The sequence below is a fragment of the Acomys minous genome (genome assembly GCF_964271855.1).
Source record: "Acomys minous genome assembly, chromosome: 12".
NCBI lineage: Eukaryota > Metazoa > Chordata > Mammalia > Rodentia > Muridae > Acomys > Acomys minous.
Genome location: NC_140493.1, coordinates 24,757,129 through 24,889,710, shown reverse-complemented (window position 1 = coordinate 24,889,710; position 132,582 = coordinate 24,757,129). Strand labels below are relative to the sequence as shown.

The 132,582-nt window shown below is 48.9% G+C and overlaps 4 protein-coding genes across 10 annotated transcripts; all 4 read right to left on the bottom strand.

Annotated features, from left to right (window-relative positions):
- Window positions 1-50,897: 50,897 nt before the first annotated feature.
- On the bottom strand, window positions 50,898-125,102 carry LOC311579913 (apolipoprotein L3-like). 2 transcript variants are annotated; one of them, XR_014773285.1, is made up of 4 exons: window positions 124,954-125,102; window positions 122,541-122,667; window positions 120,131-121,983; window positions 50,898-51,446 (listed from the first exon to the last, which is right to left on the bottom strand). XR_014773285.1 is itself a non-coding variant. In XM_084750958.1 (3 exons), the coding sequence occupies exons 1-3, from the start codon at window positions 125,018-125,020 to the stop codon at window positions 121,119-121,121; spliced, it is 1,059 nt and encodes a 352-aa protein (XP_084607084.1). In that variant the 5' UTR covers window positions 125,021-125,102; the 3' UTR covers window positions 118,940-121,118. The 2 variants fall into 2 exon arrangements, 1 of the variants encoding a protein (XP_084607084.1); XM_084750958.1 differs by lacking the exon at window positions 50,898-51,446 and having other exon boundaries at window positions 118,940-121,983.
- Window positions 69,905-81,413, bottom strand: LOC311579912 (apolipoprotein L2-like). Of its 2 annotated transcripts, none has more exons than XM_084750956.1 (5): window positions 80,651-81,413; window positions 76,019-76,118; window positions 73,825-73,951; window positions 73,163-73,267; window positions 69,905-71,520 (listed from the first exon to the last, which is right to left on the bottom strand). In XM_084750956.1, exons 2-5 carry the CDS (start codon window positions 76,029-76,031, stop codon window positions 70,665-70,667), a joined length of 1,101 nt encoding a protein of 366 aa, XP_084607082.1. In that variant the 5' UTR covers window positions 76,032-76,118; window positions 80,651-81,413; the 3' UTR covers window positions 69,905-70,664. The 2 variants fall into 2 exon arrangements, with proteins under 2 accessions (XP_084607082.1, XP_084607083.1); XM_084750957.1 differs by having other exon boundaries at window positions 76,019-76,096.
- Window positions 81,989-98,548, bottom strand: LOC311579917 (apolipoprotein L3-like). 5 transcript variants are annotated; one of them, XM_084750966.1, is made up of 3 exons: window positions 98,477-98,548; window positions 83,872-83,969; window positions 81,989-83,339 (listed from the first exon to the last, which is right to left on the bottom strand). In XM_084750966.1, exons 2-3 carry the CDS (start codon window positions 83,883-83,885, stop codon window positions 82,484-82,486), a joined length of 870 nt encoding a protein of 289 aa, XP_084607092.1. In that variant the 5' UTR covers window positions 83,886-83,969; window positions 98,477-98,548; the 3' UTR covers window positions 81,989-82,483. The 5 variants fall into 5 exon arrangements, with proteins under 5 accessions (XP_084607092.1, XP_084607090.1, XP_084607091.1 ...); XM_084750964.1 differs by lacking the exon at window positions 98,477-98,548 and adding an exon at window positions 87,936-88,035; XM_084750965.1 differs by lacking the exon at window positions 98,477-98,548 and adding an exon at window positions 85,035-85,907.
- Window positions 99,359-114,501, bottom strand: LOC311579916 (apolipoprotein L3-like). Its single transcript, XM_084750961.1, has 4 exons — window positions 114,450-114,501; window positions 107,982-108,068; window positions 104,645-104,774; window positions 99,359-101,404 (listed from the first exon to the last, which is right to left on the bottom strand). The coding sequence occupies exons 2-4, from the start codon at window positions 108,022-108,024 to the stop codon at window positions 100,576-100,578; spliced, it is 1,002 nt and encodes a 333-aa protein (XP_084607087.1). The 5' UTR covers window positions 108,025-108,068; window positions 114,450-114,501; the 3' UTR covers window positions 99,359-100,575.
- Window positions 125,103-132,582: the final 7,480 nt, after the last annotated feature.

Below are 132,582 nucleotides of genomic sequence, written 5' to 3'. Positions count from 1 at the left end.
CCAGCCTGGTGCTGTTGATTTATTTATAATCTCTGAGAGAACAAGAGAGCTTAATTTAGTCCTTGCCTCGGATCCTGTGTCCCTTGCACCTAGCAGGAACACAGGATGGACATTTTGTGAGGTCGCCTCGAAATCTAGCTCTTCCAAGCATCATAAAAATATTAAAAGGGACAGCCCGGTGGGCCAGGTAAGTTCAGTGGTATAGTCGGGTCTAAGATGCCCCCACGAGTAGCTAGAGACCCCCAGCAGAGCAGGTCTCCAACTGCAGTCCTAATGGTGTACCCCCTCTGCACAGAGTTCCCGGAGCCCAGTCCACCCCGTTCCCAGAGGCAGAAAAGTGCATATAAATAGAAGAAACTGCTTTCTAAGCCAAAGCTTTCGTTTTTTTTCCCCCCAAAAAAAGAAAGGAGGAGAATACCCTTGGTAATTCAGCGGCCAGAGGAAGTGGAAGCAACTCCTGCCGTGTGGCTGGCAGATCTTGGAGCAGATACAGAGTCTAACGAGAAACTGAGTTTAAAAAAAAAAAAAAAAAAAGACCATGGGATGCTTAAGCCTCATTAGAGCCGTTCGAATGCAAGCCCTGCTATTGACTCTGGCCTGGCTTCCCTACGTCTTCTCTGCCTGTGGCGTTATTGAACCTGGGTTTTTCCTATAGGCCGGGACCTTGCCAACCCTTTTCGCCCTTCACATTATGTGTTTGTCTGGTTTCTATTTCTGTAGTTTGATGAAGGATGATAGCAGGGTATTGAGCTGTTGTTTTTCATTTAGTGCAGTCACCGCCCTCACCCTGCCCCCTGCCCCCTACCCTGCTCTTAAGTCATGTTTTCATTGTCTGATTTGTGCCTGCCCCTAGGTTTTTTATTGCTTCCTCACAGAATGGAGGAAAGCCTTATTTTATTCCATTTTCCAGGCACAGCTATACATAGCCTCGTGTATCCATCCTTCCTGAAGAGAATTACGGGGTTTCAGTACTGGCAATGACCTCAGAAAGGAAGGGCACGGAAGCTCAGATGCTTGTGGAGCCCTCGTGCATAGCAGCCCTGAACTAGTTTCGCGCTTTGTTTTGTTTTGTTTGCCTTTTTCTTTTTACTTTTAATTCTTCTAAAAGTTCCACGAAGTAGGCAGCATTACACCTCCTGTTATAAATGGGGAAAAAAAATGGAGATCCTGAGAGATGAAATGACATGTTCAAGGTCACGTGGGATAATCAATGACAAAAACACTCCTGTCCCTTTATCCCATTCTGCCCCTTCGAGTGCAGCCCTGTGTGTAGACTGTGAAGAAATGTGTGCACGTGTGTGCATGAGGGTGTAGAGGCCAGAGGTCAAGCTTGACTGTAATTCCTCACCCATAGGCGACTGGGTGTTTTTGTGTTTTGTTTTTAATGTGACAGAGGCATATTACTATGTAGCTTTAGCTGGCCTAGGAACTTGCTACAAGGACCAAGCCTGCCTCAAACTCACAGAAATCTGCCAGCTTCTGCAGCTCAAGTGTATGCCACGAGGCCCCACCCAGACTTGCCAAGTAGGCTTGCCAGTGAGCCTCAGGCATCTGCCCGTCTCTACCCCCTTAGTGCTGGCGTTGCTAAGTGTGCACTTGTGCACTCCCATGTCTGGTTTTTATTTGTTTGTTTTATGATGTGGGTTCTAGAGATTTGAACTCCAATCCCCTTTACTGGCAGAGTCAGTCATCTCCCCAGGCTGCAGCCTCCTTTCTTTCTTTCTATTTTTTTTATTTTTGAGACAAGTTTTCTCTGTGTTGTCTTGGCAGTCCTAGACTTGCTTTATAGACCAGGCTGGCCTCAAACTCATAGCACTCCCCCTGCCTCTGCCTCCCAAGTGCTGAGATTAAAGTCATGCACCACCACGCCTGGCTTTCTTTTCTTTCTTCTTTTGAGAGGGTTTCTCTGTGTAGCCCTGGATGTCCTAGGTCTTGCTCTGTGTGTAAACCAGGCTGGCCTTGAACTCACAGAGATCTGCCAGCCTCTGCCTCCCAAGTCTGGGATTGAAGGCAAGAGCCATCACTGCCAGTCCTCTGCAGACCCCCTTTTAAGGACCTTTTAGTGTTTTCTCATTTGAGCAGGTCCAAATTTTGCAGGGGAGAAAAAAGATCCAAAAGGCTTAAGGTTTTATTCACAGACACAGAACCTAAGTGTCTGCCTGGAGAGCTGCATTGGTTGTGTGGGCTCCTGGGCTTCTCCAGTCAATGCATGAGGTGTTTGCTCTCTTTGCTCTCCCTGCTGGCTCCTGCTCAAATGTCCCCTCTGGGTTCCCGGCTGGCTGTCAGTATCAGTTCCATCAGCCTTCATTGAGCTGGCTATCTGATCGTCAGTCCTTGATCCATGCAGGCTGCCTCAGTCAAGGGCACAGAAAACTCATGGCCTCCCCCACAGGCCCCTTAGGACTCCAAGCTGCTGACTCCATTGTGAAGACACTTAGGCATCTCAGCTCCCAACACCTTACTGGAGAGGAACTGCCCCCAGAACCCCAAAGAGTGAGCCAGGGCCCCTCCCCTCTCAGATGTCACACAGATCTGGAGTGGCAAATCTCCTTCTGTCCTCCCTGAGGCTCAGTGTAGGAGGACACAGGCACTGGAGTCCCCTCACATCCTGGCCAGCCCTGGCCCTGGTTCCCTGCAGCCTCTACTGAGGGATGCGAGACTAGTCCAGATGATTTGGATTCCTCTGAACCTCTGTTTTTCCCAGAGCACAAACTTCATGTCCAGAGTCATACAGGGTTAGGTTAGTCAGGAAATAAGACCATACTTTTCTGTTCTTTTCTTTTTTCTTTTTGGTTTTTCAAGACAGGGTTTCTCTGTGTAGCCTTGGCTGTCCTGGAGCTCACTCTGTGACCAGGTTAGCCTTAAACTCATTGGTTCATTTGCCTCTGCTTCCCAAGTGCTGGGATCAAAAGCATGTACCACTACCGCCCGGTTAGGACCAGGCTTTTCTGAAACAGAGATTTTTCTTTCGAAAAATCATTTCAAAAGTATATTTTGAGAGTCAAGAGCTGGGTCCTGAACACTTCTCTTTGCATTTTCTTCTTTCTTTCTTTCTTTCTTTCTTTTTTTCTTTTTCTTTTTTTGAGACAGGGTTTCTCTATGTATCCTTGGCTGTCCTGGACTCCCTTTGTAGACCAGGCTGGCCTTGAACTCACAGGGCTCCAACTGCCTCTGCCTCCTGAGTGCTGGGATTAAAGGCATTTGCTACCACCGCCCGGCCCTCCTTGCATTTTCACTGTAGCAATTGTGTGTGGCATGTATGTATGTATGTGCATGTGTGTAAAGGCCAGAGGTTGATGTCAGGGTCTCCCTCAACTACTCTCTACCTCACTTGCTTGCCTAGTTGCTTGCTTGGTTGGTTGCTTGGGACAGGGCTCCTTACCGAATCTGGAAACCACTGAGTCAGCTACCCTGTCTGGTCATTAACTGCTGCACTAGAGTCTTTCTGTCACTGCCATCCTACCTCTGGGGTTATGGGTGCATTCTACCACGCCCAACTTTTTCCTCGGGTGCTGGGGATCCAAACTCAGGCCCTTCCGTTTGCTTCCAGTGGACATCTTCCCAACCAGGCAGTTCCACAGCTCGGCGTGGTGGTGCACGCCTTAATCCCAGCACTCTGGAGGCAGAGGCAGACAAATCGATGTGAGTTCAAGGCCAGCCTGGTCTACAAAGCAAGTCCAGGACAGCCAAGGCTACACAGAGAGACCCTGTCTCAAAAAATAATAAAATAATAACAACACCCATATTGTTGGCTCCAGGAGTGTTTTGTTTTTAGCTTTTGTTTTGGTTTGGTTTTTTGGTTTCTCAAGACAGGGTTTCCCTGTATATACCTTTGGCTATCCTGAAACTCTTTTTGTAGACCAGAGAACTCACAGAGATCCACCTGCTTCTACCTCAAGTGCTTGGATTAAAGATGTGCGCCACTAGACCAGGCATCCAGGAATATTTTGAAGAAACCCAATTCAACAAGGAAAAATATCTCCTAGCTCCCAACAAAAGGAAAAAGAACACAAGGTATTGAAGGTTTCTCTGAAAACTACAAACAGAATTACTATATACCCAGCTATACCTCTCCTGAGCATACTCCAAAAGGGCTCCATGTCCTATCAGAGCCACCAGCACACCCATATTTATTTATTTATTTATTTTATTCAGACTACAACTCAATTGTTATCCCATCACTTGTATCCTCTCGTTCCTCCCTCCCGCTTTCACCCTATTCCCCTCCCTTAGGTCTAAGCCCAAGGGGACCTCCTCCCCCACTATATGGTCATAGGCTATAAAGTCTCATCTTGGTAGCCTGCTTATTCTTTCTTTGGAATAGATGTGAGGACATCCTACTGGGACTCTAGGTAAGAGAAGTATAGGAGATAGGGAAATAGAAGGACCCAGAAGGTCCTAGAAACCTACAAGAAGAACATCGTGACGGGTGGATCAGGGCCCAGGGACGTCTAGTCAAACTATTGCACTGACCAAGGACAAGACATCCATATTTATTGCTGCTCTACTCACAACAGCAAAGACGTGTAACCAGCCTAGATGTCACCAGCAGATGGACAGAGATGTGATGCAGTACGCTTGCACAACGGAACTTTGTTCATCTGTCAGGAAATGAAATTGTGAAATTTAAAACAAAATAAATGAGAACTGGAAATATTGTATCATGTGAAGTAACTGAGGCTCAGAAAGAAAAAAAAAACCGGAATTTTCTCTTATATTCAAACCTTGCATCTCATTCTAAGTATGTGTATTTGGGTAGATGTCAAGAAACTAGAAAGGGGCCCATGAGATAGGAAAAAGAGGTTTTAAGAGAGGGGTGTTGGAGCCGGGCATGGTGGTGCACACCTTTAATCCCAGTGCTCGGGAGGCAGATGCAAGTGGATTTCTGTGAGTTCGAGGCCAGCCTGGTCTACAAAGCAAGAGTACAGGACAGCCAAGGATAACACAGAGAGACCCTGTCTCAAAAAACCAAAAAACCAAACACACACACACACACACACACACACACACACACACACACACAGAGTGGGGGGGAGGGCTGTTGGGGACTGGAGAGATGGCTCAGAGGTTAAGAGCACTGACTGGTCCCGAGTTCAATTCCCACCAACCACATGGTGGCTCACAGCCATCTATAATGTGATCTGATGCCCTCTTCTGGTGTGCAGGTGTACATGCAGCCAGAGCACTGTATACATAATAATAAATAGTCTTTTAAAAGAGAGAGAGGGAGTATCAAGAGGGTAATAAATAAATGACATGAAAGTAGAAAGGAGAATATTGAGAGAGGGATTTCAAGTGGGGAAGAGGGCATAGAAAGATGGGGAGAGGGTCAAGGATAGGAGAATAAAAAAAAAAAAAAAAAGGATAGGAGAATCAACCAAAGCTCTGTGTGTGTGTGTGTGTGTGTGTGTGTGTGTGTGTGTGTGTGTACAAAAACACAACAAACAAAAAAACCCCAAAATAATCAAGAAAAAGAATATTTCATTTATACATGCCCCCCTTTTTAATACATGTCCACCTGGTTTAATGAATTAATTTTTAAATTTATTTTAATCTTATGTATCTGAGTGTTTTGCCAGCATTCATGTAAGTGCACCATATGTATACAGTGACTTGCAGAGGCAAGAGGAGGGTGTCAGATCCCCGGGACTGGAGTTACAGCCAGTTGTGAGCCTGTGTGTGTGTGTGTGTGTGTGTGTGTGTGTGTGTGTGTGTGTGTATGTGTGTGAATGCTGGAAACAGAACCCAGGACCTCTGGAGCAGCCAGTGCTCTTAGCTGCTGAACCATCTCCCCAGTCTTCTACCTATCTTCACCTCCCCCAACCCCAGACAGGGTTTCTCTTCATAGCCCTGGCTGTCCTTGAACTCAGTCTGTAGACCAGGATGACATCAAACTCAGAGATCCTGCCTTTGCCTCCGGAGTGCTGGCATTAAAGGCGTGTGCCACCACTAACAGGCTCACGTCTGTCTGAAGAAGGAAGGAAATCCAATACTTGAACCACGTGGATGAACCTGGAAGACACTGTGTTGAGTGGAAGCAAGTCAGGCTCAGAGAGACGAACAACACTCGGAATCTAAAAAAGTGCGACTAGCAGAAGCAGAGTCAGAATGCTGGTTTCCAGGGGCCAAGCGGGTGTACCCCAAGTTGTTGGTCTCAGGGCTGAGAGTTTGAGGGAGACCAGAGGAACGAGTCTGGAGATCTACTGCACAGCATCATGTGACTGTATTTGTCTCAGAGACTTAAAAGCTGCTCGGGAAACAGATTTAAGTGCTCATCACGCACACACAAAGTAGTGGAGGAATATATGTTAGTTAATTAGCTTCATCTAATCATTTCACAATACACACACATATACACCAAAACACCATACTGTATTCCATAAGTATGTATAATTTTATCTGTTCATTTAAAAATAAACATAAACATTTAAAAGGCCTTTTAGTCTCTTGTCACCAGGAATTCTTCTGTCTATTTGGCCTTGTACTTCTGATGTTAATCTTTGTAGCCAAGAAGCATCTGGTTCCAGTCCACTCTGGACACTCTTGCGGAAGCTTCTGGATTCCTGTCAAAGTACCACACAACCTCGATGCCATACATGCTAGTGCCAACCAGCAGCCAACGTTGCCTTAGACAGCTTGATGTTCTTCTTTCTTTCCAGCCTGTAATTTAGGATTTTTTTTTTTGAGGCAGGGTTTCTCTGTGTAGCCATGGCTGTCCTGGACTCATTTTGTAGACCAGGCTGGCCTCCAACTCACAGCGATCCCACTGCCTCTGCCTTGGAGTGCTGGGATTAAAGGTGTGCACCACCACGCCGGGCCTGGGTTTTTCAGCTGTCCCTTCTTATCTAGTCTGCCAACGTTGAGCAGTTCCTCAATGGGAACATGACCCTAAACAAAACTAAGGTCTTGCTCTCGTGAGCTGACTTTGCCTTCTGGTGAGGAAAGGGAGAAAATAACAACAAAGACGTGAGACCCTGGTACATGCTACTTGGAGGATGAAAGGGATAGAAGGGAGCTGGAGAGTTAAGTGCACTGGCTGCTCTTCCAGAGGTCCTGAGTTAAAATCCCAGCACCCACATGGTGGCTCTTAATCATCTACAGTGAGTTCTGGTGCTCTCTCCTGGAGTGCAGGAGTACACGCAAGCAAAAACACTGTATACATAATCAATCTTTTTTTTTAAAAAAATTACTTCCTTTAAAAAAAGAAAGTCGGGTCTACTTGGGAGGCAGAGGCAGGCAGATTTCTGTAAGTTTGAGGCCAGTCTAGTCTACAAAGCGAGTCCAGGACAGCCAGGACTACAAGAGAAACCTTGTCTCAAAAAAAAAAAAAATTTTTTTAAAGAAGAAAAAAAGAAAACAAAGGGGGTGGAAGGCTGGTGGAAACAGGCCGCTTTTTGGTGGGAAGGCTTCTTTGTGAAGGACACCTTTAATATAACAGCAGGGTGCAAGATACTCTTGCCTAGCATAAAATAGAGAGCCACTTCACAAAGAGAGCATGCTGGGAGGCTCAGGGCGGCACTGGGGGCTCTATAGGGCTGGACTCTCTCTCCCTCCCCCCCCCCTCTCTCTTCCCTCTCTTAGGAAAATGCTGGACACACAGTAGGTATGCAGGGAAATGCAGACTGAAGGGCTCTTGAGAGCCCGCATGAGAGCATGCGCAGTCTTTGTTACTAACGTGCTTCCTCTCTCTGACAGTGGGGCAAGGGCCGGATGGGGGTCAGTCCGTCAGATGGCGCAAAGTCCATGCCTGCAGGGCATGAAGGAAGCCAGGCACCAACAGCCAAGTCTCATGTAATTCCATGAGGTTGGATTTTTGTGTGTATAAGATCTCCCACTATTGAAGTATTAGGGTTACACTAGGAATATGAGGAGGAAAGGGTTGGAATTTGTTAATTTGAAGGGTTAACAGAACTCTTGCATTGGTCTCTTTTCTATTGCTATATCAAAATAAGGACTGGATAATTTCATAAAGAAAAGACTATTGTTTCCCTCACAATTTGGAATTTTTACATTTAATTGTTTGTTTGGTGTGTCTCTGTGTGTGTGTGTATGAGACAGAGAGAGAGACAGAGAGAGAGAGAGAGAGAGAGAGAGAGAGAGAGGGAGGGAGGGAGGGAGGGAGAGGGAGGGGGGAAGGGGGAGCAGGGAGCATGTGTAGTAGTCGGGGGACAACTTGTAGGACCCTAATGGGCTCTGGGGATTGAACTCGGGTTGTCAGGGTTGGCTTGGTGGTGAGCACATTCTCCTCCTGAGCCATCTGGCGAGCCTATATCTCACAGTTTGGAGGCTGAAATCTAAGAGCACATGATGGCAGATGGCATCACAATGGCGAGAGATCACGTGGCCAGATGGGCAGCCAGAGTGCATCAGCAACTCAGCTTGCTCCTTTCACTTCAGCCACTCTCACAAGGAGGCTGGCATACATGCCATCCGGGGGCCGCACCCACAGTGAACCTTCCATAGAGGTTTGCCTGATCCCCAGTGTGGCAGTGTGGATCAGGCTTCCAGCACATAAAACCTTGGGGGACAGATGGCATCTAACCCACAGATCGCAGGACGACGTCATTTTACAGTAACATTCTCAGCATCTGCGTTAGTTACTTTTGGGTGGCTGTGAGAAAATACCCCAACCAAAGCAACCGAAGAAAGAGAAGAGCTTATTCTGGCTTATGGCTCCAGCAGGAGAGTCTGTCGTGTCAGGGAAGGCATGCAATGGTCAGGAGAGCACAGGGGCCCGAGCAGAAGCAGGCTGGCCACGTCTTCATCCACACACAGGAAGCAGAAGAAGTGGGGCCAGGCTACAAACCCTCAAAGCCCATCTCCAATGACAGTCTTCCTTTAGCAAGGCACTACTTCCTCAGAGTTCCAAAACTTTCCCAAAGAACGTCCCCATCTGTGGACATGAGCCTATGTGGGACATTTCTCATTCAAAACACCACGGTATCTCATGTAATTAATGGGAAACTGAACAGGTTTTGTTTCTTTTTGTTTTTGTTCTTTTGGGGTTTGTTTTGCTTTGTTTTGTTTTTCGAGACAGGGTTTCTCTGTGTAGCCTTGGCTGTCCTGGACTCGCTTTGTAGACCAGGCTGGCCTCGAACTCACAGCGATCCGCCTGCTCTGCCTCCCGAGTGCTGGGATTACAGGTGTGTGCCGCCACACCTGGCTTCTGAACCGTATTTGTTAAACATGTGAATATATTTTTTACTTATTAAATATTTATTTATTTGTGTATATAAGCACTTCATTTGCATGTATGACCGAATGACAGAAGAGAGCATCAGACAGAAGAGGTCATCAGATTTCGTTACAGGTTGTGAGCCACCATGTGGTTGCTGGGAATTCATCTCAGGACCTCTGGATGAGCAGCCAGTGCTATTAACCACTGAGCCATCTCTCCAGCCAGAATATGTATGTATATATGTATGTATATATGTATGTATGTATGTATGTATGTATGTATGTATGTATGTATGCATGTATGTATATGTTTGTTTTTGGTTTTTCAAGACAGGGTTTCTCTGTAGATTTGGCTGTCCTGGACTCACTTTGTAGACTGCTGGCCTTGAACTCACAGAGATCCACTTGCCTTTGCCTCCCAGAATGCCAGGATTACAGGCATGCACCACTGTGCCCCATCCAAATATATATTTTAAAAATAAGAACATATCCCCTATGCAAGAATGAATCCCGCTAGCTCATCTCAGAGGGACCTAAGGCTTAAATCACATCATTTGGTCATTTGGGTTTCCGTAGGAAGAGCACCAGCTTTGTTTTCTGTAGGGTGTGGGATGGGCTTCCGTGTTTTCTTCATGATGCCACTGTCCCAGATGACTTGAGTGGCCCGGGGGCTTTCTGGTCAGGAGATCAAATGTCTCCAAAACAGGCTAATTTCCCCAGTTGGCTCAGCTGGATTAAGCAGTAATAAGAGAGACTTGCCTTGGCTAAGTGTAACACTGCTGGTGCTGACAGGACTGTAGACCATGCCCCGTGGAAGCCCCTAGTGTCCGTCACCAAGGGACGACACTCCATTGTGGAGCTTTAATTAACAAAGGAAACTGACTGGCAGAGAGACCTTCCCAAGGCCTGAGACTCTTGGGCCTGCTTGGCTTTGTTTCTCTCTCAGTGGGAGTCCCATGAACACATTTCCTGCCATTTATAAAGCGGGGACTAATCTTTGTGAGAGGCACCTATGTATGTCACAAAGCCTCCCAGATTGGAACAGTGAAGGCTGGCTGTGAGGTCGGCTCTCTTCTTCCAGCTTCGTATGGGTTTGCAGGTTCTAACTCAGGTCGACTGGCTTCTGCAGCAAGTACATTTACCGGCTGAGCTATCTCACTCGCCCGCAGGCTGTAGACTCTGTATTAACTCCAGGCCTGCAGCCCGGAAAGGGTTTCTCCAAAAACAGAATGTCAACACAAATGTGGCTAGCCTTGGTGTCCACGGTTCTCTGGTTCTACAGGGACACTCAAACACAGGGGTATTCAAGCCCCTCACCCAAAAGGCTACGAGACTTGTGTCTTGCATAGCCCTAGGCTGGTAATCCCTCTGGTCTGATATCACATGCACTGGAATTTAAAGCATGCGCCACCACATGCAGCCCCTCCCATACACCTCAAGTCTTCCCTGTTACCCTGCACTGTCGAGTGAGTGATGTGTACATAGCTGCGATGCCGTGTTGTTTAGGGAGGTGGGAGAGAAACTATACATTCAGGACAACGTGTAATCTGTGTTCAGATATTTTTGTTTCATGGTCGGCTGAATCCACAGATGAAGAAACTAGCCAGGCCTGGTGGCACACGCCTTTAATCCCAGCACCTGGAAGGCAGAGGCAGGCGGATTGCTGTGAGTTCGAGACCAGCCTGGTCTACAGAACAAGTCCAGAACAGCCAAGGATACACAGGGAAACCCTGTCTAAAAAAAAAAAAGAAAGAAAGAAAAAAAGAAGAAAAGAAAAAGAAAACTAGGAAGGAAGGATGGACTGTCATACTATCTTCTACCAGAGACCTCAGAGGGTGTCCATGAGCTGTGAGTTGTGTGGGTAGGAGTCTTACAGGACCTGGCCCATGGCTCCCTGTGACCACCATGGGCCAGGCATTGTTCTAAGCAGTGGTTCTCAGAGTACTGTCCAGGCCCCGCCCCCACCCCCGTAAGGGTTTTTAACACCCTTCCAGGCGATTGTTGAGATGAAAAGTGTTTTAGAGCAATGACAAACTTTGCCAATCTTTTTCATCTTTGTTGTCCCATCAGTCACAGTGGAACTTTCCAAAGCTATAAGATCATTGACAGCTACAAGATCGTTAACAAGATAGATTACAGCCTATACGTCTGCCTGTGCGTCTCCTGTCCCCAGGGCTCCGAGCTTCATTTTATTCTGGTTTTCTTTTCTTTTCTTATCTTTTAAGGATTTTTGAATTATTATTTCATTATTTTATGTGTATGGGTGTTTTGTCTGCCTGTATATCTGCACCATGTCCGTGCCTGGTGCCGGAGAAGCCAAAAGAGGCCATCAGATCCCCTGGAACTGGAGTTACAAATTATCTTGAACCACCTTGTGGGTGCTGGGAATTAAACACAAGTCCCCTGCAAGAGTAGCCAGGGCTTTTAACTGAGGAGCCAACTTTGCAGCCCTCCTTTTAAGGATTTTCATTACAATTATTGTGTCTGTGTGTGTGTGTGTGTGTGTGTGTGTGTGCGCGCGCGCACGTGTGTGTATGTACACACATATATATACACACATATATGGTAAGATACACGTGTGCCCCAAACCATATATCATACCATGTATGGAGGTCAGAGGACAATTTAGGGAGTTCAGTTCTCTACTTCTACTACGTGGGTCTCAGGAATCAAACTCTTGTTGTCAGGCTTGGCCAAAGCATTTTTTAACCTACTAAGCATCTCACTGGCCAAAAAAAAAAAAAAAAAAAAAAAAAAAAGAAGAAAGCAAACAAAAACAAAAAACCCACACTCATTATTTGTTTACTTATTTTTAGCATAAGACTCCGTGTACTACCTCAGCCTCCTGAGTGCTGGGATTATCTGTGAGACCTAAGGCTCTGCTGGCTTTATTTCTTAAACCTGGTAAATAGGAACGGATAATCGGCCCTGTAATGAACTCTTTACAGCGTTCGATTAGGTTGTTGGGGGGTGCGGGAGGAGGCGCAAAGCTTTGAGATCCTTGTTATTGAAGGTATCCTAAGAAGTTAATAAGTATGAGAATAACTAAAAATTAATGAAAAAGAAAAAAAAGAGGTATGAGAAAATGAAAAGCAGAGTGAATGGAAAGGGCTGCAGCGGGAAGGTGTCGGGCAGAGGGGGGAGGTGTCGGGCAGAGGGGGGAGGTGTCGGGCAGAGAGGGGAAGCTGCCTGTAGTATTAAATAAGGAACTCCAGGGCTGGAGGGATGGCTCTGTGGTGAAGAGCACTGTTTGCTCTTCCTGAGGATCTTGCATTCGGGTGCACATACCCACACGCATAATTAAAATAATAAGAATAAATCTTTAAGGAAAGGAATTATAAACCGGGCGGTGGCGACGCGTGCCTTTAATCCCAGCACTTGGGAGACAGAGCCAGGCAGATCTCTGAGTTTGAGGCCAGCCTGGCTGAGGTTAAATCTCAAATCCTGGGACATGTGGCTGAGGTGCCTATTTCACACATCAAAGCAGAGCTGGCCAACAGGTTCTTTCAGCAGCCCTCAGTCCCTACCCGTCACAGGGTGTGGCTGGTATATTCTGCCCTCTACCTCTACCAGGGGCTGGGCTGCTTTTCCCCTAGGGGGCTCGGCTGTGTATAGTCCAGACATCTTGGTTACCCGCTTCTCTCTTTACCTTTTGCCCCCTTGGCTGCCCGACCTGGCTCTCCTCTCCTTTCGCCTCCTCCCTCTTTAGGCTCAGGGGCACGTCCACTCTGGACTCCCCCAGACATCGCTGCCTCTGCCTATGCTCTCCCTTTTATCTACAATAAACTTTCTCCTTCACCATACTTAGAAACGGTCATGTCCTTTCTTTTTTATTTTTTCTGTTTTAGGTTATAGAGCCAGTTCCAGAACAGCCAGGGTTACAGAGAAAATCCCATGAAAAACAAAACAAAACAACAAACAAACAACAACAACAACAACAAAAAAGAATTATAACTAGGAGTGAAAAGTTAAGCATAAATCAAAGAGTTGCCATTTAAAATTCTTTCTTTTTTTAAAATTTATTTAATTTTTCTGGGCATGGTGGCGCACGCCTTTAATCCCAGCACTCTGGAGGCAGAGGCAGGTGGATCACTGAGTTCGAGGCCAACCTAGTCTACAAAGCAAGTCCAGGACAGCCAAGGCTAACACAGAGAGACCCTGTCTCGAAAAACAAAACAACAACAACAAAAATTATTTAATTTTATTTTATTCGTGTGGGGGTGTCAGATCACCTAGAACTGTAGTTACAGGTAGTTGTGAGTTGCCATGTGGGTGCTGGTAATTGAACCTGGGTCCTTTGGAAGAACAGACAGTGCTCTTAACCACTGAGCCATCTGTCCAGCCCCCTTTCTTTCTTTCTTTCTTTCTTTCTTTTTTTTCTGGACAGGGTTTCCCTGTGTAGCCTTGGCTATTCTGGACTCACTTTGTAGACCAGGCTGTTCTCAAACTCACAGAGATCCGCCTGCCTCTGCCTCCTGAGTGCTGGGATTACAGTTGTGCACCACCATGCCTGGCTCTTCAAACTCTTTCTATATTTCCTAAATATTCATAAGTGTATCAGTAAAACTTGAAAAGAAAGTAAAAAATAAAAACATGTATTGTAAATTATCATTTTTACTGTTAATTGCACTCACTTTGTAGACCAGGCCAGCCTCAAACTCACAGAGATCTGCTGGGATTACGGGCACGTGCCACCATGCCCTGTTTATGTTTTTTTCCCCCCCTTAATAATCCTGTGTTCACTTCCTGTTAGCTGGTTGTTTGCTCCACCTCTTGGCCTATGGTTGACTTTATTTAATCCTGTTTACAATATTCAAGCAGAGATCTCTTGGATTAAAGGTGTGTGCTAAGGCTGAGCCACACCACAACTAAAAACAGGTTTTTCCAGTACATAATTTCGGAGTTCAAAGTGGGACCAAATATCCTCCAGTGTCTCTTTGGTACTGTGAGGTGTTCCCTGGCTCTCTCCTCAGGCCTTTGCTGAGAGGCTTTTTGGCAGCGTGGAGCACTTATGGGCTGTCCACTTCACCACAGGGTGGTCTGGGTGGCTATTTGCTAGGAACCCCGGTGTTTTTATGTGTTTTCATTAACTTGGTCATCCACCACTGGCCTCCCTAGAGGGTGAGGTCACACTGAGTAATGACTGAGGGCTGGGGCGTTTGGAATGTTCTTATGTTCTCATGTTCAGCTCTTACAACACTCGTTTCTTCCCCTATATTTTTCTAATTTAATTTTATGTGTACCTGTGAGTACCTGCATGTATGCGTGTACAGCTCATGCATATCCGGGGCCCTCAGAGGACAGGGGAGAACCCTGAAACCTCTGAAACCGGAGTTACAGGCAGTTGTGCACTCCCAGGTGGATGCTTCTACCTCTGGGAGAACAGCAAGTGATCTTAACTGCTTGCTAACAGGTCTCTCCAGGCTCTTTAGTCTGTTTTTGAGACAAGGTATTTGATTTTGTTTGTTTGTTGTTGCTTGTTTGTTTTTCAAGACAGGGTCTTTCTGTGTAGCCTTGGCTATCCTAGACTTGCTCTGTAGACCAGGCTGGCCTACCACCATGCCCATCTGAGACAAGGTTTTACAATGTACCTCAAGCTAGCCTGGAACTTACAGCAATCCTCCTGCCTCAGTTTCTTGAGTGCTCAGGTTACAGATCTATGACACCACATCCAGTTCATTATTTTTCTTTGTCTTTGTTTTTTATTATTTTTAAACTTTTTTAGGGGGGTTTCATTGAGTTTGTTGTTGAGTCAGGGTCTTGCTATGTAGCTCAGGCTAGTCTCCTGCTTCCACCTACTCAGTCACTGGGGTTACAGCAACATCCTCAACTGTACCTCACGCCTCCCAGGCCAGAGAATAATCTTACAGTTCTCTTGTAGAATAGAGTTGGGTGGGTAATGGGAGACAGAGCTAGGAATCTGACTGATTTCTGCCTAGCTCCCTGACAGGCCTTATTCTAGCTCCACCCCCACTGTAGAGCGACCCTGGCGGCCAGCCACTCGGGTCTCTGGCAGACTGCACTGTGTAAATCACTGCACTCAGCCATCACACCACCGCCTTGGACTTGGCTTTCCTAGGCCTGCCAGCTTAGTCACCACCAGCCCTCTCGTGGCTGTGGCCTCCCATCCTGTTTCTCTCAACAGTGTTGGTTTGTCTTTTTTTTTTTTTTTTTCTAGAAATTCTGATGAGGTTTCAGGAGAAAGCAAAACCCGATGCGTGTTCAACCTGTCATTGTAACCTGAACGTTTCCAGAAAGTTCTGAGCTGCTGTCTAGGGAAAACTCAGAAATTCAACTAATTCCAAAAACCACTGCTGTGTTTGTCCCCCCAGGCACTCTATTGGAATTGAGGACACACACACACACACACACACACACACACACACACACAAACACACACTTTTTTTTGAGACACGGTTTCTCTGTGTAGCCTTGGCTGTCCTGGACTCCCTTTGTAGACCAGTCTGTCTTTGAACTCACAGCATCCGCCCGCCTCTGCCTCCTGAGTGCTGGGATTACCGGCGTGTCGCCACCACCGTGCTGTCCCCCACCCCCACACTGATCTTGACCCTGCAATGTATGAGTGGAAGGATGGTACAATGGTTTGAATGACAATCTTTTCCCCCATAGGCTCACAGACTTGAGGACTTGGCTCCCCGTTCAGAGGAACTGTTTCTCAAGGTCTAGGTTGTGGTTGAACCTTGCTGGGTGAGTACAAGGTGGTTCCGCAGGCAAGACTCCCATGGCCATGAAACAATGTCACTTTGTGCCTCTCTCCCTGAGAGAGCCATTAGGTTGCCTGAAAGCTAGAGGCAGGCATCGTGCCCCAGAAAGAGCCCGATGTTTCTGTGGGATGGAATGGGAGATGCGCACGGAGCCGTTTGGTTTCCTCGCAAAGTGCCCTGGTTGTCACTAGGGAGATGCTCAGCCTGTGTGAGGGGAAGCAAGCAAATCCTCTCCTGGCTTTGTTTATTCAGACATGAGTATTTGGCAGGGGCTTTCTTGAAAATAAATGCCATGAGCATAACGCTCGAAGCAAAACGACTGTCGGTATCGATTGACAAAGATAAAAGATGTGCTACGGAGCAAAAGTTAAAATGTTAAGAAAATTGATGCTGTGAAGATTTGACAGAATCCTAATACCAGCAGTGCTGGGTGATTTCAGCTCAACTTGACACAAGCAATAGTCCTCTGAGAGGAGGGAGCCTCGTTGAGAAAATGCCAGGGTGGTGGCTGCTCTTGGTTGTCAACTTTACTTATGGAATGAATTAAACCTAATCTGGGTACACCTCGTGAGGGGTTCTTCCTAACGAAATCATCTGAAGCAGGAGGCGCCATCGGCACTTTGGATCTTGAGGTGGGAAGACACACCTGTACTATCGACCTCATCTTCTGGTGGCAGCGTCTGTAGAGCAGGAGAGGAGGCAGCGTCCCTCTTTGCCCTCGCTCTCACAGGCAAGCCCACTCCTTCACTGGCACTAGAGCCCACTTCTTTGAGATTCTGGCATATCCTGAAGACCAGCTGAGACATCTAACCTCATGGTCTGGGCAACTATTGGATTCTTGGACTAGCTGTTGATAGACAGGCATTGTTAGACTATCCGGGCCACAACCTGTAAGATACTCTAATAAATCATATATATCATTATGTATAATAAATGATATATGATATATTATATATAAAATAATATGATACATATACACATATGATATATATACAACCACATACATATGATATAATACATATATATCATATAATATATGTGATGTATTATATAAAATAAATCTTATATATACATTTACATATTATATATATTTCCCACCACAGTCTCTCAGTAGCAAAATTATAGTTATGAAGTATCAACAAGGGCTGAGCATGGTGGCGCACGCCTGTAATCCCAGCACTTGGAAGGCAGAGGCAGGCGTGAGTTTGAGGCCAGCCTGGTCTACAAAGTGAGTCCCGGACAGCTAAGGCTACAAAGAGAAACCCTGTCTGGAAAAATCAAACCAAACCAAAACAAAACCAAACCAAACCAAAACAAAACAAAAAACAGATCAGGCTGTAAGCAGACAAGCCTGCAGAACATTTTCTTAATTAGTGATTGATGTGGGAGGGCCCACCTCCACCCCTGGGTTGTTGGTCCTGGGTTCTATAAGAAAGCAGGCTGAGGAAACCATAGGGAACAAGCCAGTAAGCAGCACCCCTCCGTGGCCTTCTGCCTCCAGGTTCCTGCCCTGTTTGAGATCCTGCCTTGGCTTCCTCAGTGGACTGTGACTCAGATTATATAAGCCTCTCCTCCCCAAGTTGCTTTTGACCACAGCAATTGTAACCAAACTAAGACACTACGTAGGAGTTTATGTCTTATTTTCCTGATGGAAGGAGTGTTAAGGGCTGAGGATATGGTTTGCTTGCTCAGCATTCACAAGGCCCTGGGTTCGATCCCCAGCACTGCATAAACCTGTTGTGGTAGGGCATGCCTGTAATCCCAGCACTTGGGAGGTAGAGGCAGGAGATCCAGAAATTCAGTCATTGTCTATTACATAAGGAGTTTGGAGTTGGAGGCTAGCCTGGGCTACACAAGATCCTGTCTACAAAGAAGAAATAGAAACCAGTGTTATTAGGAGCTGAAGATACCATTCAACATTTAACCATGTGGTGAAACGTCAGTGCTAGTGAGATGTGGTAATTCAGTATTTTCCATATAGTGCTGTAAGCATAAACATGTGTGAAACATCCATTCAAAAATGCAAATTAAATGGGCAATGTAATACACTAAGAATACGCCAATGACCTTGAAACCATATTACACTGTAGAGGAATTTTCATCCAGCAGCATGGCTACTCTGTCAAGGGATCACATCTGAAGATCTAGGTCTGCGTGATCCAGCTGGGATATACACCTTTAATCCCTCTGGCTGGAATACAGACACAGCTTTAGCAGATACCTTTAATCCCAAACAATGATCTCTAAGTGAGGAGCAGAAAAAGTAACCAATCAGAGAAGGATTTGGTAGAATGAGTCGGAGATAGGATATGCCCAACTCTCATGAGAGAGGAGAGAGGGATGGGTTGTGGGGAGGGGGTGGGAAGGGGGAGGGGAGGGGGTGGGGAGGGGGTGGGGAGGGGGTGGGGAGGGGGTGGGGAGGGGGTCGGCTACTTTAAGAGCAGGCATGGAGTGAGACAGACAGTACAGAGAGGAATGTGGTAGAGTTCATGCAGTCACACAGTACCGTTCGGTGCCGTGCGGGTTGAATTTGGTGCAGGCAGTTAGATGCAGTTCAGTTTGTAGAGTTCAGAGGCAGTTTTCCCAAGCAGAGCAATTCAGTGAGAATCCAAGAGAAGTCAGTTTGAATCCATCAGCTTGGAGAGGCGTTTTGACCCAGAACAACTGAGTTGAACTAGGCAGCCAGAGCTCAGAACAAGCTAGAAAGGGTGAGTTTATTCAGCAGTCAGTCTCAGAAGCTGAAAACATTCTAGGCCTAGGTTAGCAGACAGAGGCTGCAAGCTGAAGCCTTCAAGGTCCAGGTGGTCCAGGCTTGCAGAAGATTAGATTGTATGGATGCTAGAAGCTTCCAGGCCAGGCCTAGGGATAGTTAGATAGAAACGCTCTGGGCTCAGCCCAAGCCATGTATTCATAAAGCTTGGATACAGCTCTCATCTCATGCCCCAATCTGAGGAAACAACATTTACATCCCTCATTGTAACTAATCTTTAAGAAACTACCACTTTGAGGTCTGGAGAGATCGCTCAGAAGTTAAGAATATTGGCTGCTCTTTTGTTGTTGTTGTTTGTTTGTTTTTTGTCTTTTTCAAGACAGGTTTTCTCTCTGTGTATCCCTGGACTCACTTTGTAGACCAGGCAGGCCTTGAACTCACAGAGATCCACCTGCCTCTTCCTCCTGAGTGCTGAGATTAAAGGTGTGCACTGCCACTGCCCAACTTGGCTGCTTTCTTCTTCTTCTTCTTCTTCTTCTTCTTCTTCTTCTTCTTCTTCTTCTTCTTCTTCTTTTTTCCGGTTTCTCAAGACATGGTTTCCCTGTGTAGTCTTGACTGTCCTAGACTCACTTTGTAGACTAGGATGGCTTTGAACTCACAGCGATCCTCCTGCCTCTGCCTCCCGAGTCTGGGATTAAAAGCATGTGGCACCACTGCCTAGCTTGGCTGCTGTTCTTTATGACTGAGATTCAATTGCTAGTACACATATGGTGGCTCACAACTGTGTCTCAGGGGATCCAACAACCTCTTCTGGCCTCCTTGGGCACCAGGCATGCATGTGGTACACAGACATACGTGCAAGGAAAACACTCATAAACATACAAATAAATGCATTTAAAACAACAACAACAACAACAACAACAAAAACCAAACCAAACCAAAACAAACTAAAGGGCTAGAGAGATGGCTCAGAGGTTAAGAGCACTGGCTGCTTTTTCAAAGGTCCTGAGTTCAATTCCCAACAACCACATGGTGGCTCACAACCATCTATAATGAGATCTGATGCCCTCTTCTGGAAGGCAGGTGTACATGCAGGCAGAGCACTGTATATGTATGTACGTACATACATGCATACATCATACATACATACATGCATACATCATACATACATACATACATTTTAAAACAAAAGCCTACCACAGGGGGCTAGAGCAATGGCTCGGTGGTTAGGACCTGGGCTCCACTCCCAACACCTACAAAGCAGCTCACAACTGTTTTTACCTCCATTCTCAGGGGATCTGACACCCTCTTCTGGCTTCTGACAGCACCAAGTACACATGTGGGGCACATACACACAGGTAGGCAAAACACACACACACACACACACACACACACACACACACACACACACACAATTAAGGCAAAACATTTTTTAAAAAGGAAGAAAAAACAATAACTACTTACTGAGTTCTGATGGAGTGTAGGACTATTTACAATGACCTGGGAGATTACTAAAACACTTCTCCTTGCCAGGCATGGTGGCTCACACCTTTAATCCCAGCACTCTGGAGGCAGAGGCAGGCGAATTGCTGTGAGTTCGAGGCCAGCCTTGTCTACAAAGCAAGTCCAGGACAGCCAAGGCTACACAGAGAAACCCTGTCTCGGAAAACCAAAATAAAATAAAATATAACAAAACACTTCTTCTTATCCCAGAGGCAAGGTCCTGTGAAGTGCATATGGGTCAGATTTTCTCCATGAATCTTTTTTTTTCCTTCTTCACAAAAATATTACAGTGAAGGATTTACTAATGTTTTAAAGATTAAAATAATAAGTGTGTGTGTGTGTGTGTGTGTGTGTATGCATGTGCGCATGAGCGCATGTGCTTATGCCTGTAGAGGGTATTGGGTCCCCTGGAGCTGGACAGACAGACAACTATGAACTGCCCAAGGGCATCTGAGGAACTCAGTGCAGGGCTGCTGTGAGAGCAGCAAGTGTCCATGACTGCTGAGCCATCTCTCCAGCCCCTACTATTTGCTTTTCACTTATTTATTTTATGTATATGAACACTCTATCTGCATGTACATCTGCATGCCAGTATAGACGGTTGTGAGCCATGATGTAGTTGCTGGGAATTGAACCTCTGGAAGAGCAGACAGTGCTCTTAACCACAGAGCCATATCTCCAATATGATTTGCCTTTTAAACTAATAAACAAGTATTTTAAAACACTCTTACTTTTTACTTATAGTTATTTAAAACAACAACAACAACAACAAACAACAATAGGGCCTAGCTATGTAGACCAGGCTGGCCTCGAACTCACAGAGATCTGCCTCCTGAGTGCTGGGATTAAAAGTATGGGTCAACCATGCCAAGCCTGATATGGTAACCTTTTATAAATGTAAGTCACATAAATCAAAGGTCTTTGACATATTTTTAAAAAATAATTTTTAAGATTGCAAAGAGGCTGGGAGAAGAAAGGAGAGAGAGAGAGAGAGAGAGAGAGAGAGAGAGAGAGAGAGAGAGAGAAGAGAGAGAGAGAGAGAGAGAGAGAGAGAGAGAGAGAGAGAGAGGGAGGGAGGGAGAGACCCTATTGCTGTAAACAAAGAAGCAGGGCCTCCCTAAGGAGTGTGATATCCTGAACAGAGAGTGAAAGGGACAGTGGGGATAGGAAAGGAGAGAATCTTTTTTTTTTTTTTTAAACAAGGCCTCATGTTGCACAGTTGGTGTTAAACCGGATATGTCGCTGAGGATGACCTTGAAACTCCTGCCTCCGTCTCCCACATGCTGGATTTCGGGGGAGCGCTTCTGCCTTCACCTCTCAGACGCCCAGTTTTCATGGTGCCGGGCATGCAACCCAGGGCATGTGTGTGCAACACAGCAGCCTTACCAACTGAGGTGCATCCCCGGCCAAGCGGAGTTTTTGTAAGAAACACCACTCCCCATGAGGGGATATGATGGGATGTCCTGACCTGATCGCCTCGCCCTTCCTCGCCACTGCAGCCCCACAGTGTTGCTTCCTCTCCCATCCTGGAGTCTTGCCTGCTCTGTAACGGACACATAGCTTATGGTACAGCACACCCAGCTGGATTTGCTTCTTACTAGTTTTCCGTATAAAAAAAAAAAAACAAAACAAAAAAAAACAAAACAAAGCTTCTACTTCCTTCTAGTTGTTTCAGCTAAACACATCCCACCATCCTCTGCCACCTCCCTGACCTCCGCTACCACCCTCTTCCTGCTGGCTGTCCTCGGTCTTACCAGCCTTGTCCCTGACCATGCTAAGAGTTCCTACCTCAGGGCCTTTGCACTGGTTGTCCCCTCTGTCTAGGCGCCCCGCCCCCACTCCTACCCTCACCTATACTGCTTACTTGCCCATTTGCTTCAGATCTTTGTTCAAATGCGTCCTCACTTGAGAGACCGCCCCTGAGCTCACAGACTTCCTGCATCTCTCTGTCACCCACTTCCTGTGCTGTAGACCCTGGCCACCCATTACTAGATCATCCTCACTTGTCTGTTGGTATCCTTTAGGGTTCCCTCCAACAGGGCAGAGACAGTTGAGACTGGATTCCCAACAGTTTCAATGAGACTTGGCCCACAGTAGACACATCCTGTTTGTTTGTTGAGCGGATGGGCAAATGCTTGAAGATGTGAATGGTTCGGGAATCCCCCGACCTCTCTCAGGATGGTGTATGTGCGTGGCGCAGTGTTACAGGATATTTGACCACACTGTGAACCCTGAGATTGTGTAATGGAAAAGCCTGTTTCTAGTTGTGGTGTGGCCCAGCCCTAGCATATACCTTTAATTCAAGAGCTTTCTGTAAACAAGATTAAATAAAGTCAACCATAGGTCAAGAGCCTTAGCAAGCAACCAATTGAGAGGGAGAGAACAGAGAGAGTCAGAGGAAGACGGGAGGATGGCTAGAGAGATGCACAGGAAGTAGAAAGGAGGGACATTCAGATTATAGTGTTTTGAAAGACAGTATGAAAAAGGAGAGGGGCCGTTTTCCTTCTGGGAGGTTACTGAGTAGGCAGGTCAGCTGGGTGCCTTCTTGCTAGTAGGCTTCACCTCAGCATCTGGCTCCTGAGTCTTTATTGGTAAAATCAAACTTTTGGGATTTTGTTTTTAAAAACAACACCACAATCAAGGATGGTGCCTATGCAACAGCTAGCATGTGCTGAGCTCTTCCTGTCCACTGCCCTTAGTGTTTTTCACCTGCTCTTTCCTGACTTTTCTAGCAATTTACGGAGCAAGCCCCATTATCTTTACTTTTACAGACAAAAATACTAAGGCCAGGAGAGGCTAAATGATTTGCCCAGAATTCAGCATCTAGTAGTGCCAAAGTGAGAGAGTGTGGACTTGGCCCCACAGGCCACATTTTAACTCCCCTGCCACAATAAACAAATATGAGAGGTTTCTGAAGGCCTTGGGCAACCAGTCTGGCAGGGCCTGGAGCTCGAAATTTTATCTACGCACAGTATTCACAGATCGACTGACTCCTCTCCTCAGTCGTTCAGCCAACAAATATTTCTTGGCTGCGTGTTGAACACCAGTTCCGCGCCAGGAATTCCCCATTCATCTCTTTTTCCCCAAGTAGGAAATGTGATGCCCATCTTGTAGATGAGGAGACTGAGGCTCAGGGATCTGACATTAGTCAAGGTCATGGAGGCATTTGTAAGGAACAGGATTAGAGGCCCGGGTTCAGGTCGGCTTGCTTCCAGAACTCCAATCCCGCTCCAGCCAACCCCCCCACACACACACACCTGCTTGTTTTCTAGCTAGGAGGAGATCTTTGGTGGGTCTGTGTGGATGGGGTTCTGGTAGCTTGTAAGGGTCCAGAAGGACAGCCACAACGATGGAGGTGGGCAGATCACTAAGCTCAAGGCCAGCCTGGTCTACAGAGTGAGTTCCGGGACAGCCAGGGCTACACAGAGAAACCCTGTCTCGAAAAACAAACAAAAACAAAAAGAGCCCAGGATGAGAGTTGCTCCTTCTGCGCCAAGGGCACCAGCTTTGGTTCAGACACCTGGCTGGAGAGTGTTATCAAATGGTAAGGATCATTTCAGCCCCTCCGTTCCTTCCAGCCCGCAGTGCCAAAAGTCAGACATAACATCGGCCCGCACTCTCCCACCTCCTGCGTGCTCTAAAGGGTCCCCTCCTGTCCTGCAGAGTCGAAGGAACACTCCTGGGCTACAGCAGAGAAAAGGACTGAAAGCCTGGGTCCTCAAGGGACCCAAGAGAAACCAGCCTGGTTCTAAAAAATTCAGACTGGCCTGTAAAGCAGACAGGACCACGTGATGGGTGTCCCCCAATCTGGCAGTGCGAATGCAGTTACAGGCGCAGTGTTACCCGGGATTGCAAACGCTTGCGGTCCCCACCCTTTTCGTGGCAGGAAGTCCAGTTTTTTCCAAGGGTTTTCCAAGAACGCCCAAAGCCTGCTGGGCGGATCCGAGCCTCCCTCCGGCGACTTCAGCAGAAGCTCTCTTGCGCCCCTCGGAGGCGGCTCTCAGCTGCCTCCTGCCTCCTGGTGCCTGTGCCGCAAAGCCCCACAGCAAAGCGGCCCAGGTTCCCTAAGAGGAAGACCCCACTTCGTGTCTTCTTATTCTTTCTTCCTTTTCCTCTAGGGGGAGCGCGCACGTCCTTGGACCAGTTTTGGGCAGCCTGACTCCACCCACTTTCTCTGTGAGGCGCTCAGCATAGCGAAGGCACACAATGAGCTTTGTGCTGTCTGGTTTCAAGCCCCTTTCACGTTCTTGTTATTTCGATCCTCTTTACGGCCTTACCACAGACAGCTCTATAACTATGTCTATTTCACAGTCGGGAAACTGAGGCATAGGGAGCTCACTAAGATCGTACAGAATCACAAGCAGAGCAGATCCAGACCCAGGACATCTTTGGGATCCCCGCCCCCCCAGGCTCTTCTCAACACGGGGTTGGCCTGCATGATATGTGAGCTCTGCCAGGCTGCAGTGTGCACACACCCAGGCTTTAGGCATCGTCTCTGTTTACTCTGGCGCCGTCCTCGGCTTACCTAGTGCCTGGGTGGGTCTCAGCTCATCCTTGGAAGAGTCGTCTAAGAAGAGCGGAGGGTCTTGGAAGAGGAGGAAATACGTTGTGAACAGCAGCGCTGGGGCATGCTCACTCTTTTCAGCCCTTCCATCATCCGCCCTCCAGATTTTGGATTTACCTAGTCAGGTCCCATAAGCACATAAACCAACTTCTTGCAATAATCTCACACATGTGTAAATTACCCCCACCCCACCCCACCCGCCTCAGCGTTCCCCGTCCTACCAATGGAACCTGGACCAATCCCCATATAATAGTCTCTTTTCTCTGGCCATCTCCTCAAAACATAAAATTAAAACTAAAGCCACGTTTTTAGTAGGAGTTACAGCCATCAAGGTTAATGGGGCTTCCCCTGGCTGAGGCAGTGGTGTGACGATGCCGGGGTGCAAGAAGAGAAACCTCAGCGTGACGTCCACTGCACCTGCGGTTCTGACGGCATACTATTTCCTTCCAGACTCTGCCTGAATTTTAAGACTGCTCACATAGAGCAGGGGTGGCCCTGTCCTTTTGTAACCAGTAGCTTCTTCGAGGTCTCTCTAGCACCCCTGCTCCCCAGGCGTCTGCCCACAGCTCTCCCCAGCCTGCCCGCTTTAACCTTTCACTGTGTGGATGAACGGGAGGAAGAGTACCTTAGTTACGGACCAGAGCCACTGCCTGGCCGGGTGCTGTTGAGCCAGGGGCGCTTTCTTGAAACATGAAAGAATAAGTGGAATGGCTTAAGTGAAGTGACAGCACCGCAGTGTGTGAAGTATAAAGTCCCTTGTTCTCATTTGGGTCCTCTTCCTGCCCCTCCTTCTCATCATCACCATCATCATCATCATCATCATCATCATCATCATCATCATCACCACCATCACCATCATCACCACCACTACCACCATCATCTCTTTCTTTTCTTTTCTTTTTTTTTTTTTTAATTTTTAATTTTTGGGTTTTGGTTTTTCAAGACAGGGCTTCTCTCTGTAGCCTTGGGTGACCTGGAACTCACTCTGCAGACCAGGCTGGCCTCAAACTCAGAGACTTGTTTTTATTTTTTGTTTCTTTGTTTCTTTCTTTGAGACAAAGTCTCACTCTTTTTTGTTTGTTTGTTTTTCTTTCCTTTTAATTTAAAAATAATCTTTATTTATTTAGTTTTATTTTATATGCATAGGCCTTGGACCTGGAGTTACAGACAGTTGTGAGCTGCTATGTGGGTGCTGGGAATTGAACCCAGGTTCTATGGGAGAGCAGACAGTGATCTTAACCGCTCAGCGATCTCTTCAGCCCCGTTTGTTTTTCAAGACAGGGTTTCTCTGTTATACAGAACCCAGGTTGTCCTGGATTCTCTTTGTAGACCAGGCTGGCCTTGAACTCACAGAGATCTGTCTGCCTCTGCCTCTCGAGTACTGGGCATGTGTCACCATGTCCTGCTAGGTCTCACTATTTTTATTGGATTCCTCACCACTGTGTATGGACTCTGTGACCAAAAAGACTGAGGCTAGAATCCTAGACTCTTGTTTTCTCAAAGCTGTGTGACTTGGAGGAAGTAACTTGACTTCTTCTCTGTTATTTGGTTTTGATTTCCTCATCCATTAACTGGGGACAATTATTTATCTTGAAATATTTATTTCAAGAAGTCAATAATAAACGATGTGGTGACACACCTTTAATCCCAGGTGTACTTAGGAGGCAGAGGCAGGTGGATCTCTGTGAGTTTGAGGCCAGCCTGATCTACAAAGAGAGTTCCAGGACAGCCAGGACCATTGTACAGAGAAACCCTGTCTCGAAAAACCAATAATAAAAATGATGATGATGGTGATAATAATAATAATTGTAATTAGCAGTAAATAATAATAACAACAACAGTAAGTAGATGATATAATCCATGCAATATATTTTACACCTTAGAGCAATGGTTCTCAATTTGTGGGTCAAGACTCCTTTGGAGGATCGAACGACCCTTTCACAGGGGTCCCCTAAGACCATCAATAATTTCTTTTTGAGACAGGGTTTCTCTGTGTAGCCTTGGCTGTCCTGGAACTCACTCTGTAGACCAGGCTGGCCTCAAACTCACGGAGATCCACCTGCCCCTGCCTCCCGAGTGCTGGAATCAAAGGCGTGCGCCACCACCTCCCAGCTAGCAAGGAAATACTTTTATGGTTGGGATCACCGCAACATGAGGAAACTGTATTAAAGCGCTGAGGCATTAGGAAGTTTGAGAACCACTGCCCTAGAGGATCTCACTAGATGGTGTTTCACCATCACACCATCACCACCACCAGCAGCTCTGTGCTAGCAACAAAGTAAGCATCCTCAAGGAGCCCTGAGAGCATCACCAGAAGGTGGCAGCTTTGATCATACTGGGCATCTGTCTCTTTGGAACAAAAGGATGAGAGCTATCTTGGGAAAGGAGAGCTTACAAAGATAATGTCACATTTACAGATTGACTTAATGAGCCTGAGTGTTAGGCTCCCCTTCCCCCACAGAAAGAAAACCCTGTGTTAGGATGCAGGTGTTGAGATGCCAGAAGAACTAAAATTGGATTTCAGGGGCAAAGGTTAAGAAACAGGCCCACAGGAGATAATCTGGCCAGCTGCAAAGAGCAGCCCCATCAGAGATAGCGTTGCCTAATGACTGACCTGAAGGGTCCCACGGGAGATAGAGTTGATAAGAGACCCAGTTTTATGGCCACATTCCTTTCTGCCTGCTGGAGATAGGGCTAATAAGAAACCAGACACTTCCATGGACAAGTGAACAAAGAGAACAAAGAAAGCTAAGCCATGGGTGGTCTTGGAGCCTATTTCTGTAGCCTGTCACCTTTAGACATTAGACCTCCTTATGTTACTCAACCAATAGATGCTTGCCAGGTTGGAACTCCCCTGCTTTGGGGTGCTGGGAGGGATAGGAACCCATAAGTTTACCCTCAGCTCAGAGTTCGAGGTTCTTTCTGGATACCACTGTGTTGGTGACTGGCCAGAGCCCGACTTGAGTAGAAAAATTAAAGGTCCTCGTGTGTATTGCATTGGTATTGAGTCCTGGTGGTCTTTTTCTTGGTGGGGGGGAGTGTCTCACAATCTGGGTACAGCAGTGTCACATCCTCCTTTCACTGTTCCTGAGCTCAAGCCCTTCTGTTGTCCCCGTCCCCCACAGAGGATAACACTCTCTGCCCACATCCTCGAGGCCTGACTGGTCCCAGCCGACCCCTCAGATTCCAAGCTCACCCCTCTCCTGACACTTGCTTTAGTTGCCTGCAGCTCAGGTCTCACCACATTCTAGAAGCTTTGGCTGTCCCTTCTACTCCCAGGTCAGGTCTGACTTCACCCTAGAAGCCTTTCATGCCTGCCCTCACCATGAAACCCAGGTGTGTGTCTCATGCCTCTTTTTTCCGCCCTCTGTGGACTCCGACCTCTGCAGAGCAGGAAGCCTAGCATCTAAGCTCATTACGTCAGTCTGTAAATATTTACTGTGCTCCTTCCACATGCCAGACATTAACTGCCATGGCCCTGCTGTGGACCTTTTTTTTTTTTCAAAATAAACAAGGAGGAACCCTAAAAACAAAGGCTTCCACAAAGGGGCTTGGTTAGTCCTGGACACACAGGAGTCCCCAGGCCTCGGTTCTCAGCATGGTAGGCAGATAAAGTACAGGACTCTCAGCTAATTTCAAATTTCAGTCAAATAAATAATTTTGACTGTTAGTGTATTCCATATAATACATAGGTTATTAGGTAAATGGTATGTAACACCGTGGCCTGGGGATTTGGCTCAGATCTTAGTGTGCTTTCCCAGCATGCACCAAGCCCTGGGTTTGGTCCTTAGCACCACATAAAGCCACGTGTGTAGACGTCCACCTGAAATCCCAGCATTTGGGAGATAAAAGTGAGACAAGGAGTTCAAAGGTATCCATCAGCCTGGGTCACATGAGGTTCCAACTGGGAAAAAAAAAATTAAACAATATGTCCCAAGTGCTATAACTCTCTGATCCTAACTCCTGGAACATCTGGTGTGATTTGTGCAACTTCAAGGAAAACACAGATGCCACATTCGGCAGGAGTGGCAGGAATGGCCATGGCCACACCTGGCAAACGTAGCTGCCCGTTCGTTCATCTCACCAACATAACCAGGTTCAATGAGAGCACAGGTCCGACATCCGAATCTTGTTTTGCAAGGCTGTCCTGGAGCTTCAGACTCCCGTGTGCTGGGATTACAGGCGTGGTCACTACGTGGGGCTGGCACCCACATTTGTAGCATTCAGGAATACTTTTAAAAACTTAAAAAAAAAAAAAAAAGAAAAAAAGAAAATCTGTCTTGGGAAGTAGCACCTAGAACAGTAAGCCTTGTTGACCCCTCTCTCTCCCCGTTCTGCCAGGAAGCAGTAAGCAGTGGCTCTTGACTTTCAAGCCTGAGGACCAAGTCTCAGATGTGGCTGGGAGAAATAGGAACCGGAGTGGTGCTGGGCAGCTGCGGGAACCCCGGAGTAAGAGGAGACATCCCTGTCCCCAAGGCAGCCTTGAGAGCAGAGTGCCACACATGGTCTCGGCCTCACACTGGCTCCAGGCAAGTGACAAAGGCCTCTCAAAGCAATAAAAGACAAAACCATTAAAGAGCAACACCAAGCTCCATAAAACATGGGCCAGCACTTAAGGACATAGAAAGGCGTATAATAGAAGTCATTAGCCAGTCTTCAGAGGCGCAGGAGACAACCACAGTAGCCATTAATTCAACTGTATGGATCCCTCGCTCAAGTGTGCTCCTCACACCACTTCCGTTCACAGAGACTCGGCTCTAACTGGGAGCGGCTGTATTTCTTTACTTGGCTTCCTTCCTCGCTCCACCCTAGCGTTCTCTTTACTGACTGTCCACCTACCTGATGCAGCAAAGGATTAACACTTTTTGTCCTGGAAGTCGCCCTCAGCCAATGGTCGATAGGACCTGTCATGAAACACCCTGATCTCCCACTCCTTGCTTGGAATGAGTCCCAGTGTGGTCTGCCCTGGCATTTCCCAGCATGGTTGACTGGGATGGCTGACTTGACAACACATACTTCCTTGGCTGCCTCTCTTCCTCATCTTGCTGCCCTGGTGGCCCTGCAGGTACTTTCCAGTATCAGGTTCCAAATACTTTTTTTGCACAGAACCTTTTTGTTTTGTTTGAGGCAGAGTTTCCCTGTGTAATAGCTCTGGCTGTCCTGGACTCGCTCTGCAGACCAGGCTGGCCTCGAACTCAGAGACCCGCCTGCCTCTGCCTCCCAAGGGCTGGGAGTAAAGGTGTGTGCCATCATCGTCCTGCTCAGAAACAGTTTTTAAAGACTTGTTTGTTAAAGAACCCAACTTAGCTTAAGTAACAGGCAGCTTTGAGAAAAGTAGGTAAAACAGACTGAATAATATGGTGAGCATAGATGTAAACAAACAGCCCCCCAAATGAAGCAAATACAGAAAATGGGAAAGAAAGAAAAGTTACACAACATGTTTTATGTTTAATATAAAGAGAATGACAATAGGTAATGATATAGGATAATAGGAATTAAGATAATAAGGTGCCAGATGCCAGAGATTATGTTATAGAGGAGTTTATTAAATGAGCATGTGGGGGTGGGGAGAAGGAAAGGGGGAAAGGGGGACCCCAGAGAGAGACAGAGACAGGAAGAGTGAGAAGAAGAGAGAGACACAGAGAGTAGATAGAGAGACCATGAGAGTTTGTCCTTTTATATAGCCCTGGGCAGGGCCACGCCCCCTGGCAGGTAAGCATTGACATCACAGGTGGGCAGACTGAAGCAGAATTCTAGCAACATGAGTTACCAGACGGGTCGGACAACCATATATTCTAATGCCTGCCTAAAAGAACAAATATATATATATATATATTTTTCGAGATAGGGTTTCTCTGTGTAGCCTTGGCTGTCCTGGACTTGCTTTGTAGACCAGGCTGGCCTCGAACTCACAGCAGTCTGCCTGCCTCCCGAGTGCTGGGATTAAAGGCGTGTGCCACCATGCCCGGCAAGATAATTTAAAGGAAGAAACAATCTAAGAAATAATAGAAGAAGATTACTTGCTCGTGATGGAACTCATGGGCATCCAGGGTAAGATGGAGTCTTAGCGATGAGATTGCTGGCAAAGACATGAGTTGTGGGGGAGTCAGAGTTTGCATCAGTTGTACTGAATTCCGGGAGACAATGGGCTAATTGGATTAGCTCTTCAAAGGTCTCCTGGACATGTTTGGAACTTAAAAGTCTTTGCCTGGCCAAAACCAGTCTGTGAGGCGGTAAATAAAGACCTTTATAAATACGTGAGGGCTTATACCAGATTCTTCTTTCAATTAAAATGTAAATACGGGTTCAACAGCAAGGCTTAGTAGGAGGGCAGCTGTCTAAGGTGTAGGCTTCCCTTGGGCTGCACAGGTGAGAGACCTTTGAGAACAAGGGCCGTGTCTTATGCACCGTCAAATATCCACCGGGCTTTAAAACACAGCTGAGCTCCCCTCTTCTCAGAACATGGCAGTGGGGTGGGTCAGCTGCCTCATCTGCCCCAGCTTAGTTACTCTACACTAGTGCTTCTCAACCTTCCAGATGCTTGCAACTCTTTAATACAATTCCTAGTGTTGTGGTGACCCCCTGCCCCCCAACCATAAAATTATTTAGTTGCTATTTCATAACTGTAAATTTGCTACTGTTATAAATCGTAGTGTAAATATATTATATGCAGGATATCTGATATTTGATCTCTGTGAAAGGGTCGTTCTTGAACCCCAAGAGGGTAGCTTACAGGTTGAGAACGATTACTCAACGCCCTTCTGAGTGTTGCCTGTGGGCAGAGCGCCCCCTGCTGGACTCTCACTGTTTCTCATTCCATTGCTTCCCTCTCCCACCCTCGACAAACCGACAAACCCCACATGGTCGGCTTTATTGTTTTCCTGACCGGTGCTGTTAAACCCAGGAGCTGATGGTGTCATTGGGAACTAAGAGGTGGTGTCTGGTTTTTGGAAGAAGTCACTAGGTATGTGTCCTAGAAGGGGGTATCTTTTTCTGGGGGTGGGGTGGGGGGGCGATTCAAGACAGGGTTTCTCTATGTATCAGAGCCCTGGCTGTCCTAGACTCACTTTGTAGACCAAGCTGGCCTCGAACTCACAGATATCTGCCTGCCTCTGCCTCCTGAGTGTTGGGATTACAGGTGTGCACCACCACATCTGGCCTAGAAGGGGGTGTCGTACACCCATTCACTCTCTTCTGCTTTCTCGCACACCACCGTACCCCCCCACCCCCCACCATGAAGCTCTGCCTTTACAGAGGCCCAGAAGCAATGGAGCCAGCAGACCAAGCTGAGACCTCAAAAGCCATGAGGCAGTGCTAATCCTCTGTCCCTCAAAATGGTTTTCTCAGGTGTTTATGATAGTGATGGAGCACTTCTGACACATCCGCTGTGTCCATCCACTCCCCCCAGCCCTGTCAACTGGTGCTATGTCTTTGGTGACAGAGGAGAAATCCCTAGAGCTGGAAAAGTAGGAAGGGGATTAGCTGGGGACAAGAGAGACACTTTGGAAGATGTAATACATTCATGTGAGGTATGTGACCCTAGAGTTTAAAGGGCATGTGTGATTGTGTGATGTCTGTATTCACAGAGTTCATAGTGTGTGTCTCAGTCTGTTTTACATATCACTTTGTCCTGGCAGTGATATTTTGAGGATTTGAGAAAAGCTGGGAAGGAATCGTTTTGGTTTTTTTATTTTTATTTTTATTTTTCTTCTCCCCATTTTATAGATGTGAAGTCTGAGACTCAGAGAGGTTAGGCTATGTGCTTAAGGTCACACAGCCAAGGGCAGGGGAAGGCAGAGCAGGGGAGGGGAGGGGAGAGGAGGAGAAGGGAGAGCAGGGCAGGCACTCGATCATTTTCAACAGGCAAACTGAGCACATGGTACTGAGTGGGCTACCAAACGCCAGTCAGTGCTTAAGCGACGCCTGTCAACTGTGGCGACAGAACACGCTGCTATTAATATCTCCATTGTCTGCTTTCGCTACAGAGACCCATTGTGTGTGCGTGTGTGTCTGGGGACTTCCTGTCCCGCCGGGACAAGTCCAGTCACTCCTGTCCATGCAGTTGTCTGCTTTCCCTTTGCGGGGCGGGGCACGTTTGGATTGGATGATTGACAGGAGAAGAGATGAAGGAAGATGCCTGAGAGGAGCAGGGAGATGCTTTTCCAAGCTGCAGGAGTGACCTCTCTTCTTCGTCCCACGGCCATATGAGACTCTGCCTCTCCTTCTTGTCACCTGGGCATCAGGCTGGAAGGGCTGCGGTAGGACGCCTGGCAGAGAGCATGGCAAAGCCAGGACACTGGAACTACAGAGAAGCGGTGGGGGAAACAGTGGCCTGCAGCATGCTGGAGTTAGAAGGGAACACCTCGTACACCTCCCTATTGTTCCGTTTCTGGATGTGGGGCAAGGACCCCACAAAAGGAAAGCGGTGGCTACAGCTGGAACCACGGAAGGAGAGAATCCAGCAGGGGGCGCTCTGCCAGTGGACCTGCCTAGCTTCCCTGCCCAGAGCCTCTCTCTGACTGTGTAGATTATGCCTTCTGTCAGGGTTTCCTGAGCGACTGCCACGTGCCCCTCCCTGCATGGGTAGCCCCACAGCTTTCCATGCTTCTGATGCGGCCAGATGTGCTCCCTGGGTCATGCGGAAACACAGCAGGAAGGTCTGGGGCGGGCTGGAGAGATGGCTCGGAGGTTAAGAGCACTGGCTGCTCATTCAAAGGTCCTGAGTTCAATTGCCAGCAACCACATGGTGGCTCACAACTATCTATAATGAGATCTGGTGCCCTCTTCTGGCCTACAGACGAAACATTGTATACATAACAAATAGATCTTTAAAAAATGGGGGGGAGGGAGCAGGGAGGGGGGCTCAGGGAACCAGATCAGGCCTCCTGAGCGTCCTGGCTTTGTGCTTGAGCAAGCCACTTGAATTTCTTACTTCTTGGATCCCCTTCAAGATACCTCAGGGTGTGGCCGGGAGAAAAAACAAACAAACAAACAAACAACAACAACAACAACAAAAAACGAGCACAGGGGGCTGGAGAGATGGCTCAGCGGTTAAGAGCACTGACTGCTCATCCAAAGGTTCTGAGTTTGATTCTCAGCAACCACACGGTGGCTCACAATCATCTATAATGTGATCTGATGCATACTGTATATATAATAAATATTTTTTTAAAATCCAAGAACAGTGGGAAAGGGATATATAAACAGAAAAGAGGCTCACTGCCCAGTTGCCATCGTAACTGTCACCGCTCACAGAATAAAGGACAGGCTTCTGAAGCTGGGCGTGGCGGCACAAGCCTTTAAGCCCAGCACATGGGAGGCAGAGGCACGCCATCCCTGTGAGTTTGGGGCCAGCCTGGTCTACACTGCGAGTCCAGGACAGCCAAGGCTACACAGAGAAAACTTGTCTCGGAAAAAACAAAAACAAAAAAACAAAAACCAACCCCCTACCCACCCCAAAAAAGACAGGCTTCTGGAGACAAGGAGGCTGGAGCCCTAGGAAAGCAGAAGGGCAGAGTTCAGAGGAAGCAGGGGGCCCAGAAGGAGAGGGAGGAAAAGTGTTAAGGGATCAAAGGATTTCCTCTCCCTATTTCCCTCTCTGTAGCTGAGAGCCAGAGGAAAGATCTGGAAGGGTCTGGAAGGGCAGAGGAAGTGGGACAGGCTCAGAGAAGGGAGGTTGGGTCAGGGAGAGCCTGTCCTCCTTCGCAGGGCCCACATCTCCCATCTTTGTGCAGGCAGGAAGCTTTCCACTTGGCTGGGACATTGTGGCAGCAGGCCTGTTTCTGTTTGAATGTGTGTTTTGGAGCCAGGATCAAGGTGAGGAGTCTCGGGTTACCAGCATTCCTGAAGCAGACCGAAGGGAGGCAGGCCTGACAGAAGGCAGAGGCACCAGTGGGGAGGGGGAGGGGCCAGAGGTGCTGGAGGACAGAGCTGGGCCAGCCTCCTCTGTCCACTTTTATAGTTGTTCCCATGTCCCTTCTAGTGTCCACCAAGATGGAGTGGAGCCACTGTCTTCCCTTAGCTCGTGCTTGAGGGTGAAGATCAGTGTGTGACCTTAGTCTTGAAGTGTGCCCGCATCCCGAACACTAAATTGGGCTGCCCACTCACCTACAGAGGATAGGGGGGCTAGGGCTCCCCAAGATCAGCCCCCTCCACATGCATGAGAGTGTGCACTAGGCTGGGTCTCACCCTGTGTCATGCACTGCCACTCCTGCAGGTTGGCTGGAGGTCCCCAGGGGTTCTGGTGATTCTGTTAGACTAAGGACAGTGTGGATCCAGGGCACATGGAATTCATTATCACCTCTGTTTTTCCAACGAAGACACTGAGGGTCAGAGAGGCCAAGTGACCTTACCAAGGTCGCAGCCACAGTTGACTGGAGCTCTGAGACCCTGATCCTCCCACTGGCTCAGGGAGTCTCTCTCAGCTTTGCAGGGCTCTGACCTTATAGATTTTGCTGCCTTTGAAACCAGCTCAAATCCCAGCAGCCTCAGGGAATGTCACTTCCCAGATGCAGGTACAGTATCCGTGGCTTTTCTTGGATTCTAGCTGCCTCTTTTATGTCTTGGCTGTGCCCAAGTTAGGTTAAATTGGTGGATTTGGGTAATAGATTCTGTGTGTGTGTGTGTGTGTGTGCATGTGTGATTGTGTATATGTGTGTGTGAGTATGTATATGTGAGTGTGTGTGTCAATGTGTGTGAATGTGAGTGTGTTTTCTAGATTTCTCTTGGCCAAAATGACCCACAAGGATGGTGCTCAACCTGCTCCAGAATCCTGTGGTCTTCAATTCTGACTCCCCAGACTCTCCTGGGCTATGGTCTAGCTACCCTAGTTGTGACAAATATCAGCTTCTCTCCACGGCCCTTGAGTTTACAAATCTCTGTCCCAGGGAGCTTGGCATATGACACCCATAATCCCACAGCCCAAGCAGCTTAAACGACACGTATACAGTCCTCAGAACCCTGAAGGCAGACAGCCCAGGTCAAGGAGATGGCTGGCTCCTGAAGGAAGGAAGTGAAGGCCTCTTCTTGCTTCTTGTAGTAACCTCACATGGCTGAAGGAAAGGCCACCTCTCCGGTGCCTCTCTAAAGAACAAAAATTTTTAATGAAATAAATTTGTATACATAATATATAAAAATAGTTTAAATAATAATGCAGGATACTCCTATGTCGACACTACTCGCATGAGAAAAATTATTTATATGTTTATTTTATATGCATGAATGTGTTCCTGCATAATTTTATGTGTACCACCTATTGGTCTGCCCACAGAGGCCAGAGGGTTTCAGGTCCCTGGAACTGGTATGACAGGTGGTGGAAAGCCACCCTTGCGGGCGCTGAGAACCAAAGCTAGGTCCTCTGCAAGAGCAGTAGGTGCTCTTAACTGCAGCCCTTTCTTCAGCCTCCAGTGTTTCAGTGTCTTAGGCACGTCACGTGCCTCTCCATCACGGCTCCCTTCACTCACTCTCCATGACTGTGCCAAGCATCTCTACATTTTTTTTTTCCTGAGACAGGATTTCTCTATGTAGCCCTGGCTGTCCTGCACTCGGCTCTGTAGACCAGGCTAGCCTGAAACTCACAGAGATCTACCTGCGATTATAGGTGTGTGCTACCACGCCCAGCTATCTCTACATTAAAAAAATATTTTATTTTATGTATATGAGTGCTCTATTTGCATGTACACCTGCATGCCAGAAGAGGGATCAGATCCCAGTGTAGATAGTGGTGAGCCACCATGTGGGTGATGGGAATTGAACTCAGGACCTCTGGAAGAGCAGACAGTGCTCTTAACCGCTGAGCCATCTCTCCAGCCCTCTGCATTTTATGTTAATTGTTTCTTGTCCTCCTTTGTTGTACTGCCATGCAAGTAAGTAATCGTATGTGTTCAGTTTGGCCTGCTTTGATCTTTCTGCTGAACACATCCTTCCATAGCTTTTCAGCTCGTATATGTAGCCTATTCACTTTAATCCTCTGCTTTGCTATGTATTATTCTAATCCATGACCATACACATCTTTCAGTCTATTTGTGCATTCAATTGTTAATGGATATTTGGATTACATTGGTGTGTGTGTGTGTGTGTGTGTGTGTGTGTGTGTGTGTGTGTGTCGCATACAGGCATATAAGTAGTGATGGAGGCCAGAGGTCTACGTTGGTGTCTTCTATGGCTCTCAACCTTGGTTCTTGAGACATGGTCTCTCATCGAACCTGGAGGTAGACTGACTGAGCAGCAGCCTCTGAGATCGTCCCCCTTGTTGTATTTTGTTGTTCTATCCTTGTGGCTTCGTTTCTCCACCACGATAACCACTGTACCTGTTGAGCAGCTTCTAACACAGCTGGTCCCAATCCCTTCCAGTCTTGGGGAATAAGTCTGTCCAGTTGCTTAACATTTGTTGAGGACCTGGGGTCGGTTCCCAGCACCCACAGGACAGCTCACAACCGTCTGTAACTCTGTCCAGGAGATTCAGTTCCTTCTTCTGCCCTCGATGAGCACTAAGCAAGCATACCTGCAGACAAAAATACCTGTGTGTGTTTAAAAAATAAATTTAAAAAGGAGAGAAAAGTTCCTGCTCAGAGCAAGCTGTGCTCCAGTCCCCCTGTGTCTGGGAAGGGTCTGGGATGGGAGCAAACATGCTCAGAGCCAGCCGGTGCCGACTGCCTTTCTGCAGTGATTCCATCGCTAGGTGCCAACAGCTGCAGAGGTGGTGAAAGGAAAGAAGGCGGCTGAGAATGGAGGCCACTCGGTTCCAAAGAGCATGGACCCTTTCTAGTGATTCTTCTCTCCTCTCCTCGGCTCTTCGCGCGCGCTCTCTCTCTCTCTCTCTTTTTTGTGGGTCCTGGGGAATTGAACTCAGGTTGCCATGTTTGTGCAGCAAGTGCCTTTCCCCGCTGAGTTGTCTTTCTTGCCCCTCTTAATCCTTTTTATCAAATGGCTTAGGCGCCTTCTTTTTCTCCTCAAGAGTTATTCCTTAATGGGTGGGGGTGTAGCACAGTGGTAGAGAACTTACCCACCTGCCTGTCATGTGCAAACCCCACTGCCCTAAAAGTAGATAACTAGCTAACTAACTAACTAACTAACTAACTAACTAACTAACTAACTAACTAACCATGTGAAATTCTTGCCTGAATCTCAGTACTTGGCTGGTAGAGGCAAGAGGATAGCAAGTTTAAGTCTGGGACACTTAGGGGAGATCTTTTCTCAATAAGCAACAACACAACCTATGAAGAAAAGGAACAAGAAATCCTTCCCTAGCCAGGTGTGGTGGCACACACCTTTAATCTCAGCACTCAGGAGGCAGAGGCAGGCATAGCTCTGTGAGTTCAAGGCCAGCCTGGTCTACAAAGAGAGTCCAGGACACAGCCAGATCTGTTACACAGAGAAACCCTGACTTGAAAAACAAAACAAAAAGAAAACAAAACATAAAAACCCAACCAACCAGCCAAACAACCCCCCTCCCCAAAAAAAAACCCAAAAAATAAAAAAGAAAGAAAGAAAGAAATCCTTCCCTGCCCCAGGGTCAGGCCATAGAGCCATTATTTTACATTATTTTTCTTCTAGGAGCCTGAAGGGCTTGTCTTTCACATTGCTGCTTGGGCCAGTTTTGTGTGATGTGAGGTAGGGATCTGCTTTTATTTTCCTTTTGGATACACCTCACAAGTTGACAAATACACTTAAGTTAGAGAAACAGATCAGGCCAGGCTATGATGCAGTCTGTAGTGACAACTTGTGCAGGGGAGGGGTTACTCATAAAAAATGACCTTGGTCCAAGGCTGACATCCCGTCATACACGCAAAAAGAGTACGTTTGATCAAGTAGGAGAGAGCCCTTAGGGGAAGCTGCAGGGTGGGAAGAGGGGCCTTATTAAGGAAAGGGATGCTTGGTTACCATGGTGATCTCACAGTGGTCCCATAGAAACACAGCAGATGAGTTGAGCTTCTTTCTAAGAGAGGCCAGAAATCAGACTGGACAAGGACTCGGGGCTGAGCAGGGACCCAAGCTCTCTTCTGCCAGCTCTCATTGAAGTTTAGCCTTGCCCTTGGTCCAGCAAGCTTGTCCCATCATGGCCTTGGGCTCACTGAGACTGCTCAGCAATCTTCTTTCCTTTATCCCTGACCACAGACCCTGGGGCCATGAACCGCTGCATTAGCTGCAGCTAGGGGCAGAGAAAGACCTGACAAGAGGATCCATCAGAGCAGGCAGCTGGGGAGTGCCACTTCCTATAGGATCAGGCACAGACTGCCCACTGCAGGTGGCACTAGAGCATGGCATACCGTATGCGCAAAGCACGTGTGTGTGTGTGTGTGTGTGTGTGTGACTGTTCCACTCTGGCCCTGCTAAGGTAAGACCCATGGAAACTGACTTCAGCTCTAGCCTTCACCACAAGCGGGATTCTAATGATGGGTAGTTATAGTGAAGCCAAGAGGTCTCGAGGTGGACCGTGTCCTTAAATGAGCAGAAGCCTTCATTTGCATCAAGCTGTGTAGCTGAGCATCGAAGCCACAGCCTTCCCCCCACATGCTGCTTTTGTGTGGCACACTCCTCCATTTCAGCTGTGCAGAGCCACTCCTCTGTGCTCTACCATCGTCTCCTGGGGTCTGGCTTAGTGCACAGATCCAGTGATAAACTGAGTGCTGTGGAGCCCTTAAGTAGAAGGAGTGCCTCAGAACCGGATGAAAAGGAGAAATGCCCAGATGTAGTATCCTTGGCATAAGCAGAGTGCTCTGACGCCATCCTTAAAGGGATATTGACACACATACACACACACACACACACACATACACACACACATACACACACTTGCATGTGCATGTACACATGCACATGTATACACACATGCACTCACACAGATGCTCACACACATACAATCAAATGCACAATTATACTTACACACACACACACACACACACACTTACTTGTACAGCTTCTTTCCTGTACGCTCCAGAGAGAGCTGCTAACACTGATTGCCTTAGAGCCCACACTCCAGGCTAGCAATTTTTTGCTATTTTTTTGATTCCGTGCCCGTGACATTGACATTCCTGGCAACAGCCGTCCTAGTGCTGTTCCTCTGTGGTCTTGGCTTCCAGTGTTTTGGGGAGCTCTGCTTCCCACTCCCTCTCAGCCTCAGCAGCCTCTGCTCTTCTCCCCACTCTCCAGGCAAGGCACAGAGAGGCTGAATAACCTGCTTGATGACACCTACCGTGGAACGGGGGTGGTGGTGGTGGTGGTGGAAATTGGGACTTGACTGCAGGCAGTGGAGGTCCCCTTTTAGCTAGCATGCAATGCAACACTGCCTCTCTTATATATTTAATAATCCACAGACATTTTCTTACAGGCCATTTTAATTTTCACCTTTTATATGCCTTTTTTTGTAAATAAAAGCAAACCCAACAAATATCTTATAATTAATGACTCCATTGTTGGAGATTCTCTCTGTCTCTGTCTCTGTCTCTCTTTCTCCTTTTCTTTTTGGTTTTCGAGACAAGGTTTCTCTGTGTAGCCTAGGCTGTCTTGGACTCACTTTGTAGACCAAGCTGACTTTGAACTCACGGCAATCCACCTACCTCTGCCTCCTGAGTGCTGGGATTAAAGGTGTACGCCACCACCTCCCAGCCAAAGTAGACAGTACTTATTGTCTGTTAGGAGCTTTCATCTTTCCCTTATGATGGCCTGATGGGATGTCCAGGTGAGGGGTGACTTGGGGAGTCTGGAGACCCTTCTCATTCAGGCCTGCACTGATGGCAATATGACCTTGCTCTCCCGGGCTTCAGCCTCCATCTGCAGAGGTAGGACGAAGCCAGAGCCGACAGGCTCCGCGGGCCCTCCTGCACAAGGAGTCTCTGGCTCTCTCTGATCTATTTTTGCCTGATGCCTCTCCCGGGGGCCTGTGGGCTGAGCTAATTTCTCTGGCTGGCCCCGATCCAGGCAGCTCAGGTGGAGAGTTCTAAGCTAATGAGGCCAAGGTCATGGGCCAGTTAGTATCCCCCAGAGAAAACTGGCTTTGCAGTCGGACTGCAGCTCTTGCCACGCATCTCTGGACTGAAGCGCAGGCAGCCCAGCAGGGATGGAGGGGAGGAAAGTCAGCCTCTGCAAGTCACCATGTTCAGTGGGAACCACGGGAAGCCGAGGTCCCAGGTACCCCTTCGACTTGAGGGTGGTACGTCCTGAGGTCACATCCACACACCAGAGGGACTAAAGTATGGCAGTGGGGAGAGGACCAGATGGCCCGTCAGACTCATTCCCTGACGGCCAGTCAAGCCAAGAAGAGGAGGGCTAGTTCTGCTTCTGAAAAACTAAAGCAAAGGGCATGTCCATGTGTCCCCAAGGTCACCATCGCACGGCTTGCCTGCTGCTGGCTGCAGGCTTCATCTGTGTGCACAGTCACCTCCACAGCCTGGAGCGGAGCTGGGAAATAGAAGGCCTTCCTCCTTTGCATCGATCTTGCCAGGAGGAGGTGTCTGGTTTTCTTCTCTGCTGCCTTCCTGGCACCTAGACCAGCACCTGGCATACATACAGTGGGCGCGCAATAACTATTGTCCCAGCCCATCCAGTCTCTATTGTCCCCGAGAGAGGCTGGGACTACATTTGAATGGATGCAGAGTCGTCGGTGGGTTCTGCTGCATTGTTTTCAAATATTTGTATTTCAATGAGTCTGGGGAGCTCATTATTTGGGAAGAAATTATGGGATGGCTCTGAGGGGGGGAAAAATAAGCAGAATCATTTATTTTAGAATGTGCCACCACTCCCTGATTTGAATACTTTGTTAGCTTGAATTTTCTCATCCCAGACTTTGCAATTTGGTTCAGTGTGTGCACAGTCTTAATTATAATCAATAATTGTGAATTATGTTCTGATTGAATGACAGGCTGGGAACTAAACACAGACCACGCACTGAATTGTTTAATTTCCACAACAACCATATACGAAGGGTGCTACCTCGGTCCCTGCTTTACAAATGAAGAAACAAACAACTGAACATGACGTCATCTGCTTGCTCTGCCCTGAACATGACGTCATCTGCTTGCTCTGCCCTAGGTGTTGAACTCAGGGGTGTCCTAGTCCAAAGCCCACTCTCCAAGCCCCAAGCTTTGCATCCTGGTATCTGTGTATAAGGCGCTGCTGGGTGAGAGATGAAGGAGCCCTTCCTCCCCCAGGAACATGACCAGGCACCCCTGGGCTATCTGCAGTTCTGATCACCTGAGTCTGCAGATAAAACTGTGCTGAGCACGAAAAGCCAACTCCCGAGGCCATTTGTTATCTCTACGGTCTCATTCGTATCCTTCATACAACCATCTTGAAGGTAAACTTATAAGAAAGGAAGATGACTAGGATTAGAGGCGGTGCAGTGGGAGGAGACCAGGCTATGTTGCTCTAGGTGAGGAGATGGCTCAGGGGTTAAAGCTGCTTGAGTTCCATCCCCCGGACCCCCTCATGGTGGAAGGAAAGAACAGGCTTATGCAAGTGGTCCTCTGGCCTCTGTGCCATGCCAGGGACAGTCATGTCTCCTCCTCCTCCTCTTCCTCCTCCTCCTCCTCCCTCCCTCCCCACACCTGTAATCTTCCTCCTCCTCCATCCCTCCCTCTCTTTTCTGCCCCCTCCCAGAGCTTAGTAGTACAGGGATAGAATGACAGAGCAGGGAAGGCAAGACAGGAGGATGCCAGGGGCTCACTGACCAGTCCACAAACCTAACCGGAGATCTGCCAAGTAAACAAATTGCATAGCTCCTATGTTGTAACGTCCTAGTCTCTGGCCTCCATGTCCATTTCTCTACTCCCCTCCCTGACACAGCAGAGGTGTGGTATGCACTCCCGCCATCACCGGGCTCAGGTCTGAAGATGACAGTCTGTACTCTACCATGTGTCACAGCAGCGGTGACAGAGAGGAGCCCTGTCTGGTGGGGTGGGACGGGCAATGGAGTACGGTATGGCGGGGGTATGCTGTAGGCTTTGATTTTTCAAAACCGTTTTCATTTAGGGTCTTAAACACGTCAACCTCACTTCTAACCCACCGACCTGAGGAAGGGGAGAAAGGATGTTAACAGGAAAAAGGCGTTGTGGACCTGCTTAGACATAGTTCCTCGGGCCAGTTCCACTCTGTGTTGTCAGGATCCCAGCAGTCCAGTCCAATAGCCAACACCAGACAGCACATGAACGAATCCACACAAGTCAGCGGAAGTGGCCAGAATCAACCGGAGTACCACGGGAAGTTCTCTGGAACGTTTCTCTCAAGGAAGTGAAGATCAACAAAGGCCAGCAGAGTCCAGCAAAGACCAGTGAAGTGTCGCACGGACGGTGCAGACATGCCCAAAGCCTCACCTCACTGTCCTCGGTTCTTTTAATACTCCTCCCCACCACCACGGCGCCTTCTCACTTGTCTGCTCCACCAAAACATCCCATGCCCTCTCTCCCAGAAAAAAACATCACGTGACCCCTCACAAGACAGCTTTCAGCAAAACACCACTCATGACACAACTGAGCCTTCAAAGAGACCAGAACCTTCCACTTCAGTATGCAGAGTGGTGGACTGCTGGGCCTTCAGGGAGAGAATGTCTCCTGGGTAGGCAAGATGGTGTCAAGCCGGCCACGTGGCTTCTTTCCTCAGAGTCATGGCCATCTCCGAAGACCTGGGACCATTCATCCTGCCATGATGCATAACGCAACCTGTTTTCCCAGCTTCTTCAGAACAATTTTAAGTGACAGACAAAACGATCTCTTTGAATTTTTCTCAAACCTTTGCTGCTTGCCGCGGCTCATCTGGTAAAGCGCCTGATCAGAGGAGAAAATGGGCGAGCATCTCCGTTCCGTGTGTCCACCTTCCACATTTGATTCATCCCTAATGCCGGTGTTCGTGTTTCTCTCGTTAAGAAATCATTTCTTTAAGAACTATTTACTTTTTTTTTTCTTGGAATGCTTAGTCCAGCTTTGTGCGCATTCACAGTAAAAAAAAAAAAAGCAATAGAAAGAAGGAGCAGAAGCTAGAAGCTTCTATATCCGAATTATAATGTTAGTGCGTAGTTATGGTCATGACCTTCAGCTGTCCTTTCATCTCAGCCTCTGAACTCTGCAATGAAATTGCTAATACCAAACAGGATGATAATATAAATCCATAGGACCGTGGAAGGGACCACCTGCCAAAAAAGCCCAATATCATTCCTGATGCACACTAGTCAAGGGACACTCATTATTGTTAATAATTCTAGCTAATGTAAGGATACACACTTTCACAGCACTCTCTCTGCAAGTCGCCCAACAATCTATAGGAGTTTGCTTCTACCAGTCAGGAGAGTCTAAGTTATGCTGCAGTAACAAACAGTCCCAAAAGAGTCCTTATGCTCATTTTGACCTGTCTCCTTTCCTGGACCCTGGCCAGGGAGCAGCTAGTGTCTAGGATGTCACAGATTGTCAGGGTCTCTCACTAACGGCGACTTAGACTGACCAGTGTGCCCCAGGGATCCGCCCGTCTCCACCTCCCCAGTGTTGGGGTTACAGGGGTACAGCTTTTTATATGGACTCTGAGGATGAAACTCAGGTCCTCACGCCTTTGTTGCAAGCACCTTTTATACGGAGCCATCTCCACAGCCTCTAGCTGTAAATTCTTATCTGATGTCAAAGAGAGCAGGAAGAATGATCCTACCTACACTTGGAGAGGAAGAAGGCTGGGAGGATGTGGTCAGCAGTCCTAGCAACTACCATGATGGTTTTGAAAGCAGCTGCTACTGCTGCTAGGGCCCAGGGTATGGAGGGTCAGCTAGGGAAAAGGTAGGGATTGGAGGGCAGTGAGGAAAACGAGGAGGGTCCAGCAGAAAGGGTCAACCCTAAAGGAGGGCGGGGCAGGGATGAAGCCACGGGAACACTGAGCATCTTTCTTGGATGGGACAGAACCCAAGCTGTCCCTGTCCATAACGATGAAGAAGATTTGTAGCAGCTTTCCTGGCCCTTCAGCTTACACAGCAGCCCCTCCCACTCGGTTGGATTCCAGAACCGTATTCAATTCTTTTCCTGGTTTAGGGAGCCCCAATGAAGTGTTTCTGGTGTGTTTTCAATTTAAAGCCTCCCCCTTCTTCCTGGTTGCGGGGGCGGGGGGGCCCCCACAGATCCACCGGCTTTGTGCGTCTCTTGTTACTGCTGACGTCAGCAGCAGTCCCTCTGTGGGTGCTGGCTTCCAGGTCCTCGGGGCTGCCGAGGCACAGTTCCAACTGAGGTCGGCTGTGCCGACAGTGCCACCTCCTGTCCTTACTGTGGCCTATGCATGGGCTTCCATTGTTTCAGATCTCATACAGCTGTGGCCAGAGGATTCTGGGAGGGCTCTGTGCATAGACTTGCGACTTGTGGGTGGCTGGCCCTGAGGTTAGCTCACTTTCCCTTCAGACCCCTGCTGATCTGTGTTCATATTCTGGACGCAAGCTCTCCGTCTGACTTCTCCCTATCCACAAGTCTTTTGGTATGCAGCTTGCTGCCCAGAGGACTCTTGGGTCACTTAACTTCCAGCAACCATCCCTTTGTCAATCTTCAAGATAAGGCTCCAACATCATTTCCTGAGGGAACTGTCTTTGGCTCTTTGGATGAAGTCCGGTCCCCTGCCTGAGCGCGGGTGGTAATCATGGAGGCTTTGGGAGAAGGACCACCATCCATCTTTCTTTCTTTCTTTCTTTCTTTCTTTCTTTCTTTCTTTCTTTCTTTCTTCCCTTTTTCTTCTCTGTCTGTCTGTCTGTCTGTCTCTCTCTCTCTCTCCCCCTCCTTCCCTCCCTCCCTCCCTCCCTTCCTTCCTTCCTTTCTTTCTTTCTTTTTTTTTTGGATTTTTGAGATAGGGTTTCTTTGTGGAGCCCTGGCTGTCCTGGAACTAGCTCTGTAAACCAGTCTGGCCTTGAACTCACAGCGATCCACCTGCCTCTGCCTTCCCAAGTGCTGGGATTGAAGGCGTGCGCCTGCCAGCTTGCCCGGCTCCAGTTAAGTTTTGTAACATATCTGGGGCGGGTTTTCACACAGACATCTTTGTAGATCCAATACTTCCTGGCCCTGCCCCCCCTTGTTTTGCTTTTCAAGGATTCAGCTTTTTCAGTTACTAGAGATCAGCTTAGATCTGAAAATATTAAATGAAAAATTTCAAAATAACATAACTCTCTGACTGAAAGCTTCTTTACATTTTATTTTTTTAATTTATTTTTTTATGCTAATGGGTGTTTTGCCTATGTGCACATGTGTAACATGCACGTGCCTGGTGCCCATGGAGGCCAGAGGAAGGCATCAGATCCTCTGGAACTGAAGTTACAGGCAGCTGTGAGCTGCCACGTGGGTGCTGGGAACTGAACTCAAATCCTTTGCATGAGCAACCAGTGATGGATGGTAACCACTGAGCCGCCTCCCCGGCCGTGCTGACGAGCTTTGAGCTGTGAGTCATCAGGGAAGTTGGTAGCACAGGTGAGGAAGACGAAAAGACATTGTCCACACTATCCAGTTGGTGGATTAGTCAAGAAAGCTGCCTGCTGGATCTGTTTTTATTCTGATGAAAATAGCCTTTAGTCAAAGCAAAGATTCCTCAGGGCATTTTCAGGGAAGAATGAGGATTGGGGTTTGCGGCAGAAGAATTACTTGGTTGTGAAGTCCGAGGAAACACAGGTGGAGGCCCAAATGAGTAGGAACTGTCACCAAGATCACTGCTATGTGCCAGGCATGGTGGGACTGTCACCAAGATCCCTGTTGTGTGCCAGGCATGGTGACGCACACCTTTGATGCCAGGACTCAGGAGGCAGAGACAGGTGGATCGCTTTGAGTTCGAGGCCAGCTCGTGTCAACAGTACATATTCACCAGGGCTTCCTCCTCTTCCTTCACTAAGTGTAATGGGAACTTGGAGAACTAGAGTCTCAGATGAGGAAACAGAATGTGAAAAAAATATTTTAAGAAATAACAGCCAGCTGGGTGGTGGTGGCGCCTTTAATCCCAGCACTCAGGAGGCAGAGGCAAGTGGATTTCTGTGAGTTATAGGTCAGCCTGGTCTACAAAGCATCCAGAATAGTCAAGGCTACACAGAGAAACCTTGTCTTGGAAAACAAACAAACAAATAAATAAATAATAGCTAGAGTTATTGGTGAAATAAATAAATATATCTATACAAGAGGTTCTGTGAATCATACAACAAGGTTCTGTGAGTCAACATACAAGTCCCCCTAAGCCCATCATGGTAAACCTCCTGGAAACTAAAACCAAACACAAAACTTTAAAATCATAATGCTGCATATATGTTACATGCATGTTAGACACAAAGCAATTATACAAACAATAGAGACACTTGGTTAAGAAGCTATATGTGGCAAATGTGTGACTACTGTATGCTGTCTCAGCATCCATTTGTTTGTTTTATTTTTGAGACAGGGTCTCTCTATGTATTTCTGGCTGTCCTGAAACTCATTATTTAGACCAGGCTGGCCTTGAACTCACAGAGATCCACATGTCTTTGCCTCTCAAGTGCTGGGATTAAAGATGTGTGCCACCATATCCTGCCCTCAGCATACTTTTGTTTGCTTGTTTCTCAAGACAGGGTTTCTGAGCCCCGGCTGTCCTGGACTCACTCTGTAGACCAGGCTGGCCCTCGAACTCACAGAGATCTGCCTGTCCCTGCCTCCCAAGTGCTAGAATTAAAGGCGTGTGTTCCACCACAGCTAGCCCTCAGCATCCATTTTAAAATAGAAATTGTGTTTTCTTCTGCTAGAAGCAGAGTGCCATCACCTTTGACACAGTTTCCAATTCTATATTTCACAGGAACTATACTTGTATTACTCTGTGCACCAAATACAGTGTGGGCTTGTGAGTTTCCCCTACCTACCGCTTCAGCCTATGCTTTCTCTCTTCCCGGCTCTCTATCCACCTGGCACTCTGAGTACCCCCTGGAGTCTGAAAAAAAAAACCCTCTTAAACCTTCACATTACAGCTGTGCCACTGAAGCCTTGCTACACTGTAACCCTGACAGCTAAGCCACATCAAAGGGGCCCATTCAGGGGGGGTCCCTGCAGGTATTCTTCTGTCTGGGTCTGTAGTGGCTGCTGGGGACTGAAGCCACCCGCTGAGTTGATGGGAAATACTCAAAGAGAGTCATTCAAAACAGTAGGGAGCCTAGAAGACAGCAGCCCAGCATCATTAAGGGCCTGGGGAAAACCTGCTGGCTCGAAATCCTATATTTAGGAGAAAAATTTCTTTTGGAAATGAAAACAGGTGAAGCAGCTTAGTTGGGAGAGGCGTAGAGCTGACTGTGTTGGATCCTCAGTAATACACAAACTGGGCAAGGCAGCACCTGAAGAGACACAGGCAGGGAAACCAGAAATTCAAGGCAATCCTTAGCTACAAAGTTAGCTCAAGGCTAGCCTGGGCTACATGAGACCCTTTCTTAAATGAACAAACAAAAAGATGCTGATGATGGCATTTCTAGATAAAGGAGGGCTAGAAGAAGCCACCATGGGGCTGGAGAGATGGTTCCTCAGTTAAGAGCACTTGCTGCCCTTGCAGAGGACCCGAGTGTTGTTCCCAGCACCCACATAGTGGCTCACAAAGGTCTGTAACTATAGTCCTAGGGGTTCTGACACTCTCTTCTGAGCTCCTCTGGCACCAGGCATGCACTTGGTGCACATAGATACACTCAGACAAAACACTCAAGCATGTGAAAGAAGGAAGGAAAAAAGGAAGGAAGGAAGGAGGAAAGAAGGAGGAAGTAAGGAAGGAAGAAGGAAGTAAGGAAGGAGGAAGGAAGGAAGGAGGGAGGGAAGAAGGAAGGAAGGAGGAAGGAAGAAAGGAAGGAAGGAAGGAAAAAGGAAAAGCAAAGAGGTTATCACCTCCAGAAACATAAGAATATTCCCAGAAACAAATCCCTCAGCCAAAGTCAAATGTCGCCAACAGGAGAATCAACTCTCCAGAATCAGGCAGACATCAGAAATCATAAACATGACACATGCCTGTAATCCTACCCACAGAGGAAGCTGAGGCAGGACTGTGGATTCAAGGCCAGCCTGGGCTACATACACAGCAAAACCTGTTCCCAAAGGGGGGAACTAATTATTTGTAACTGAAGGACTATAGTTTGCTTTTTTCTTTTTAAAATACATATTGTTTGGGGCTCAAGGAGTTCAGAGCACTTGCTGCTCATGCAGAGGACCAGGGTTTGGTTTCCAGAGCCCACAGGGCAGCTCAAACCATCTGTGACTCCAATTCCAGGAGGCCCTCTTCTTCTGCCTCCTTAGGTGCCAGGCAGGCATGTGGCATACATATATACATGCAGGAACAATACTCATACACATGAAAAAAATTTTTTTTTGTTTTTTGAGACAGGGTCTGTCTGTGTAGCCTTAGCTGTCCCAGACTCACTTTGTAGACCAGGCTGGCTCGAACTCACAGCGATCTGCCTGCCTCTGCGTCCCGAGTGCTGGGATTAAAGGCGTGCGCCACCACCTGCCCCCGGCCAACATGAAATTAAAAAAAAAAAACTCTAAAATACATGTCTATAGTCTTGTAAGGTTTATGCTGTGGGCATACCTGGCAACAGCAATGTGAGGGGTAAAGGGTGTTGGACTTAGCTCCGCAGATGCAAAGCCTCTATGCTTTATAGGATTGCTAACTAGAAACTACCAAATGGTGGAAGCCTGTGGGATCATGGGAGCCCAGAGGAGGAGAGGTACCAGAGTCACAACGAGGGGCCAGGCAGATCCCTGGAAGACCTCACTCCATGTTGTGTGTGTGTGTTAGGAAGAGCAAACAGAGGAGCCAGATGTGCAAGGTGGAGGAGGGGAGGGCGCCCGGAGCAGCAGAGGCGTTGTGTGAAGGGTGTTGGGGACCTAGTCAGAACTTAAGCGCTGCTGGAGCACAGGGGTGAGGCAGGGACACAGAGAGGAGAAACGTGGCCAGGGCCTGAGTGAAAGCCTGTGGCCCAGAGGATAGTCTTTGTGTCTGCATGTGTGCCCCATCTTGGCTTGGAGCTCCAAAGAGGAAAAGACTGCTCGACTCTTCTTTATCTTCTTGAGGCCTAGAAAATACCCAGCATCATCCATGACGGTGTGAGGAGTGGATGGGTAGATGAATGAATGAATGAATGAATGAATGAGTGAGTGAGTGAGTGAGAGAGTGAATGAGGTGGGATGTCTTTCAGCTCCCTTTCTCTACCTCATTCTGTGGTCTTCTTGTCAATTCGCACACGCTCAGCTCTCCTTGAGTACTTTCAGGAACAACGCTTTTCTTCAGTTTCTCTGTGTCACTTGCTAGACTTCAGCTTTGTGACCTTGGAGTCAGCCGCCGCTGGTGGGTGAGAAGCAGATCCCAAGTGGACCTTTTAAATATTCATGGGAGAGAAGCAATCCCAGCTGGACCCTTTAAATATTCATAAGAGCAGAGGCTCGGGCAGGCTGGACGAATCTGCACAGAATTCGGAAAGGCCTCGTGCAGTGGACGCGTGGAATGAAAAACGAAACCGTGGTGGGCTGACTGAGGGGCTGCAACTGAAATTAGGAGACCTACATAACCTTCCTCAGCTCCTCCCCTGAGCCCTGTTGCCCTTGGTCCCTCACTTTCGGGCTCTGGGGAGTGCGTGCCGCTTTAGCGGCAGCTGGATCGGTCCTCCCTACAACCCCTGTCCACCTCTCGCCACGGAGGGGACCTGCTCCTTCTCAAATCTGGGCAGGGCTGGCACGGTTTTCTGGGTCATGGTACCTCTGTTTCTGTTCTTGGTTGTTTTCCCCCATGGAGTGTGTCTTGCAGAGACTACCATACTCAGCAAACCGAGAAGCGTGGATCTGTAGAAGTTCCCATTGTGGAAAAAAAAAAAAATACAGCATCCCTACCGGAGTCCAGCTCTGGATGAGGGTTGGGCCTGAAGAAGGGCGAATGAGGGAAGAAAGAATCAGACATGAGACACCAACCAGTTCTTTTGATGAGAGACGGGACAGAGAGGGAGTCTTAGTGGCTTTACCTATTCTGACAACTTCTGTCTCTTGTAAGCTTTATTTATACACAAAATCATTTCCTTAAAAACTTTAATCATTGATTACACAGCTTGAAATCTTTTTGGTTACATAAGTGTATAGGAACAAGGGGAACAAAGCAAGCAAACAGCAAATTTTCTGAGAACTCAAAATTTACTTTAGGATAAATGCAGCTTTTTTTTTTTTTAACTTAAAACTTCCTTATGATCAGTATCATAAAGCCTTGAGGTTACAAAGGTATTAAACAAAGTGACTCTATCTGATTTTGTTTAAGTTGGCAAATAGTTAATAGATCAAAGATCAATCCCTCCACCTGGTACCCTAAACTTGTCCTCCTGACCCTTAATTAATCCTTTCTTTTCCTATTTTATAGTTAAAGTAAAGCTATCATTTAAAAATATTTTGTAGCCTTGTTACTTGGAAGCAGCTTGTCCTTTTGTCTTTCCAGAACATCAGGAAAGTCCTGACCTGTCAAGTTTACTCAGAAGGACAGGCCGTTCACTGAGACAACATGCCTGTCTCTGTGACTTTGTCTTGAACTTCTATATCAATACAATTTCTATCTTTACTGCAGTTTTGTAAAGAATAGAAGACTATTAGGACTTTAGGATTGTTTCCAATGTCTTCTCTTAACCCAATCATGAACTTTTACTTCAATGCAATTTCTATCTTTATTATAATCCTGTGAAGGAACATTAGAACTTTAAAACTGTTTTCTTTTGCTTTTAGGTAGGCACCAAGGTCTGTTGATAATGACATGGTCAGGATCTCTTTTCTTTCTAAACTAGTTCCTTGTTTCTGAAGCTGAACATAAAGACCTAGTGATTTTAATTATAATTTGTCAGCTTTTAAAGTTTTCCTAAAATTTTCTTCTTTATAAATTCTTTTAAAATCCAGTAGATCATTTACCAAACTCATGTATTAATAATCTAACAATGAATCTGAACAAGTTTTATAAAAGACTCAATTTTTGCATAGCTGTATTTTCCCAGGGAATCACCAGTGACTTTATTAGTTTTTATTAGCATCAACTTTTACTAATTTTCAATTCTAGCCTTTGGAGAGAAGCCTCTAACAGGAATTTCTACAGTAAAGGATCAATCCAGGGCATCCAGGCACTGGTGGACTTTGTCAAGCAGGCCGTAAGGACACCTGGTTGTTGGGGCACTGGAACTTTGTCAAGCAGTGCACCCAGAATTCTTGGCCTCACCACATCCCTGTCTCACTTCCCAGAGTGGCCGATTTACAGGCAGGGTCTCCTCCCACCAGCATGTGCTCTTGCCAGAGCTTTTCAAATGTCTTTCCTGGACCTCTTTTTTTCTTTGTGTGTGTGTGTGTGTGTGTGTGTGTGTGTGTGCGTGTGTGTTTGTGTGTAGGTATGTGTGCATGCATGTGGAGGACAGAGGTCTGCCTTAGGTGTTGTCTCTCAGGGGCTGTCCACATTGATTTTTTTTTTTAGACATAGGTTCTCTCATTGGCCTGGAGGTCACCAACTAGGCCTGGGCCTAACAAGGCCCAGGATCCATCGGTCCCTGTCTCCCCAGTTCTGGGATTACAGACATATGTTACCACACTTTTTTTTTTTAATATATTTTTTTTAAAATCTGGGTGTTGAGGATTGAATTTGTGCTTTCATAATTGGGTAGTAAGTACCCTTTTCATTCCCTCCTGGCTCACTTTTTGTTTTCTGTCCCATTCCCTCATCCTCCTGCTTCTAAAATATGGGCTGTCCCTGCTCACCCATCTCCCTGAGTACCCCATCCCCAAACTCTCGAATAGACTCTTCTGAACTCTCCACCCCAATCTGGCCAGATCTTAGCTGTTCTCCTGCGGCTGTTATGTAGTTTTTCTCAGTCACCTTTAGAAAGTGCCTCTTGCTCATTTCCTGAGTCTCAGATCTTTACTGGGATGTGAAAGCACCCCTCCCTCTCTTACTGGGGTGTAGAAGCACCCCTCCCTCTCTTACTGGGGTGTGGAAGAGCCCCTCAGTCTCTTGGATCTTGCACTCCACTGAAGCTGGAGCAATTCTTCTACACGTTTAGCTTTTCTGGTCTTTGCTGACTAGCAGCTGGAGGCAGCAGCTGGACTTTGCCCAGTACATCTGGCTTTCGCTTTAGCCTTTCTTCTTAAGAGATCCACCCATTTCCACTGCTCAGTCAATGTGCTACCCTCCGTGTCTCCAGATTAATGTACCCAGCGTTCTGACAGCAACTCCAAAGACTGGTTTTGACCAAATCCTAGATCTCCCCTGCTCCTCCGAGCCACTGGATTCCAGATATGGGTCTTTCAATTTCTTCTTAGTGGCTGCTGGAACGTAACAATCCACATGAAAGGTTTCACTCAGAGAGGATGGGACAGCACACAGCTTGGATGATTAGCACTCTGATCCCCTTTGCTGTTCACTCACCCAGGGGCCAAGACCAAATTGTAAGCCTTTGGAGGTCCCTGCCGAGGCCTGTGCTGAGGGAAGGGTGGCTCCAGACTCCATGGTCTCCCATCCGAGAGACTGGCCTCATTCTAGTTCCTTCTCAAAGAAGACAAGGGACAGAGTCTGGGGACAGGGGAAGGAGGGAAGAAGGGAGTGGGACTGATCTATTGTCCAGGGTCTTTAAAAAAAAAAGATTTATTGGTTTACTATTATATATACAGTGCTCCGCCTGTGTGTATGCCTGCACACCAGAAGAGGGCATCAGATCATATTATAGATGGTTGTGAGCCACCATGTGGTTGCTGGGACTTGAACTTAGGACCTCCGGAAGAACAGGCTCTTAACCTCTGAGCCATCTCTCCAACCCTCCTTGTCCAGGGTCTTAGTTTGCTTTCCTGGACCAAAGCTTCTTGGGGATGGAAAGGGTTTATTTGGCTCACACGTCTCAAACGCAGTGGATCATAAGGGGAAGCCAGGGCAGGAACTCAAAGCAGGAACCTGGAGGCAGGAACTGATGCAGAGGCCACGACTTGTTCCCTGTGATTTGTTCCTCGTGGCTTGGTAAGCCTGCTTTCTTACCGAACCCAGGACCACCTACTGCCTTATGGTGGTACAGCCCACAGTGAGCTGGTCCCTGCCACTTCACTCATTAAAGGAGAAAATTCCCCATGTGCTTGCTATGGACCAGTATGATGGAAGTGGCTCCCCAGCTCATATACTCTCTTCCTACATAATCCTGGCTTGGGTCAAACCGACAAGGAAAAAAAATTACGCAGGACACCCAGAAATTCCCAGGGCTAAGAGCTGAACACCCTGAACCTCACACTGGAATAGTCCCTCATTCTCAGTGACACAGTCAGAGGATTTTATATTTATTTATGTTTTTTTAAATAGCCAGTACACCAGTAATAGGTTCTATTTTGGCATCCATAAACATAATTTGTTTTCCTGAAGCCCCCCTTCTGCACCACCTCCTGCCAACTCTTTCATTTATTTATTTATTTTGGTTTTTCAAGACAGGGTTTCTCTGTGTTAGCCTTGATGTCCTGGACTCGCTTTGTTGACCAGGCTGGCCTTGAACTCACAGAGATCCACCTGCCTCTGACGCCCGGAGTGCTGGGATTAAAGGCGTGCGCCACCACTGCCGCCCTGATGCCTCCCCCCTCCCCGCCAACTCTTGTACCCTTTCACCTCAGGAGCCTCTTTTTTCTTTTAATGTCACATGCATTCTTTTACCACCCCTTTTGAAAAAATACAGCCCCCCTCAGGTTTCCCTTCCTAGTTGCATGACCCATACTCACGTTCATACTTATGTGCACACACACACACACACACACACACAGCTACATATGTACACACATGTGCACACACACATGTGCGCGCACACACACAGCCACACATGTATTAATAACTAGGACCTGCCTAAACATGCGGTGTTTGTCTTTCTGACTCTGAATTACCTCACTTAAAATAATTTCCAGATCCATCCATTTTCCTGGAAGTTTAAAAATAGAACCATCATATGACCCAGATATTCCACTCCTGGGCATGTACCCAAAGGACTCTGTACCCTGCCACAGAGGTACTTGCACATTCATGTTTATTGCTGCTCTAGTCACAGAAGTAGGGAAATGGAATCAACCCGGACGCCCATTAACAGACGAATGGATAATGAGACACACACACACACACACACACACACACACACACACACACACACACGGGGTTTTATGCAATAGCAGAGATCTCACAGTGTCCAGTGTGGGTCTGTAACAGGATTGAGCGAAGTTAGGGACGGAGAGGACTGAAAGGCGTCGTCACACTTGCTAACCCTGGGGAGCCTGACGGACAGTAGGACCTTCTCGGAGCACAGCCTCCAGGGCCTGGGCAGAACGGTCTCTTTCCATCAGCATCAAACCTTTGCCTTGGCTCAGTATCCACAGCTGCAGTTCCCCGCGTGAATGCTAGTGTCCCCACATTGTCCAGGGGTCCTTAGGTCCTAGTCTGGGGGGGGGTTGGGCATCTTCTCAGCACATAGTTTATCCAATGCACGGGGTGGCGGGAGGCTCTGAACACAGCTGTGCTTCCCAAGTCCTGTCCTACACCCCTCCTCTGTCTTGAATTTCTTGTGGTAGTCAACAGGCACAGGGGAAGAAATGAGGACAGAGTGACCAGACTGGTGGTGGGGATCTGTCATCTCACTATTGTGGAGGTTGAGGCAGGAAGATTATAAACTCAAGACCTGTCTGGGCTACAGAGTGAGTTCAAGACCTGCTTGGGCAACTTCGTAGGATTCTGTCTTAAAATAGAGAGCTATAGATAGATAGGTAGATAGATAGATGAAAGGAAGGAAGGAAGGAAGATAGCTTAACGAATTTCTGTCTCCCAGCCCAGTGCAGAAACTCTTTGGTCCCACAGTGGAAACTGGCCTCGGAACTTGGTGAGGCTCTCCCCGTGTCTCCTGCTCTCAGTATGGCTGGCTCCATGAAGCCATGTGGTAACCAGCTTTACTCAGCCAGCCGGCTCCGCTTCCACCCGACTTCTGCCAGATGCTAATGGAAAACTGAACCAGGCAGGCCGGGGATGGGGGTGGGGGTGGGGGTGGGGCGGGCCGTGGAAGCAGGGAGGAATTGGGAAGAAAGAACCGAGAAGCTAGAAGTCCTTGGTGCAGAAGAGGAAGGCTTTGCTCGATCTGTGAGAGAGTGAGAAGGACGCAGCGGCTTCAGAAGCTCACACGCCCTGCCTGGGCAGTGAACGCAGCCACCCAGCTGGCCCAGCGGCCTGCAGCCCTTGTCCTGTGAGGGACTTGACAAAGGCAGTACCGGAGGGAGGTGTTTGGTTTCAGGCATCCCCCCAAGTCCCTACCTGCTGTAGGGCGTGGCCGCATGCCCAGCGCCCTCTACCCTGAATTCCCTAGCCCAGGGGCGGGGCTTCCCCTCTCCCAGAGGCCCTTCACTATATAATCTAGACATTTTGGTGTGTCCCGTCCCCCGCCCCCTCCCCCATCCTCTCTCTTTCTGTAACCCTCCCCCGCTTCTCCTTCTCTCTCTGTGCAGGCTCACCTCTCTCCCCGTCCTCCTATATAGCAGCGGAGAGCCGCTTCCAATAGACCCGCTTTTTATATACTATAACTTCGTCTTGCCATTAGCTCATTCCCTTGTTTCAGTCAGGAGGGATGTTGGATCTCTTTACTAGTGCCTGGGGATGAAGAGGAAACCCTCAGAAAGGCTGAACTCTCTCCCCTGGATACAGCTCGGATCACGGCTCTAAGACCCCTTAGGAGTAACCGATTCTCTCCCTAGGAAACACGAAAACCTACAAGGAAATTCTCAGAGGAGGAAGGCTGTGGAGCGAAGGCCTGGAGGAGTGAGGCTCAGTACTGCCGCTGAGATTCCTGGTCCCGGGGACGGGGGAGGGAGAGGAAGGCGGGGGTGGGGGTGGGGGAGGAGAGTAGGGCGGAGGTGGGGGGACGGGGTTTGCTGCTTGCGCCGAAGCTTCTTTTAAAAAGTGTGTGGGTGCCCTCGTGTGGACATTTCGTTCATAGAACTTTCTCTCTAGCTCATTTCTTTCCTGAGCAGGTGGCTGGTGGCGCTCTTTTAGGAGGCTGTAGGACCTTTTGGAGGTGGGGCCCAGCTGACAGAGGTGCATCACCAGGATGGATCTCTGAAGGCTATGGCTGTCCCTTCCTCCCGGGCTGCAGTTTTCCTAGGCTAACCTTTCATTCTTTTGGCTTTTCTAACTTCCTGGTGTCTCCAATTCACTATCATAACGTCCCTCGTGCCCACTCAGGGGCTGGCCGACAGTTTTCTGGGTCTAGCCATCTCAGGAAACAAGGTCTGTTTTGCTGGTGGGGTAAAAACTGAGTTCATATTCCTAGGCCCCGGAACAGAGACTGATATAAAGTTATATGTTTAATCTTGCTTTTGCCAGTATTATTAAACTATAGCTTTTTATTATAAGCTGGGCCATACAGGAAATGGTTATGTCTTATAAACTGTGTAACCATCAAGAGAGTTCCCAGCCTCTATATTTAAACGTCTTATCTGGACACTGAAAAAGCTTTAATTTGGAAATTGTCCTTTTGTTATAAACTGTTAAAGAGAATTAAAATACACAAGTAAACAGTCAGTCTTCTTATATGTTCAGAACTATATTTGTAGTCATGCTAAGCACTCCTGTTTTTATGTTTTCAAGGTACAATTTAGAGCAGACAACTAGGAACAGACAAAGATTGTTTAACTCAGACATGCTTGACAGGTGCTGGCCCTCAAGCTTGTCAGAGACCTGCTAGATATGGCATTTAGTATGTTTAAATTTACTATGACAAACAGAGATTCCCAAATCTTTTTTTGTTTGTTTTTTTGAGACAAGGTTTCCCTGTGTAGTCTTGGCTGTCCTGGACCTGCTTTGTAGACCAGGCTGGCCTCGAACTCACAGCGATCCACCTGCCTCTGCCTCCCGAGTGCTGGGATTATAGGCGTGTGCCACCATGCCCGGCTTGATTCCCAAATCTTAACAGTGACCCTGTGAAGACCTCCAAGACAATACGGGCACAAGGATTTCATCAGGAGTGTGGTTACACTGACCACTGGGATAGACTGCCCCAACACCTTGCCTGCTGCTAAGGCTTATCCTGAACTGTGCGACAAACAGGACACCCAGAGAGTTAGTTGTCCCATGTTGCTTAAGATAAGGTGAGGTCTATCTTTCCCGTGTTCCTCCTCCACAGAAAACAACCTCTCATCTTCTGTGCCTGATGGTCAGAGACTGCCTCTGCCCGGGTTGTCATGGAGATCACAGAAGCCTGGGACAACTGTCTAGGTAGCTGACTATGGTCTAGTCTCTGTCATTTTAATTAATATATAGGCCATTTGGATTGTAATTTATCCTTCTCGGGTCTCTGATCACATTGATGGCTAAACTGATTGTAGCTTCACAGCTAGGGAACAACAGGCAACTAGCTCCTTACCGCAAGGTAACCCACCACTGTGTGAGCGCCTCAGTCAATTCATTAGTTAGTCAAAACTACTAGATCTCTTATTTAAAAAGATAAACAGGCTTGCCTTGCTAACAGGCTTTGTGTTAAAAGATGTAGCAGATTTCAATGTAACTTTTTTTTACTATTCCCTCGTTTAAATGACTGCTCCCAGCAATCAATCAACTGTGTCTCATGACTAGTTGGGATAGGAAAAACAAAAACAAAAAACCCAACTGTAAAGTTTATGAAAGTCTGAGGACCTAAGGAAGTGTCTAGGAGTCTAAGAAAGCATCTTAAGGCTGGCAGTACAAGTTATGAAGGCTATGGGGTGTAAGAAGGTGTTTGAAGGTGTGTAAATACAAGCTGTAGAGCTATAGGACAATGAGAAATGTTTCAGCTTTCCCTCCCCCCTCCACGCTGCTGTGTTACACCTACGCTGTTACACGATTTCAAAAGCTCAGGATTTTTAACACTGATCAGTGGAGTTCTGATGGCTGCTTGCTATTCAGTCACAAGCTCAAGATATTAAATTCCCCTTGGTCGTCTTCTGAGAATAGACTTAAAGGTGTTTCTCATCATGCTAAAAACATGTCTGCCCAATCTGTATATCCAGCCCTCTGGACTGAGAAAAGAATGTTCATGCTTTTTAACCCAAAGCTATGGCTTTTACTACGTCTTGAAGGCGTAAGTCTATTTCTTCTGTGTTACAGACACCTGCTAATGGCTTTTTCTAAAATTTGGATTTCAGTACAATGTTAATACTAATATATCGCTTTTTGTAAACTAAAATTTACATAAGCTTCAGGGAATAAAAAAGTCGTAAGACCTGGATCCACCTGCCACAGATCAACCAGATTCCAGATAAGTATACTTACTTGGACTGGGCATGGTAGCACATGTCTTTAATCCCAGAACTCGGGAGGCAGAGGCAGGCGGATCGCTGTGAGTTCGAGGACAGCCTGATCTACAAAGCAAGTCCAGGACAGCTAAGGCTAACAAAGAGAGACCCTGTCACGAAAAAACAAAAAAACCCAGACCAAACCAACCCTCCCCCCCAAAAAAGTACACTACCCTGTTCTTGAAAATAGGATTTTTCCTTTGGTCGTGGGATTCCTCACCTTCCCCAGTTACTAGAGAATTTTAACTTCTGTCCCTAGTCTATATTTGTCTCAGCAGACTTTCAGCTGGCTGACAGACTCTATCCAGGGATCACCTGCGGACTGCAAAGTGCTGAACTCTGGACTTGCTGAAAGCTGATATAAACCACACCAGCCGACCCGATTTCTCCCTGTCTCTCAGCCGGAACAACTAATCAGATGCTTCTGGTAATTGCCCCATTGCCCAGCCTTTGACAAACCTTTCAGCTTTCCTGGACCCTGATAACAATGTCCTAATGTCAGCTGGAACTATTTATGGAAAAGAACACATCGTCCATTGTCCCACCCAACAGACTGAAATGCGAAGTCAGAAGGAAACTCTCAGGCATAAAGGACAAATGGCTTCCTATGGGCACACCAGACAATAGGCCCCTGGTTCTGGTCCTCCTGGTCATGCTTTGTGCCCCTTGCATGATAGAGTTTATTTCATGCTTTGTCCACTTATGGTCTTGAGGGCACAAGATAACATCAAAGACTTGATTCAGGTACATAAAGGTGGGGGGATGTTGAGACAGTTTTCTGGGTCCAGCCATCTCAGGAACAAGGTCCATCTTGCTGGCAGGGTCAAAACTGAGTTCATGTTCCCAGGCCCTGGAAGCAGCGCCTCACCTGCTTCCTCAGGTGTTTCATGTTTGTCTGTTAGCCAGTAAAGGATGGAAAGAGGGCAGTTGCCATTGTCCGATATCTAAACTAAGGCTCACAGGTTGTAAATGCGGTGCCTGTCTTGACTTAAAGCTTGCCCGCTCCTTTGTTCCCCTGTCATCCTAAATTCTGGGCCAAAGTCCAAGAGGGGATCTGACCACACAGAGCTGAGTTTAGGGTCCTGAAACCTGGATAGGGCCCAGTCACCCACATTTACTTCCTTGCTCAACCCCTTGTGTCAAAATGTGGTTGGTCAATGCAACAGCCCTCCCTGCTCCCCTTGCTTTGTGTTCCCATCCTTTAAAAATGTTGTACAATCTCCCTTCAGGGACGCGGTTCAGATCGCAGATGGACTGCATCCCTGCGCACACAGAAAAGAGAGCTTGTGTTTTAAGCTTCTGTCTCCGATGTGAGTTTTCTCAGCTTCCACCCGAACCCAGGACTTTGAATCAAGGATGTCCCCATGACCCTGTAAGTCTTGTGTTCGCTCTGTGTGAAAGCCCAGAGCCATATGGATGGTATGTAGCTGGGTCTCCCTGAACCACGGCTACACTGAGTGCTGGGCCAACTTCACACGGCGGACGGATCCCTCAGGTGGTCCTAGGCAAGCAGTGTGTGGCTGTGGGGCGCAGGGCAGAAGGTGTTGCTCATGTGTTTGCCTGGTTTGCAGTCATCCTCTATCCTTAAAGCAGAGTCGAAAGCTGCTTGTAAAAGTGAAGTCTTGGGGCGAGTGGTGGGGGAGGAAGTCTCTGTTTTATATATCAACACAGAGCAACGTAATCATTGGGTGGCCTGGTCTTAACCCTCAACCTCCCAGCTAGCTTGTGTCACTAGGCCTGGCTAGGACACACACATTTGTGGCATGTCATGATTCAGTCTGGTACTGTTGTAACCTGTTTAATTTGCTTAAATGCTTTAGTCCTTCTGCTGAGACCTAGTTTAGTTACCAGCATAACTGTGGCTCCTCTGTTAACACCTGCTGTCGTGTTTTTATTTTATTTTATTTTATTTTTAACACATCAGAAGCCATTTTGCCTCCAAATCTCCATTTTAATCATAAAGTGAGATTACGTCCAGGTTCTCAGGCTGTACCTGCTTGGGAGCTTGAAGAGCCTTTTACATACAACTCAATCCTTGTTGAACCTTGAATTAATGATTTATATTCTACTTAAACAAAACTACAATATCCTGCTATGTTCCTTTCTCCCAGAATAGTGGGAAGCTGTAAAGTCCCCAAGCTTTTATATCCCAGCCAATCTGCTTAAAATGCTTTGCCTAGCTACCTGGATACACTGCGCCCAGAACAAAATCAACTATTCTTGTGTTTAGCTGGTCAAAACCATGTAATGCTGCCCTCCCCGTTGCTTCCCACCTGCTTACCTGGTTGTTATCTGGTTGCGGTTTTTCTTATAAAAAGCCCGACGTGGAAACAGACTGGTGTTTCAGTTAGGCTCCCAAGGCCATGGTCTGCCTTGGGGTGTGGTGTAAACCATCAATAGCTCACTGAGATTGGTGCTTGAGTAGCTTGTGTGGCAATTCTGTATTATAATAGGTACAGACCGACTATAAAGCGTTTTAAAAGGCAGGTGGAGAGATGTCTCAATGGTTAAGAGCACTGGGTGCTCTTTCAGAGGATCTAACTTTGATTCTTGGCACCCACATGGCAACTCACAACCATCCTGAACTACAGTTCCAGGGGATATGCCCGCCTCTTCTGTTATCCAAGGGCACCAGGCAAGTACATGGTGCACAGATACATATCCGGGCAAAACACCTATACATACAAAATTTAGGAAATGAATTAGATTCCCCCCCCCCCCCGATCTTTGTTGAAAACCCAATTCCGAGCAAAAATCTAAGGGCTCTTCGGATGAAGGAAGCTACACTACTCTAGAGCCATATGGGCCGGTGTCATTCTGAGACCCGCTGAAGCCTGGGCTTTGTTGGGTTCTCTCCCTGGGAAGCTTGGCCCAGCCCAGCATGAAACCGGAAGTGCCCGCTCTGGGCAGAAAAGGGGGTAAATCGGGTCAAAGGAGCTTAGGGCTCCAAAACCCGAGCCAGGTGACAATGAGGGCCCTGCCTGCCTTGGGTGTGTCAGTGGCTGCTTTGTGAGCAGCCAGTAATGGAGGCTCGCTCTGAGAGAGGCAGAGGCAGGAGCTCAGTTTTGTTCTGGAGGACAAAAGTGGCTGTTTGGAGAATAGCCAGCTGCTTGCTTCTGCAGACAGGCACTGTGGCAGGGTAGAGCTACTCTAGAAAGATGGTGGCAGTGGTAGCCAGCAGCATGCGGCTGATGTGGCTGGCTGATGGGCAGCCAAACCTTAGGGGTCCAGCGACTGTCAGGAGGAGGGGAGCCCTCTTTTCTCAGAATAAATGACAAGTCTCAGCTGGTCATGGTGAAATAGATGATGCTAGCTAGCTCTTTTATTTCTTATGAGACAGGGACTTACAAACCTTAGGCAGTGGGAGGGGTAAATGTGTTTGATTTGCTGGGGCTAGGGGCACTAGGGATACTTGATTTACATGTAACAACACAGCCCTATCATAAGAGGGGGAAAGCAGTGCTTAATTATTCTATGTGTGGGGAAGAACTCCAGGTATGGTTAAAGATCCTTGGTTGAAAGCCAAGCCATCAAGACATCTCATTAGCATAGGGTGCCTGTTCCTAGGAATCCCCAGATGCTTGCTGAACAGGTTTCTTATCAGGAAAGGGTTGGGTTTGTAATCTCCCTGAGGGTTATGTGACCCTCCTTAGAAGTTCTGGGGTTCCCCAGATTAGGCGGAAATGGAGCCCAGCTGAGAAAAGGAGTCCCTCATCTTATACTGAGCTTAGAGGCTATCCGGAAATGCCAGACTTGCAACTTAATAGCAGGGCCCCACAGGCCAGGCCCTTCTCTTTGCTACTAGATGAGGGAAGACTGGAAACCAGGGCTTCTCTCCCCCCCAGCCCCTCACCCCAAACCAGAGAAAAATGCAGGCTAGAAAGGACAGAGACAACAAAGCAACCTGGCACAGCCACTGCTGGAGGATGATGTGTGGGAGGCACCCAAGGCTGATCAACAAGGTGAGGGCAATGCTTTTGCCGTGATTAGCCTCAGCTAACCGAGAGCAGGCCCTGCACCTCTCAACTAACTGCAAAAGCCAGAAAGGCTTTGTATGAACTAGAAAGAGGAGGAACGAGAAAATGAGATTGGAGCAAGAAACAAGGAAGAACATGGGAAGAAAAAGAAGAAGTAAGGGGAGAAGAAATGAAGGGGAGAGGGGAGGAGAAAGGGAACCAAGCCTTGAAGACAGCTGGACTGTTAGCTGGGGTTCCCGGGGACTTCCGCCCACACCATGCTCTTGCCTGGCCACGGAAGATTTACTCAGTTTTGGTGTGAAGGATAAATGAACAAATAGGATCTCTCTAGGATGGGATGAGGGGATAGGTCCTGATCGCTCTAGGGAAGGAGAAGTTCCAAGAGACCTCTCCTCAGAGGCAGTCTGTGGCCATAAGGAAAGTGTGGGCCGTGAGTGTGTGTTGAATAGCAGGGCTGGGCCAGGGCCAGGGATCAGTGGTCAGGAGCGGAGAAGGAATATGAAGGTAGCTTGGATGAGGATGTTTACTCTCTCTCTCTCTTGGTCCCACTACAGCTGACCCTTGCCACATCTGAACACAGGCCCTCCAAAGCAAGATCAATCCTGTGTTTAGCCGATGGGCAAGGAATACACCTGTGTTCACCCCAGCCAGACAAGTATGAGCTTCCCCCACTGCTCCAGCATGGCCTGAGGTGACAGAGTCTGAAAGAAATACCTGGGTGGAGGGACAGTGATTGCACAGGAAGAACATTGAAAGATTTACTGCCTGATACCTTAACAGAATCATGAGAGGAACTCAGGTGCCCATCGGAGTTGGTCAACGCAGTACAGGCTCAGTGATTCAGTGCAGGGACCCAGCTTGGCTGAAGCCATCTTGAGTCACTACCATCAAAAGCATCTGTAAGAAAACCTGACCTGCTTTCCCTGCATGGCCTCCCTGTCATTGCAGTGACATATGGGACTTTACGATAGGACCCCAGTGCCCCAGCCAGCGGGGTTCAACTAAAGCTCAGGAGGAGAATCAACTTGTATGAAGGACAGAACACAAGACACAAAGAAGGAGAGCAAGTCTGATTGATCAAGCTCTCAAACTTTATTAGTCAGGCAGCAGTATTTATAAGTCAGAAGGCAGGGAAGCATATTACTATAGCAACCCAGCTGCATGCTTTTCTCAAAACACAGAGAATTCCAGGCAGGGTCATAATGTCCTGCCACACAGGGTATCTGGCTCCATCTTTGTCTAGTCTAACTGCTAAACCACAACAGGGTCGCTCCATCTCTATCTGTCTTTAGTCTAACTGCCGGTGCACAACAGGGTCAACTGGTTTCTGGTGAAAGGCAAGCTCTGGGAAAAACAGAGACTTGAAGGTGCAGACTCTGACAAGATGGCTGAACATTGGCCATATGGCCTGTTGTCCCCAACACCCCAGTGCTGTCAGAGTTAGAGACATGCCTGGTATCCTTGGTGTCGGCCGAGGGAAAAGCAGACACATGTGTCTCTGGTGAATGTCACCGTTATCCTGCTTAGTGACTAAGCCCCTCCCTGCGAGCCATGTGGCAGGCCTCCAGGCTTCCTGCTACCCTTGGCCTCACATTGTCCATAGCTTCTGAATTAGTCATTTTTCCATTAGCGTGATAAAACACCATGGGCAAGGCAATTTATAGAAGACTTTATCTGGATCTGAGGATCCAGAGTTTGTCATGCCAGGGAATGCAGTAGATAGATACGGTGGCCAAAGCAGAGACGGAGGGCTCACATCTTGAGCGACAAGCATGAAGCAGAGAGTGAACTAGAAATAGCACGAGCCTTTACATTTTTAAAGCCCACCTCCAATGACACACTTCCTACAACACCACCATACTTTCAAGCCTCACCAAACAGTATCACCAACTGTAGGCCAAACATGTGGAGCAATCTGTTGTCACTGTGTGACCAGCACACAGTTGGCATTACACAGTGGCCATCATATGGTGTCCATAGCTCAGTGACCATCACAGAAGCTGTAACACAGTGACAACAGTACCATCACTTAGTGACCATCACATAATGGCTATCACACAGTATCCATAACATGGCATCCATAACACAGTGGTCATCATAGTGGCTATAACGTAGTGACAATACATAGTGGCCATCACACAGTGACCACCATACAATGGCTATCACACGATGTCCATAACATTGCTGATGCTTTTTTTAAAAACTATTTTATTTGGGGTATTGAAGCCTCTATTTCACTTTCACCAACCCCTTAACCCCAGGTAAGAGAGAAAGAAGATTAGTGGTGAGAGGGGGCACAGACCCCTTCACTTCTCCCAGCTGTTTAGCATCAATGGGTTCTTTTGGGGGTGGTACCAATCTCCATCAACAACAAACACAGCGTGCAGACTCCTTTGAATCATTGCATTGAAATGTTTCTCTCTGTCTATCTCCAAGTTGTCACACCATCCATCTCTGGCCCCTCCAAACTGCCACATGCCACATGCCACACACCATACACTCTCTCTCTCCAGGCTCTCCTATTTATCTCCCTTAGAGTCCTAGACCATGCCCCTCTACATGCAGCATGAAGGCAGGTTGTCGCCAGCTGCCCAAGACCATGCTGTGCAGAAGGCAATTATCAGTTGTGGACATACTAAAGCCCAAACTAAAATCCCACGCTTGGGATTGAAACAAAAACATGTTTACATAACATGACTGAGTTTACAAAGAAGCCAAAACTTCCATTACATAACACAGTGGCTAACACACAGTGACCATCGCACAGTCACCGTAACATAGACACCATGATACATTGGCCATCACACAGTGCCCAGCACACAATGACAATCACATAGTGGCCATTACAGTGGCTATCACACATTGTCTGTTGCACAGTGGCCATCACTCAGGAGCCACCACTAGTGGTCATCACACAGTGGCCATCACAAGGTGGCCATAATACAGTACCATTACACAGCCACCACACAGTAGCTATCACACTGTGACCATCACAGAGGGGCTCCACACTGATTGCAGTCAGTGGCATCCTGACACTTTCTGCCTACTTACTCGTTCTATGCCACCTTCTTTTGTGGCATTGTTTCATATTCCAGTTTTCCCAGTCAATTAAGGTTTATTGAACCCAAGTCTACAGAACAGTAGACAGGCAGATGAGCTGAAACTTCATCTTACCCAGAACCCCTTGAGAGGAATCTGAGGTCCACGTCCTCATTATTCCTCATGGTTTATGTCACCACACCATAAATTGGTTGACCTCTTACTCAAATCTAGTGTCCTCCCATCTCTCAGCCAACCACTGTCTGAGCAAAGCAAATGGAGATTCACTTCAATTGCATTGGGCCGTCAGGTCATTCTGTCCCCTTGGAGGACTGGGCAGTTGCCAAGGGCTCCATTTACTCTGTGATGTCCACTGTTCTCAACTTCAATAGCATCATCACCATCAGCACCTCTGATGTCATCTGGATGATGTGCCTGGAAGGCACAAGGGTTGGTACTGATGATACTAGAAAGGGTTGGGTTCTGTAGGGCATTGCCCTGTGGAAAGGAATGTGGTAGACCACCACGTTTTCCCCATATCCAGAGCTCTCACTCTGGCTTTCCCCATTTTTAGCTACCCAGTTTTCCTGCCTTCTCACTGCCTTGTTCCTGTACACCCCTCCCAGTGCATTAGTCCTATTCCCCCCACCCCTCTAAGCCACTCTAGCCATTTCTTTTAGACTTGAGTTTCTGTCTTCTCTTTGTATCACCGCTCTCTGTATTGCCCTTGCTGGGCTTGGCCACAGAAACACAAGATCCTCAGTGTTCAGACCATAGACTTGATCTCACATTCCTTCCTTTCTAACAGTATGCACCCACCAGTGCACACGTCATCTTCCCCTGAACTCTTAGCTGTCTACTTGCGGGGGTGCTCACTGAATCAATTGTGACTTCAGAATTACACCAATGTGGCCAAGCTTTTTCAAGTTCCCTTCTCTGCTTACTGGCTACATCAGGTGAGGTGAGCAGCCTCGGTCCTCCACCCTGTCTACCATAATGCCTTTCATGGCCAAGAAACTGTTGTCCAGCCATCCGAGGGCCGAAATATTTGAAACCGTGATCACAAATAAAGCCTTCTTTCTTTTTAATTGTTTCTATTAGGGATTTAGTCACAGCGATGAAAGCCAATTAACACAAACTCCCCTGACAAAAGGGCCTAATCTTTATTGCAGGCTGTTCATTTTTCCTGACGCCTGGAGTTCATTAAGAAGTCCATGGGTGTCAGGCCTCTCCTGTCCACTGATTTAAGGTCTCCATTTGTGGATTTTCTAAGAGCATCTGCCTATTTATGTTTACAGCTGGATTCTCAATCTTCCTCTAAATCAGAATTTTCAATCTTCCTTAATATAGTTCCTAATGTCATGGTGACCTCCAACCATAAAATTATTTCATTACTACTTCATAACTGTAATTTTGCTACAGTTATGATTCATAATATAAACATCTGATATACAGGATATCTAAGATGTGACCACTGTGAAAGGGCCATTCAATGTCCCCAAGGAGGAGTTGTGACCCACAGGTTGAGAACCATCACTCTAAATACTATTTCAGAATTTATCCCAAATCACTAGTTAAGGACACACAGCGTGAGCCCACCAGGTGACTGATGCTTAAATCTGTTTCCTGAGGATCTCCCAACAGTCATCCCACTTGAGGTCTTGCATGGAAATGGCATCGCTGTCCACCCTGTCCACAGTGCTCCCTGGGTGGGTGGTGGCCACAGCACTTCCCTTGCTGTTGTACTTACTTTCTCCTTCGTGTCTTCTGCACAGCAATGGAACAAGGTCATCATCACACTCTACCCAGCGAGGGAGGAGAAGATGACGTCAACAAATGCATCCGGAAACTTGTCAGGGCTCTTTAAAATATCTACATTTTAAAAGAATAGCTCCAAACTAGTCATGGAGAAAAGCGGGATCAGGGCAGAAGGCGAGGTGGGAATGGTCATCATGACTGCCCCCTTGGCTGAACTGCAAGACAACACGGAGACTCAGAGCTTGCCTCGAGTGCATCTGAGTTGGCAGAGGTTGCTTGGGGGAGGCCTCTGACCTGATGGTTGCTTTACGTTATTGAACGAGTAAAAGTTTGAATAGTCTATTAGGAAGTGGGGTTTATTAGAGATAGGGGTCACTGGGAGCACGACACCAAATGCCATACGTTGGCTGTGTCTCCACCTGTCACTCCTTGTTGCTTCATGGCTGCCATGTGGTCAACAGCTTTCCTATGCCGTGCCTGCCCGATGAGCTTGACCACAGAACGCACTGCAGTTCCCTTGCCTTTGTCTCTGCTCGTTTCCGTGGGTTTGCAGTTGTCCTTGATTATTTACCACAGTTATGGGCTCATGGAACCATTGTGACAACCAAGGGAAAGATTTTTCTAGCACCAACAGGTGGCACCCTGGTGTTAAACTTTCAGGCTCCTGTGCCTTCTCTGCGCCCAAGGCAACCACCCAGTCTTTTCATTTCAGTAGTTTATTTTGTAACTGGAATCACAGATGTTACAGCCCTTTACAATGGGCTTTGTTTTGACTATGCACAAGCCATCGTCAGCCATGTGCAATGCTGTGTGCATGAGTGTCTCTCCCCTTCTCATGGCAGAGGTATCACAGTTCATCACAAGGCCCTCCCTAGTCTCTCGCACATACCAGGACACACTCAAAAAGCCAGAACAGAATGCAGTACCCTTCCAGGGGTGGCGCCTACAGCACAATCCTTGTTGTCTATCTCTTATGTTCGTCAGGAACAGACATGGTCACAGCCTTTTCTCCTCTGCACTGTCCTCCCTTTCACCCTGTCCACCTCTCCTGTCCCTCTCAGGGGCCTCTGCCCATCCCTGAGCCTCTCCTTGTCTTTTTCCATAGCTTTTCTTTTACTGGCAGCACTTTAAAAACTTGAGACACATTATAACGTCACATGGATTAATTTTAAGTTCTTTTTAAAGGTATCTGGTTTGAAAATACTCTTCTGCCTGCTAGAATACTCTCATCACCCATAAGGCAATGCTGTATTGACGAGAAGTCACGTAGGCAGTCTCACTTCTCCCCCAACACCCACCATGTTTGCTCACCATTCTTTGTAAAGGAGGGAGTGTTCGGGGGGGGGGGGGAGAACCATGGAGGTGAGGTGAGCCTGGACTGGAAGGCTGGGGGGAGCTACCTGGATACTGGGTACTGGGCAACTAAGTGGTCATTTGTTCGAAGGGATGTGATGTAGAGATTTAGAGGGTATGAGAGCCTCGATGAGTTCCATGCCACAGGTACAGGTCATCAAGTAATCTATGTCCCAAAGGACCAGAGTCTGGGAAGAGGACAAGAGTTCAAAGTCAAGAATGGGGAGGAGTCTGGTGATGGCTCTTGGGTTACTTAAGGTACAGATGCTGAGCAGCTGTCGTGAGGTTCACCGATATTCACACATGAGCTCCGCAGTAGGGAGGAGTCAGAGAGCTTGGACACTGAGGTACAAGTTGCTAGGTAGCTCAGGATGTAGGCAGCTTTCTTCCCCAGTTTGTCCAGGAGTCACTTGTGCCCCTGCCCTGCACCACGGGGAGATGCTTGCTCCCCATCGTGTTCCCCCTGGTCACATATTCCAGCCCAAAGGAAGAACAGAGGGCTGTGCAGCCCAAGGATGTTTCTCTAATGGACAAGACCTAGAGACCCCACAGACTACCTCTCAGTCTCCATTGGTCAGAACTTGGGAAGAAGGCCACCTGAGCTGCCCTGCTGGACGGGACACTGTGCACTGTATTGCAGCCTCAGGGTTACCTCCACAGTCAGCAGGCAGGGTGACAAAAAGAATGAAAATGGATCGAGTATAAATTTCAAATATTCTTGTTAAAACAAAATAAAGGAAAGAGGTTTTCAAAGAGGAGATGTTGAATACACTATCAATCTTCTATAGTCAACAATCTAGAAAACGCATGCTAACATTTGTAGAAACACACAAAGCACGACCAGGTCAGAGTTCACAAATTTATTCTTCAAAAATTATGGAGCAAGTGTAGCCCTTCATGTTCACCTCAGCAGATCTTATCCAATTGCAGCAGATTATAAATACAATAGGAATTAGACCTTGTGATTTCCCCAAGAGTCCAGTACCAGAGAGCAGAACTCACCAATCACATTCTGTCACCTCTCCTTCCATTAGCAGCCACGGCTGTCATGTAGGACCAAGAACTAGCGATGCCTGGACAGTTGGTGTTCCCAGCATCCTCCCTTTATACTCTCTGAGAATTGCACCAAAGCACCCACGTGACCCAAAACCAAGAGCAGGAAATGATGTTCACAACCACAGTCTGATTGTAAGGTTTAGAAATAGTCAGAAAAACACAATTAGGCAGAACTAGTATGGAGGAAAAGGTCTCTAAGCAGTGGGAAGGCCGGCAGCTCGGTGGACAGTGAGGATGGTGGGCCTCAGCTCGGAGCCGTGTGATGGGCAGGACTCAGGAGCAGCCATGCTGTGCCTTGGTCAGGACTTGGCTGTGCTCCCCAGATGGAAGCTTGGTTCATAGTTGGGTTGCTGGGAGGCTGTTGTATCTAAGAGCTGGAGTCTGGTGGGAGGACATGAGAGCGTCCCATCTGCTTCTGGCTTCCTGTCTCTTAATGTGGCTTCTCTCTTTAACGGGCACTGCTATAAAGGGGTACTGTCAGGGGTTCTCATGGCTCTGTCCAGCACATCCTTCTCCCCTGTCCTCTGAGCTGCACTGAAGAGGAAGAGATCACTGAGTCAGGCTGTTGTGGACCTGGATGAGCTCCTGCAACTTCTCCTCCAGGTCCTGAGCCTGCTGCCTCAACTCTGCAGCAGATTCTGACTTTGCGCCCTCATGCAAATGCTTTGAGTCTTCCACAATGCTGACCACATCCAGCAGGAGGAAGATACCTGTGGTGGCTGCACCCAGGATCCGGGCTCCTTTGCTCATGGCCAGAGCGGTGCCCTCAAAGGCTTTCTGCACCTGTCTAGTGCTTCGGGCTGATATCTTCCCTGTGGTCATGAGACGCTTGGCATTATTTGCTAGGCGAGGGCTTGCTTTGGCCAGCTGGATGGCATCAACGTTTTTCTTGATGCCTTGGAAGTTCTTGAAGGTATTCCTGGATACTGAAACAAGTTTGGGGGTGCTCAGATCCAAAATTTCTTTAATGCTCTTCTTTGTGTCTCTGTTGCTTGGCACCAGTCTGCTGGCTTCTGCCTCAGCTGATGCCAGGCTTACCTTTTCTGCAATGGTGGTGGAAACACCAGTCACAGCTGCTGCTGTTCCTAGCCCCAAGCCAGTGGCTGAAAGTGTCAGACTGACTCCTGCTGTCACAGGTGCCAGAGCCAGACCAAGGATAGTCAGGACCCCGGACACAGCACTGGTGGAGCTGGCCACCACCTGTGAGATGGTGCAGTCCCTGTGCACCTTGTCCACCTTGTCCGCCAGCGCACGGAGCTTCCCGATGCGCTCCTCCAGCTCCAGTTTCACCTGAGGATAAGCACGCAAAAACTGTTCCCTGTGCCACAGGGCGTTTTGGAGCTCGTCTTCATCTTCTATGTCAGTGTCCTCACTGAGAGCTTCCCTCAAGGCGTCCTCCTCTTGCCTGTAACAGGAGAGGCCAACTGAGTGAGGAAGACAGTTTGTAAAGTAAGATCTGTCCTGTGGAAACCACAGAGTATTCACTGTGAAGTGGGGGACAATGTGATCACGGAATACACTCCTTCTCACCCTCATGAGCAGGCTTGACACACCACAGCACCCTTTACTGTTAAGGACGCAAAGAATACACAACCATCTATATGTGTCCTTTTAAAATTTCTTTTATGTGTAAGAGAGCTTCTCCTGCATGTGTGTCTATGTGTCATGTGCTCTTCTGGTGCCAGTGGAAGGCAGAGGCAGGCATCGGACCCCTAGACCTGGAGTTACTGACAGTCGTCAGCTACCACGACGGTGCTGAGCACTGGATTTCAGTCATCCAGAAGAGCAGTCTGTGTTTTTCTCCACAGAGGCACCTGTCTGCTCCTCCACCACACGCTTTCATTGCTGCACATGTAATAAAGAAGCCCTCCCCTCACGGTCAGTGTCATCACTACTAAAATACTTCTCCCTAGGAACTCTAAACAAAGACAGAGAAGTGAGGTCAGAGAATATCCTAACCGTTTAATTTAGGGAACCTGAGTATTGAACAAAGAGATCACTTCCGCCCAGGAACAGCCTCAGTTTCCGGGACATAACCTGCCCACCCTACAGTGTCCTGCTGTTTGCTTGGAGACCCTGGGCTGATATACTCTGAAAATTGCTCATCCTTAAGAAAGAAATGCTATATAGGACATTCTTAGGAGCAGGAGGTCTTTTTGCCCTGCAGAGCTGTGTACACCTGGCCTGTGGGACCACTCACAGCTGAGATCCGTCCACCCAAACACAGTTCTCTTCCAGCTGTGAGTGAAGATATAGAAAGCCAAGAGGATTCCCTATTCACTTGTTGGCCCATCCCCGAGGCATCTCACTGTGCCTCTGAAAGAGTTTCATAGCAGGAGAAATGAGAAGTCACAACATGTAGGGCCCTCAGCACTTCCCCATAAAGAATTCCTAACCTGAGAAAGACGATGCGTGGTGGAGGTTTTGCTGTCACTTCTGACCTCCAGAGGAATAAGATACACAAGGCATGGCATTCCAGGAGGAAAGAGATCCCAGGACACTCACAGGGATGGTGTATTTAGTCAAGGCCCACCAAATCTGGACACTGATGCTTAGGATGATAACATCTTTTTCCTTGAGAAAACTTTAAGATTTCTAAACTGCCTCCCCACTATGGATTGCCCTGGCTTTCCATGTCTTCCCTGTGCAGTTTGCCTGTCCAGGCTTGGCAAGATCCCTACGTCAGGTTGTGAGAGCATCCTACCTTTGGTGCTTGCTTCTCCATTAGATCCCCACATCCAGCCTGTGGTGTGTTAGGCCTTTGCTTCCCTCAGCAGGAATCCCATGAGGGGCCTCACAGTGCCCCGCTCTCTGCTGTTACTGCTCTATCTCCAACATGGTCAAAGGGCGTAGGGCTTTTAGAGTGTAGGACACAACTTAGTCGCCACCTCAGTGACACCACAAAATCCCACTTGGGGCAGGTGCTCAGAAACGCATTTAGCCAGCTTGTCCCTGATCCATGCAAACTCTTATGCATGCTCCTTGAACCCTGTTCCTTTTCCTTCCCAACTACAGAGAAAGCTGTCTTTGACTCCGTGGCTGAGTACCTCTCTGTCTTGTCCTGCTGGTCATGGTGGAGGTCGTCTTCATCTTCCACATCAGTATCTGCAATGATCTCACCAAGAGCTTCACGCAAGCAAACTTCCTCTTCCCTGTAACAGGAGAGGCCAACTGAGTGAGGGAGAAAGCTTGTCACCCACATTCAAAAACTACACACACGCATACACACTGACACTCACACATCTTGCAAGCACACGCTGGCACATGCATGCACACACACATGCTCATACTGTGTGAACACACACACACACACACACACACACACACACACACACACACACAGAGAAAGTCTAAAGAAAGCTAACTTTTGAAGACCACCTACTGTGTGCTGGCCATATACTGATCCCTCCATATGCATAATCTTATTATTCTCAAATGAAGGTCAATGGTGACCAAAGAAAGACGGTGATAGGCCACCTTCCCGTGGTCCCCGGAACGGCGATGGCAGGGACAGTCTTGTCCCCTGTGGCTGCTGCCGGCACCATCAACCAGATTCTCTTCTCTGATAGGAAATAGCTTGGAGGAAATATTTGCTGAGAAAGGACACCCTGAACCCTAACTGCTCAGTCAGCCAGGGAGAGTATTCCTGCCCAGAAAAAACCAAGCAGGCCTGGGCTCTGGCATTGCTAGCGTCCCCTAGGGAGGTGACCTGGACATAGCGACTGCTGCCACAAACTGTTCCCAGGTTTCCTCCTCTGCCAAGAGGAGCTTCAGGTCCTCTGTGCTCATCGTGTCCAGGAGGTAGCCAGCCACAGTCTCAACGAAGTCTTTTCTCTCTAGATAGGAAGGAAAAAGAACAGTCAGAGGACGCCACGTAAGAGCTGGGATGCCATCAGGACAGGCTGGTAAATGTGTTTCTGAGCCCCTGTCCCATGAGGTGTTTTAATGATGTTACTATGGTAAGCGATGAGTTGTGCCCTACAGTCATTTGGAGAAGCCCTAACTCTGGTCACCGTGTTTGGAGATGGAGCTTTAAGGACATAAAGTAAAAGAAATTAAGCAAAGTATGAGCGAGGTCCCTAATCCATAGTGTTAGTGCCCTTCTTCATCCTCCTCTTCCTTCTGTTTCTCTCCTTCCCTGCCCCTCTCCTTCTACCTGGGCACATAGAGACACAGGAACTTCCTGCCAACCAGGAAGACAGTGCTTCTTGGGGCCAACCTGCTGCACTTTGATTGTGGATGTTGGATTCCTGTGCAGTGAGAGGAAAGATCTTTTCTTTGGAAGCCGCCTTCCCAGTGTCTCTTTGGATGACATCCTGAGAAGGCTAATGTACCAGGGTGTTACCATGGTGCTTTGCAGGGAGATGTGCCTTTTCCAGCCTAGAACAGTTAGAAAGTGAGTCTTTCAGGCAGGAAGAGGGACGATGCCAGGCATGCCTCCACTCATGCTGTGCCTGCCGCATGCTCCTCGACCGCGACTTCACACCTTTTCTTTACTTTTATTTTGGGTCTCTGAATGTTTGCCTGCATTCATGTAAGTGTACCATGTGCATACCTGGTACCCAGTGAGGGCCTTGGATCCACTGGATGGGCAGTTACAGACTGATGTGAGCCTGGTGTGGGTGTTGGGACCTGAACCCAGTCCTCTGCAAGAGCAGCAAGTGCTCCTAAGCACTGAGCCACTCTCCAGCCCCAAATGTGACGTTCAGCACCCGAGTGGTCAGTTTTTAATCCTGAGCTCAACTCCACTGTATTATGAGTATCTAGATCAGTGTCCTTATCTGGGGTCTGTGAGGGGCCTCTGATCTCACTTGAGCATAATGCCTGAGCTAAGGACCGCTTCAAAGACCGAGTGGAGGACTATGGGAAGTGGGGCTGGCTGGAGTCAGGAGGGCCCTGGGCATGTGTCTCTGGGGTTGATGGCCAGTTCTTGTCTTGTCTGTTTTTTGTCTGCCACGATGTGAACTGCCCACTGTTCCTCCCTGTCTTCTTGCCTTCCAGGACGGATAAAGCATACAACATTGTAAGCAAAATAAATCCATTTTCACTAGTCACAGCAATGAAAAATGTGTGTATCACCTACTTTAAAAACAAAACAAAAGTAACTTATAAGGCTGGGTGTGGTGGCCCACACCTCTAATCCTAGTGCTTGGGAGGCAGAGGCAGGTGGATCTCAGTGAGTTTGAGTCCAGCCTGTCTACAGAGTGAGTCCAGAACAGCCAGGGCTACACAGAAAAACCTTGTCTCAAAAAAAAAAACAAACAAACCCAAAACACACACACACACACATACACACACACACACACACACACACACACACACACACACACACACACAGTGAATGAATGAATGAATGGTCTATAGAGCCAATAGAAGAATTCTTAAAATGAAACAGAGCCTGACATGGTGGTGTTCCCCTTTAATCCCAGCACTCCAGAGATTGGAGGTGGATCTCCGGAGGCCAGGGTGGAGTTCAGAGTCAGTTCTAGGACAGTCTGACCTGGAGCAGGGTGGGCAGTGTCCTCAGAGAGCGTCCCAGAGTCAGCTGAGAGCAGGCCACCATCAGGGAGCTGGAGCTGCCCCCACTTGCTTTCTGTCCCTCCTCCCTCCCCCCTCTGTCTTCCTCAAGTCCCTCCCCCTCCCTTTCTCCCCTCTCTCTCCTTTCCCCCTCCCTCCTCCCTCCCTCCTGGCTTCCATTTTCCAGGCTGGGTACTGAGGAGGTGACTCCTGAGAATTCACGCAAGACCAAGTGAGGAAGTGGGGGCGACTCTGACCCAGGCCTGGGCACCTCTGTGCTCCCCTTGGCACTCTCCTCCGGCATCTTTGACTCATAAGCAGGCTGTCAGCATGGAGACTCTGGCAGTCACAGGCCATGGGCAGGAGGTCAGAACAAGACTCATTACCTGCGGGGTCCATGACAGCTGCTGGGGCTTGAGGTCAGTCAGAGACAGGAGTTCCTTGCCGCTCTCCCGGTGTCCAGGCTACAGGAGGAAAAACAACAACCTGTGGGATGGAATGAGGACAGCTGTAGTGACCAGGGATCTGGGACCCACAGTTCTCTCAACGGTGGCTGCCAAGGACCAAAAGAACTTGATCCAAAGTTATTCTGTTTCCCTGGGCTGTCACTGCTCTTTAACAAAGTTGGTCTGTGCTCCAGCCTGCTGCCCTCTTCCCAGCCAAGGGGGAGGACACCTGTTCTTTGGGGACACTGGAGAAGGGGTCAGATGAAGACACAGCTGTGGAGAAACAACAGACTCTGCACACAGAAAGAGAGATGGAGAAGAATGTTCTGCTAGCTACCTAGACATGAGAACGACATTTATATTAATGTTTATTTCGTATACTTACTGTCTTAGTCACTGTTATTGCTGTGAAGAGACACCATGGCCAAGGCTTAAGTAAGTCTTATAAAAGAAAGCACTTAATTAAGATTTGCTTACACTTTCCGAGTTTTGCTCAGTTTATCATCATGGTGGGTAACATGGCACATGGAGGCAGACATGGTGCTGGGGAAGTTGAGAGTTCTGCCTCCAGATCCACAGGCAGCAGGGAGAGAGAGACACTGGCCTAGTTTGAGCTTTTGAAACCTCGAAGCTCATGTCTAGTGACACACTTCCTCTAGCACCAACACCCTTCCTGATCCGTCTCACGTAGCCCCACACCCCAATGACCGAGCATCAGAGGTGTTAGCCTATGGTGGCCTCTCCTGTTCAAGCCTCAACACTTACTCTCCAGGATGCTCTGAGCTCCTTCCTCATATACAATGAAACCACTGCACATGCTGTATTAGGTTTGGCCTCTTGTGACACATGTCAAGGAGGAGGGACAGGTACATGTTTACCTGATGTGTGTTTTCAGTGTTGATAGAGGGAGGGCTTGAGCCCGGGGCATTCTAATCCACATCTTGCTCTCAGACGACTAAGCTCCACTGTCTTAGCACTGTGTGCACTGTGGTGTGTGTGTGCTATAGATGGATCTCAGTGTGCACAGCACTGCCCTGTGCCAAGTCCCAGGTCCTCATCTTAGCAAATTCACTGGGATCCTTTGTAGCTTCCCAGGGAGTACAGCCTCCTTGCTCCTGTGATATCCTGGTCCCCTCAGGCCCTGGAGTCCTGCCTGGCCCCAGCCCTGCTGTGTGCTGCCTCTGACCCCTGCTCTTCTCCCTGACTACTGGACCTTATGATGTTCCTAATCCTTATGTAAATCATAATGCAAGGAACGTCCTCACTGCCTGCTGGTGCCTGCGTTTGAGACTATTTCCTTGTGATATTTGTGGAAGTAGATGACTGGGTTAAAGGGCGTTAACATCTAGTCACAGGCAGAGTATGAGGCGTTCACTCCTTCGTTCTTCCAGCCATCAGTAGTCTTTGTGGAGGAGGGGACGTCATGGAATGAGAAACAGAAACTGTACTGAGATTACCTGGAGGTCGAGTGGAGGGAAGGTACCAGCTCCTCCTGGGACCTGACTAAAGTGAGAGTAAATGGACTTGTTGCTATGGTCACAGCTGAAGATAATGGTGACTCACTGTCAGGACTGCACTCTGTCCCTGTACTGATAACCCCCTGTCCTTGCCCAAACTCTCCATGTGTACATATAGCTCAAGCTGGCCACATCCTCACTAAGTAGCTTAGGGGAACTATGAACTACAAATCTTAGGCCTGCAGTGCCCAAGTAGTTTGTGCCCTCCCTCCCACCTTACTGAAGCCTTCCCAAACTCACATGAAATGAAAAGGAGAGAGAAAAAGAACATGTCAAAAAACATTAGAGCCAGTCAGAGTCTGAGACATGGCAGGTGCTCTGAATTCCCCTTCGCAAAGTGACACCCAGGGTCCGCTTTTTGCACCCAGCATCCTTCCTGTTCAATAATGATAGCAGGGTCTTGGGACTTTAGGGAAAAATAGTGGAGTCACCTCACTATTGGCAGGTCCAAAAATATCCCACAAACACAGAGATGCATTTTAAAGCTAACTTACTGGCCAAAGAATTTCCATTGCTGGATGATGCCCTTTGATCCAGCTCTGGGTCCACGTCCCATTGTAAACACCACGTTGTGAAAGGTTGTGGAGTTTTGCAGGACAGTGCACAGCACCCAGAGAGGACTGTGAAATGCCCAGGTAGGTGCCCAGCCACCCACATGTCCAGCTGGCAGATAGCAGAGTGAGCAGAGGACCTTGTGCAGGGGTGTGAAGGTCAGAGTAGCTTGCTTTAAGGGCATAGTGGGTGACAGGAGAAGTTACCACCTGTGTAAGTCAAGTTCTCCAGAGGAACAGAGCTTCTAGAGGAATATCTCTCTCTCTGCATAAAGACAGGGGATTTATTAGAATGACGCACAGGCTGTGGGTTAGCTAGTCCAACAGTGGCTGCCAGTAGCTGCTCAGTCTACTAGGCTGGATGTCTCAGCTGGCCCTCAGTACACATTAGAGTCCTAAAGATGGAAGCTGTAATGCCATTGTAGAAATGGACTTGCTAGTGAGGAAAAGCAATCTTGTAAATAGCAAAAGCCTCCCTCTTCCATGTCCTTATGTGTGGCCCGGGTTGGAGGGCCATCTTCCCTTCTCAGATGATCTCTTTTAAAGACATGTTTCCCCTCTTCAAAGATCCAGACTAGCAGTGGGTCTTCCCCCTTCAAATTAAGCAAAATCACCTCACTTTTAGGTTTTAAGTTAACTTCAATTGTAGTCAATTTGACAGCCGAGAACAGCCACCGCACCATCCAACCAGAGTCCACTGCTGTGCCACCCAGAGACAGAAGTGTTAGGAACTCAACACCTTTGGAAACTTGTGTGACAAAAGTTGAGACACACAGCTTTGTGGTGCTAAGTGTGGCTGGGAACTAAATGTGCACTGTGTTGGGATGTTGTTTAAATTAGTTCAAGGGGAAAAATTTAAATTATTTCCACCATCTATACCCCAAGTCCTCGATGGTTCTGGGATCCAGGATGGGTGTCTTGGTCTCGTCCCTTTGAACATCTCCAGGACCAGAGACAGGCTCAGGCTTCCTGGGACCTACTTTCCCTTGGCCTCTGTGGCACGTGTCTGGCAGCCGTCTGGCCACTGAGGAGAGCAGATGCCTGCCTGGGATGAGCAGAGCAGCCAATCCTAAGTCTATTTGTCAGATGGAGAGAGAGAGAGAGAGAGAGAGAGAGAGAGAGAGAGAGAGAGAGAGAGAGAGAGAGAGAGACAGAGACAGAGACAGAGACACAGAGAGAGAGAGAGAGACAGAGAGAGAGACAGAGAGAGAGACAGAGGGATGGAGAGACAGAGACAGACAAAGAGAGAGAGAGAGAGAGAGACAGAGAGACAGAGAGACAGAGAGATTCTAAGAGTGAACATACAGTACAGAATGCCAACAGCTCTGATTCTGACTTTAAAGGGAAAATGTGACTTTTAGAAATTCCGAAGTTTCTAGAATATGCTTTGCTTGTACAGACATAGATTGTCCCTACCTGGACTCTGCTCCCTTTTCTTTCACATACACGATATCACTATTTACAGGGCTATGCACTTTGTCCTCCATGTCCCCACACGGGCACTCTTTCCCACACAGACACACAGAACACCCTCTGTCTCCCTTCTCCAGCCCCACAGACTGAAGAGAGGCTGGCTAAGGCCAGGGGCTGCTGACTTGACCCCCACCTACTTAGCTTCCTCCTAGTATCTGGCAAAGGACACTTTGCCAGCCCTTAGTTTCCCCTATGGAACCTGGTACACACCACTCACACACACACACACACACACACACACACACACACACACACACACACACTTGCACACTCAGTAAGAGTAGAGTCCAGTCTCTGGGTTCCTGGGTCTTACAAGTCCACATGTCCCACCATCAGATCATGTCGCAACACCTTAGGGCCAAATCCAGGGTGGTCATGACACAAGGATGGGAGGACTCAGGGGTCTTTTCTGTTTTTCGATACAGGGCTTCTCTATGTTTTCTTGGCCTTCCTGGACTGGCTTTGTAGACCAGGCTGGCCTCGAACTCACAGCAATCCACTTGCCTCCACCTCCCCGAGTGCTAGGGTTAAAAGCGTGCGCCACGACCGCCAGGCTCTGGGTTCAGGGGTCTTGTTCTCTCCAGTCATATCCTTGAATTCCTCCATTTCCCAGAGGGCGCCCAGGACAGCCACGTTCTCTCTGACCTTCCCTAGTCAAATATCACCCAGAACTTATTGTGGCGGTCCCATCTGAGTGGTTTCCTGCACTTTTCTTTGTTAGGGCTGAGGGAGAGGAAGGCGTAGGCAGATTCTAAGCTGGATGCAAGGTCCTCTCTAGGCTGCTGAGCCTGTGACCTGGGCCAATGCCTAAATCACACCCATAAAGTGGGGGTAAGAATCCTCCATTTTTACAGTGGCTGTGAGCATGGGCAGAGTTGTCGTCTCCTTATAGAAGACTCTTTTTCCTGGCTGAGTTAGAAGGGACACAGGGGTCCAGGCAGTATGTCCTGTCCCCAGCTGTGCAGTCGAGTCACAACAGGGGCAAGCTCTGGACAATATTCCTGCCCTGAGGAGGCGAATGAGAGCCTTACCTGCTGAGCAGGTGATGATCCAGCGGACACCGAAGACAAGGCTCTTGGTGGCACCACCCTCGGGCCTGCCCTCTTCACACACCCGCAGAGTGGAGTGCCTTCAAACCCTTCTCATCTCTCATTGCTGGATGAAACTCTGTGGTCTCAGCCACACTGTGGGAGCCTCCACGGGTCACTTCCCAGCTCTGCAGGGCCCGGCCCCTCTTCCATGTACAAGTCACTCCCCACCCCTCACCTGCTTCCTGGTGCATAGTCCATGACTCAAAGTCCAGTAACAGACGTCGATGGTGCAAATAACTGTTTCCAAAAGGAAACCTCAGCTGAGCCTTCTATGAGGCTAAGTATCTGAGGAGAGGTTGGAATGTTGCAGATCAAGAGCCTGGTTACGTTTGCCTCTGACTCTCTTCCGTGCCCTGAGTGGCCATTCCTTGCCACCTCGGTGTTGGCCTTAACATCGGCGAGTAACAGATACAAACTGTTTGGGACGCATTAACTCAGCAGACCCCTAGCTTCCGCCAACTCACAAGCTAAGACAAGCCCCCGAGGCCTGCAGCTGAGGTTTCTCTGCTTCCCTGAAGCCTTCTCTCTGATGTTCCCACGGATGTGTTGGTGAAGTGTGTTGATTTATGGCTTTCTGTTCTCTGCCTGTAAAAGCTTCATGCAATGGTTACCGTGTTGCAAGACGGACTTTGGGGTCACCTATGTCTGCGTTTCCAGGCCTTGGTCACTCCTCTTTCGTCTCCGGAATAGACCATGTCTTATCCCCTGCGAGGCGAGAGTCATATTTTGCGTTGACAATGGTAATGAGCAGCCGCCCCCTTCCCTAGCCCAGGCTTGGGACTGGCTGTCAGTGCTTTGTGTGCTTTGCCCCAGCATTGATTCAGCTCCCAACCCGCAGTGGAGGAGAGGGTTCAGGCACACTGTCCACTGTGGCTCCACAATCTATGGTGACAAAACCCAGAAAGGAATTATGGAAGGGGAGGCGTACCCCTATACTGAGCCTCCTGAGGGAGCTTTGCCATGCGCATCCCAGAGCTCCTGTAGGAGGGAGGGGCAAGCCCCACATGTGCTGCCTTTGCAAAGAGGGAGTTCAGAAGCCTGTGTGCTTGCCGCCCCCCCCACCCCCCGCTGCTGCACCCACACTTACAGGCAAGGCTGAGAGTCATGAGGACCCCCGCTGCTGCACCCACACTTACAGGCAAGGCTGAGAGTCAGGAGGACCCCTGCTACTGCACCCACACTTACAGGCAAGGCTGAGAGTCAGGAGGACCCCTGCTGAAGTCTACAAGTTCTCATGTCTCAGGACAAAGGACTGAGTCAGACGCACAGGTGAGCTAGTTAGTGACAACAGAAGCAGTTTATTTAGGGGGTGCACACATGCCTGAGGATGGGAGTGGCTGGGGAGCCGGGGAGGGCTCTAAGGCGGGGGTGGGGGTGGGGGTGGTGCTGGTGGCTCATGACTAATTTACAGAGCACACACTTTCTTCTGGGTTTGCTTTCCGTGGAGTCTTCTCTCTCAAGCTTTGTTGTTTCCAGTTCAGACAGGGACGGCTTTCCAGTTTTCCCTCTATGTTTAGTTCGGAGGTCACTCTCCCAAGTCCCTCTTCTAGCACATTCTCTGGTCCCTAGTTTCAGGCTTAGTGGGTCTCATTTGACCCACTGCTATGCACACTAGCCTTGCTGTGCTCGACAATAGGGGGCTGGATGCTCTGTCCCACAGACTCGAGTGCACCCCTGTTCTGTATCATTGCCTCCTCTGTCCCCACCTCTCCCCAGCTCCTCTCCCCTGACCTCTGCATGTCTTGGGGGATGGGGCGACGGACTGCAGCCTGATCAGAGCTTCTTGTAGAGTTTGGCAAGCTCCTCCAGCTTCTCCTCCATCTCTCTGGCGAGCCTCCGCAGTGCCTCAGCTGACTCTGACCGGGCCCCTTCATACAAATGCTTTGACTTGTTCACAAGGCTGTCAACGTCTCTCAAGAGAGAGACACCTGCAGTGGTGGCGCTGTGGATCCGGGCTTCACTGCTCATAGCCAGAGGGGTTCCTTTCAGGGCGGTCTGCACCCTTCTAGCCCGTTGGGCAGGGATGTTTCCTGTGGTGGTGTGGATCCTGGCATCTTCTTCTAGGCGAGGGTTGGCTCTAACCATCCTTAGGGCGTCCATGTGCTGTTCGAGGGCTCTCAGGTCTCTTGCGATATCTCTGGTAGCCCGAGGGACATTGCTGGCTATCCTTGCCATGGTGTTTCCAGCCTCCAGCACCTCCGTGCCAGCTGAAGCATGGCACCCGGCTTCTCCTTCATCCAGAAACCTGCCTCTTTCCTCTACTACTGAAGTGGCAGCATTAGTCAAAGCAGCTGCCACTCCCAGCCCCAACCCAGTTGCTGAGAGCACAAGACTGCCTTCTGCCGTCACTGGTGCCAGAAACAGACCGAGGAGGCCCAGGATGTCGGAGGCGGTGCTGAAGGAGTCAGCCACCACGTTGGAGATGGCGCAGCCCCTGTGCAGTTCCTCAGCGCGGTCAGCCAGGATGTGCAGGTGGGCGATGTGTTCTTCCGCTTCTGCCTTCAAGCAAGGAAATGCTTTCAAAAACTTTTTCCTGCCCTTCGGGTCTCTTTGAAGACAAGCTTTCTCTGCTACGGTCAAGAGCTCTATCAGACTCCTCAGTGTTTTGTGCAGGGCAGCTGCCCTATGCCTGCAAGAGTGGAGGCCAACAGTGTGAGGGAGACGGCTTGAGTCTGTGTAAAATAGGCTGCGTTAGACCCACCCCACCGCGATCTGTACTACAACAACCCATTAGGGATTCCGGAGCCGTGTGGAAATTGCCCTTGGGTGGGTGATGCTAGGTGTTTCAGTGGTGTTTTGTGTCTTTAGTAGGGGGCGAGTGCCCTACAGGGGCGAGGAGACACTCAGTTGGGACAGTGCTTGCCATGTAAACATGCAAACCTAAGACCCATCCCTCCAACCCAAGTCAGAAACGCCGGGCTCGGTAGCATGCTGGTGTAATCTCTGTGCTGGGCTAGGGGGAGACAGGTGGGTCGTGGGACCCACTGACCACCATGATAGAATACTTTCCAAGGGTGTTGGAGGAATGCCCTCAGCCCATTTCCTGGGACGGTTGGGAGTGGGTGTGCCTGCCCAGAGAGAAGGAGTCATGCAGGGGTTGGATGCAGTGCTGGAGTGTCCCAAAGCAGTGACCTGCACAATTTGGCCTCAGATATACAGACCTCCCAGGCTCCATCGTCAGCCAGCAGGCGATGCAGGTCTCCTCTGCCTGCTGTGTCCTGGAGATACCAAGTGGCTCCCTTGACGAAGTATCTGCTCTCTACATGGGACAAAAAGAGAAAGAAGTCAGACACATGGCAGAGGACTTGGCATGGCACAGAGTTTAAGGGTCTTAATGTCATGTCCTGAGCAGTTGTCACATAAAGCTCTGTTGGTAGAGTCTCCAGTGTCGTGGACTGAACCGTGTTCTTGGGTTCCTGTGTAACAGCTGTAAGGTCTGGTATCTACATTTATAGATAGAGTTTGCATGGAAGTGAGGTAATTACCATGAAACCACATAAACTTTGCTTCCTAATCCATAGTCCTGCGGAAATGATTCACCCCCTCTTCTTCCTCTTCCTTTCCTCTTTTATTATACAAAACCTACAGTAGAGATGCTATAACACGCAGAGCCTGCCCCCTCTGCATACCAGCAAGATGGCCCCCGCCGTAACCAACCTGCCTCACCTCCATCATGGCTATCGGCTTCCATAGCTGAGCAAAAACACACAGACTTTTGTTCAAGCCCTCACCTGTGGTTCTGTGGGATGGGAGCCAAGAGGACTCAGGGACCAGGGAGGAACCACATTACTCTGCAGGGACATGAACTGTTCCAGCTCGGAGCAAATGGAAAGTGAAGACTGACTATGGGGAGAAGGTAAAATCTCAATGCTGGTTTGCATCCACCACAAACATCCAGCGCATCAAACACTGTGGTACCTTAGAATGTGACTCTCAGTGTATCTGGTTCTAGCACTGGTGTATTGATTGGCTCAAGAGGAACATTGGAAAAGGAAATTGAATTGATATCAGAGTACGTTGAACATAATAAGGGTGGGCACTGTGTTTGCAGTTATATTCATAGTGCATGCATCTATGTAGTTTACAGAGCCAAAAATCACCCTCTTTGGACAAGATTACAGGAGCAGTATCTCTTCCTCATTGGAAGCTCGTAATCTCTGGACTCTCAAAAATTACACGAAGCAGTCAGTGATGACTTTGGGAGTTGTGACTGAGCCACATGGCCTGCTGTCCTGTGCATTCTCAGGTCACACCAGAGGACAGAGTAAAGGGACAGTGACCCCTCATATACCCCAGATAGGACAGAAGGTAAATCCCTACAGACCCAGGGTCAGCGCACTGGCCTTGGTCCTTGGCGGCCTCATCCTTGTCTGGTGTGGAGGACGCCTGGTCTGTTCTGACAAGGGGGATGGGTCTGGCTACCTTGAGAGGCCATGAGAGGGTCTGGATCCTGGCGCCAGTCACAGGATCTTTGAGAGGTTTTCCTTGCGGCTCACCAGATGCTCAGGCAAAAAGAAAGAAGAAACCCGGTGTGGGATAAAGTGGGGGAACCACTGTAGCAGAGGCAGGCAGCCGGGGATGCAGTTGTTTCACGGTGTCCTCCAGCGTGGTTGCCAAGACCAAAGGGACTTCACTGTCAGAGCTCAGTCTTTCCCTGAGCCTCTTAGCTGTTCCTTAATGAGGTCAGTATTGTGACTTCATTCTGTCTCCCCCTCCCCTCATCCCAGCCAGGGCAGAACCTCCTGCCCTGTGTGGGGTCCAAGGGAAGAGTGAGCAGAACTGAGAACACAGTTGTGAAAAAGAATCAAAACAACACAGGAAAAGGAGAGAATGGGAAGAATGCTGCGGCTACCACCTGTGGGCGGGAACTGTGTTTAAGGACTAGTGGCTAATATCAGCTGAGGGGCTGTTTCAGGTGCCTGAGCTCTCAGGCTGGGGCCTAGGACTCTGAGAAGAGGAAGAGAAAGCGGAGTCGGCATGCTTGCTCTGTTTCCCTCTGTGATGTCATCTTATTGTGGAGCAGCAGCGGGAAGATCCTGTCAAAAACTAAACCTGGAGCCTGAGCCTGTGCCCTGAGACTTTCCCAGCCTCCTGTGGTGAGCTCCGCCTTTGTAAATGGCATCCTTTGCAGGTGCTTTGTTACAGTCACAAGGCCACATTGAGGCATCCTGCAACAAAGGGAATGAACAAACGAAGCTCCTTCTGTTCCTTTGGGGGGGGGCACCAAGCCTCTGTGGGGTCCTTTCTCAGGTCGCTTCCTCTACAGACAGGGTGATGGAGAGATTCCGTGGACACAGCTGGCCCCCGCTGCCCCCCCCCCCCCCCCCCGCTTCTGCAGCACACCTCGAGACACTCCCTCCCACCTCCCACCCGCAGATCTGATTTCTACGAGCCTCCTTCCAGCCTCGGCTCTCCACGCTGAGCCTCCTCCAGCCCTGAGAATGGCCATAGGAGGTTCACTGGATGACATGAGCATCCCCGGGGCTTTGGGCTGGAGGGCACCAAGTGCGCAGAAACACATCACTCCCATCTCTTTGAAGAGAGCTGTGAGGTGTCCCTGCCAAGACGTCCAAAGGTTGCCTTTCCTATTGAGCCATAGCAACCCAGGCTGTTCCCAGGAAATGGCATCTCTTAGCTTGCTGACCTCACCTCAGGAGGACAATGGCTCTGATGACTTCAGATGTCAGGCTGGCATGTGCAAAAGCTACCACCACTGCACTGCCCCACTGTCCTCCACCTGGATTTTGCTTTTCTCAGACATGTGGTCCCTAGCCCAGTCACCGACTGACTCAGTCCTGACTAAAAGGACACAAGAAGAAGCCTGCTGACGCCCTCTCAGGCCCTTGCTAAAGGCACGGGTATGAAAGAGAGCTGGCTGTCCCCACCCACTCGCTGCCTCCTTCCTGCCTCACAGGTTACAGGACTTCAGCTGGCAGGTGGAAAAGCTGGATCTCAGGTGACACTACATTTTGGTAATGTGTCTGCGCCTTGGGTCTTACAGCCCTGTGTGAGTCCTCTCAGGAGAGGCAGTTTCGTGGCTTCGTTCTTACCAAGCTCACACTGTGTCCTGGGAGCAATAACCAGGCCATACGAATACATAAACACATACAGTTTTGTCTTTCCCTGCTTGCACAAGCCTCCTTCTGGCCAGCTAGACAGTGAGCCTTCCTGGATGAATGACACCCTGGAGAGGGCCCGGAGGTGTGCAGACAACCCTGTCCTCTTCTGATCGTGGCCAATTGAAGTCCGAGGCTGGAAGCCTCCCTTCCTCATCTGTACACAAGCTCTCCCAATTCGCCAAAGCAGGGGCTCTCAGCACAGCCTCTCCTGGTGGCTGCCTGACTTCTCCTTCCCTAGCCCAGACAGGGGTCAGAGCAGCAAGTTCCTCCCCCAAGAATCTAATTCCTCCCCAGGGTCAAGCTCAAGACCTTGAATCCGGCACAGAGAGTCCCCACCCCAAGCCTTCTGAGCCTAAGTGAATGCGCCTCCCTTACAGCCCAACTACTCTAAACAAGAGGGAAAGGAGATTAAGGAAAACAGGAATAAAACCTCCTGGGTATCAGTTCCTAGGAACGATTCCCCTGGCGTAGTCAGCAGGATTTCATCAGACCAACAATTCCACCAAAGTTGCTGCTGGAACCTGGAACAGCAGCTGGATCTGGAGCCTCAGCTGGAGACCAAAGCCTTGAAGCCTTCCCTGGAGTGGTTTTCTCTAGGAGCGACTCGGAAGTGGAGTAATGAACAGCCAAACAATACCAAGTCCCCAAAAAATGCCCAGCCTCCTGTTTTGGCCATATACATACATACATACATACATACATACATACATACATACATACATATAATCTCCTCTCAGAGTCTGTACTAGGATGTTTTCAGCTGGCAACAACCAATCTCCCTGACGAAGTGGTTCGATTTCTAAGTGGATAAACATCACCTGCTCTCTCACAAGTCTGTTCCCCATCCCACACTTGGGATCAAAACAAAAACATGTCTACCTCCTCTACACCAGACCTCTCGGCCATCCCATCTGACATATAGTCTATGCTATCTTGTATTTAGTACAGAGAGAGAACCAGCCTGACCCCAACCTGGCTGCAAGTCCACTTCTTCTGAACTCTCCTAATGTCCGTAGGTTCATCCCTAGAACGAAGCAAGTGTCCCTCTTCCCTGAGGTAAAACTGTGAGGCTGAGGAGGCGGAGGAGCAGACGTGACTCAGCTTACCGAGTTTGCACAGGACCCAGCCGGCCTTCGCTGTGTGGATACAGTCGCCAGCTGCACCTGTGAGTGTCATAAGGCTAAGCAGTCTCTGGCCTGAAGTACCCAGCTGGGAAATGGAAAGCGAAAGCCTCAGCTCTCCGGAGGCAGCATCCAATCAACACTCCGGAACGGGCACTTGTAGGTGCCACCTTGCCAACTCCAAAGAGTGAGCTCAGCTCAACATTTCAAACCGTGCTTTGGCCGACCTATCTTGGGTGGGGCTTGCAGTGGTGGGGCTACCAATTGCCGCTAAGTGGAGCCTTCTGCAGATCACTTCCAGCACCTCCTGCTCTGCAGAGCCCCCCACAACCCCCAGCACACCTTTATCCCATCCCGTCTTGCACCTGAGGAGGACATTCCTGTCCCATTTGGTTGATGAAGACAGTGCCGCTGTCAAGGGCAGCAAGCAGTGTAGACAGCTGCCTGTGTGGGTGCTTCTGCCTTGTTCCTGCTCTGCCCTGAGACCCATCATGCACTGATTCCTCTGAGACCCCACCCCAGCATCTTCTGGGGTCTCGGTAGACTCCCTGGCTTCTTGATTGGCTCCCTGACCCCTTGAGAAGAGGAGCCAAAGCCTCCTGCTGACAGAAGTCATGCCTACAAACTCAGGCAGACTGAAGGCTGTGGAATGGCTCAGCTTTGCGCTAGGCAGCATGGGATTTCAGCATGGCTGGACCTCAGTGGCCAAGTACCCTTCCACGAGGACAGGTTCCACTCCACACGTATGTCCTTGGGCCTTGGCCACCAAGGCCACTCACATTCAGCTTTTGAGAGGACAGCAGGTGACGAGGGATCTTCACAGGACTGCTAGCCACACTCTTCAGCATTTGGGAGATGCAATGGCTTAGACGTCAGGATTCAGGGAGTTTTCAACACTCAAGCCAAGACTCAGCGTTAGAGGTTAGACACTTGTGACCGTACTTACTTGTTTGATGCCCTCTGGGGTCTGGGTGGTTCAGTTCCTGGCACCCACATCGACTGGTTCATACCCTCCTGTAACTTCTGATGCCGGCTATGATCTCCATAGGCACTGCCTGGCACACACAGACAAGCAGACACACACACACACACACACACACACACACACACACACACACACACACACACACACACACACACACTGACATGTGAAGAATCAATAGAATTTAAGACATTTTAAGTTATTTTTTGCTGTTCTCTTTCTCCAAACTCCCTGGCTCTGTCTCTTTTCCCTACATTACCATGGGTTTAGTTGATAAAAAAAAAATCCACAGCGAGATGCAGAACCGTGAAAACGTCCACAAAAGCTGAGAGGCAGGCTTGAGTGGGATTCTAAGAGCTAAGCATAGAATGAACTGGAACATTAGTACACTCTTGAACAGAGGCAGGGTGCGGCCGCAGGACCCAGGTGTAGAAAGTCTCAGTTGACCAGCGACATGGCAAAAAATGTCACCCAGGGTGGCTGCCACTTCAGAGATGGGGGGTGTGCTGAAAACACTTTTGGTCCAGAGGCAATTACAGCCAACAGGAACACGACTTTAATGTAGTGGGTAGCAACCCTGCCATGGCTTTAGGAAGCAGAGGGTGAACACTAGCACCACCCAGTGGTCGCCACAGGGATCAGCAGCCAAGGCATTTTGCAAGCCTGTTTATTACATCCATCCACTTCCTTAGCATGGAGAGCATACGCAAGGCAAACATGTTGGACACTGTACTAGGTGCCCCGTACACGGGTCCATCACTCTTCTGGCTTCTCTTTCCCTAGAGACATCGCACAGTAGGTGCAGGAATCTTCCAACTAACATGTGATGTGGGGCTTTTGAAAACACACAAAAGACAATCATTCTAGGATTGCAAAACACAGGGAAGGGAAGTGTATGCCACCCTCACAGCTCTGGGTGACCACCTGGAAGTAGAGGAGGCAGCCATTGCACCAGCCACTGCAGTCTAGCCTACAGCCTGAGTCTAAGGACCATCTTATTTGACTTTGCTCAGCTGAGACCTCAGGGCCCAGAGAACAAGTGCCAACTTCAAGGAGGATCATAGCGGAACAGCCCACAGAGGGTGGAATGTGACGGTGTGTGAGTAGGAACGACCCCATAGGCTCATGTGTGTGAATGCTTGGCTCAGAGGGAGTGGCACTGTTAGGAGGTGCGGCCTGTTGGCATAGGCGTGGCCTTGATGGAGGAAGTGTGCACTATGGGGACAAGCTTTGAGGTCTCCTACGCTCAAGCTATGCCCAGTGTGGCACACAGTCTCTCCCTGCTGCCTGCAGATCGGGATGTAGAACTTCCAGCTTCTTTCCAGCACCATGTCGGCCTGCGCACCATTATGTTTCCCACCGTGACGATAACGGACTAAACCTCTGAAACTGTAAGCCAGCCCCACTTAAATGTTTTCCTTTATAAGGGTTGCCATGTTCACGAGTCTCTTCACAGTAATAACACCCTAACTAAGATAACATGATTATCATGTATTTATGACAAAATTGAAAAGTGGGGAGAAAAGATAGGAGTGTGAGGAGGGGCCTTGAGAGTCACCCCATCAGGCAGTTCTGCAGGATGGGCAAGGGCACCGACCACTCCCTCCTCATTCCGCAGAGAGAAGGGTTGGCTGGTGTCACTGTCATGCCATAATATCTCAAGGATCTCAAGATTTTTACCTAGAGTCCACCAAGTCTGTTGTAGACATAGGTAGGTGGGTGTGGCTGGGTCTCCAGTGACCACTGCCACTGATGGAAGATGCTCAACACATTCAACAGCCGCCACTCCCTACAGCCAGACAGAAACACCAACCGCAGTGTCGACATTACAGTTACCAGGCAGCATTGTAGGTTATAGGCCTTGTACTGTGCCACTCTGCTTCCTACACACATGCACACGCATATGTACTCACACTTGCACACAGGCATGAATACTGAGAAATGGACATGCTACTAGTTTGGGAGCCCTGCACTGACCTGACCTTGACATGCACATGTATGTGGGTGCTCCGTCTAGGGAAGTGCTGTGCACATTTTCTCTTTTCTTGGGCTTTTGGAATCTAGGGCAGGTTCTGATGTTATTTGTAGGCTTGAGGAGGCGGAGGATGGGGGGTGTGGGGTGTGGGGGTGTGGGGGGTGTGGGGGATGTGGGGGTGTGGAGGTGTGGGGGGGTGTGGGGGGTGTGGGGGTGTGTGGGTGTGTGTGGGTGTGTGGGGGTGTGGGGAGGTGTGAGGGGTGTGGGGGGTGTGGGGTGTGGGGAGGTGTGGGGTGTGGGGTGTGGGGGGTGTGGGGGTGTGGGGTGTGGGGGGTGTGGGGAGGTGTGGGGGGTGTGGGGGTGTGGGGGTGTGGGGTGTGGGGGGTGTGGGGTGTGGGGTGTGTGGGGTGTGGGGGGTGTGAGGTGTGGGGGGTGTGAGGTGTGGGGGGTGTGGGGTGTGGGGAGGTGTGGGGTGTGGGGTGTGGGGTGTGTGGGGAGGTGTGGGGGGTGTGGGGTGTGGGGGGTGTGGGGGTGTGGGGTGTGGGGGGTGTGGGGAGGTGTGGGGGGTGTGGGGGTGTGGGGGTGTGGGGGTGTGGGGGGTGTGGGGTGTGTGGGGTGTGTGGGGTGTGAGGTGTGGGGGGTGTGAGGTGTGGGGGGTGTGGGGGTGTGTGAGGGTGTGTGGGTGTGTGGGGGTGTGGGGAGGTGTGAGGGGTGTGGGGGTGTGGGGGGTGAGGTGTGGGGGGTGTGGGGTGTGGGGGTGTGGGGTGTGAGGGGTGTGGGGGTGTGGGGGGTGAGGTGTGGGGGGTGTGGGGTGTGGGGGGTGTGGGAAGGTGTGGGGGGTGTGGGGTGTGAGGTGTGGGGTGTGTGGGGTGTGGGGGGTGTGGGGGTGTGGGGGTGTGGGGGGTGTGGGGGGTGTGGGGGTGTGGGGTGTGGGGGGTGTGGGGAGGTGTGGGGGGTGTGGGGTGTGAGGTGTGGGGGTGTGGGGGTGTGGGGATGTGGGGGTGTGGGGGGTGTGGGGGGTGTGGGGTGTGTGGGGTGTGTGGGGTGTGAGGTGTGGGGGTGTGGGGTGTGGGGGGTGTGGGGTTATGGGGGGTGTGGGGAAGGTACCCCCTCCTCCTGGGACCTGACTAAAGTGAGAGTAAATGGACTTGTTGCTATGGTCACAGCTGGAGATAATGGTGACTCACTGTCAGGACTGCACTCTGTCCCTGTACTGATAACCCCCTGTCCTTGCCCACACTCTCCATGTGTACATATAGCTCAGGCTGGCCACATCCTCACTAAGTAGCTTAGGGGAACTATGAACTACAAATCTTAGCCCTGCAGCGCCCAAGTGGTTTGTGCCCTCCCTCCCACCTTACTGAAGCCTTCCCAAACTCACATGAAATGAAAAGGAGAGAGAAAAAGAACATGTCAAAAAACATTAGAGCCAGTCAGAGTCTGAGACATGGCAGGTGCTCTGAATTCCCCTTCGCAAAGTGACACCCAGGGTCCGCTTTTTGCACCCAGCATCCTTCCTGTTCAATAATGATAGCAGGGTCTTGGGACTTTAGGGAAAAATAGTGGAGTCACCTCACTATTGGCAGGTCCAAAAATATCCCACAAACACAGAGATGCATTTTAAAGCTAACTTACTGGCCAAAGAATTTCCATGGCTGGATGATGCCCTTTGATCCAGCTCTGGGTCCACGTCCCATTGTAAACGCCACGTTGTGAAAGATTGTGGAGTTTTGTAGGACAGTGCACAGCACCCAGTGAGGACTGTGAAATGCCCAGGTAGGTGCCCAGCCACCACATGTCCAGCTGGCAGATAGCAGAGTGAGCAGAGGACCTTGTGCAGGGGTGTGAAGGTCAGAGCAGCTTGCTTTAAGGGCATAGTGGGTGACGGGAGAAGTTACCATCTGTGTAAGTCAGGTTCTCCAGAGGAACAGAGCTTCTAGAGGAATCTCTCTCTCTGCATAAAGACAGGGGATTTATTAGAATGACTCACAGGCTGTGGGTTAGCAAGTCCAACAATGGCTGCTAGTAGCTGCTCAGTCTACTAGGCTGGGTGTCTCAGCTGATCCAGTACACGCTGGAACCCCAAAGAAAGAGGCTCCAATGCCAGTGAAGAAATAGACTTGCTAGTGAGGAGAAAGCAAGCAAAGAGGAAAGAGCAAAAACTTCCTTCTTCCATGACCTAATGTAGGCTTCAGCAGAAGGTGTGGCCCAGGTTAGAGTCAGGTCTTTCCATCTCTGCATTACAAACTCCAACCTGAAGATCCAGATTAGCAGTTTGCCCTCCCATTTCCAATTAAACAAACAGTGGAGGGCTTTGCATCAGGAGTCCCTGTCAGACTCAAGTTATGCGAACTGTCCTCCAGCAGCACTGACTCTGAACTCTCTCTAGTCACACGGCCTTCCTAACTAACATTCCTAGAGCTCCATGTAGAACGGGAAAGTATCCAAAATGCCTTTGCGACTTTTGTAGCAAAGACAGTGTGTGGAGGGCACAGCCAAACACAGCCCTGCACACCCGTGGACCATGAGGCTGGAGGCGGGGTTCACTCCTCCTCCCTCTTCACGTCCTCTGCTAGGCCTCCCTTTTCTACCTTCCTTAACCCCCTCTCCTTCCAGATGTGCTGTCCTAGCCTTCTCCCTACACTCCATTCCAAGGTCAGTCACAGTCTCTCCTGAACCCAGGCTGAGACCCTGGTCCTGGTATGTCTGGGGTGAGGGAGCTGTTCTGGACTTGGTTCTCCATCCCTGACCTGTTGCCCGCGGCAGGCTGTCTCCATGGCCTATCAGACTGAACTCCTGTTCCTATAGAACACAGCCTGTGGCTCCTAATCTGAGCGAGGACAGCCAGGGTCCAGCCCAGCTCTGTGCGGCTGCATCATGTGCACAGACGGATCCTGCTTGTGGTCCAGCTCCTCAGATGGGAGGAAAGTGACCAAGCCACAACTTGGGAACACGGGTTGGTTGTGTCTACACTTTTCTGACTTGTCTCAAAATCAGTTTTTTGATTACAGGAGACCCTGATAATTACAGGAGACCCCTGGACCTGGTTCTTTCCACTCTCAACAGTAGTTCTTAGCTGACTTTCAGGAGCACCCACTGTGCACTGGGAACATCCTGAGAGCTCCACACACATGATCTTATTTCCTACACTACAGCTCCATGGTGGTGGTGAGACTCAGAAAGCTGTAACTAAGTTGCCAAGGACACAAAACCTTAGATGGCAGAAATGGTCCTGGCACCTTGAGTGGCACCTTCAATCAACCTGAGGTCATTTCCATGAAGGAATAACATGATGGACACACTCCTCTTGGATTGTTGAGGAGGGTCCGGAAACCTATCCCTTGGGAGTACTTAGAGTGGGTATGGCTGCCCAGGAAATAACCCTCATCATTATGGTCTGGCGGGCAGGGCAGGGTGCACCATGTGGGTAACCTTGACAACTCTGCTGCCTCCACAAACGCCTTCCAGGCTCCATCTTCAGTTATCAGGGTCCTCAGGTCCTCTCTGCCGAATCTGTCCGTGAGATAATTATAGATTTTTTTGAAGGATGTGTCCTTCTACTATTTACCAAGAGGAAAAAATGAGATAAGAGGACAATTTGGGAGAGATTAAATGGCAAGTACCAGAAGATGGACACATGCCTCAGCATCTGTACGTGCGTCCTCATGGAGTTACCCGGGTCAGGCACTCAGTTCTGTGCCCCAAATGCAATGTCAAAGCTCCTAGGCTCAGCAGCTGTATCTGGGGTGAGAACCTTTAAGGAAGTAAAATACTGCAGACCACATGGTGCCATAACTCAAGAGTGCTGCTCAGTGGGTCTAGGGTCCCTATGGCAAGATTCCAGATGTGTGTTATCTACATCTGCCATCGTTTTATCATCTGTCATGTGTGTGTGTGCATGTCTCTGTGTGTCCTCTTCCCCTGCACTTGTTTCCTACTATGAGAGAGAGTCAAGTTCTTCACAGCAAGGGAAGAAGTCACCTTCTGTATTAGCTACTTCTCTGTTGCTGTGACAAAGGACCATGGCAGGTGCCCTTTAAGGATGATTTCCTTTGTCCTACAGCTTCAGAGGGTGAGGTGTCCACAGTGGCAGTTTAAAAACAAAGGCAAGTGACAGAAGCTGGGAGGCCACATCTCAGCTGAAGCTAGGAAGCATAGAATGCACTGGAGGGGGAGCAAGGCTTGAATCATATTTTATATTGTTCTATTTTACTCTATTTTTGAGACAAGGTCTTACTGCGTAGCCCTGGATGGCCTAGAACACAGTGATCTGTGTAGCTCAGTGTAGCCTCAGTGTCACAGAGATCAAGCTACCCCTGAAGGCTAACATTAAGAACTGACACTACATTCAGCAGGGCTGTATACTTTAAAGCCCATCCACAGGAATGGACTTCCACCAGTGAGGCCACACCCACATGAACGGACTTCCTCCAGTGAGACCTCAAGTCCTCTGTGTTCCATAACCTCCTCAGGCAGCAACACAACTGGAGACCATGTTCAAATGCACAAGCCTCTGGGGGTATCGAACACTCCAGACAGCACACTCACACACACAGTGACACAAATAGTCGGGCCACTGAGACCAAAAGGATCTGGCTAGGACAAGTAAGAGGTGCAGCATCTCCTCTTCCACTGGGACCTTTGTGACATGGAAGCAGCCAGAGAAGAGGAAAATGGCCACTTGACACTCCCACAAGGAAGTCCGGGTGCTGATAACAAGCCATTTCTGACAGGTTTTCTTATGGCTCTTCGAGTGTCTTAGCTGGAAGAAGAGGGAAAAAACTGTAAACTGTTAGCTGCAGAGATGGCAGCTGTAGGGAGGTGGGAGGGGCCAGAGGCCCATGGGTTCCACAAGGTGGCAGGAAAGGACCAAAGGACTGACAGACAGAGTGCCACTCCTCCAGTGGGCCCTGCACTGCTCCTTACAGGTGTCAGCCATCTGGGTTCACCCTCTCCCCTCATCCTGGCCAAGTCAGAGCCCCCTGTCCTGTTAGTGTTGAAGGAGGATGTCACCAGCTAGGGACAGAGCCTGCACCCAGGAGAGATGGGAAGGGATGCTCTGTCAATGACATGGTGGGAACACAAACAGCTGATGAGAGCAGCAAATCCATACTGTGTGTGTGTGACACACAGAGATCCTCATAGAACATCCTCTGAAGGAGAGATAAACATGCTTTTTGTTTAGATCACAAGTGGGGGATGAGAAAAAGACTTGTGAGAGAGCAGGTGATGTTTATCCCTTTAAAAGTGGAGCCACCATGTGGGGGAGGATGTGTTATTAAGCAGCTGAAGAACATCCGAGAACAAAGGCTGAGAGGAGGTAAAAATGTGAGCCAAACACAAGAGGCAGGGCCTTTGAATGCCTGGAATAATTTTGGCTGTTCATTGCTCTACTTCGAGGCGCTCCTAGAGAGAACCACTCAAGGGAAGGCTTCGGGGCTCTGGGCTCTGGCTGAGGTTCAGGGTTCTGGTTGGTCCAGGTTCCAGCAGAAGAAATCCTGCTGACTATGGCAGGAGAATTGTTCCTCGGAACTGATATCTTTAAGGTTTCATATTTATATTCTTTAATCTTCTTTTCCTATTGTTTAGGTTAGTCGGGTTATAGGTGAGGTCTCTTGGTTAATAAGTTCATAATAAAATATATTTGTTAAGAAAATTGAGCCTACAATCCTCCTTTCAGGAGGACTCCAGTGAGCTCCATTGAGAAGTGGGGGGAAGCCCACTGAGGTTTGCTGTCTCCCCTCACTGTATTGCTGGACCAGGGACTTAACCTCCAGCTGTTCTGACTGAAACCTGGTCATTTACATAGGAATCTCTGCTCTCCTCAACACACAGCAGCATTTCCTCCCCTTCTTACTCATGTCACGGCCTGTGCCCTGTGACAGGGTTAATTCTCAGGTGCCAGGGTGCTCTCCCAGAGCTCACACCCCCTATTCTGCAGGAGCCTGCCTCCCACCAGGACTCAAGTCCTTCAGACCCTGTCCCTGTCCCTGCTCTGGCCCATGCAGTCCCTCTGTCCTCCTCCCTAAATGTTCAACCTAGGGCAGCTCCTAACCGTCATGTAGCTGCAGTGAAAGAACATTCTCTTGAGGACCCCATCCTTGACATGAGGCACACAGTTGGATAAATAAAGTGTGAGACCTTACACTCACAGGGCTGTGTACGAGGTGGGCATTCTCCTAGACTCACAGTGCACAGCAGGCTTCAGTGAACAGTGAGTCTGCCATGCTCATGGGGTAGCCTCAGCACTGGAGAGGCTGAGGGAGGGTGGCTGCTGGCAGCTGGATCCAGCTGAGGTTTCTCATGGAGACCCCCAGTTCTATCCAAGAACATTCAGCACAGAAGTGTAGCTAGGGTTGCAGTTCTGTGGTGGAAAGCCCCTCAGTGCATAAAGCCCAGAGCACAGTCCCTAGTGATATGAACAGACAAGATAACCAGTTCCTCCCTGTTGGCTGGTCCAGTCCCTCCCAGCCCTGAATGTCTAGATTCCCTGGAGCACTTCTCCACATTGCACCTGTCACCTACCCAATCCCATGACTCTTTGAGGACCAGCCAACTTGTCACGATCCCTGAAGCAGTCCTGGTATCCAGGACCAGCTGTGCAGGCGCAGCCTCTTTCTCTAGGGCACAGCAAGGGCCCCACTGGCCCCCAAATCTCCAGCAGGGAGACAGCTGACTGTGTCCATGTGGACAGTGTGAGAGACAGAGCAGTGCTTTGTCCCAACTGTTAAGACAACCATAAGCAAGTTGACAGACAAACCAGAGTCTCCAAGCACCAGGAAGAGCTCTTCTTCCTCCATGAGACAGAACAAGGGAAACAACAGGCAGGCAGTAAGTAACCATGGAGACCCTTGAGACAGAGCTTGAGACAGCTTGGCTTCCTGGAGTTAGCTAGGTTTGACCCCAGGATGCGGGTGTGTTTCTGTGTCTGTCTTGTTCTTCGACAGGATACACAGGATGTTGCCTGCCATTTCCCCCCTCCCTCACAGGCTGAGCAGAAACCAGGTGACACCCAGAGAGTACAAACCTGTCACTCACTCTTCAGCCTCCTTTCCAGGATCCTGAACAAGCTACTCTCTCCTGCAGCCTCAGTTTCCACACAGAGCCTACATAGAACAAGCCCTCAGAACAGGTGTGAGAAACACTGCTGCCCTGAAAGGGCTCCTGGGATCTCATCAGTCAGCTGTTGTCCCCTTCCCACCTCAGCGGCAGCACTCCAGAGCCAGCTTTACTGAGCAGCCCAAGGACTGGCAGGCTCAGGCTCCTGCCCTCCTCTGTCTCTTTGTTTCTTCCATTTCTCAGGGGAGTGAGCACCCACACCAGACACCTTCCCTCTGCGGTCCCATGCACTCTGTCCTCTAAACTGAGCCCTGGCACCACACTAGCCCCATTTGATAGCTTCCCCAACTATGTGTGTGTGTGTGCTTAGGAAAAGCACCAGGCCGGACAGGCCTGACAGTCCAGGCAGGCAACTCCCTCCCCCACTGCAATCATAAAATGGGCCCACCCTCTTCTAAAGCTGTGTTGAGGATGAGCTAGTGAGGGAACTGAGCCCCTTCTCCAACTTACCGAGGGGTCTTGCTCTGGCTGAGTTTGAGCAGCAGCACAGGCTCTGTCTGTGTGTTAACCTACAAAGGCAGGAACTCAAGGGAAAGTGAAAGAGTTTGCTTGGGAAAGCTGACATCCAACAAATCCCCAGAGTCAGCTTGCTGAGCCCCACCCGCACCCCACTCCTTGTGCACCCACTCATAAGACAGTCTTGGCTGACTTTCTAGATTCTTCTCTGCACAGCCCATGCTGGCTGTAGGTTCTCCACAGCCTTTAGGGAAAATGATCTGTCACTGCAGCTGAGGTTCCAAGCCTGTGTGTCCTGACCCCTTTGGGGACTGTAGTGCCCCTTCAGTGGGGTTGCCTAAGACCACATGCATGGTATTTAAGGAAAAAACCCTGCATTTTCAGTCTCCGTGGCTCCCTCAGATGTCTCCAGCTCTGCCCAGTCCAGCTCCTCAGGCACACCTGCCTCTCCTCACCCTGCAGCAAAGTTCTGGTCTCTGGAGTGCTTGGTGCTGACCGTGCTTTGCTGAAGATGGAGAGCATGGCACTTGGAATCTGCCTTTACTAGCACCCATCATGCATTGCTTCCTCTCAGAATTTCCCAGCATCCTCTATTGCAGACTCCACAACCTTATGTCCCACTCCTCTGACACCTTTGGTGGAGGGATGAACGTCCTCTGCTCTACCAGAGACCTGCATCTGGACGGCTGTGGACTTCTCTGCTGTGTCCAGGGAAAGGGTCTGAGAGGGGCTGGACACCAGGGGACATTATAACCCTCTCTTTGGGGGCCTTTTTTATTGTACACAAATGTCACTGGGCCTTGATGGCCACCTCCACCCAGCCTGAGGGAGGGAGAGCCAGTGACAACTCAGGAGCTATACAATACAGTTCGCAACACATTTATTTCACCATTTTGTTTGGGGTTTTACAATCATTCTGTAAGATACACATCTTTGCCCAATTTTCAAAGCAGCGTGTAATTACCACATGTGATATGGGGCTGTGCTGTGATTTTGCAGATGGGGAGACTGAGAAGAGGAATGAGGCATCCATCAGCTTTCACTCCACAACCCAGAGCCTGAGCCCAGAGCAAGCCAAGATGGATCCTTGGACACCAGACACAAAGGACCATGCTTCCCTTAGAGACAGATATTTGTTGTTATATTTTAAACACTTTACATCCTCAGGAGTCTTTCTTCTTTCATTAGTGTGATTTTAGGTTGGCAGAGAAGAGCCTAGTGAGATTCAAGACCCGGGAAATGGCCGCTGCCAAGCATGGTGAGCATCCCTGAATAAGAGTGAGGAATGAATTGAGACAGTCATAGAACCTTGAACAGTCAGGATGGGGCCACAGACTCATATGGCAGGGGTTAAGACACCCCCCATACTGTTGTCCCTAAGTCCCGGGACACAAGCAGATCCCACCCCACTTGGAGAGCATGAAGGTCTGCCAGGGAACTGCTCAGCATGATCAGTGACACCACAAGAGTCGTGCAAATGTTCGCCACCCCAGAGTTCAGGACTCTGCCAGTCCCTTTGGTCCAGAGGTTCAAGTGACTGCTTTATAATCCATTCTCAAACCATCCACTTAGCATTTACTAAACACAGGTCTATAGAGCATAGGACGCCAAGAGCCCATTGATAGAGACACCGTGTTGGCCAGCAAGCCTCCACAGCTTGACAGGGAGCTGAGGGTCACAGGCTGAGGCTCCCGTCACAAACATGTTGACATAATTTCCAGACCATAAGTTGTTTGACCCCTTGTGCAAATCTGACTTGACTCTCACTCTGGCCTTCTCCCATTTTCAGCTCCCCAGGTCCCTGACTTCTCATCGCTTCTTCCTGCACAGCCCTCCCTGCGCACACCCACCGTGGCTTATCACATTCCCCGCTCTCTAGACGCTCTGCCCCCTCTTTTAGACCCCGGTTTCTGTGTCCTTGAATCTCTGTCTCTCTGCACTGAGCTTGCCCTGCTCAGCCCGAAAAAACAAACTCCTCAGTGTTCAGTCCCATGGATATGATCTCATGCTGTTTCCCCTGTAAGGCTATGCCTCTGTGTCCCCACCCCTGTGCACGTCATCTTTCCTGAACTCTTAGCTGCTTGTGGGAGGGGTCACTGAGGCAGGGCTGACTGCAGAGCACTGTGGGTCTTCCCAAATTCCTGCAGCTTCTCCTCCAGCTTTTGGGCCAGGTCCCGCAGAGCTCTGGCTGACTCTAGGGATTGTCCCTCATACAAAGCCTTTGAGTCCACGACAAGGTGATACACATCCAGGCCAAGGAAGATACTGGTAACAGCTCCTTTTATAATCCTGGTTCCTCTGGTCATTGGGCGAGCAGAGTCGGCTAAGGTACTCCTCACCTGCCTAGAAGCTTGTGCAGAGTGAGAGCTGGCTCTGGCTGTCCTGATGGCTCGGATATGATTCCGGAGGGCTTTCAATTTACCAAAAAGATCTACACCTCTTTTAACAAGTTTGACTGTAATCTTAGGCAAGATCTTCAGAATCTCGTTCAGTATGTCCATGCTGGCTCCAACAAGGCGACTGGCTTCATCTTCATCTGACAGTCTATTTAACTCTTCCACAATCGTGGTCGTTACACCACTCACAGATGCTGCCACTCCCAGCCCCAAGGAAGTTGCTGAAAGCATCACAGTGGCCCCTGCTGTAAAGGGTGCCAGAACTAGACCCAGGATGCCCAGGACCCCAGAGGCTGTGCTAGCAGAGCCAGACACCACGTTGGAGATGGTGCAGCCCCTGTGCACCTGGTCAAGATGGTCAGCCAGGTCTCGGAGCTTCCTGATGTGTTCTTCAAGTTTGCTTTTCAACTGAGGAAATTCTTGCAAAAACCTCTTTCTCTGCTCTTCCCTTTGAAGATGGTCATCTTCTGTGGGTGGCTGTGTTAAATGCTTGTGCAACGCATCATGCAGGGCGGCTTCCTCCTTGCTGTGATGAAAGGGGTCAAAGGGCATGAGAAAAACAGGCTTTTTTTTTTAAAGCCAAAAGCTTGTTCAAGCTTTACCTTTATATTGCAAACTCAATGGGGAACAATTTTACAGAGATTCAAAGTTTCACGACTGGGTGTTGGGGAGTTTGTATTTCTACTCTGAGCAGTTGGAAATTACAGATGCCACCATCCTTAATCCATGGTGGTCAGAGAGTGACGTAGAATCAAGACACTGTAATGAAAGGCATTTGATAAAATGTTTCCACTCAAGGTCAGTGTCATCGCTCCCTATGGTAAACCGTTGATGAGCACAGAGATGTGGGGTCAGAGCCAGTACTCTACCTCAGAGAACTGTGTGTGCTGTGAGGATGCACCTGTCCCAAGAGTCTCCCCTCTGCCCTTGTCTGCTAGGAAGTCATCTGCATTCCCTGCAGCATCCAGCGTCCAGAATGCCTGTGCTTGCCTGAGGAGCTCTGCACTGGGATGTGCAGACTGAGCATGCCAAGAGGGCAGTCCTCAACCTGAGAGGCTCCCAGGCCTAAGCAGTCGAAAGCTGCACGTCTGACCTCATGGGGCAGTACACAGTGACAGCGCACTTGCTCTAAAAGCTTTGCACAAAGACCTCCACCTACTGTGCACAGGGTCATCACAGGATCAGCATTGAGGATAGATTTGGGTTCTGTCAGTAAAATAATTCAGTAAATATCTGTAAGTATTGCAAGTGGAGAAATGCAAGTGGAGATATGTCATTTCCCAAGAGTTTCCTATAAAAATACTTAGCCTTAAAGATGCGAGGTGTGGTGAGGACCTTGCGGCCATATCTATCATCCAGAGGAACTAAGGCCAAAGACATTGACCTTGGTAAGATTCCCATGAGGCCTATATCAGTAGAATTAACCTGTTGATGGTGACCCTGTAAGGGACATGCTGTCTCCTGCCCTCACTGCCAGATTGCTCTCTGTGTGTTCACAATGGCTCCATCTCTGGCCTCTGGGGGCAACAGTCCTGAGCTGTGTCCTCTTGGCTGCTTGGACCTGCTTCAGGCTGGAAATTCTTTCCTGTGGTGGGCTTCCTGCTGTGCAGTAGTCATGTGACCTGTCACAGTCTCAATGCGGGTCAGCGCTGCACCCTGAGGACAAGGAAAGTCAGGCTTGAAGCTCTCTCACAGATGCCTGGTGCATGTGTTCATTGGCATATTTTAACCCCCCAGTGCTCCCTGGTCAACTGCGACTATGTGACAACAATCTGCTGTGTGAGTTTTATGGATTGCTTTTGAAAATTCTCAGTCCTGTAGTTGGTTTAGCATAGTCCTTCATCAACAGCTGGTGTCACAAAGATGTGAAGGCTCATGGGGACTCTTCCCTCAGACTTGTCATTTTGCTATTTTTGAGAATCTAGTAATAAATCGAAAAACAAACCCCTCAGAGCCATGAGAGACCCTCCGGAGAGTTTTTCCTGCTCTTGGCTCTCTGCAGATACCCAAAGCCCTTTGCCCCCTGCCTGGACCTCACAGTGGCAATGGCTGCCTGAGGTGACTATGACAGGACAGCTGCCACCAACCCAGGCTCCCCCACTGTCTTCTGCTCCACACTCTTCTGACAGTCAACATGGCAGCTCTAGTTCAGGCTCATGCAATAGAGATTTCCATGCTAACAGACACCACGTCAGAAGACAGTGTCACATTCGAACACAGCAAGGCCATGTGCAAAGATGCAGGGCGCCTGCTGATCACCTGTAATAATTCCCTGAAGTAGGGGAGGCAGCAGGGGAGGCACTTTCCTGTGGTATGGTGGCATGGGGTCTCCTCAGTTATACGAATCATCCTCAACCGCACTGACTCTGGCAGCTATCTGTGGTCACATGACCTCCCTGATGTTCAGCGAGCTCTGGTTAGAATGGAAGACACTTCTGAACAACACTCTAGACTCTTGAGTGAAGACAGTGTGTGAAGGGCACACCCATGCACACGCTGCACAGGGGATAAATGTCCCTTCTCCTGCTTCCATGTCCTCTGCTAGGCCCCTGAGCATCTCTCCTTTTTTACCTTCAAGTCTCCTCCTTCCTGCCCTGCTGTATAGCCACCTCCCTACACCTGCAATCCAGCATCACTGCAGTCTCTCCTGCACCCTGGCTGGGACGCTGTATAGCCACCTCCCTACACCTGCAATCCAGCATCAATGCAGTCTCTCCTGCACCCTGGCTGGGATGCTGTATAGCCACCTCCCTACACCTGCAATCCAGCATCACTGCAGTCTCTCCTGCACCCTGGCTGGGACGCTGTATAGCCACCTCCCTACACCTGCAATCCAGCATCACTGCAGTCTCTCCTGCACCCTGGCTGGGACGCTGTATAGCCACCTCCCTACACCTGCAATCCAGCATCAATGCAGTCTCTCCTGCACCCTGGCTGGGATGCTGTATAGCCACCTCCCTACACCTGCAATCCAGCATCACTGCAGTCTCTCCTGCACCCTGGCTGGGACCCTGGTCCTGTCTGTCTGGGCTTTAGGAAGAGTGCTGGCACTTGGTTCTCCAACCCTGACCTGTTGCCCATTGCAGGCTGTCACTGTGACCTGTCAGACTGAACTCCCAACACAGCCTGAGGCTCCAATCTGAGCAAGGACAGTTGGCGTCTAACCCAGCTCTGTGCATCTGCATCCTGTGCTCTCTGCCTCCTCAGCCACAGATGGATCCTGCTGCAGTTTTAGCTCTCTGATGGGAGGAACATGACTGAGCCACAACACGGGAACATAGGTTGATCAGTCTCCATTTTTCTCAACACAGTTGTTTGTTCTTGGCTCCTACAGGAGACCCCTGGACCTGGTTTCTTTGCACTCTCAACAGTAACTCTTAAGCTGACTTTCAGGAGCACCCACTGTTAAGCTGACTTTCAGGAGCACCCACTGTGTCCTGGCCACATGCTGTGAGCTCCCCATGCATCATCTTATTTCCTACACTACAGCATTATGGCGACGAGACTCAGAAAGCTGTAACTAACTTGCCAAGGACACAAAGCCTTAGATGGCAGAAATGGTCCTGACACCTTGAGTGGCACTTTCAATCAACCTGAGATGTTTTCCACAAAGGAATTACATGGTGGACACACTCCTCTTGGATTGTTGAAATGTAGGGCCCATAACCTTAAGCCGTGGGAAAAACTAGAGTAGGGTTGGCTGCTCAGGAAATAACCCTCATCATTGTGGTCCTGAGGGCAGGGCAGGGTGCACCATGCTCGTAACCTTGACAACTCTGCTGCTTCCACAAATGCCTTCCAGTATCCATCTTTAGTTCTCAGGCGCTCCAGGTCCTCTCTGGAGAGTATTTCTGTGAGATGATCAGCAACTTCTTCACCAACGCGTCTTGCCACATCTTATCAAAAAAAAAAAAGATGTCAGAAGACAGTATGGAAAAGATTCAATGACAAGTACCAGGAGGTGATGAGATGTCATTTTCCTGAGCATACGTCCAAGGACCCTTATGGCATCACTGGGCCTGGAGGTTCAATTATGTCTCTCAGATCCCTACGTAAAAGCTCTTAGGCTCTGCAAGTACATATGGAGACAGGAACTTTAAGGAAGTGAATTAATGAACACCGGATGATGTCATAAATATAGAATGCTACTCAGCGAGCTTGAGGGTCTTCATAACAAGAAGATTACAGGTGCCTATTTTCTATCGTCTCTCCATCATGTCATTGCCTACACCTGTCTCTATGTGTCCATATGTCTCTGCATGTTTTTATTACTCTGACTCTGCTCCACACACGCAGAGGACACACCTTGTGCAGATGTAGTGACCCTGTTCCCTCTGCACTCCTGAACAGGTGCTTACTGGGATCAACCTGCCACATGCTCACCACTGACATTGGCTTTCCATTGCTAGATTGCACATGGCTTTTGTTGAGGTTCCTGTTCTATCTACCATGAGACTCTTGCATGTCACACACTGTGGTACCAGGGCCTTCACATGTGACTTCCAAGCAGCTAGTAGGTTCTCCATTATCTTATTGTGTGAAAACAAGAGTTATTAATAAACATAGAATAAACGTGCGGGCATATTGAACGTGGTAATCTCTCAGGATTCTCTGAATCTGTTGAAAAAGCATTTGTGTCCACTTGAACTATTGCATAGGAGTCTCATGACTGGAAAGCCAGAACCACACAGCCAGGGCTGCCTGGTTTGGCTGACAGCTTGGGATGGACACTTGCCACATTCAACCACACCATAGCAGTAGACTCTATTGAACGATGGCTTTCCAGAAGCAAGGAAGCTCTGGTCTTTTCTGCCTTTACAAGCCAGAGCTTAGCTGGCTGCAGCCTTGCCCTGACTGCACCCCCCCCCCCACTGTCCCACTGCAGAGCAGGGGCCTCCACTTAATGCCCCAACCTCCTCCACAGCCCCAGCCATTCTGTGACACTGAGCTTCCTACTGCTCCTTTTCTCTCCAAACACTCAACGTGGAACATCTGGCATTTCCTGATATCACACTTGCTCTTTTCACTGTCGACAAGCACACAGAGCACCATCTGCAACCATTCCCCAGCCACTGGGGAATGCCTAGGTTCTTTGCCAAATCATCACAGGAATGACCTTGCATCCTTGTGACACCTGATGAGTAGCCGCCATCTTTCTGCACTGTGCTCAGTGGCACTGTCTTCAGGACCCTGCTACATCAACCCACTGGGCTCTGCCTACAGCGCTCTCCTGTGTTCCTCCTCCAAAGTACCAAAGTCTCCTCACTCTTTCTTGATGTATTTCTCTCTCTCTCTCTCTCTCTCTCTCTCTCTCTCTCTCTCTCTCTCTCTCTCCCCCTCCCTCGCTCTCTCTGACTCTCTTTCTATATAAATGCAGCAAATATCTACTGTATATAGCACACACATAATACAGTCATACATGTATACATATTACAGGGGGGAAGAGAAGGAGGGTGTGAGGGAGAGAGAAGGAGAGGGAGAGGTTTTTCACAGCAGAGCTCATTCTCTGGTGCAGAGCTCTGTAATGTTAGTTAGTGTTAGTTAACAAGCATTCCTTCTGGCCTCCTCTTGGGACCTAGTGACAGCTTATGTCATCATCTGCCATGGCAGGTGTTCTAGCTGAGCACTGTACATAAGAGGGTCCCCAGTCACCCCATAATACTCTCTCATCCTTCTCCCCCATGACCCTTCTCTCCTTCCCTACCTGCCTCTCTTGTTCCCTTTCTCAGTCGTCCTGTCTGTCTGCCTGTTTTTCTGCCTCTGTCTCTCCCTCGTTCCCAATCCCTAGATGCCTTTCTCTCTCTCCTCCCCCAGGAAGTCTCTTACGATAGATCTGTGCTATAAGTAACTTGACAGGAGCACACCTTGTCATGGCCACCAAAGCTGTCCTACCCCTCGTCACAATTTCATCCTGGCAGTTACTTTTATGTTGTCAAGATAAAATACCAACTCAGGCATACATTCTGGCTTCCAGCTCCACAGGGACAGATGGCCATAGTGGCAGGAAAGGCACAGAAGCAGGTGACAGACGCTGAGAGATCACATCTCAACTGCACATAAGAAACATGGAATGTGCTGGAAGGGTACAAGACTATGTCCTCTTACTTTATTTAACTTTATTTTATTTTACTTTTGAGACAGGGTCACACTAGGTAGCCCCAGCTAGCCTTGGAACTCAGCATGTAGACCAGGCTGGCCTCAGACTCAAGGACTCCACCCCCTCAGCCTCCCAAGTGCTGGATTAAGCCTGTGCACCACACTCAGCAGGGCTTTAATCTCTAAAGCTAGCCCACGGGGACTTCCCCCAGTGAGGCCCTGCCACAGGGACAGACTTCTGAAGGAGAGATAAACCTTTTTTTTAGGATCCCAAGTGCGGGATCAGAACGGTCTTGTAAGAGAACAGGTGAGGTTAATCCACTCAAAGACCAACCACCTCATGCTGGAGCTTGATTGTTGCCAGCTGAAAAGATCCTGTGATCAGACTCTGGGAGGAGACATATAAATGAGCCCAGAACTGGAGGCGGGGCTCTTTGAAGACTTAGGATAGCTTTGGCTGTTCATCGCTGCACTTTGTGAGGCTCCTAGAGAGAACCACTTGAGGGAAGGCTTCGGAGTTCCAGCTCCTGCTGAGGTTCCAGGTTCTGGTTACTCCAGGTTCCAGCAGAAGAAATCCTGCTGATTGTGCCAGGAGAGTTGTTCCTTGGAAGTGATATCCTTATAGTTTTGTTATTGTGTTCTTTAATTCTCTCATTTACTATTGTTTTGGTTAGTCGGGTTATAAGTGGCATATGCTCGGTTAATAAGTTATAAAAAATATATTGGTTGAGAAAATTGAGCCTACAGACTTCCTCAAATGAGGCCCCTTGTCCTAGGTAGTCTGTAACCTCCCCAGGCAGCAACACCAACAGCTGACCAGTGTGCAGATGCACAAGCCTCTGGGGGTATGAAACAGTCCAGACAACACACTCACATGCACAGTGACACACACAGGTGGCCCACTGAGACCAAAAGGACCTTGTTAGGACAAGTAAGAGGTGCAGCATCTCCTCTTCCACAGGAACTTTCGTGACATGGAAGCAGCCAGAGAACAGGAAAATGGCTACCTGACCCTTCCTTAAGGATGTCCTGGTGCCGATACTGAGCCATCGGATTTCTGACAGGTTTTCCTTATGGCTATTCAGTTGTCTAGCCTGGAAGAAGGAGAAAAACAAACATGTCTATTGCAGTGGGGACAGCTGAAGTAAGGTGGTAAAGGACTGATAGTCAGAGAGCTTCTCCCTTTAGTGGCCCTGTACTGCTACTTAGAGATGTCAGTCACCTGGTTTACTCATTCTTACTGTGGCCAAGACTGAGCCACCTGTCCTGTTAGTGTCTATGGAGGATGTCACCCTCTAGGCATGTAGCCATGAAGAAAATCAACACACAGGACAAATGAGAAGGGATGCTCAGTCTGCTATATATGATGGGAACACATGCAAATTGATGACGATAACAAATATATACATTATGTCTGTGACACTCAGGGCTCTTAATGCACACCCTGTTAGGAGACCACATTCTTCATGAGATTAGAACTCCAGTGAACCCAATTTTTTATATTTTTATTTTTGGATGTGAGCCTAGCCTTTTACAGCTGAGCTATCTCTCCAGCCCCCAATTTTAAAATAGAGAGAACACCATTAAGGTTTACGGACACTCCTCCATATATCACAGTAATGCAAGACAGGGGCTTGGCCCCAAGATGTTCAGATGGGCACCCTATCTTTTAGATATGAAACCACTCCCCATGTGACTGTTAGTGGCTTCTCACCCACATCAGGGCTGTGCTCTGTGACAGGAATCACCTCCCAGAGCCCATACCCTCTACTTCTGCAGGAGCCGGCATCCTTCAGACCCTGTCCCTGTCCCTGCTCTGGCCCATGAAGTCCCTCTGTCCTCCTTCCTAAATGTTCAACCTTAGGCAGTGTCTAACCATCATGTGAACTGCAGTGAAAGAACACTCTCTTGAGGAACCTTCTGCACTGGGGCTCTCAGCTGTCAGATACTTCTAGAAGCAAAAAGACCACCTCACACAGCGTCAACATTTAACTTTTTCATGGCCTGAGGCACAAAGTTGGATAAATAAAGTGTGAGACCCTACACTCATGGGGCCATGTACGAGGTGGGCATTCTCCTAGACTCAGAGTGCCCAGCCGGCTTCAGTGACCAGCGGGTCTGCCCTGCTCATGGGGTAGCCTCAGCACTGGAGAGGCCGAGGGAGGGTGGCTGCTGGCAGCTGGAGCCAGCTATAGACTCCCACAGAGATCATTCGGCACTGAGGTGTGAGGCTAGGGTTGCAGTTCTGTGGTGGAAAGCCCCTTAGTACACGAGGCCCAGAGCTCAGGCCCAAGTGATGCGGACAGACAAGGTAACAAGGTCAAGTGCAAATGTTCAACTTCTCTTGTGATTTCCCCAGAAATGGGGAAACTGAGTGAGAGTGTTCAGAGAGCATGTCGGGCTGCACAGGGGTATTTATTAGCTGTTCCTGCTGCAAGGACAGGGAGGACACAAACTGTGACAGGTGGAGGTGGCTAGGCTCTTGGGAGGTCCAAACTCACTCCATTTTTAAATTGGACCTCCATGTCAGGACTAAAGTTTCCGTTTTCCCCGAACTGACTTCTCGGAAAGAGGGCAACCGATCAGCAACTGCCCTGACATCTGGACTGGGGCTAAACTAGGGATAAGGTGAGCATTCCTTCTGCAAGGTCGGAACCACTCAGGGATGTACAAGTACCTCTCACCATAGGGCAGCCAACCCTGCTAAAGGGTACTCTCCCATTCCTGGAATTCCTCCTTGTGGCTTTAAAAGGAGCCTGTGAGCTCCCCTTGTGGTTGTCATGTTGTATGAGTGGTTGACCCCTGCCTGCTGGCTGTTTCTGCAGAATATACTCTCTTGGCTTTTTCATGCTATTTGAGTGTGGGGTCTTCCTTCGGTGATATTCAGACCCTTACACTCTTACACTCTGAACCCTAGCTACTCTAAGCCTCCGTGAAGGACAACACACACTATTCTCCCAATGACCTTAAAGTGTGTGCCACTCCCTCCTGCTCACCTCATCTACATGGTTCTGTCAGCCTGTACCTCCCTGGAGTGCCTTCCCTGCGTTCCAACCAGTGACATTTCTAGCCCGCTCCTCCACCTTCTCTTCGTACTTTTGGCATCTGAGGTACCAGTACCAGTCTCCTGTGCCCTCTTTACCATGCACAGCTGTCCAGCACACAACAGGTGGAGAGCAGCCTGCTGGGGTTCAGCAGGGCAGGAAACCCTGGCTCCATCTATCAGGGGACAAACAGAAGCCTAGAGAAGGGTGACAAACCCCGTGTCACAAAGTGCTCAGAGCAGAGCAGTGAGAGAAAGAACAATCCTGACTCTGAACAGAAGAAATCCTGTGGACTTAACACTTCCTGGGCCCCTCTGCCTGACTAGAGCATGGCCACCCTGCTGGCCTGGGTAAGGCAAGGCACGATGGTCCTGGGGACTCTGCACTGAGCCTGGCCCCTGTCCCTTACTGGGTCCCTTCCCCACCTGCACACACAGGCCAGCCTTGCCTTCCTCCTCTGTCCCCCACAGGCTAGGCAGAGGCCAATGAGAACCAGGGAGTGTCAGCCTCTCACCAACCTCTTCATCTCCTTCCAGGTTCCCAAGAACAGTCACTGTGTGCTATGCCTCAGTTTCTCCATGGGGCCTGGCACAGCATCATGAAGCAAAGACAACCTCTTTCTGAACCCCTCAGACACTTTGTATATCCTAATCAAAACCTGCCATTGGTACTTATTGGTTCAGTAACAGTACCCCAAGGCCAGTGTTGGGTGCCCATGCCACACATTTGGATGGACCTTGTGTCCCAAGCCTCCTCCAACCCCTTTTTCTGTTTCTTGGCTCTCCAAAAATGACTGTGCATAGAGAAAAGCTGCCTTTCCTCCAGAGCTCCCTGATCATGTCTCAGGCAGACCTACAAGCAGGGTCAAGCCCTCGGCAGTGTGAAGATCCCATTTGGAAGATTCCACATCCCATCCTGTGCTCACTGTCAGGACTGCACTCTGTTCCTGTACTGATAACCCCCTGTCCTTGCCCAAACTCTCCATGTGTACATATAGCTCAGGCTGGCCTCATCCTCACTAAGTAGCTTAGGGGAACTATGAACTACAAATCTTAGCCCTGCAGCGCCCAAGTGGTTTGTGCCCTGTCCCCCACCTTAGTCAAGCCTTCCCAAACTCACATGAAATGAAAAGGACAGAGAAAGAGAATATTTCAAAAAACATTAGAGCCAGTCAGAGTCTGAGACATGGCAGGTGCTCTGAAGTCCTCTTCGCAAAATGACACCCAGGGTCTGCTCCTCGCACCCAACATCCTTCCTGTTCAATAATGCTAGCAGGGTCTTGGGACTTTAGGGAACACTAGTGGAGTCACCTCATTATTGGCAGGTCCAAATATATCCCACTAACACAGAGATGCAATTTAAAGCTAACTTACTGGCCAAAGAATTTCCATGGGTGGATGATACCCTTTGATCCAGCTCTGGGTCCACGTCCCATTGTAAACACCACGTTGTGAAAGGTTGTGGAGTTTTGCAGGACAGTGCACAGCACCCAGTGAGGACTGTGAAATGCCCAGGTAGGTGCCCAGCCACCACATGTCCAGCTGGCAGATACAGAGTGAGCAGAGGACCTTGTGCAGGGGTGTGAAGGTCAGAGCAGCTTGCTTTAAGGGCATAGTGGGTGACGGGGAGAAGTTACCCCTGTGTAACCCCTGTGGAGAACCTGTGTAAGTCAGGTTCTCCAGAGGAACAGAGCTTCTAGAGGAATCTCTCTCTCTGCATTAAGACAGGGGATTTATTAGAATGACTCACAGGCTGTGGGTTAGCTAGTCCAATGGTGGCTGCCAGTAGCTGCTCAGTCTACTAGGCTGGGTGTCTCAGCTGGTCCTCAGTACACGATGGAACCCCAAAGAAAGAGGCTCCAATGCCAGTGAAGAAATAGACTTGCTAGTGAGGAGAAAGCAAGCAAAGAGGAAAGAGCAAAACCTTCCTCCTTCCATGACCTAATGTAGGCTTCAGCAGAAGGTGTGCCCAGATTAGAGTCAGGTCGGAACACAAGCAGCTGATCAGAGCAGCAAATCCATACTGTATGTGTGTGACACACAGAGATCCTCATACAACATCCTCTGAAGGAGAGATAAACATGCTTTTTGTTTAGATCACAAGTGGGGGATGAGAAAAAGACTTGTGAGACAGCAGGTGATGTTTATCCCCTTAGAAGTGGAACCACCATGTGGGGGAGGATGTGTTATTAAGCAGCTGAAGAACATCCTAGAACAAAGGCAGAGAGGAGGTAAAAATGTGAGCCAAACACAAGAGGCGAGGCCTTTGAAGACCTGGGATCGTTTTGGCTGTTCATTGCTCTACTTCGAGGTGCTCCTAGAGAAAACTGCTTGAGGGAAGGCTCCGGGGCTCCGGGCCCTGGCTGAGGTTCAGGATTCTGGTTGGACCAGGTTCCAGCAGAAGAAATCCTGCTGACTATGGCAGGAAAATTGCTCTAGAACTGATATCTTTAAGGTTTCATTATTGTATTCTTTAATCTTCTTTTTCCTATTGTTTAGGTTAGTCGGGTTATAGGTGAGGTCTCTTGGTTAATAAGTTCATAATAAAATATATTTGTTAAGAAAATTGAGCCTACAATCCTCCTTTCAGGAGGACTCCAGTGAGCTCCATTGTGAAGTGGGGGGAAGCCCACTGAGGTTTGCTGTCTCTCCTCAATATTTCACAGTACTGCTAGACCAGGGACTTAACCTCCAGCTGCTCTGAATAGAACCTGATCATTTACATAGGAATCTCTGCTCTCTTAAACGCACAGCAGCATTTCCTCCCCTTCTTACTCATGTCATGGCCTGTGCCCTGTGACAGGGGTTAATTCTCAGGTGCCAAGGTGCTCTCCCAGAGCTCACACCCCCTATTCTGCAGGAGCCTGCCTCCCACCAGGACTCAAGTCCTTCAGGCCCTGTCCCTGTCCCTGCTCTGGCCCATGCAGTCCCTCTGTCCTCCTCCCTAAATGTTCAAACTAGGGCAGCTCCTAACTGTCATGTAGCTGCAGTGGAAGAACATTCTCTTGAGGAACCCATCCTTGACATGAGGCACACAGTTGGATAAATAAAGTGTGACACCCTACACTCACAGGGCCCTACATGAGGTGGACATTCTCCTAGACTCACAGTGCCCAGCAGGCTTCAGTGAACAGCGAGTCTGCCATGCTCATGTGGTAGCCTCAGCACTGGAGAGGCTGAGGGAGGGTGGCTGCTGGCAATTGGAGCCAGCTGAGGCTTCCCACAGAGACCCCCAGTTCTATCCAAGATCATTATTCATTGAGATGTGTGGCTAGGGTTGCAGTTCTGTGGTGGAAAACACCTCAGTGTATGAGGCCCAGAGCACAGTCCCTAGTGATGTGAACAGACAAGATAACCAGTCCCTCCCTGTTGGCTGGTCCAGTCCCTCCCAGCCCTGAATGTCTAGATTCCCTGGAGCACTTCTCCACACTGCACCTGTCTGCTACCCAACCCCATGACTCCATGAGGACCAGCCAACTTGGCACGATCCCTGGAGCAGTCCAGTGCTGGTATCCAGGACCAGCTGTGCAGTCCCTTTCTCTAGGCCCCAGCGAGGGCCCCACTGGCCCCCAAATCTCCAGCAGGGAGACAGTAGACTCTGTCCATGTGGACAGTGTGAGGCACAGAGCAGTGCTTTGTTCCAATGGTTAGGACAACCATAAGCAAGTAGACAGACAAACCAGAGTCTCCAAGCACCAGGAAGTGCTCTTCCTCCATAAACAGAACAAGGGAAACAACAGGCAGGCAGTAAGTAACCATGGAGACCCTTGAGACAGAGCTTGAGATAGCTTGGCTTCCTGGAGCTGGCTAGGTTTGACCCTAGGATGCGCGTGTGTTTCTGCCATTTCCCCCATTCCCCACAGGTTGAGCAAAAACCAGGTGACACCCAGAGAGCATAATCCTGTCACCCACTCTTCAGTCTCCGTTCCAGGATCCTGAACAAGCCACTCTCTCCTGCAGCCTCAGTTTCCACACAGAGCCTACATAGAATAAGCCATTAGAATAGGTGTGAGAAACACTGCTGCCCTGAAGGGCTCCTGGGATCTCATCAGTCAGCTGTTGTCCCCTTCCCACCTCAGTGGCAGCACTCCAGAGCCAGCTTTACTGAGCAGCCCAAGGACTGGCAGGCTCAGGCTCCTGCCCTCCTCTGTCTCTTTGTTTCTTCCATTTCTTAGGGGAGTGAGCACTCACACCAGACACCTTCCCTCTGTGGTCCCATGCACTCTGTCCTCTAAACTGAGCCCTGGCAGCTCACTGGCTCCATTTGATAGCTTCTCCAAACTTTTTTGTGCTTAGGAAAAGCACCCAGACCATACAGGCCTAACAGTCCAGGTTGGCTACCCCACATTGCATTCATAAAATGGGCCCACCCTCTTCTAGAGCTGAGTTGAGGATGAGCTAGTGGAGGAACTGAGCCCCTTCCCCAACTTACTGAGGGGTCTTGCTCTGGCTGAGTTTGAGCAGCAGCACAGGCTGTGTCTGTGTGTTAACCTACAAAGACAGGAAGTGAAGGGAAAGTGAAAGAGTTTGCTTGGGAAAGCTGATATCCAACAAATCCCCAGAGCCACCTTGCTGAGCCCCACCCGCACCCCACTCCTTATCAACCCACTCATAAGACAGTCTTGGCTGACCTTCTTTTTCTTTCTTTCTTCTTTATTTTTTATTTTTACAAGAAAACACTTTATTTGATGAGGAAATTCTAAGGTAGAAAAATATCTTACAAATGTCAGCCATGACTTACTACCATCTATTTACAGAGTCTGCATAGTCAAATTTACCACCAACATCTCCAATGTAAAGATATGGCACACTGCTACAGGCTGCCAGTGCTTATTATCCTGTCAAATACCTCAAAGGACAAGCTTAAAGCTAAAACTAGACAAGTCATCAGTGTTTGGCTAAGTTTCTAGATTCTTCTCTGCACAGCCCATGCTGGCTGTAGGTTCTCCACAGCCTTTAGGGAAAATGATCTGCCACTGGAGCCGAGGTCCCAAACTTGTGTGTCATGACCACTTTGGGGACTGTAGTGCCCTTTCAGTGGGCTTGCCTAAGACCACATGCATGGTATTTAAGAAAAAAAAACCCTGCATCTTTCAGTCTCCGTGGCTCCCTCAGATCACTCTTCACGTCTCCAATACTGCCCAGCCCCAGCTCCTCAGGCACACCTGGCTTCCTTGCTCCTCAGTAAAGTTCTGGTCTCTGGAGTGCTTGATGCTGACTGTGCTTTGATGAAGATGGAGAGCATGGCACTTGGAATCTGCCTTTACTTGCACCCATCATGCATTGCTTCCTCTCAGAATTTCCCAGCATCCTCTATTGCAGACTCCACAAGCTTATGTCCCACTCCTCTGACACCTTTGGTGGAGGGATGAACGTCCTCTGCTCTACCAGAGACCTGCATCTGGACGGCTGTGGACTTCTCTGCTTTGTCCAGGCAAAGGGTCTGAGAGGGGCTGGACACCAGGGGACATTATAACCTTCTCTATGGGGGCCTTTTTTATTGTACACAAATGTCACTGGACCTTGATGGCCACCTCCACCCAGCCTGAGGGAGGGAGAGCCAGTGACAACTCAGGAGCTATACAATACAGTTCGCAACACATTTATTTCACCATTTTGTTTGGAGTTTTACAATCATTCTGTAGGATGCACATCTTTGCCCAATTTTCAAAGCAGTGTGTAATTACCACATGTGATATGGGGCTATGCTGTGATTTTGCAGATGGGGCGACTGAGGTGAGGAATGAGGAATGTATCAGCTTTCGCTCCACAACCCAGAGCCTGAGCCCAGAGCAAGCCGGGATGGAGTCTTGGATTCCAAACACAAAGGACCATGCTTCCCTTGGAGACAGATGTTTGTTGTTATATTTAAACACTTTACATCCTCAGGAGTCTTCCTCCTTTCATTGGCAGGATTTTAGGTTAGCAGAGAAGAGCCTAGTTAGATTCAAGACCAGGGCAATGGCCGCTGAGCCACAGCCAAGCATGGTGAGCATCCTTGGATAAGAGTGAGGAATGGACTGAGACGGTCATAGACCCTTGAAAGGGAAGCTATAGAGAAAAAAATTTACCCCAAAATAACTATAAGCAATAAGGGGGTCACCAGTGTCACAGGTCAGAATGTTTGTCTACCTCAGTTTGAAGCTTGGCTCTGACCCTGCTTGTCTGACAGGGACCAAGTCCGGCTCGTGAGGTCCAAAGGGCCCAGAGGGCTCTCATTCAATCCTCTTTTTGAGCATCTGTTCCGTTTCAGGTCCTGTGGGGGAAACTGAGGGTCCAGGAGTAGGGTAATTTGCCAACGGTTCTAGACTAGTCAGTTGGATCACAGGCTTGGGCCTCCCCTGACTCCTGGCTGGCATCAGTACGTAGGGGACAGAGGCAGAAAGCGGAAGCTGTCCTGCGTGTCTGGACAGGCAAGGAGACAAGGTGTGGGGACTGGGAGGGGCACCCTGCCAAGCGTTATCCACAGAGCCACTCCAGCTCTGCCACCTAAGATCGCTGGGTAGACTATGGGTGTGGGGAGAGACTGAACGTGAGGCGGCACAGCCTAGCTCAAAGCTGTTTGTTTGTTTGTTTTTGGAGATGGCATCTCCCTAGGAATCCCAGACTAGTCTGGAACTTACCATGTAGCCTAGTCCGGCTCTAAACGCGTTATCTTTTCATCTCAGCTTCCCGAGTGCTTGGATTCTAGGTTTGTGCCACCAGTGTGGCTTTTAAGGCGACACTTAATGCGTCAGTCTCGGAGCAAATGGGCCGGTGTTGGTCTCCGTTTTGCCCACAGAGAACCTGTGATTCCAGCTGAGGGGTAGATCACCTGTGCTGTGGACCCCCAGAGGCCACTGCCCACCTGTGGGATGGGTTTGGAGTCTCTGTAGTGGGAGCAGGAGGTGGCAGGCATTGAGAGCCAGGAGCCTCGGGGACAGTGGGAAGGTGAGGGAGCAGGAAGAACAGACGTGTCTCACTGAGGGCTGGGAAACGCACCACGGGGTGAGCCATGCAAAGACACGGTTGTGTCATGGTCACGGAGGCAGGATGGCCTTGAAGGTGTAGGGTGGAAACGGACTGGGTGGGAGGAAGGGAGGGGCTGCAACAGGCTTGAGGACCGCAGTGCTGACTAAAAGGGCTTCAACTTGACCCCGAGAGGTCATCAAGGACTCCTTAGTAGGAGCAACCTTCTTCACTCCTTCCTTCTCTGCCAAAGATGATGCCCTGAAGTCGCAGGACAGGTGTGGCTTTGCTAGACTCTACTTAGAACCCAGCTGGGGAGAAGAGGGCCCCTATCAGGGCAGCACAGCTGGCTGGGATAAGGGCAGGGCCAGCTCCGTCTCCACTTCTCCCTGGAGAACAGCCTTCCTATGAACTGAGTCCCAGCCCCTTTCACTTTCAGTGTCCTGTGCCTTCTCTACGCCCAAGGCAACCACCCAGTGCTCTGCTGTGTCCACAGTCTTTTCATTTCAGTAGTTTATTTTGTAACTGGAATCACAGATGTTACAGCCCTTTACAATGGGCTCTGTTTTGACTATGCCCAAGCCATTGTCAGCCATCTGCAATGCCCTTTCTCATGGCAGAGGAATCACAGCTCATCACAAGGCCCTCCCTAGTCTCTCGCACATACCAGGATGTACTCAAAAAGCCAGAACAGAATGCAGTACCCTTCCAGGGGTGGCGCCTACAGCACACTCCTTGTCTGTCACTTATGTTCGTCAGGGACAGACATGGTCACAGCCTTTTCTCCTCTGCACTGTCCTCCCTTTCACTCTGTCCACCTCTCCTGTCCCTCTCAGGGGCCTCTGCCCATCCCTGAGCCTCTCCTTGTCTTTTTCCATAGCTTTTCTTTTATTGGCAGCACTTTAAAAACTTGAGACACATTATAACGTCACATGGATTAATTTTAAGTTCTTTTTAAATGTATCTGGTTTGAAAATACTCTTCTGCCTGCTAGAATACTCTCATCACCCATAAAGCAATGCTGTATCGACGAGAAGTCACATAGGCAGTCTCACTTCTCCCCCAACACCCACCAAGTTTGCTCACCATTCTTTGTAAAGGAGGGAGTGTTCCCAGGGGGGGAGAACCATGGAGGTGAGGTGAGCCTGGACTGGAAGGCTGGGGGGAGCTACCTGGATACTGGGTACTGGACAACTAAGTGGTCATTCGTTCAAAGGGATGTGATGTAGAGATTTAGAGGGTATGAGAGCCTCGATGAGTTCCATGCCAAAGGCACAGGTCATCAAGTAATCTATGTCCCAAAGGACCAGAGTCTGGGAAGAGGACAAGAGTTCAAAGTCAAGAATGGGGAGGAGTCTGGTGATGGCTCTTGGGTTACTTAAGGTCCAGATGCTGAGCAGCCATCATGGGGTTCACTGATATTCACACATGGGCTCCACAGTAGAGAGGACTCAGTGAGTTTGGACACTGAGGTACAAGTTGCTAGGCAGCTCAGGATGTAGGCAGCTCTCTTCCCCAGTTTGTCCAGGAGTCATTTGTGCCCCTGCTCTGCACCACAGGGAGATGCTTGCTTCCCATCGTGTTCCCCCTGGTCACACGTTCCAGCCCAAAGGAAAGACAGAGGGCCGTGGAGCCCAAGGGCGTTTCTCTAATGGACAAGACCTAGAGACCCCACAGACCACCTCTCAGTCTCCATTGGTCAGAACTTGGAAAGAAGGCCGCCTGAGCTGCCCTGCTGGACGGGACACTGTGCACTGTATTGCAGCCTCAGGGTTACTTCCACAGTCAGCAGGCAGGGTGACAAAAAGAATGAAAATGGATCAAGTTTAAATTTCAAATATATATATATATATATATATATATATATATATATATATATATGTACATATATATAATAAATTTCAAATATTCTTCTTAAAACAAAATAAAGGAAAGAGGTTTTCAAAGAGGAGATGTTGAATACCTTATCAATCTTCTATAGTCAACAATCTAGAAAACGCATGATAACATTTGTAGAAACACACAAAGCATGACCAGGTCAGAGTTCACAAATTTATTCTTCAAAAATTATGGAGCAAGTGTAGCCCTTCATGTTCACCTCAGCAGATCTCATCCAATTGCAGCAGATTATAAATACCAATAGGAATTAGACCTTGTGGTTTCCCAAAGAGTCCAGTACCAGAGAGCAGAACTTACTGCCGGAGTCCAGCTCTGGATGAGAGTTGGGTCCCAAAGAAGGGTGTATGTAAGAGCGATGAGGGAAGAAAGAATCAGACATGAGACACCAACCAGTTCCTTTGATGAGAGACGGGACAGAGAGGAAGCCTTAGTGGCTAACCTACTCTGACCACCTGAGTCTCCTTTAAGCTTTATTTATACACAAAATTATTTCCTTAAAAACTTTAATCATTGATTACACAGCTTGAAATCTTTTTGGTTACATAAGTGTATAGGAACAAGGGGAACAAATCAAGCAAACAGCAGATTTCCTGAGAACTAAAAATTAACTTTAGGATGAAACCAGGTTCTTTTAACTCAAAACTGTCTTCCTCATGATTGGTATTTAAAGCCTTCTGGTTACAAAAGGTATTAAACAAAGTGACTCTATTTGATTTTGCTTTAAGTGGCATATAGTTAATAGATCAAAGATCAATCCCTCCACCTGGTACCCTAAACTTGTCTTCCTGACCCTTAATTAATCTTTTCTTTTCCTATTTTATATTTAAAACAAAGCTATCATTTAAAAATATTATGTAGCCTTTTTACTTGGAAGCAGCTTGTCCTTTTGTCTTTCCATAACACCAGGAAAGTCCTGTCCTGTCCTGTTTACTCAGAAGGACAAGCTGTTCACTGAGACAACATGCCTGTCTCTGCGACGTGGTCTTGAACTTCTATATCAATACAATTTCTATCTTTGCTGCAGTTTTGTAAAGAATAGAAAACTATTAGGACTTTAGGGCTGTTTCCAATGTTTTCCTTTAACCTCATTATGAACTTTTACATCAATGCAATTTCTATCTTTATTATAATCTGTGGAGGAACATTAGAATTTTAAAACTGTTTTCTTTTGCTTCTAGGTAGGCACCAAGGTCTGTAGATAATGACACGGTCAGGATCTCCTCTCCTTCTAAACTAGTTCCTTGTTTCGAAACTGAGCATAAAGACCTAGTGATGTTAGTTATAATTTGTCAGCTTTCAAAGTTTCCCTAAAATTTTTGTTCAATAATTCTTCTAAAATCCACTAAATCATTTCCCAAACTCATTTATTAATAATCTAACAACGAATTTGAACAAGTTTTATAGCAGACTCAATTTTCTGCATAGCTGTATTTTCTCAGGGAATCATCACCAATGACTTTATTAGTTTTTATTAGTATCAGCTTTTACTAATTTTCAATTCTAGCCTTTGGAGAGAAGCCTCTAACAGGAATTTCTACAGTAAAGCATCAATCCTGGGCATCCAGGTGCTTGTGGACTTTGTCAAGCAGGCCGTAAGGACACCCGGTTGCTGGGGCACTGGAACTTTGTCAGGCAGTGCACCCAGAATTCTTGGCCTCACCAATTCACCAGCCACATGCTGTCACTTTTCCTTCCACTAGCACCCCGGCTGTCACGTGTGACCAAGAACTTGTGATGACTGGACAGTTAGTGTTCCCAGCATCCTCCCTTTATACTCTCTGAGAATTTCACCAAAGCACCCACGTGACCCAAAACCAAGAACAGGAAATGATGTTCACAACCACAGTCTGATTGTAAGGTTTAGAAATAGTCAGAAAAGCACAATTAGGCAGAACTAGTATGGAGGAGACAGTCTCTAAGCAGTGGGAAGGCGGGCAGCTCGGTGGACAGTGAGGATGGTGGGCCTCAGCTCGGAGCCGTGTGATGGGCAGGACTCAGGAGCAGCCATGCTGTGCCTTGGTCAGGACTTGGCTGTGCTCCCCAGATGGGAGCTTGGTTCATAGTTGGGATGCTGGGAGGTTGTTGTATCTAAGAGCTGGAGTCTGGTGGGAGGACATGAGAGCGTCCCATCTGCTTCTGGCTTCCTGTCTCTTAATGTGGCTTCTCTCTTTAGCGGGTACTGTCAGGGGCTTCCATGGCTCTGTCCAGCACATCCTCCTCCCCTGTCCTCTGAGCTGCACTGAAGAGGAAGAGATCACTGAATCAGGCTGTTGTGGACCTGGATGAGCTCCTGCAACTTCTCCTCCAGGTCCTGAGCCTGCTGCCTCAACTCTGCAGCAGATTCTGACTTTGCGCCCTCATGCAAATGCTTTGAGTCTTCCACAATGCTGACCACATCCAGCAGGAGGAAGATACCTGTGGTGGCTGCACCCAGGATCCGGGCTCCTTTGCTCATGGCCAGAGCGGTGCCCTCAAAGGCTTTCTGCACCTGTCTAGTGCTTCGGGCTGATATCTTCCCTGTGGTCATGAGACGCTTGGCATTATTTGCTAGGCGAGGGCTTGCTTTGGCCAGCTGGATGGCATCAACGTTTTTCTTGATGCCTTGGAAGTTCTTGAAGGAATTCCTGGATACTGAAACAAGTTTGGGGGTGCTCAGATCCAAAACTTCTTTAATGCTCCTCTTTGTGTCTCTGTTGCTTGGCACCAGGCTGCTGGCTTCTGCCTCAGCTGATGCCAGGCTTACCTTTTCCACAACGATGGTGGAAACACCAGTCACAGCTGCTGCTGTTCCTAGCCCTAAGCCAGTGGCTGAAAGTGCCAGACTGACTCCTGCTGTCACAGGTGCCAGAGCCAGACCAAGGACAGTCAGGAACCCGGACACAGCACTGGTGGAGCTGGCCACCACCTGTGAGATGGTGCAGTCCCTGTGCACCTTGTCCACCTTGTCCGCCAGCGCACGGAGCTTCCCAATGCGCTCCTCCAACTCCAGTTTCACCTGAGGATAAGCACGCAAAAACTGTTCCCTGTGCCACAGGGCGTTTTGGAGCTCATCTTCATTTCCTATGTCAGTGTCCACAATGACCTCACCAAGATCTTTACTCAAAGCCCCCTCCTCTTGCCTGTAACAGGAGAGGCCAAGTGAGTGAGGGAGACAGCTTGTCAAATCACTCACCCACGTGCAAAAACTACATGCACATTTACACATGGACACTCACATATGCTGCAAGCACTCACTGGCACATGCATGCATAAACACATGTTCACACTGTGTGAACACACACACACACACACACACACACACACACACACACACACAGTCTAAGAGAGGTAACTTTTGAAGAACACCTACTGTGTGCTGGCCATATACTGATCCCTCCATTTGCATAATCTTATTTTTCTCAAATGAAGGTCAATGGTGACCAAAGAAAGAAGGTGACAGGCCACCTTCCCATGGTCCCCGAAACGGCGATGGCAGGGACAGTCTTGTCCCCTGTGGCTGCTGCCATCACCACCAACCAGATTCTCTTCTCTGATAGGAAATAGCTTGGAGGAAATATTTGCTGAGAAAGGACACCCTGAACCCTAAGTGCTCAGTCAGCCAGGGAGAGTATTCCTGCCCAGAAAAAACCAAGCAGGCCTGGGCTCTGGCATTGCTAGCGTCCCCTAGGGAGGTGACCTGGACATAGCGACTGCTGCCACAAACTGTTCCCAGGTTTCCTCCTCTGCCAGTAGGAGCTGCAGGTCCTCTGTGCTCATCGTGTCCAGGAGGTAGCCAGCCACAGTCTCAACGAAGTCTTTTCTCTCTAGATAGGAAGGAAAAAGAACAGTTAGAGGACGCCACGTAAGAGCTGGGATGCCGTCAGGACAGGCTGGTAAATGTGTTTCTGAGCCCCTGCCCCATGAGGTGTTTTAATGATGTTACTATGGTAAGCGATGAGTTGTGCCCTACAGTCATTTGGAGAAGCCCTAACTCTGGTCACCGTGTTTGGAGATGGAGCTTTAAGGACATAAAGTAATAGAAATTAAGCAAAGTATGAGCGAGGTCCCTAATCCATAGTGTTAGTGCCCTTCTTCATCCTCCTCTTCCTTCTGTTTCTCTCCTTCCCTGCCCCTCTCCTTCTACCTGGGCACATAGAGACACAGGAACTTCCTGCCAACCAGGAACACAGTGCTTCTTGGGGCCAACCTGCTGCACTTTGATTGTGGATGTTGGATTCCTGTGCAGTGAGAGGAAAGATCTTTTCTTTGGAAGCCGCCTTCCCAGTGTCTCTTTGGATGACATCCTGAGAAGACTAATGTACCAGGGTGTTACCATGGTGCTTTGCAGGGAGATGTGCCTTTTCCAGCCTAGAACAGTTAGAAAGTGAGTCTTTCAGGCAGGAAGAGGGACGATACCAGGCATGCCTTCACTCACGCTGTGCCTGCCGCATGCTCCTCGACTGTGACTTCACACCTTTTCTTTACTTTTATTTTGGGTCTCTGAATGTTTGCCTGCATTCATGTAAGTGTACCATGTGCATACCTGGTACCCAGTGAGGGCCTTGGATCCACTGGATGGGCAGTTACAGACTGATGTGAGCCTGGTGTGGGTGTTGGGACCTGAACCCAGTCCTCTGCAAGAGCAGCAAGTGCTCCTAAGCACTGAGCCACTCTCCAGCCCCAAATGTGACATTCAGCACCAGAGTGGTCAGTTTTTAATCCTGAGCTCAACTCCACTGTATTGTTAGTATCTAGATCAGTGTCCTTATCTGGGGTCTGTGAGGGGGCTTCTGATTTTACTAGAGCATAATGCCTGAGCTAAGGAACGCTTCAAAGACCGAGTGGAGGACTATGGGAAGTGGGGCTGGCTGGAGTCAGGAGGGCCCTGGGCATGTGTCTCTGGGGTTGATGGCCAGTTCTTGTCTTGTCTGTTTTTTGTCTGTCATGATGTGAACTGCCCAGTGTTCCTCCCTGTCTTCTTGCCTCCCAGGACAGATAAAGTACACAACATTGTAAGCAAAACAAGTCTGTTTTCACTAGTTACAACAATGAAAAATGTTTGTATCACCTACTTTAAAAAGTAACTTATGCTGGGCGTGGTAGGGGGAGCCTTTAATCCCAGCACTCAGGAAGCAGAGTCAGGTGGTTCTCCAGGAGTTTGAGGCCAGCCTGTTCTACAAAGGGAGTACAGGATGGCCAAGGCTACACAGAGTCTCTGTCTCAAAAAACAAAAGAGAACAAAACAAAACAAAACTTAACAAAAGTAACTTATAAGGCTGGGTGTGGTGGCCCACACCTCTAATCCTAGTGCTTGGGAGGCAGAGGCAGGTGGATCTCAGTGAGTTTGAGTCCAGCCTGTCTACAGAGTGAGTCCAGGACAGCCAGGGCTAGACAGGAAAATCTTGTCAACTCTGTCTCAAAAAATCAAACCCAAAACACACACACACACACACACATACACACACACACACACACACACACACACACACTCAGTGAATGAATGAATGAATGATCTATAGAGACAATAGAAGAATTCTCAAAATGTAACAGAGCCCAACAAGGTGGATCTCCTGAGGCCAGGGTGGAGTTCAGAGTCAGTTCCAGGACAGTCTGACCTGGAGCAGGGTGGCTAGCCTCCTCAGAGACAGTGTTCCAGAGTCAGCTGAGAGCAGGCCACCATAAGGGAGCTGGAGCTGCCTCCAGTCTTTAACCCACTTGCTTTCTTTCCCTCCCTCCCTCGGCAACTCCTCCCTCCATCTGTGCTTCTGTCCATCTGTCCCTCCCTCCCTCCCCCTCTCTGTCTTTTTCTAGTCCCTCCCCTTCCCTTTCTCCCCTCTCTCTACTTTCCCCCTCCTTCCTCCCTCCCTCCTGGCTTCCATTTTCCAGGCTGGGTACTGAGGAGGTGACTCCTGAGAATTCACCAAAGACAAAGTGAGGAAATGGGGGCCGCTCTGACCCAGGCCTAGGCACCCCTGTGCTCCCCTTGGTGCTCTCTTCCTGTATCTTTGACTCCTCACTCTGCCCACAGAAATAGAGATGGAGAGGAATGTTCTGGTAGCTACCTAGACATGAGAACCACATTTGTATTAATGTTTATTTCGTATACTTACTGTCATAGTCACTGTTACTGCTGTGAAGAGACACCATAGCCAAGGCAAGTCTTATAAAAGAAAGCATTTAGTTGAAGCTGGTTTATAATTTCAGAGGTCAGTCCATTATCATCCTGGTGGGTAACATGGCACACGGAGGCAGACATGGTGCTGGGAAAGTCGAGAGTTCTGCCTCCAGATCCACAGGCAGCAGGGAGAGAGAGACACTGGTCTATGTTGAGTTTTTGAAACCTCGAAGCTCATGTCTAGTGACACACTTCCTCTATTTCCACCACCCTTCCTGATCCCTCTCAGGTGGGAGCACAGCTGACCCAGGTGTCCAGCAGGCACTGTTTAATGTGCTCAGGTGGGAGCACAGCTGACCCTGGTGTCCAGCAGGCACTGTTTAATGTGCTCAGGTGGGAGCACAGCTGACCCAGGTGTCCAGCAGACACTGTTCAATGTGCTCAGGTGGGAGCACAGCTGACCCTGGTGTCCAGCAGACACTGTTTAATGTGCTCAGGTGGGAGCACAGCTGACCCAGGTGTCCAGCAGACACTGTTTAATGTGCTCAGGTGGGAGCACAGCTGACCCAGGTGTCCAGCAGACACTGTTTAATGTGCTCAGGTGGGAGCACAGCTGACCCAGGTGTCCAGCAGACACTGTTTAATGTGCTCAGGTGGGAGCACAGCTGACCCTGGTGTCCAGCAGACAATGTTCAATGTGCTCAGGTGGGAGCACAGCTGACCCTGGTGTCCAGCAGGCACTGTTTAATGTGCTCAGGTGGGAGCACAGCTGACCCAGGTGTCCAGCAGACACTGTTTAATGTGCTCAGGTGGGAGCACAGCTGACCCAGGTGTCCAGCAGACACTGTTTAATGTGCTCAGGTGGGAGCACAGCTGACTCAGGTGTCCAGCAGACAATGTTTAATATGCTCAGGTGGGAGCACAGCTGACCCAGGTGTCCAGCAGGCACTGTTTAATGTGCTCAGGTGGGAGCACAGCTGACCCAGGTGTCCAGCAGACACTGTTTAATGTGCTCAGGTGGGAGCACAGCTGACCCAGGTGTCCAGCAGACACTGTTCAATGTGCTCAGGTGGGAGCACAGCTGACCTAGGTGTCCAGCAGACACTGTTTAATGTGCTCAGGTGGGAGCACAGCTGACCCAGGTGTCCAGCAGACAATGTTCAATGTGCTCAGGTGGGAGCACAGCTGACCCAGGTGTCCAGCAGACACTGTTTAATGTGCTCAGGTGGGAGCACAGCTGACCCAGGTGTCCAGCAGACACTGTTTAATGTGCTCAGGTGGGAGCACAGCTGACCCTGGTGTCCCAGCAGACAAGGTCAGAGGAAACATCCCAGGGAGAACATGTGCAGGGCACAAGCAGCCGCTGGCAGTAGCTGAGCTTTGATGCCAAAGGAAAGAAGGAATTGACTTTGCAGTCGGGCGGTGGTGGTTAAGCAAACCAAGTCCAATGATGCTAGAAAGTGCTCCTAAAGCTGGAAAGAGTGCCCCAGGAGTGGGTAGGAGGGGCCACTCGGCTTCCTCGAGCTAGGTCTGACTACAGCACACAGGCTTATTGGTTTGTCCCAATCCCCACTTGGATACACAATAAGGCCTTTTCCTTCCCACTGCTCCCTTAACAGCCAAGCAGAGGGCAGATGAAACACAGAAGGTAGATGGCTGCCAGCCACATGTCAGGCTCTGTCCCAGAATCCCGGTCAAGTCACTCTCTTCTGAAGCCTCACTTTCCTCACAAGGCCTGACCCAGAGTAAGGGTTCAGAAACAGGTTGAGTGAAAAAAAACCTACACACACACACACACACACACACACACACACACACACACACACACACCAACCCTTGTCTCTATTCTGCTTAAGACATAGAACCCTAGAGCCATCTTTAGGTGTCCAAGTCCCAAGAACAGAGAGTCTTGGTCCCCTGCCTTCTGTCACTTTGTTTCCTTCATTTCCCAATGGAGGGACACTGCCAGCCGACTGATGTCTGAGGTCTCCTGTCTCAGGCACCCTCAACACAGGTTGAGTCTCCATAAGTTCCAGGGTCTCATCTGAGGAATTTATCATCCTGTCTTGTGTTTAGGGCAGATGAAAATGCAGGAAGAGCTTGACTCCAAATTGACCGCAAGGGCAGCTTTACTGCTGCTGTGTCTCTGAGCCAAGGCAGATGCCTGGCCTTGTCAACCTTATCAATAAAACAAGTCCACCGTCCACTTTCAGAGTGTCTGTGGGGGTATGTAGGTGGGAGAGCTTAGACCTGCCCCCAACTTACCAGCCATCCTCAATACGCTCGGTTTAGATGGGACCCAGCAGTCCTCAGCTGTGTGGATGCAATTGCCAGCTGTGCATCCAAGTCCTAAGCAAATGCTGTCTCCTGCTAATATACCCAAACCAGAAAATGAAAGAGAAAGCTCCGCTTCCAAAATTTTCTTTTTTCCCAAGACAAAAAAAAAAAAAAAAAAAAAAAAAAAAAAAGATAGAGAAAACACCACTTTTCAAGGAACTCGAAACCAAAACAGCACACGAACCCTGCTGCTTGCTCAATCCTACTCAATACTCATCCCGTGCTCCCTGCTGACCCACTCAAAGGAGTGACCTTAGGCCTGCCTTTCTAGGTTCTTCTTAGCTGAGCACATTTCAAATGGAGGGGGTGTCCTATGTGGACTGGATGGAAAATTCCTGCATACAAAGCCTTGGGGACCCTCCACAGATCACTTCTGGGACCTCCTGGCCTATAGTCTGTCCCTCCCTCCCTCCCCTGCAGCCTCAGCAGCACCCCACCTCCTGGTTCCTGCTGATGCTGACCATGGTGCTGCAGAGCATGGCGTGCACAGTGTCTGGATATTGGCTTTCATGGGTGCTTCTTGCAGGAACTCCGGCTCAGAACGTGGAACTCCTAAGTATCACATCCTCTCAGTGTGACAGGCTCCCAGAACCTAGTAGGCCCCCAGACCTTAGCACAACTGACTCCATGATGGATGTGTCATTCAGGCCAAAGAAGTCAGCACATAGACAGCACCACCAGCCGAAAGGTAACAAAGACCTAGTCCATCAAAGTCCATGTTCTTAGAAAGTATCTAAATGAACTAACCTTGCCTTCTGCCTTCTGTATTTCCATGCCTGGCTAAGTGTTCTTGTTGACTGAAATTGTCAACCCAGGATATGGTTCTTCACAACTCACCCGGAGAAAAGCAGGAGGCTACACTGGCATTCTGAACACGGGCGTAGTTGCTAGTGGCCTAATAAAGACTTTCTATTGGCTTAAAGCCACGTCCAAGCAGTCTTCTCTGGTGGAAACCCCACAACCGTCCTGGAAGTCCCACAGAGATGTCTAGAGACACCTCAGAGCAGGAAAGAGTGTAGTGGTCAAGGAGCTACAGGGGATGTGAAACCTGAGATGTTCCAGGTCCCTTTGATCAGCCCCTGTCTAATGCTTCAGAGGGGTCTGACCCCTCCACTCCCAAAAGAAACAAATTAGAAAGCCACCTGGTCTGTCACCTCTCAGGTAATATGGCCAAGGCACCTTCTCTTTAGGACACAGAGAGGCTGGATATGTCCACTGATCCAGTGTCCTGTGTGAGACGTCACCAGACTCTCTAGTCTGTTAAGTGTATGAATGTGTGGTGGGCACATCTGCTTGTCTTTATGATTTGTCTCCTGTGTTTTTGCCAGTTTTATTTCCCTGTGTTGACCAGTGTCTTTCTCTGGTGCACTCTATTCAGGAGTGCGTTAATGTTCCGGTTCATTCCATGCTGTCACCAGTGGGTCTCCAGCATGGCCAGGCCATGAACAGCACAGCTTTCAGGGACATTTTCATGGTTCTGCATCTCACGTTGTTATTCTGTACCTACTGCGATAAAGTTATGCTGACAAACATGGGAACAGCTGAGAACAAGAATGTCTACAGGGAAAATAATAATAACTTATTAAAAAGAAGTGTGCTCACAAGTGTCTACTCTCTGAATATGGATCTTAGCTTCTGTCTTGACTGAACCCTGAGCTGTGGTGTGGAAGACAATACCTCTCACCACACCTGTGTTCATCTGGAAAAAAAATCACAGCTCATTCCTCATTATCAATAATGATAACGTGTTGACTTGATAAGAAACTGAGATGTTTAGTCACCATCATGACAATGAGTTGATACACTGAAGGCCTCCTCAGTGACCTCTGCAGTTTGTGACTCAGCACCATTCTTAGGGTGTGAGCAACATCTCCACCATACAGTTCAGAACTCTCCATCTTGTGGATTGGTGCTGAACCTTCATGTCATAATTCCCCTTTAGGACCTTTGGGACTACCACTGCCTCCAGCTCTGTAGGAACTTACTTCCCCATAGTCCTCACAAAGAGTCTATGCAGGGTTTGTTCTTTTGCATCCAGCTTATTTCATTTTTGCTAATGTCCCCAGGCTTCGTCCTGTTGTGTGGGGGGTCAAAATGTCATGACTCTTTAATGCTGAGAGATATGCTAGCTGTTCCTTTCACTGTCTATCTGAGGTGATCCTCCACACTGGTTGATGAGCCTGGTGCCTTGGATTTCAAGACTATTCTGTGACATAACAGTGACATATGCCAAGTCTCTTATGTCTTCTAACACAGGACTATAGGTGCGTAGACCAGATGGCCATTTAACACATGTTGCGGGGCTACCTTGTGATGTGGCTTTCATAAACCATCCCTTATCACCTGCCTCTTCTCCCCTCTCCCACTCAGGAATCTACTCATCATGAGGATGCAACCCCTCTCTGGATGAACTTTGTTGGCAACTGCTGCAATAATCAGCAGAAACTCTTCAGTGTAGTTTCCAGCTTTTCTCATCCTGTCATCACCTGGAATCCCAAAGCTACTGTGTTCATGCACCTGATGTTCCTAATGATGGTACATGCAGCAAAACGAGGACAAGGTTATCTGTGCTTCAGTATAAAATTATGACATCCATGCATTAGATATTGTCATCTATACAGGCGGCTCTACAATTCGGTGTAGGCCAAAGTCTGCGAAGTAATATTTACCATTGATTCTAGAACATGGATCCTTCTTGAAAATTTTATTCACACTTGGTATCGAGGGCCTGATTTTCTCCCCAGTGAGCAAGATAGGTGGCCAAACCATGGTTATCTGGGAGCAGTGGCTGACCTTCCACTCCTAGGGAGTCACCCAGGGCTGTCAGCACAGCATGCTTACCCTCTTCCCTGTGCTTTGCAGGCCTGGGAGGTTTGTCTGTCCTGGTCATGTACAGACAACTACAGAAGCCACCAAGTCACCTGCTCTATTGGAAGATGCCAGCCCTAGATAAGGGGGGGCAAGCAGAGAGGTGAGTGCTGTTCTGGACGACGCCTCTTCTCCAGTGTGGCCTGGGACAGGGTAACCATGGTGGTCAGCCCCTTGGCCGCTGACCCCACCACCAGGAGATGCTGGTTCCCACAGGGCTCCGATCACACTCTTTCAGCTAATGCTTTCCACTGCATCAGGGGCACATTCCACTGGGCTGAAATTATCTGCAGATAACCCCCCAACTCTTAAGTGACAGTCATCTTGAATGGCATTACTTGTGATGCCACTGGTCAAGTTGAGTTGTTCTAGGGCTGAACTTGAGGATGTCCAGGTGAGAGTATCCTGTTTGGGGCAGGTGTTCAGCTAGAAGATATTCTTCTGACAGAGGGCAGGACACCAAAATTTTGCTGAGTTGTTAAGTCTAGCTGTGTCTCACCATCAGAGAAGGTGACGGTGGCTTTCAGTTTATGCAAAAGGCCTTGGCTGTCATCAATTCTCTGTTCCTAAGCAGCTTTTGTGCTGCCTCCAGCTACTGGAATGTACTTCTTTCTTTACATTTTTATAACTATTTCCTAATATCAGGGTCCGACTGGGTGACAAAAGAAATCTTTCAGCATCTGTCTTTCACTCTTCTTTAAAAGGACCCAGCAACAATTTTTTAAAGTCTCCTTGGCCAGTGTTGGAAAGAAGGGAAAATCTCCTCTGTCCAGGCTGCATGGTCCAGCACTGACCCCTATCCCCACAAGGGCCAAGGCGGTTTTTCTACTTTTCCCAGGTTTTGAGTTTTTCAGTTAAACAGAGTACTTGTTGGGAAAAGCACATCAATTGTGAAAAAAGAAGACGTCGACTTCCTCTTCTGTTCATGGGAACTTTTCCCACTCCCAGAGGCTCCTTAGAGAAGGAAAGCAGAGGGGGTGTGTGGCTGGGAAACAATTTCTTCTCCCTGCATGAATTCTGCTCAGATAGCAGATCCACACACACACATGAGAGGCCCGGCCCCTCCCCCGTCAGGGACTGGGTGTGACTCAGCCCATGATTGGGCCTCAAGCAATGACACAATCAGTTTCCTTGGGTGACCTGGCAGAACCAAAAGGATTCAGGTCATAAGCCACGGGTGTGGCTGCAGATTCACCTGAAAGACACAAGGATCTCTGTTGTTGCGTGTGTTGTGTGCTTGGGGTGGCCTGCCTTCCATTTCTGACTTGAGGGGTAATAAAGTTTTCAATGTGTCCAAAATTTACAGAGAGTCCATTGTGAAGGCAGCAAGCTTACTGGGGTGGGAAAAGTGTCTGGATTCATAGAGCAGTCCGCTGAAGCAGGGATAGTCACTACAGACAGCCCCCATGGAGGCTGCAGGAAAGAGTCAGCTGAGGCAGGAACAGCCACCACCACCATGGACAGCTGTCGATGTCACAAAGTATAGAGCTGTCATGTGATCCAGCATCCCACTTCTGAGTAAACTCAGGAGACAGACTTTTGACATCCACACTCAGAGCAACATGACTTATAAGAGTCTAAGTGTGGACCAGCCTGAGCGCCCATCTACTCCCCAATACATATGAAAATGCAACAGCAAGCAGACTGAATGTTCTTCCATAGTGAAAATGCAGGAGAGTCCGACTCATGCTAGAGCGCGGATGAAGATCAAGGACATTAGTGTAAGTTACATACCCTGCCCCAGGAAAGCACATCCCAGCGAGGAGCATGGACAATGCGGTCCTGGAGAGGATCTGTGTGTGTTGCTTGCATTGTGTGTGTGTGGGGTGGTTAGGACTCTAAGGAACAGGTGTCACTGCGAGATGGAATGAGTTCTAATGTGGACAGTGAAGTTTGCTTCACAAGGTGAGTGCTGTGCTCTGTGCCTCTGTAACACACACTCAGCAATGGTGGCCAAGGCAGGTTTTACATCACGTATATCTAACCACAAGTAAAGAGTCTTAAGCTTTTCAAAATAACCATTTTTTTTTCTAGGAAAATTGAATCATGGAGACCCTCTACAGAAGGTTTTGAAGTGTTTCCCCACACATGGTTACAGATGTTTCAAATGTAGTCACGATGATGTCAATGTCCTTGTTCTTGTTTCCCGGGGAGAGAAATGAGGTTTAGATTTGGGTAAATGACTTACCTTTGTGAGGGGTGGAGATGGCGTTGCATTCAGGTCTTCCCGATTCCTGCTGTCCACTTTCTGACCTGAAGAAAGAGACATGACCACATCCATGTGGCCTCAGAATGGGATTTCTTTCTTTCTTTCTTTCTTCTTTCTTTATTTATTTCTTTTTCTTCCTTCCTTAAGTTATTTGAGACAGGGCTTATCTCTGTAGCTTGGCTCCTAGACTTGCTTTGTAGACCAGACTAG

Coding starts and splice junctions, on each gene's coding strand:
- LOC311579912 (XM_084750956.1), bottom strand. Junction 73,268..73,824: donor GCAGCAGTCGCTATGTCCAG/GTCACCTCCCTA, acceptor CTCCTGTTACAG/GGAAGAGGAAGTTTGCTTGC. Junction 71,521..73,162: donor CAGCAGGACAAGACAGAGAG/GTACTCAGCCAC, acceptor CTCCTGTTACAG/GCAAGAGGAGGACGCCTTGA.
- LOC311579917 (XM_084750962.1), bottom strand. CDS start 85,074: ATGAGGCCGCCAAGGACCAAG. Junction 83,970..85,053: donor TGAGGCCGCCAAGGACCAAG/GCCAGTGCGCTG, acceptor TGTCCCATGTAG/AGAGCAGATACTTCGTCAAG. Junction 83,340..83,871: donor CTGACGATGGAGCCTGGGAG/GTCTGTATATCT, acceptor CCACTCTTGCAG/GCATAGGGCAGCTGCCCTGC.
- LOC311579916 (XM_084750961.1), bottom strand. CDS start 108,024: ATGGCTCAGTATCGGCACCAGGACATCCTTAAGGAAGGGTCAG. Junction 104,775..107,981: donor CATCCTTAAGGAAGGGTCAG/GTAGCCATTTTC, acceptor TTTTTTGATAAG/ATGTGGCAAGACGCGTTGGT. Junction 101,405..104,644: donor GAAGCAGCAGAGTTGTCAAG/GTTACGAGCATG, acceptor CTTTCATCACAG/CAAGGAGGAAGCCGCCCTGC.
- LOC311579913 (XM_084750958.1), bottom strand. CDS start 125,020: ATGCTTTCTTTTATAAGACTTGCCTTGGCTATGGTGTCTCTTCACAGC. Junction 122,668..124,953: donor CAGTAACAGTGACTATGACA/GTAAGTATACGA, acceptor CTTCCTATCTAG/AGAGAAAAGACTTCGTTGAG. Junction 121,984..122,540: donor GCAGCAGTCGCTATGTCCAG/GTCACCTCCCTA, acceptor CTCCTGTTACAG/GCAAGAGGAGGGGGCTTTGA.